Here is a 101835-nt window from a genome sequence, read left to right as displayed (position 1 = left end):
CCCTGTAAATACACACTTTCACTGCAGGAACGTGCCAAGCAGCAGCACCAAATTCCTGTAGAAAACAACCTCAGAAGGGCAAAACAAAGCTCAGACCAGTCCAGGAAGGAAGGCTGCTCAAAACTACACTCGACCTTTCTAGGCTTGGGGCTTTGCTCTTGGTTGGTTGGGTATTGGCTGTTTGGCTTTGGGGTTTTGGAGTCACAGAATAATCACAGGTGCTGGAGAACTTGGAATCACACAATGCAAGCCACTGCAAAGCAGAAAAGAAAATCTCTCACACAAAACTTACACTTAGTATTCAAGAAAACAATTTAAAGCTTCTGAAAGCTTCAGCACTTGAAGACCCCAAAAATGCAGACATCTGTTAGCACGGGTGTCTGCACAAAGAGAACAGAGCATTAGTGAAATAACACAGAGAAACCATCACTACAAGTACCCACAGATCCCAAAGTTCATCTTCTCTGAGGCAGACGTTTTGTACATCAGTTAATGCTTCCAAATGGGAGAAGCTGTCCAATGAGCTTAATACTTTACTTGTGGAAAGGTTACCCAAAAGGTACTTCTCTTTCTCAGAAAAGCCACTTACGCTCTTTCAAGAGGTTCCATGTGCATCCTGTCACCGGCATTTGATTAGTTTGAAAAAGTTTTAAAATTACACTTCTGTCTGCAAAAAGTGACCTCTCCAAACAGCACAAGTAGAGCTTTTGATTTTTCTTGTTTACCGCAAATTCTGCTCTGATTTTAACTATTTAGAGTTCTGACAAATCTGAATAACCAAAAGCCCCAAAGCAACAAAAACTTTCCTGATGCACACTTACTTGCCAGGCAAAATGTTAAAGCCACAGTTCCTGGGAGCTGGAGACAAGAGGGGGGAAAGAATGTCATTGGCATTTCCCAGGTATGTTATTTTTTGTTTTAAAGATGAAGCAGCAGACATCTCATCTGCAAGTGATTCGTAAGGAGCCCTACAGAGGCTGGAGAAGCAAGAGAACCAACACTTTTTAATGGGAATAAAATGGTCTCACTGCCCTGTTCTGCTCTGTAATTGGCTTTCATGAGAAGCCTCAAATGTAAATAAAACAAAGTATGAAAGAGGAGCTGAGTGTTCTTGCTCAGAAATAAGAGCAGAGCTGGGTTTTGAAGAGCTTTGTATCCACATCTTCTCTGCCCTTCTGGCTGGGAGCCAGAGAGTTTGGCCAGGAAAAGGCTAAAAATCACACCCTGATTTGAGATGCAGAGAAAAGCTGCAGACCCTCCTGAAGGCTCCTTTGGCATTTTCATTCTCGAGGTGTTGTAACAAATTTCACTGCAGGGCGAAACGTGTGAGGAAAGCCTAAACCCACCCCTTTTCACCACCTAACTGCCAGCAACAATACCAGGCTCCATAAGCTCCATCCACACTGTGTCACACCAGGGGTTAAAAGACAGGGGAAACTGATGGGGTTTCTCCTCAGCAAAGGGAGTTCTTGCTTCATGCAACAGTGAAATCAGAGACAACACTGCACAGCTGCACCAGACTATAAAATCAGGTTTTCTATGTTTTCCCAATACCAGATGTAATGTGTTCACAGACCACCTTCATTTCTATCATGCTTTTCCTGGGAGTTGGTGGCAAATTAGCCAAGGGCTGAGCAGCAGACAGGTACATATGGCCAGGAGGTCTCATGTCAGCGATATTCCATGTACAAGGCTGCTTAGCTTACATTTATTTGCACTAAAGAATAAGGCACTGGGCTCCTTTCCAAGCAGCTTAAAAAGACAAGAAAGGAGAGCCGTTGTGGCAAGAGACTGTATTATATCATTAACATTATAAATTCCATTTACAATCCAGCAGTCATTTCATCCATCATTTATTCATGCACAATGGAGAGAGCGGCTTGCAGTTCTAGGACCGTGGTTCTGCTCATCCATGGGACAGCTGTGAATGAACAGCCCAGCTCCAGTTTTGGCTCCTCTGGTCTCTGCCTTCTCACCAGGCTTCTGAGCAAAAGCCAGCTCTGGAATTACTGGGGCTCCACGTTATTTTTCAGGTGTTGACTGGGAATTGTTGCTTAGCCCCAGCTGCTGGATTTAGTCACAAGTTCTGTGTTGCTCTGGAAGCCCAGGCTGCTCTGTGCTTCCCCTACATGAGCGTAGCAGGGGTGGGAGCTATTCCCATTCCATGGATTAGCAGAGGGAGAAATGCCTTGCCAGCCTGCACCCCTGTCTCCTGTGCCACCACTCACTAGACCCAGCTGCTAATTAGGTGCTGCCCCAGGGGACAGCACTCTAAGAACTCAGTCCCACCAGCACTGGAGTGCGAATGGAGACTGGCAGGACAGATAGGCTGTGTCCCTCACATCCCCACGGCAGCCTGGCACAGCTCTTGTGAAAGCCAAGCACAACCTAGTGGCAGCTCCAGCTCTCAGCACCTCGCTCCTGCACTTCCCTAGAGCAGATAATGCTCCTGGAAAACTGCTGGTGTCCCTCTGGTGCCCCACAGACAGCCCAGAACAGCAGGGAAGGCAGCACAGCATATGGCACAGTGACCCAGAGCTGAGGAACACAGATCAGACAAGTACCTGCCCCGCTCTCACATCACCCTGACTGGGAGTAATGACATGGAAAACAATTACAGCAAACTTTAAAGGGAAAAGGAATAACCACAGTTATACCCCACATTTACTGCAAAGCCTATTTTGTGTACAAAGAATAAATTTAAAAAACCTCCACGGTCTGAAAACGCCTGAACAAAACATAATCCAGCACTTAAAAAAGAGACTTTACTTCCTTCCTAGGAACACAGAGGGGACTGGCTTTGCACTGAGAATTAAGCTCCAAGCTTGGAAGCAGCATGGAAGCCTCTCTATAAAAACCTGGATACTGCTGCTTCCAAAGAGTTCTGGCACAACCTCCAATAAAGTGTTTTACATAAAGTTGTGTTGAGTACGTTTCTTTCCTGACCTTTCCAACTTTAACACTCAGTCACCACTGAAAAGCCTCCTCCAAGGGCCACCAGCTCTGAGGAGTTATAAATGACTACAGGGAGTCTCTACTCACAGCTTACACACTGACTGCCCATCACTACTCAGCACTTTGTACCACACAGCAGAGAATTTATGAAAATTGTACCTGATCTGTTTGCTCCTCATTGCAGATCTGAGTCAGTGAGAAGCGTGCTTCGTATTGGATTTTGCTTGGTTTTCCACGTAATGGGTAACAACAACAGGAGAAAAAGTTAAAGCTTCAAACCGACTCTGAGTGGTTTGTGGAGAGGGAAAAGTGTTGTAAGTGCAATAACCCAAGTATTTTTTTTATTGACAAACACAGGACTAATGATACAGACTGACATGGAAGCAATAATCTGCTGCTGAAGACTGACAACTTAAGGCAGATAAATCTAGTATTAAACCAGCAAAAAGGTCTGAGCCACTGAACACACCTCAAAGATGATTTATGGAAACACACAGGCATTATAGAGCACAACAAAAATGAAATGTTAAAACAAAATTCCTCCCAGCACGAGGCAAGTACTGCTCTCAGAACATGTTCTGAAATGCAGACTAAGGAGAAAGAAAACTAGAAAAGTTTCACAGAAACATTCATGTGACCAAATTGCATTTAATAACCAGAAAAGCATTCCCTCATTCATTTTGTTGCCAGCTTCACTTTATTTACATCAAGACAGTCCAAATGGCTTCCACAGCCGTGGGGCTTGCAGAGCAGCAGCCTCTTAATGTGCTAAGTACAAACAGCAGGCAGGGCAGCACAGCCCTGCCAACAAGAGCCAAGGGGCTTGGAAGATGACAGTTTTTAAATGTTCCTATTAACATAAAGGGAAATAACACACAAGGTATGGAGTCTGTGATGGGGAGTGACTGAAATGTCTAGTTTGTTAAGGTCACAGTCACTCAGAAGCCTCACAAGAGTCAGAGCAGCTGGAGAAGGGCACACAGGGCTGCCAGGAGGAGTCAGGGGTCACTGAAGGATTCAGAATGCAACATAACAAATAACTAAAGCTGAACAACGCACAGATGCTGATCTCACCTCACAGGGATCTCCCAGGCTCTCCCCATTCCACTGAAACACTCAGCCCTGCAGAGCACGAGCTGGACAGGCCCAGCCAGCAATAAACCACACACCTCCAAGGCAGCTCCTACCAGTAAAGCACGCTTGTTCTGGGCTTGGATGCATTAGGGGTGAGAGTTTTCCTGGCAGCTGCAGCCTGAAGCAGCACCTGGTGCTTGGCAGAGTAAGGCACTGGTGTCTCCCTGAGCTGGATCACACAGCCCTGCCTGGCAGTGGGTTCAAAGGACAAAGCTGGAATTCTCCCTGCAATAACAAAAATGGAACTGAAGATTGTGGCTCACTTACTCCAGCAAAGCCACTGCCACAATGCTGTGACAAGGGACAGCAGGACACTCCCTGCTTCACACCTGGAGATGGCACAACCTGGCCCACTCCATGCAGACAATCGGCACCAACCCTGCAGCCCCTCCGTTCCCTGAGACCTGCACCCTCGGGTCATCTCCACACGAAACTCAGTGCACGTCAAATGCTGCTCTCCACCTCCTGAGACACACAAGCTCCAAGAAACAAAAAGTGATACTTCACAGTGACCCCAAGGAATTCTTAGTAGAAATAATTCCACTTTTATTATGAAATGTTATGATGTGAGGAAGGTTTTCTTAAAAATAATTTGGTTTTCTTGCTGTTCTCTTTTAGGGGCTGCATATTCTTCATCAGCACAGCAGAAAGAATCTACCAGTAACACCTAGAAAGAACTACCTGCCCTTTTCCCCCTGTAGATCTCCAAAAGCTCCATACAAAGAAACTCAAGTGATATTAGCAATAACTGTTAACTAGATCTTGGACCAAGATTCCACAGTGAGATTCCTCCTCATAAGGACACAGTGGGACCGAACAGACCTCCGCAGGTTTGCATCTGCAGATTGTGTTGCCACTGCAACAAGAAAGGTATTCCAACTGATAAAGCAGCAGCAAGAGCAAAACTCAAGGCATGTTTGTATAAACCAAAACTCTTCTGTTCCTATAAAAACGGGCAATAAAATATACAAAATAAGTAGAATCCTCTCCATTCAACCAATGTACATCAGCCTCACTTTTCCCTGAGGCAGTAGTAGAGCATGAGCAAGAACCACTGCTACCACATTTTCAACATTCAGTTTTGCTAGGAAATAAATTAGACATATTAGTGCAAAGGGAAATTTGGATTTTTGGGGTTGAGTTCTGTTTTTGCTTTGCTCTGGTTCTTCATAAAAAAATTAATCTCTAAGAAATTAGCATTTATACAAGGAAACAAGAAGCTATGTACTTGCCAAGTATCTTAAAATAATTCTGTATACTGTACAAATATACACCGTTAAACATTTACAAACTCAGCTTCCTATATGACTAAACCCACTGCTCTTCCAAGCAATGCAGCTACCCAACTTCTCTCTTCAAAGCCTCAAAGGTACCATCTGTCAGGTATTAAATCCCTTCACAATTAGGGGCAGGATGGGAAATCCACTGATAGTAGTGGTATCAATATAAGGGAGTTCCAGTCGTGCTAAATAATTGAAAATAGAGTCCTTGCTAGACACAAATCTGGGAATAGATTTTTGGTAATGAGCCGATAGTAAAGTCAGGGAAAGATCTTTCTTCTCTTGGCAGAGCTTGATTCTCTGTTCTCTGGTGATTCCTGGGATGGTCTCCTTGATAAACCATGAGAGTCCTTGTTCCACTCACCGCTGCTGCTCTGAACCGCTTTGGAACCGCTTTTGGGCACAGCTGCTCCCCGGTCACCCTTGTGCTGAGCTGTGTGAGGGGCTGCGGGGAGCACACTGCACTGTCCTGCTGTCTGCTGGGCCTTCTTGGCATTTTCTGTTCTGCAAATGTGATCCCTGGCAGCTGAGGACACATCCAGGCCTCGCTGTGGTGTCGATCCTGGGTTGCTCTGGGCTGACTGATGGCCGTCTCTCAAGGGCTGCTCCTTGCCTTTGGCTTCAGTTCGACTGGCCAGGCTCGCCAGCCTTGGGTCCCGTGGTTTCTCTGGATTGGCAGCAAGTGTTGCAGCTCCCAAAGGTGCAGGAGCACTGCCCCTCCTGGAATCTGCAGCTGCAGCTCCCACGGATGGAGGGGCACTGCCTCTTCTGGAATCTGCAGCTCCCACAGATGGAGGGGCACTGCCTCTTCTGGAATCTGCAGCTGGAGCTCCCACAGATGGAGGGGCACTGCCTCTTCTGGAATCTGCAGCTGCAGCTCCCACAGATGCAGGAGCACTGCCTCTTCTGGAATCTGCAGCTGGAGCTCCCACAGATGGAGGGGCACTGCCTCTTCTGGAATCTGCAGCTGGAGCTCCCACAGATGGAGGGGCACTGCCTCTTCTGGAATCTGCAGCTGGAGCTCCCATGGATGCAGGAGCACTGCCTCTTCTGGAATCTGCAGCTGGAGTGGGCCCTCGGTTTCCTTGGGGCACTGCATGGCCAGGGCCAGCAGCAAGTTCCTGTGGGCCATTCCCAGAATTTCCAGGATCATTCCTCTTGCCACTAGAAGAACCAGCCTGCACCACAGGAGATGTCATCGCTCCTCCTTTGGCTGGCGATTGTCCTGGTGGCCTAAGCTTCAAAATCCTCAGAGCCTCTTTCTTGTAATTTTTTTCTGTTGTCCTAATAATGGCACCTCTTTTCTGAGCATCCTGAATCAAGTGATTCCAGTTCTTATCTTCCTTTAAAAAAAAAAAAACAACAAAAAAACACCCTGTTACCAGCAAGAAATCAACACAAATGGACAGAGGTGTCAGAGGATGCACAACCTTTTTAATCAAGGTACCTGACACAACTGTCATGGAAACCACTGTTATGTTCCTTCTGGAATGGAAGAATCTTATGTTTCAGGTGCAAAACAGCAACAGACACTCTGGCTGCTGTAACACAGGGAAGGCACTTTGAACCATCAGAACTTCCAAAAATGACAAATTTCTCAATTTCCGGGGGTTTCCCCTCACTGGCGCGCGGCTTCAGCGCCCCCTAGCGGCCAACTAACGCTACCCTCCCGCCCTTGGAAATGCACAAAATTCAAGGACTCTCCAAGACACGAAATTTATTCCCCCGCACAGACTGGAGCAGTCTGGGGATGGTGCTTGGTCCCACAGCCCTCAGGGGTGGCTCACAGAGCCCAGTGCACTGTGGCTGCACCTACCATGAGCGTCTGCAGCCGGCCCAGGATGAAGAGGCTGAACCGGGCTCGGGTGATGGTGACATTCAGTCGCTGGAGGCTTGCCAGAAACCTGAGTGATGAGACAAAAACTAAGCTCCTAAACGACTTCTTCCACAAGAAGGTTTAAAGGGTTAGGAGATAAAGACATAAAACTAAATGTCACTGAAATGAACAGCAGCAGCAGCTCCCTCCCCAGACCCCACGGCAGCAGCCCTGCCTTACGGGAAAGGTTGAACATGAATTGTGTTTTCTTTCTTTCACCACTGATTCCTTGCAGGAATTCTTTCCAGCTCTTGCTGCTGATGTTTCCTTTCTTAGAGCAAATCCCCTCTTAATGCCAACCACTGCTCCCTTAAACGTTCCTCAAAGCACTGAGGACATCAACCTCACTTCACCTATCAAGACTTTAAGCTTCTTTCTGACTCAAACTGAAACAGATTAATAATATTTGGCATGATTAATGGGAAAACACCCTACTGAAACACTGAATACTGCACATGAATATTTTATTTTAAAGGTGACCTGCACTGGAAGCACATCAAAGCAGACTTGCTTTGTCATGCTTCAAGAGGAGAGAGTATATCCTTGCAGAAGCTGGTTTTGCACTAGGAAAATTGCCTAGTTTGGTTTTCAGGGATCACAAACCACGCTACTGAAACCTAAACAAATGCTGAGTGTATTCTTAAAGGTTGATTTCTGTTAGCACTCATTTACCAGAACTCAAAAAAAGGTTTGTGAGACTAGCATCAACTGTTTCTACTCTAATGAAAAAGCTCCCAAAATACACAGCTTATTCTTTACTAGCAAAATCCACAATTCAAAAGTCCAACCTAACTTGAGCAGGTTCACTATCAATGCCTGACTCTGTTGTCACTGCACTTGAGACCTCATCTGCAGCAAATTCACAACCCTGCAGTGAAGACTGCAAAAACCACAGAACCGCCTCAAAACATTTGGAGAGTGCAGGAAATAAGAGAAGCAGGGAGCAGACAGGGGAGGGCATCCAGCAGCACAGATAGTTTTCTAGGCCTTGAGAAATGAATGAGGGGGGACCTTGAAAGACTAAATACTCCTAGACAGCTTTTTACAGCTGAAAGATAAGAAGATTATTTTCTCAGGAAAGAGGGGGGGGAAAAAAAATTCCATTGTCATCCCTTGGAGTTTTCTTCTCCCAGTTACTTCCAGAGTAAATTTGATGTTGGACTAGCAACCCTGGAGAACAAAATCTTTTACTCAGCCTACAAGATCATAGGTAAGGGTGTGACAAATATCCCATCACACCTTGCCAAGGACACCCGACCCTGAAACAGAGAGATGTCCAAACCATCAGCATGTACAGCTGCTAAGGCACTGCACTGGCACAGCTTGAATATATAAACCTTTATATATTAATGCATGAACACAATAAGCTGGAAAGTTCCTGCTGAAAGAGCAGACAGAGGCTAAGTCTCGTGTCAGCCAAAAGAACTGGCAGGTTCCAGCTGCCTTCCGTTCCCAAACTCAATCAGATGAAGAAATCATCAAAAGGCATTATTGTTGTTTACCATAAGATTTGGATTCCTTCTCTCCCCAAAGTGGATCAGCACAATTAAAAGACATTTTTCTGGCAGAGAATGAGTATCAGAGAAACATAAGCAGCTTAGTGAACCTTGCGTGTAGAAAGAAAGATTTTTGTTTATGTGACCAGATTTTTCCTAGTTTAACTTAGAAGGCAGTGAATTCTAAGAAGGCATATTTCATATTTTCATTATCATTTTTTAAACTAAAATGATCCTCAAGTTACAGAAATCAGCAACTGCTCTAAGTGCTCCAGGGGTAAACAGCACACTCAGTTTAGTTCCTTCTGTTTCAGACAAAAAAACCCAACACATAAAAATTAAGAAACCTGCAATCCTGAGTTAAAACTTCCTGCTAATCTGTTCCTAGCTTAGAAGACAAGCACATTTATTCACAAATCCCAGATCCAAGTCTGCTACACCACATTCCAAGAGACATACACAACTAATTAACAAGACTTTTACAGACATACACAGGACAGCAACAGCCACAGAAATTTGGTTTCATTTTGAGAACAGCATGCAGAAAGTTACAAGGTGTACCAAAAGCCACAAGAACAGTAACTGCTGCAGTAATAACGCAAAGAGCCAAGATCCCAAGGCCAATCCTGGCAAATCCAGGCAGGGGCAGGATAAGGGAGCTGTGCAAAGGGATCAGCACATAATGCAGAGCACACCACCAGCATTTATTTCCCTCTCGCTCTGACGTCTCAGACCAGGAACACCAATTCCTGCACTGAGATACCCTTGAATTCACCGACTGGTAGAAGTGACTTGCTCTCTGTAACTTTCTAACCAGTCCTACCGAAAATATGGCTTTCTCTACGGTGTCCCTGGCCATGGGACTGCAGTTCCCTGCAGGACACGTACCCAATGGATCCCTTGTTTGCCTGCACATACGCCGGAGCGGAGCCCTCGGAGCTGTTTGCCCGCACGCAGGACACGATGATGCAATCCTTCTCTCGGCCCTGGAAGGCATCCACGGTGTCCACTTCTCCTGGGCTGTTCAGGAGATACAATTGAGCAGCTTGCTAATTCTGAGCTGGATTTTTAAGCAACACGCTAATGCAAACAGCCTAAACACTACCTTAATGCCTGTGTGCCAAACAACCCAGGGTCAGTTTCTCCTTCAGTACGTGAGCCTAAAGCTGAATTTACTCTTCATCATTACTGAAAATCTGTTTGGGTCCACACAGCATGGCATTTCAGGTTCTTTTAAATCAGCTTTACTCAGAACAGCACTATAATCAAAGCACATGGGTAATGACTAAGAATGACACAAGGAGACCACGCCTGTTTTAAGCAAAAGGGTTACAGGTCCCCTTTAAAGGCACAACCAAGTACAAATTTTAGCAGTACAGAAAGAAGTTGGAGATTTTTTGCCATTATTTAAGAGGATAAACAAAGGATTAATATGCAAAAGCCAAGGCCCATTTGAAAGCCAGTGGCTTCTTTACCTGTTATTCTTAAACGCACTGTCCAGTTGTTCCTGAATTTTCTTTTTCTGTGCACTGTAAGGGGTAATTATTCCAATGCGACGAAGGCCCAGATCATTCCTTTTTTCTTTAATTGTTCTAATTAACTCCATCACCAGCTTCACTTCCCGAGGATTGCTGTAAGAGCTGCACAGGACAAAATAGAAACATTGCAAGAACACCTTTGGGAGACCTTTCCAATTCAATGCTTTGGCCCAGTTTGTTGGGGGATTTTGTGTCACAGCCCCTGTTTTGAACTTTTGCAGCTTTTTTTCACACAGAGGCTCAAAGAACTTGGCAAGCAGACGCTGAGGAGGGGCTACCAAACTTGGGAAGTGCAGGCAGTGAAAGGCTGCACTGCCACATTCCCTCAGCACCTCCCAGCTGTGCTCTCCTTACAGAACAGGCAAAGGGGAGGACTGAGCCTGCCATCTCCTGGCATCTCCTCAGTGCGCACCTGGGAAAGGGAAATCACTGATAAAAATCAGGAATTCAAACTCTTACTAAAGTTAACGGGCATTTACTGGCATCTAACAGTGAGTCAAACCAGGATTAAAACCAGTTTCAGATTTAAAAAAACCTCTTTTTTTGTGAAATTAAATCTTATCAGCTGGAAAACACAGTTCTAGCTACTTGATGCATATTGGAACAACAAAGGAGAGAACACAACTATTCTGTAGGCAATTAATTCTCAGAAAATCTAAACTTTGGCTGAGTTAGAATGTGGGACTTACTCCTTGTCTCGCTCCTCACGACCATCAGCTACATCAAAAATCAGGTAGGGCTGGAATGGCCACTCTGAAGAACATCTGTTCTCCTCTACTGACCTGGAAATAACATTTTTATCACTAGGCAACCATACAATTAAGAAACTCTAAGAACTTATACTTCATTAATTTACATCATGGCTATCAAACACAAGCAACTCTCCAGGAAAAGAGGAACTGGCTTCAAGTTTCACCAAAGGAGGTTTGTATTAGATGTAAGAATTTTTTTTTTCACAGAAAGGGTCTTAAAGCATTGAAACAGACTGTCCAGGGAAGTGAGAACCACCATTCCTGGAAGTGTTAAAAAATCATGTGGATATGGCATGTGAGGACATGATTTAATGGTGGAAATGGTTGACACTTGAGCTTGATGGCACTAAAGGTCTTTTCCAGCCTTAACCACTTTACGATTCTAACTTCCAGCTTTTATCCTCCCCAGAATCCTTAACTTTCCCTGCTACCCAAATAAACTGAAGCCTAAAAATGATCTCTCAGCACTCTGTATGCGTAATTTTAAGGGATGTTACCTCACCTATCACACTCGGCACTAACAGAGATGGAATGCACATTTTTCTCCCTTTAACCAACTTTTCCCTCTCCCACAACCTCAAGCACTTCTAGACTCACGAGAACACCCTGACATGAAAAAATTGCTTCGAAACACTCTCAGAAAGTGCTCAGAAAGAATAGAGAGCTACTCACTTGGCAGTTTTTAGAGTCTTGCCATAAACATAGTTGGATGGGAAGAGGCAGATGTCTGGGTGCATCCTGTACTGCACTGTCAGCTGCACCACAGGCAGGCTGCGCAGCACGTTCCTCTGCACTTGCTCCTCCAGGTGCCTCTGCAGACGGGCCATCAAAGACTGGTCATAGCCATACTGCTGAGCTTTCTGCCACAGGGAGAACAGGAGATTTCATCTGGGATCTCATTCCCCCCACCAGTCAAAGTATTTGGTGTTTTCAACTTCTAAGTTGCTGACAAAATGACAGCTACTCGCACTTTGGTTTTCTGTGTGTGTTGGTCTTATTCCAGTAAAGGCCACCTGCACAAATCTGAATTCTTGTGTGTAGTCTTTAGCAAGAGAACTTCTCTTTGTGATTCACAACACAGTAAAAATTTAAGAACATCAACCATAATGAAAAGCAAGACTTTCCAGGTGGGATCTTGTTAAATAAACACACAATCTCTAGACAGTTTACACCGTGAAAGAAGCCAGCCTGGTTTTCCTCCTTTCTTTACCAGGTGTTTAAAACAGCCCTTACTGCTGGAGAAAAGGATGTGCTCCTATATATTTATGCTTAAAAATCTGTAGGGTCAGGAAGTCCCCATAAAAACCGAAAGTCTCCATCCTCCTTAAGGAATGGGGTAGTGACTGAAGTTCCCAAAATGAGAAACCAGAGCCTGCCACAACGTGCCTCACAAACCAAGCGCCCAGCTTAAAGTTTGTATTTCCCCATTGGAATGCATCTTTTCCCCCTGTCTTTAAATATTTTCTATAGATACTGTTCTTCAACCATAGCCATTCTATGACAAAAAAAAGCAAAGAGCTTGAACACTTACTACTGATTTGACAGTAGGAGGGAGCTGTTTGGGATCTCCAACGAGGACAAGTTTATTGCAGCGATGGATCAGTGGAATCAGTGTTTCCACCTCACAGGACTGCCCTGCCTTTAGGATATGCAAACAGGACAAAAGCAGAAGTTGTAAGCAAAGCAGGGAAGTACATTAAATTTCTTGTAACACAGCCAGAATATCTCAAATGTTTAAGTCTTCTAAAAAAAATTAAAAAGAGGAAAAAGAAGGACTTTTCTCTAGTTAAAAAAACCTACAAACAGATTTATTTTATTATTATATATGCAAAGCTCTCCAAACAGATAAAAATATAACCCAACCATCTGGAAATCTCTGAAGCAAAAACACCATGGCTGAAGCAAGCGTGGTTCTAAACAAAAGCTGTCTGCCATTACAGCACCAAACAAGTCAGGAAAAGAATCAATTAAAAGTTCTTCTTTCTCCTCCTGGGGACAGGGCAGGCAACCCAGAAACATCACAGCAGCAGCCAAAGAGCCCCAAGCAGGGCACAGGGCAGGCGTGGAGGTGCAAGAGGCTGCAGCTCCCCACAGCTGCACTGACCTCATCCACGATGACACAGCTGAAGGGATCCAGGCCCTGCCGGGAGAAGGCCGATTCCAGCAGGCTCCCCCCGCTGGTGCTCAGCGTGCAGCAGATGATGTCAGACTCCAGGATGATGTCTGCCTGCACCTTCTGGGAGTGCCCCCGAACCTTCAAGCACAACAGGACACCATGGTTAAAATTCAGCCTTAACTGCAACAGCGAATGCTCCTGTTTGGGCTTTTTCCCAATGTGCAGCCAGAGCACACCCAGATTTCACAGATGACTGTCCGTAACTTACTCAGCTCATGGCCTTGATCCATTTACCCACTGACTTTATAAAACCAAATTTCACCACAATTAAAGGACACCAAGTATAAAAGTATGTCAGCTGAAGTCTACTAGAGATAAATTCTCCTACCTCCTTCAGCTGAGAAGCGAGTTGTTGTCTCTCCTTTGCAAGTCTGCCAATTTCATCATTTAACATTTGATTCTAGATGGGGGAAAAATGAAAGAGGAACCACCTTTAGCACCACCCACTTCCCATATACCTTTTTTCCTCCCATGCCCTAATTAACTTTCTAAACATACAGACTTGCTCAGACTGTCTGTTAGTATCAAGTGTGTCTGAAGAAGCCAATCAGTTTCTTGGAAAGCTATCACCATATTTAGGCACTGCAACACACAATACCAGATCTTACATATTTGTGCAACCAAGAAATGGTTTACCACCAGAAATTTCTCATCTGGCATAAATGCCAAATTCTTAGACAAAAAAAAAAAAGGAAAACTTCAAGTGCAACACATATTCCAAAGTCTCAGATCATGAGGTATCTTCCTGTATCTTCAGGGAAACAAAATCAGAGCTTTGAAACATATAACCAATTTAAACCATTTAGATTTATAAATATGGTTACATTAAAATTTAACTGGTGACAGAACCAAGTGAAGACTATTAAACAGTAGAGTAACAAGTGGCATGATCAACCAGTGGAAAATACTGGCATAAATAAACAAAAATCTCATGACAAAGTTCTCCATTCCCTTTCATGGTGCTACCAACTTTTCCATTAGTTGAAAGAGTAGGTGAAGAGACAATGACATCAAAAACCAGAGTTCCTTTTGTGTTATGAGCACAAAAACACAAAGAGGATTAAGAATTGTCTTGCTACCTCTCTCTTCTCACATTTGTGCATGGCACGCTCTCGAGAGAGCCTGTCCAGCTTCTCATCCAGAGCTTCTTTCTTCTTCTGAATGTCCTGGTCACAGTCACCTGGCTTTCGTTCTGTAATGAACCAAAGGAGAACATAAAGGAGGAACAGAAAAAATGCTACAGTAACTCCAAATTGGACAAAGGCATTTTTTGCTGCATTTTCCCATTTTCTACTGAAGTTTTATCATGTACAATGGAGACAATGAGAATTGCTTCAAACTGTAGCTCTCAAATCCTGCATTGCTTAAAAAATGACGGCATTAATATGTACACAATGTAATTTCCTAAAGAAAAAAGTCATCTTGCTCATTTCTTTCCTTTTCCTTAGATTCTGGCTCGTATATAAGCTGCCACTTCCCCACCAGGACTGAGAAAAACAATGTTATATAAAATACTATTGTAGAAAATCTTCCTTCTTATAGGATACACAATCCCATGTGGAAATCATCACCAAACTCTTAGAGAAGACTGAAGAAAAGTCTGATTTCCACGTTACTTACTCATTCTGTGTTCAACTTGCTTATCCAGGCTGAATCCCCGGACTTCGTTGTTGATTGATTTTTCAGCACCAAGTCGCACTAATTTGATATCACCACAATTTCCTGTGTTCAAAATCAGAGTCAAAATACTCTTAAATTACTCCAACTGTCTCTATGTTTTGCTATGGATAGTTTAAAAAACGTAAACATCATGGATATCAAAAAAGGCTTTTCTACTCATCTGGAGTTTTCAACACTTGACTTGTACTTAAATGCAGCTACAAAAAAAAAAAAAATCAGTAATTCCAAACTCTTAAAAATAAAGATGCTGCCCACGTTTAACTAGTGGCTAACGTTAAGAATGTTATTCTGAATTAATGAAACAGGTTTATCTTATTCTCAGGTTTATCTAAAACTTCCAGAATTCCTGACTCGAACAATGCCGAGTCCCATCAAGTAATGCAATTGGTAAGTAAATACCAAAATAACATTTGGTTACAATGCAGGTATTTTTCCCTTTGTCACAAACTAGATGTCTCATACAGAATTCATCTACTTTGTATTAGTCACAAACTGGGAGGAGGAAAAATGAGAGGCTTTGACACATCAAAATTTTCACCAGTCTGTATCCCATGACACACAAAGTCCAATTTTATTCAAAAGAAAGGTAAGGGACTTGTGTTCAAATCCCCAAGGAGTACTTAAAAACTGAAGAACTTGAACTAACAGCATGAGGAGGGGGTCAATGTCTATATTAAAAAAAAAAAAACAACAACAAAAGACAAACCAAAAAAAAAAACCACAATACACCTTTCAGAAAAGCCCATTTAAGTTAACAGCAGGAGGATGTACCAGTCATGTTCTGCAAGAGGAAGAATCTGCTCAGAGGAGCGTGCAAGTACAGTACATGATCAACTGCTTCAGTTCCTCCTCCAGGTTTTGCCCATTTAACATTAAAACAGAATTTAAAAACAAACCATACCCAAAGGCTCCTGTTTGTTTTGGCATTTTTCCTTAAATGCAACGATGATCTTTTTCATGAGTTCATCAACAGCAGCATTTGATGGTGCACAAACCAGAAAACGGTTTGGCTTAATCTTGGAATTTTTTTTCTGAGCTGTTTTCTCATTCCTAGTGTTCTGTAGATTAATTAACAACAAACAGAAACAAGCTCTTTAGATTGTTTTCACTTGAGATTGAGAAGCCAGACTGTACATTCATCTAAACCAAACCCCAGCACACGACCATGTTCACTTACTTCTCTCAAAACACGGGACAGGAGTCCTACAATGGTTTTCGATTTCCCTGTCCCAGGTGGTCCATGGATAAGGCAAATCTTGGGAAGTCCTGGGTGTTGCTTTACCATGGCATAAGCTGTCTCAATGGCTCTCTTTTGATCTTCATTGTATTCATTCATATATGACACCTGAAGGAACAGACAGGGCAAAAAATAATGAATTAACATTGACCACACTTTCCACATCAATTTTCTATACTTTCATAATGTCCTCACCTCTCTAGCCAGAACTCAAAAGCTGAAAGGGCAGGGAAGCTTTTAATTCTAGGTTTGCTCTAGATGCACACCCAACCCTCACTTGAAGTTGTAACAAAGATTTTGTTCTTCACTCCCCACACCTTTATTTTACAATACCTTTTCCATCCTACGCTTTATTTCCTGAACACCTCCCCAGTAAGGGGAAAGAAAACTGAAAGCAATTTGAAGTTCACTATAACAATAGAGCACAAACACCTGAGAAAGTCCAGACTCCTCTCCCCACCCCAGCAGCCAACTCTGAAGAGGGCAATGTCTCTGTGCTTTTGAAACTTGGCATGAAAAACCAAACCTGTAAAACTCCTGCGTCCCAAATGCTTGTTCTGTTAACCCTGGCACTCCCAGCTGCAGGACTTACAGCACTTCCTGAGGCAACAGGCAGATCTCTGGGACAGAAGTCATTATAACTTGGATTCATGATGGGTCTAGCCAGGGGGCTCCTGCTCAGCAGCAGCAGAGCTTTGAACTTTCTGTGTGTGGTCACCAGGGAGCCAACCACCACACACTTCACTTGCTTATGGATGAGGAATGACAAATTGCCTTGGGTTTGCACAGTAAGATGACAGGCAGTTTGCTGCTCTTTTTGTCCTGTCAAAGAAGAATAAAACCCCAAGTTTTTAATTCAAAAACTACCCTAATCATAAACTGAAGGATACTCCAGTAAGTCACTCAATGAATTCACCAGAACACGATGCTGTCTTCTAGTAGAGAATCAACAATGAATTCTTGCAAAATCCCAACATTTCCCCACTCCCACCAAAAAAAAAAAAAAAAAAAAAAAAGACCAAATTAAAAAAACAGTGCTCTGTACAACCACACAGATCACTGCTTTAATAAAGGCAGGTTCTGGGTACTTGGTAACCCTGTTAATTCAGTTTCAGTTCCCAAAGACAGTGACAATTTTAGGCAGTGAGATCACAGAAGTTCATGGCACTTCTTATCTCCTGGCAATACCTTCCTAAAGATGTGTGCAGAGCATTTACTCATTGCTAGTCTCTGTTTTCACAAGAGGTTCTAGAAAAATGATGGACAACAGACCCACTACAGAGGAACAACAATTCCATTTCCTCTGAGGCCAGTGGTACATTACAACTACCAACAGCCAGCTGTGAAGAAGCACTTTATGGCACCAAGAAGGATCCCATTTTTACTTCCAGCCCTGTTACTCACTATTTGCGTAGCCAGATGCACGAGAAAATCGTGTCACGAGGCCAACATGATTCACTATGGGGTTCTCCAGCCTACTTTCCTCCCCAAAAGCGTCCTTCTCCTTGTGGACCACCAAAAGGATTAAGTCATCCTCCTTTGGATGAAGCTGCCTCGCCAAATCACTCTCTCGTAGATGAGCTACGCAAAAGACAAATTAAAATCACAGCATTGAAAAGAAAATGGTTACAGTTATTTTCTGACTGTAGAAGTACTTTAGTAGCTTCTAAAGCTGTTCAAGGCTATTGCAAAAGGTTATGGTGAAAATTGAAACTCCATCCTGCACTCTTAAGCCTGAGCACAGCACTGTATAAAAGCAGAGCAAGTCAAGGACAACTTTATCAAAACAAGCTGAAAAAAAAAAAATCCCAGCTGAGAGATAGGGAAGGCACAAATTCCCCGCAAAATACATATTTCTCTCACATGCATTCTGTAGAATAGCAAAGTCGAAATTCTTTCCATATTTAAAGCAAACACAAAAAACTCTGCCTCTAAGTGCCAGCTCATTATAATGCATCATCTACTTGAAAATCAAATTTTATTAAAAAAAAAAAATCTCACCTGTAAAATGCGCTGTATTCATGTCAGCAGAAAAGCTCTGTAAGTAGAAGCAGTAACTTTTCTCTTTTGCTTTCTGGTTTTCTACCCATTCCTGTGCCAGCTACATGTTGAAAAGTGTATCAGAAGAAAAGTTTATCATGACTCAAAGGGCAAATAAAAGAAATGAAATAAAACTATCAGACTGTCAAGTAAATATACCAAGGGTCTTACCCATTTCCTTTCTTTCACATAAGCATACCCATTACATATAAACACACAGGGCAAACAAAAGTTCTTCCATTTCATGTATTTTCTTAAAGCTCTTCACAACTAATCTGAGTTTTCCCTGACTGCACTGTCACCTTAAAATACATCAATATTAACCTGGTATTGGCTTTATTTTCTACCTTATTTCTATAGAAGAAGTGATGCAATGACTGAACTTGAAAGCATTCAGACATTAATTGAAGGAGCACTGTATTTTGTCACTATTAAACTATAAACCAATAAAGACTAGGAAAAAAATACTTCCTGGATTAACCTATTCTCTCGTGTAAGTTCTCAACAGAAACCAAAACATTAGGTTTTTATCCTCTGTCACTGAAAGACCTCAGTTAAATATTCTGTTTTGAGCTTTATATGCTATAGAGAGAGCAACCACATCCTTTGCCACTCCTTTAATTGCGGATGTGCACCCAGGAAAAAAGAAACACTTCACTGAGGTAACTCTGTGTCATCCCCAACCTTAAACACAGCTGTTTAGATTATCTACCCTAAGTCATTCTTCTATTCTGATCCATATCTGAATGTGTTCAAAGGTAAATAGAGGACATAAACCAGGCATTAATCTTTTGGTGAAATTTATCAGCATTGACGAAACAAAAGCAAAAGGTAGAAAAGCTACTTACTGTTTCAAAGGCATTGAGCATCATCAAGGGAAAAAATGTATTAAAATAGTCGTTGTAGCCCTGAAATTTGACAGGAACAGAGGCTACTATGGACTGCAGAAGATTATTTGGAGTTCCAAAGAGGCTGAAGTTCGCAAACATTTCATAAGTCCACTTCAGGACTTGGTTAACAAAAATGCTGTAATCGCGCTGCTGAGCGCCAAGAAAAGAGGAGTAGGTTTCTCGGCCAGGACCCCTGAAAATATTTGAAGCATTGTCATGGTGTCTATTTTGTGACTGGAGAACATTATTGGAACCAAGGGGTTGAGGTACATTACTGACACTTGGAGATCTGCACGTTGGGTTTCCAGCTGGTGCAGGTTTTGGATATGGTGGTGGCCTGACCACCGCCGCTCTGGCCGCATTCACTTTGCTTTTTGAAGGTGGGGGCAACTTTCTGACATCTTCGAGATCTTTGCTGAAGGCTGCGTTCCGTGAAGAACTTGTTGTGCTGAAAATTTTGGCAGTGGAAGGCTTTCTTATTTTAGGTGGCAGGAGAGAAGGCTTGGCAAAGACGTGGTCTGCTCCTGGGCTGGTGGCTGGGTGTTTACTGCAGTATTCTCCAGGTTTTTCCACCTGTTCCATACAGTCTTTGTCCTTACATTTCACAACAGCTGAGGGTTCATTCTGCTGAAGACTTTCATCAACATCCATTTCCTCTGGGGTCTTACTACCTATAACAGCATCTTGAACACTTTCCTCCTGAGAACATAACTCCATATCCACAGGATCTAACTGGGTTAAAAACAGATTATCATCACCTTCATCACTGCTTTCATCTGATTTACAACCATTTTGCTTTGAAGTTTTCACCTCGCACTCAGGCAGGACAGTGCAACCTTTTCCTGAAGACTCATCTTTCTGATCTCCAAGTGCAGTGGAAGAGAGACTAGAATCCATAGGGACAGGAGGAACCACCACACTGTTATCCTCCCATTTTCTGTTCCAGTCTGAAGAACAAGGCATTTTAGAGGCACTTGCCACCTCCTCCACAGAGAGGCTCTCAAATTTTCTCTCACTGGCAGAAGGCCAAAAAGCCTCTTCTCTTTTTTTCTCCCTTCGGTTTTCAACAGATTCTTTAATAGCTGCCAGTTCGAAACTGTGAGGCTTTTGTTCCACAGGTTTTGCACACGCTTTGGCAACTTTGTTTCTGCTCTCCAAACTTCCTGCATAATTTTTCACACTTCTTTTGGGCTTTGTCTGCCTTGGATAATGCCGGTCTTGGCAGATCAGCATTTTTTTATTGTATTTCACAGACAAACGCTGAGCCTCGATCTGTTTGGTCCTCTTTTTCTGCGCAACTCCAATCCTGCCTGCAGCTTTGCCATGGCTGCGCAGCTGAGCCAGGCTCTCCAGGGAGGGCTGGGACAAGTCAAACGCCTTGCGGGGGCCCTTCTTCAGGCCAAGCTTCTCCACAGTCGATGCTGGAGCAGGACTCTGCCGAACCTTCCTTGGAGGAACCACGGCAGGCGTCGACCTGCCAGGCTGAGAACGTTCTGTCGTGCTTTGGTGCGGCGTTTTATTTTTGGCTGCTTTAACAACGGGAGGTTTTTTAGGACTTCTCTGAAGAGCCGGTGCTGATTTACGTTTTGCTGCGGTCTTCTGCGGGCTTGTGCTATTCTTCTTAAGGGCCAACTTTGAAGCTAATGACATGGGAGATGTAGATGCTCTGAGTTTAGGCAATTTGGAGTCCAGGGTAAAGCCTTTAGCAGTACCTTTGTTTGCACATTTCTCCAGTTGATCCTTTGCAACTTCACTGCCAGCTGATTCTTTCGAGGTTGAAGCAGTTGCTTCTTTTTTATCATCAGCCTCTTTCTGATGAGAAGTATCTTCCTCCTGCTTTTCTATTGAGTTTGCTGATTCTTCCATGGCATCATCACTAAAGTAATGAAGATCATAGCCCCAGTCATTTAAGTCATCAATCAGGCAGTCATCTGAATTACTGGTCTCAGCTGGTGGTGAAACATGATCTTGTTTATACTCCTGAGTTGCTTCCGCAGCATACGCTTGCGTATCCTGCCAAGCCGAAAAAACCTCAGCTTCTGTTTCAAATTCAAAGTACTGAGAATCGCAGTCATCCAGTAATAAGGGAGAGCCTGGAGACTCTGATTCTCTTTTAGTGGCACCATCAGAAGTGCTGCTGGATGTTGCAGATTGCTCTGCACATACATTTTCACTCTTGGTTTTTGTTTCTTCCTTGCTGGCCACGCATTTTTCCTCATCAGAAGAGTCTGAAATGACAATGACTTGATTGCTAGGGCCATCTGCACCACTGGGACACCTGGTACTTTGGCCCTCGTTGGAAGATCTTACAGAACCTTTCACTTTCCTTTTAATATCAGACACATTGTGGTACACTGAGCTTTCCTGGTTGGATGCAACAGGAAAATTGACACTTTTGGCATAAGCAACTAAAGACAATTTACTGAGTTCTCTATCAACCTGGGAATCTGATAAAGCATCATCATTAGAAACCATCTTCACAAAATCCTCCTCTTTCTTCCCCACCGAACTGTTTTCCCTCTTGAAATATTCTGAAAACTCAAACAACCTGTCACTTGATTCACGCTTCACTGACAGAGGCCTGTTCATATCCCTCTTGTTTTCAGAGCTATACGGAAAATAGCCACACGCTGGAGTTTTATCCCTACAAAAGGTCTCTGAAAATTGATTTTCGCAGTCATACTTATCCAAATCATTTAGATTAGGCTGCTCTTGACCTGAAGTTTGCATGTTAGTCTTTTTCTTAAAGAAGGACATCAAGGATGATTGTGATTTTTCTTCTATTGGTACTTTTTTCAGTGAGGTGTCATTACGTCCTAGAAGCAAAGTACTGTCATTTTCCTTCCCTTGCACACCAGGTTCATTTCTAGAGGAGTTAGAGCAATCTAGTGATGCTTCCTTGGACACCTGTTTATTGGGGACCAGTCCAAACTGCAACACACTGTTTGCACTTGTCTCCTGCACACTTTTGCAATTCCTTGAAGATGGAGAATCAAGATGAGTTTGAGCAGGCAGATATGATGATGTTTCGGGTTCTGTTCTGTGTTTCATTTCTAACTCTCTGCCTCTCCTCAAATCCTCTCCTGAATGCTGGTTGTTTGAATTGAAGCACTGATCGTCCATATTGCATTTCCCCGCTGCAAGATTATAGCTCCTATTCTCCTCAACTTTCCCAAATACTTTTGTTGCCAAAGGGTTCTGTGCGAAGATAAACTCCTGAGCTGTCAAGTCACCAGGCTCCTTTTTAATATTCATCAAGATGCCTTCTGTGGGTGTGCAAGACTTTGAACTACTACATGCATCTCTACAGTCCTCTTCCCAGGCATTTTTTCTCCTGTGGGAAGGGTTCTCTTGACAGTCTCTGCCTTCCTTTGACATGACAAGTGGTGAATAAAGGTCCTCTCTCTCATGTCCACTCATCTTGTATCCATCATCACACCCGTTCCTCTCGGGCTTTAGAGAGACAGGTGGCAAAGCTGTTGAGTTTGAACTGCTTCCTCCAGCCAAAGCGGTGCTTAGTGGTTTGCCCTTTATACTTCTTATAACTTGCCTTAAACACGTTCGCAGCTCCTGGGTTTCCTGGCTGCTCAGCTGCCAGCCCACAGCTCGATTTCCCCGCAGGAGGAGGTTGAGTTTGTCCAGGTACTGCTTGCACAGGGTGTGCTGGCCGATCTGGTAGCCCTCCTTGAGCAGGCTGCGGATGAGCTGCACGCAGGCGTGCTGCACCGAGCTGGGGGCCTGGAAAGGCCCCGAGCCCTTGGCACACAGCCCCAGCGCCTTCTCGCTGCACCGAGTGAAGGCGCTGCTCGGGAGCGTGGCACACCTCACCACCGCCTCCACCCACTCCTGGGAGCTGATCCACAGCAAATGCAGGCACTTCTTACTTCGGTGTAGCTCAACAATGGACACCAAGATGAGGAGGAAGAACTCGGAGATTTTGTCGCACTGCTGGAATCCTTCGATGAGGATATCTTTGATTTCTGAGCAGAGGTAGTGGATGACCTCTACTATATAGGCTACACCCAAGTCTTTGAGATCCATAAGGGACTGAACAAAAGGGATGAACCAGAGGAATGTGCCGTGATGGACACGCATGTCTCTGCCTATGTCAGACTGAAGCATGTTAGCCAGGGTCTGCATGTCTTCATACATGTTGGGGCAGTATTCTGGGCAGATGGCAGCCTTCCAGCCAGTGTCCTGAAAAATACATTCACCACACAGCAGCCTCAGTGATATGCACAGCTTAATATGGCAGCTTTTTTTGTAGACAAGCTTTTTTGTTACTTTCTTTCATATATTTGTTGATTAAATGGTATTACCTCTTATATCCCAATGTAAGTCATTAAAAATGCAAAAACTAAAGAGCACACAGATGTATAAGGAACTAATTTCTTACAACATTACCTATGAAATTGGTGTGAAGTAGAAGTTCCTTTAAAAATCATTGTGAACTATTCAAAGACACCATCATGCTGACATAATTTAACCTCAGACAACCAAAACTACATTTCATAAATGTAACACATTGACACCGAGACGACCATACTCAGAAATGTTTATTCTTGACAATGTCATTCAGTGACCCCAGTTCAAAGAAAAGGAATATAAAATACTGGTTTAATACCTTTTGAGGCTTTTCTGTGTTATAATTATACACAATCTGACTGCAAGAAATCATGTCATCACCGTAGTCTGACTCTGGTTCAGCTTTTGTCCTGAAAAGAAACACAAATCACTACAGACTCACACAATTAAAACCCTAAGGAAGTCAGGACAGACGTTGCTTTTCAGATACCAAGTGATCATTAGAACTTGTCAGTGACAGAACACACCAATGAAAAGGTACCATATTTATAAGTGTAGAGCTTGTTTTATCCAGCTTGTAAGAGGTGGGGGAAGTGACTGTCTCAGGAAAAAGCTTTCTATTGAGTCATGGATTTGCCTATGTAGAACAAATGCTCAGAATGCCATCTACTGAAAATTCAAGATTTCCCATAAATTTACCAAACCTTGAACATGGCAATCTTCATTAACCTTCACTGCAAGTTGGTTGTAAGCACTAAATAAGCACAGAACAGTTAACAGTCTTCCCAATTCAGGAAAAAAAAAAAAAAAATCTAACAAGCTTAACACAGACACCAGACTTACCAAAAAGAAGTGAGCATATATTTTTTGAAGGAGCCTCACAATTTTAGGGGACCTACTTTAACTTTTCTTTGCTTGACGTTGGAAACATGACTATTTTTAAATTGCCATCTCCCTCCCCCAGCACAAATTACAGCAGCACTGACAAAAACTGACCTCCTGAAGCTACTGCGAATATTTTTGATTTCATTGTTGTAGCTCACACTGTTGATTATGGTTTGAAAGGCTTGGACAGGATCAATCAGCTGACCCCAAACTTTTGATCCGAGCTGATCCAAAATAACCATGAAACAGTGCAGGGCAGGCCAGAAGGGGTCAGTGGAATCATCTGCAACACAAAAACAACAGTGGAGAAGGTTGAAATGCAAGTCCTGGACATTCTTAGGCTAAGCAGAAGTTGAAAGAGCTGGTTCTCATTGATTTTTCTAAAATATCAATAGAAAAGTATTCTAGTAAGTTGCAACTATACTTTTTAACCTGGAAAAACAATAAAAAAATGTCAAGCTCCCTCATATGTACAGAAACACTGCTCCTTATGCAGTCTTAAATCAACAGGAGCCTGGATGCTCATTATTAATATTAAATAATACTGGTATTTCCCAACTCTAGGAAATTGATTTCTTCACACTGATTTTTGCAGGGGTGTGCTAACAAGCGGCACAACTTACAGTTATTTATACCTTCACTTACTCAGCTAATTTATACTTCACACTTATACTAGAAGCAATTGGTTCTTTCAAGTCTGTCCTTAGTCCCTCATGTAAGAAAATGTCATAACCTCAATAAACACAAAGTTTTTAAAGATCTGCTCATTTAAGAGGCAAACCTGGTCTTGAGCTCACAGGCCATTCCCAAACTATGCCATGGTAACCCATGGGGTTACTAAATCTAAATTCTAAATTTACAGCTGCAAAAGGGGGTCCCCTCAAATGGACAGATGGAAGAGTCAAATTTTAAGGCAAGGTGCAGCAATTGAGGAGTTACTTTGCTTTAGGACTCAAAACTCAAACTTCAGGCCATAATGAAATAAGCACTCTGTAGGCACATTGCATACTCTGTACATTAAATGGAAATAGTGAGAGAACTTGCAGATTTGTCCTCACAAAACCTCTAAGCCAGATTTGGCAAAAGCACTGCCATCCCTCCTCCACTCCAGACTCTGGATGTCATCTTTCAGTATTTGTCAGTATTGCCCAAATATTGCACCTTTCATAAAATAAATAGGCCTCAGGTAAAACTACCTCTCATTACACTACCAAGAACTTAACAAGGAATTTGATAAAGATGAAAAATGGGCTATAAACTGTCTTAATCTCAGTATCAAAGCTAGTTACCAGCTACTTCTTTCTCCATAGTGTGAAGTATAGACTGCATGAAATCATTTTGTTTGTCTGGGCCCAGTAACAAAGAGTCCATAGCTTGTTCCTCCAGCACTGACAGCAACATGCAAATTCCTACAGAAGAAAAAAAAAAAAAAAAGGAAGCAACCTGTGTATATATTTGAAAAAAATACACAGCACCTATGAAATTGTAGAGCTTTGACACGAAAGGAGACTACACAAATTCATTTCTGATCATAAATACTCACCCAGCCAATAGTTCTTGTAGTTGGCTGTATCATACAAATGAGCTGGCAGAAGGATGAGTCTGCCCTTTTCAAACATTGAGGAGCTGTAAATATCTGGATTCTCAAAAAGCCCCAACTCAATAACTTTGAACAAACAGGTCAGCACTTCCTCTAAGTCATAGTAATCATCCCTGTCAACCTTTCCTAAATTCCTTGCCGTTAGGATGGCCCATCGACGAATCTAAGGATGGAAACAAAAAGTTACATATTAAAAAAACAAAACAAAACAAATAAAATTACAATTTTGCAAGAGGAAGCACTGCTATTACAAATGCGACAAAGGCATATTTTTACTAATAGAATAATTAAAAATAAGTTTTCAAAAGAATCCTAGAAACAGGTTCGCTACACCTACAAGATGATGTGGGTGACAAGGAAGCTAAAATTCAGGGTAATACCTATAAAAAAAATCCTTGGGATTTATGTGCAACAGTGTAGCAGTTGGTTTGCACTAATTTTAGGTTATTTACATGTTACCAAGATATTCTAATGAGAGAACTGCATCATGTAACAGGTGAGTTTTATTTACAGATAAATGCACCACACAGATTTTCTACAATCATGCAAAGACAGCACTCAGTCCCCTCAGTATCAACATGGTGCACAAAACCAGGGTTCAGCAGAACAGAGAAAGGAACTTACCACCTCATTTGGGTGTACCAAAAAGAGATAAATGCCTGGGTATTTCTCAAAGACCTGAAAGGAGTCATGACTTAGCTCCATTTTACAGAGCACTTCTACACACAGCTCACCTAAAAGGGTAAAACACAGCTATAGTAAGGACTAATCTACAGGCTCACAAAAAAAAGTGTATTTAGTATCAAAATAAATACACACATTGATCCTCTGGTTTAATTACTGTTTATTTCCACCTCCTGCAGTGGAACACCACCTTTCCCTTCCACGGGGATACGATCAGATACGTACTGACTTTCTCGTGCAGCAGCAGATACGGGTATTTCAGTATTTCCAGCATGGGCACTCGCAGGTTGTTCTCAAAATTTGGGCCCACAAAACCAGACAGAGGTGTCTCCCCACGCTCATCGATCAGAAACAACTCATCATCTTCTCCTGTTTCCTCGTTCATGGATTTCTCCATGTGGGCAACGAGGCGCGAGGTTTCCAACTCCCACAGGTTCTGTTCAGTGGAGAAAACAACAACCAAAGCGTACTTGTGAAGAAAGTGATTAAGGACGTTTATTACCACATACAGAAATCTTAATTACACCTTCAGAAACTGAAATCTCATTTTGAAAAGTTTCTTTCTACGCATGGTCCAAAACACTAGAGCTTTGAAATGGAATTCAACTGTGCAAAGCGCAAATCTCTCACTTTAAAGTTAAGATTAAAAAAGTCATTTTTAAGAGAATAGCCTTCAAACCAGATGTGATTTCATAATTCTGTTAAATATTCATATTCATTTCAATATCTTATTTTAGGTTAGTCACAAAAATTTGTTCCACTGACCAATACACAGAAAGACACAACACAGGAAAAGATCATATTTAGGAAGACAGGAAAAGCAATTACAAAATCTTGCCTTTTTACAGATTTTGCAATTAGTGGAAGGAAAAGAATATAAACAATGCAAAGAGACTGACTGATTTGCTGGATATTTGTAGGGATTCACTCACTTAGCATTACTCATCTTAGGTAACTGCTCCAAACTTCAATCAGACACCAAGTTTATTCACTGCAGTAAATGGACACAGAAAGGAACTTGCAGTGAGACCAGACACTTGTCTTATTTCCAGTCCATGGAACTTGCAATCACATGGAATTGCACTCCAGAGCAGTCTAGCTGACCAATCTAAAGAGCAACCTTTCAGATGTCTGTATTACGATCTATTGGCTAAAAACACATACTTTACGTACACAGAAGGGAAAATAAGCTTTCCAAAAATATAAAAATTGGATTTTTATATTTATGTAAGGGAGAAGTACAAAAGAGATTTAAATTTTTTGATTAATTGCACAGTCTTGCAAAGTCTGATCTCTGAAATCGAAACACAGCAGAAAGCTACAAATGAGAAGTGAAAGCAAACAAAAACAGGAACAAACCAACAACTGAAAAGAAACCAGCGAAAAAGAGAAAACACATTAAAGAAATGAGCTGCTAGCCTGGCAGATGTTCTTTGTTTCAGATGACAAACCATCAACAGCATGAAAGAAGTCCAAGCTATAGTGTCAAGTCAGCAACTTAGAACTACTGCTTAAGCTCTTGCCTATTTGAATACAAGCAAAACAAGAGGATCTCTGTTTTACAATCAGCAGTTTGCAATCCCACAGGAAAAAAAACCCGGACAATTAAAAAGCAACACAACCCATTCCCAAAACCCAACAAAACACAACCCCTCCCCTTACACTGAGGCTGGACCACAGAAGCCTCATAATTAATCTCTTAATTACCTCATGCAATCTTGGACATTCTTCCCTTGCTTTGTGATATTCAACCACACACTCCAGGCAGTAACAGAGGTCATCATTGGATCCTTCAAAATCTTCCTGGGAAAGCCTCTGAGCAGCATAGTGCTTCAGGAAGTCGGTGGTGTCAGCACCACTCGGTGTGCACCATCGGCATGTGCTCATTCTGGGGGGGCAAAGAAGCAGGAATTAAAGCCTTCAAGCGGTAAAATGTTCCCTTTCAGCCACACCAAGACCCCATTTTCAAGAGTGGTGAGTGTCAGGATTTCAGTTACTCATTAGCAGCCTCCATGCAGGTGTTCTCACAACATCCAAATGCTCGCAGTTAAACAGATTAAAGTATTAAAGGCACATCACACAAAAAGTGCCTGTAGTCAAATGTGCACACTAGGGGGAAAAAAAGGGTGAAAACTCATTTTACATTGAAAAAAAATAAAAAAAACCTCCTTCCCCACACGCTGCACATTTTCCAGAACTACAACTCCTCACATTATTTTACTAGCATCACTAGAATCTAGGTCTAGTGGCACAAAATTTAATTAGCTTTTTTCCTTAATCTCCTGCTAAAATTTATAGGCCAACAAATCCCTGTTGTCACAAGCAACGGATATTTACACAGAACTTTCTGTCTATAAAAATAACAGGGACAGGAAAGAGTGCTAAAATTCTCACCACAGATTGCTTTCCTCTAAAAACAAAAATCCTTCACTAAGCAGCAATGGAGTCATCTCAGATCCTGCTAGCCTGAAAAATTCCACAGAACACTGGAATCACAGAATGGTTTGGGTTGGAAGGGACCTTAAGGATCATTTCATTCCACCCCCTGCCGTGGGCAGGGACACTTTCCTTTATCCCAGGTTGCTCCAAGCATTGTTCAAACCGGCCTTGGACACTTCCAGGGATCCAGGGGCAGCCACAGCTTCTCTGGGCACACGGTGCCAGGGCCTCCCCACCATCACAGGGAAGAACTTTCTCCTAATACTCAATCTAACCTTGCCTTCTGTCGGTTTGAATCCACTTCTCCTTGTCCTAGCACTACAGCTCCTGATGAAGGGTCCCTCTCCAGCATCCCTGGAGGCCTTTTCAGATGAAAAGCTGCAAAAGCATGAACTCTTGAACTAACTATACAAAAAGAAAGAAGGGAACTGCTTCTTTTATTCTGCAGAGCAAAAGCAGATAAAGCCAAGCTTTATAAGTTTCCTCATACATACACATATACTGGGAAAACCCAACAATTGTGGCATTTACCTTTGGAAAAAGGAGCTATTTGTTGTGCAGGTGTGCCAGGTCACATGGTGGGAAGGAAAACAGCGCTGCCCTGCAGCCAGGAAAGGGGCTGAGCCCTTCAGCCGTACATGTCCTGAGTGCAGAGGGCAGAGCAGTATCCTCAGCAATCCACCCCCCGGTGACCAAGTCTCGGTGGTATCTCAAAGATCTAGAGCAAAACAGAAATCAAACCACTGAATCACGGAATCGGCCCGGCTGGAAAAGACCTCTGAGATCACCGAATCCAACCTGTCACCAAACACCACCTTGTCACCCGGAGCGGAGCACCGAGTGCCACATCCACCGAACACCTCCAGGGATGGTGACCCCACCACCGCCCTGGGCAGCCCATGACAATGCTCAAATACTTAACAACTCCTTCATTGAAGGAATTCCTCCTGATGCCCAGCCTGAACCTTCCCTGGCACTGCTTGAGGCTCTGTCCTCTCCTGCTACTCACTGTCTGGGAGAAGAAACCAACCCTCACTTGCTATAACCTTTTTCCAGCTAGTAGATCGGTAGAAATCTGTTCAGCTCACATTTAAAAACTGCTTTGGTATTTAGGTTAATAGCTGCATTAATGTATTTCATGAAGGGGTAAGTACGATTTGCAAGAGAATCCCTCTTGCTATTCAAATGCGAATGAGACAATGTTTATGTCGCTTTTCAGTCGGAAAAGGCGTGAATATTTACCTATGCCCCTGAAGCGGGAAAATCACTTAAAGGAGCGTGGGCGGGCACACGAACGAACCCCAGCTGCGAGCAGCACCGTGCCCTGTAACGCTGCTACCAACACCCGCCCCGAGCACCGAAATCTCTTTCGGTTTCGCGGCCGGAGCCGCCGCGGCGCCACCGCGATCCCGACCCCAACCCCAACACGAACTGCAACCTCTGCAGAGCCCCGTGCGCGCCCCGGCGGCTCCACCCGAGCGCGCCCCGGCCCTTCCCGCCAAGCGGGACCCGGCCCGGCGGGGCAGCGCCCGCCCTGAGGCGGCGTGAGGGACCCACACAAAGCGCGTCCCGGCGGCAGCGCGGGCTCCGCGGCGGCGGCACAACCTGCAACGCGGTGCCGGGCTGAGCGGCCGCTCCCTCTGCTCGCCGCTCGCTCCGCTCTCCGCTCACCTCACGCCGCTCCCCGCGGGTCCCTCGGTCCGGTCCCGTCCCGCCCGGCCCGGTCCTCCCGGTGCCGCCGCTGCCGCCCTGAGGCCGCGGCGCTCCCCGCGCTTCCGGACGCGGCCGGATGTGGGCGCTCGCTGCCTCCCGCGGGAGGAGCCTTAAAGGGCCAGCACGGCCCCGAGGGGCGGCGGGCGGCGAAACTGAGGCACGGGGGCCGGGCCTCAGCGGCGGTGCGGCGCTGCCTCAGGGACGGTGATGCCCCGAAAGATCGGCTGGGAGTGAAACCCCCCACAGGCTGGTGTCTGCAGAGCAGGTATTTGTTTGTTGCACTGCTGGAGGTGAGGGGGATTTCTCCACCTCGCTCGCCCACCCTTGTTAAGTGCTGTGGTTTGTTTATACGGTAGGTATTCCTTGATGTTGCTACGTCATTGTAACATCATCGTATACGTGCTGGAGCTAATTTACATAGGGTTATCTCATGGTTATAAATAATAATTCTGTAATGCCCTTGCACCTCCCCAGTTTGCGTGGTCTTGGGGGTCTTCCTTGCATCTGAACTTTTCAACTTTGTCTTCAGAGCATGCTGTTATGGTGTTCCTTGGTCTTTCTAGATCTATCCGGTCTAAATTCTTCATTTTGTGGCTAATGGCTTTACATTTGTCGATTTCCCATTAGTCCACCCTCCTGCTTCCTAGTATAGCTATACTCGTCTGTTTTTGAGATTATTTACCTGGTGAGTTTCCATTTATTTAAGCATTAAGCAGCTAGTTAACCATATACTGGCCAATGCATTGTATAGAAGGTTATGATTCATGTTATATAGGTATAGAAAGTTATGATTCAGGTTATATTGGTATCTTGTACCTCAAGCTTTTTAAGCGTCTTGTAACTTTGACCCAAGTTATATCGGCATCACCTTTCTCCACCTCCTTGGTTAAGACCTTACAGGAAAGAGGGGTGAAAAAAAGCAAGTCCCTGTTTGATCTTCAGCTACTTCCTCAGCTTTGAAGTGCTGCAAACACACCGTTGGAACTCGTCTGCCTCTGTCTTTGATAATGCCACACAGCTGAAGAGTTTTGTGCTGTAACACCACTCAGGCCATGAACACGCCAGGGAAATGCTTGAAGCGACACATCTGCTGAAAACACCCAAGTTTTTAGGGTGCTTTTACATTTGAAGGGTATGTCATGCTCTTATTTATAATGCAGTCTGATACACAAAGCTTTGTCAACCGTATTTCCTTCATCATTCCATTTGGTTTTGTTTTTTTTTTTTAAACCTCTGCAAAGTTTGCTCTGTGTGCATTAATACTGAAATATCCACATGAAAGAACCGTGCTCCCATGGGCCCGGGGAAGAGGATGGCAAAGGGAAAAGCTCCTTCCTTGTGCCATTATTCAGCACCTGGGAAACAACCAATATGCAATTATTTGCCCCAGTGCAAACAGATTGCACAGACCCCACCCAAGGAGATGAAAGGGAAGGAGTTTCCTTACTCCATTCCCAGGGCTGCAGGGAGATGGAAGCCTCTCTCTTTCCTCAGGTCTGTCTTTCCTCAAAGCAGCCAGTGCACTGATAGCTCCCAGTTTACAATTCCAGCCCTGCCTTGGTCACATTTAGCAGAGAGACTGCTTTGAACGACTATCAGCAAGATTTTTCCTTGGGTAGTTTCTGGGATGGAGTAACAGGAGTTCAGGGCCTGAGGTGACCCTTTGAGCTGGAATGCTCCTGCCTCACAACCAAGGGAGTGAAAGTGTCTCAGAAAAATATTTTGAAAGGTGGTTGTGAAGCCCAAACATGCAAGATAATGAGAGTGGAGAATGAGCTAGCAGAGCTAAAACAAAGGTATCTATCTTGTCTGTACTGCTGATTAACAGGCACTAATTCCTCCCTAATAACTCTGAATTGCAGCTGGATTGCAGGCCAGGGGAATGCCCTGGAACAGGGAAACCTCTCAAGGTTTGGGATCCCTTACCTGAGGGCAAGGGATCCCTTATCCACACGGGATCCTTGGTAAGTGACTGAGAGCAGCTGAAATTAGTACTAATGAAATACCACTGCTATCACAGCTGTGTTAATGATAAACTTTACATGTATAAACCACTGATCAGCTGTCACTAAGCCTGGATCCAGCTGCACCCAGACTCCTCTCTGAGTTAGAGAAGAATGGGGGTCTATTCTGAACCCCATGAGTCAGCTGGAGGGTCTTTCTTACCCTTTGTGAATCACTAACTTGATTCTAACTCGGTTTTCCTTCGTATGTTTCTTCCATGCAGTCACTAATGAGGTGAACTTTGCCATCAAACTTACTGAACCTTGGCAAACCACTGTTAAAACTTCATTAAATTCCATCAAGTTTATTGTACTCTGTCAGATTATTCTTCTCACTCAATAAAACATTGCTGCTTCTCTCTTTAGAGTGTGGTGCATTCCACTCAGCCACAACAGTTTTCTTTTAAAGGAAAGAATAAAGCAAATCTCAGCATGGAGGTAGAAGTTTATTTCTGCAAGATCTATTCTACAAACTTTACAACCAGGCATTGTTTGTGCTCGTGCCTGCAAACAATTCAGAGCATCTCCATTTTCTAGGAAAAAAACCCCAAACATTTTAGATTCAGAAATTCAAGTTCTTCAGCTTTTAACCTTCAAAGCCATGAAGCAACACAAAGACCTAAGTGGAAGTGGTGTGTGTTTCACTTCTTGGCTGGAAAACTTTACCCTCCAAGCAGTGGCTGATTGCAGGGGAGGTCGTGCCTGTCTCACAAAAATCCCAGTGCTTTCCGCCTTCAGAGAGACTACAGCCAGACACAGTTAAATATGGAAAGTTCTCCTTTAAAATCCCTTCCTCCAACAAAGGCCTTTATATCAAGCCATTGAACGCTCTGGATTTTCAATGATGATCATTAGAATGGAAGAGGGAAGTTGTCACTTATCAAAATGACCCACAAAAAGCAGGGACCGAGTCTTCTTCTTGCATTACTGTCTAGTACAGCATATGGGAAATATAAACAAGCCATACAAGGACTTTACACAGTAAAGTATTTTTGGGTTTTTTTGCATTAATTCAGTCAATTTACAAATAATCACTTCAGGCAGAGATTAAAAATATCATACAAAACATGAGTGCAACCTCCATCTTATTGTTTAATTTTCTTATTAAAATGTAGCAATACTCCTTGGCAAAATAAAAATATATATGTATGCATATGTATATATACACCGCTTTGTATTCCAAATATTAATTACAACATTTTAAATTATTTGTTTTGGTTAGCATGAAATGATGAATAGTAATGGACAAAAGTCCTTTTTCTCTAGAAGGGTTAAGAAAAGTGTAAGTCTGCATCAAAAATAAAATCAGTTGCTTTTAAGAATAAGTTACCTGTTAAAAAGAAAAACAACTCCAAAGTTGTGCTATTTTCATCAACACAGATGTCCTTAAAACTTGATTATTACAGAGATTTAGAAACAAACTGAGAACCTTTTTCCAATCCCATCAATTAAAAAAAAAAAGTTCTGAAAACCAAGTTCATTGATAAAGGGAAAACAGCAGCTTTCAACTGCACAGAAAAAAAAAAGTATTTTGAGACATTTAGAAAGCAACGTGGATGCTTACATGAAAACTTCTAAAACCAAAAATAAATTCAATAAAAGGTGCCACAAAAGCCCTGTTTAACTCAATCTTTAAGATGAAACAAGACAACCAGAGGTGCCTATCCTGACTTTTCCCGTTATCAACAGCCTGTGTATTTGCAGGTGCACCCACTTTCAACCAGACCCAGTTGCAGTTCAATATGCAAATTAGACATTGGTTTTAGGACAGTCAGCTAAACACTCTTCACCAGAATCATTGTCTTCACTGAAGTCAAAAATGTCACTGAATCGGAAAGCCGCCTTCTGCTGACTGGCTGGCAAATTGCAAGAACTCCGGTGTTTCTTCTCTTCTTTTCTTAACTTTTCTTCAAGTTCTGGGAGCTTGTTTTCATACAGATAGTCAATAATTTCTATGAGGAAAAAAAAGTAGTTTTAATTGGATCTGTAGAGGAATAGCGTCTCACAGACAGAAATTACGTTGTCAGTGTTAAATGCACAAAATCCTTGCATTGTTCTGATCACAGGGGCTGCAGGGAGATCAGACATAGCACAAATATGCAAAGAGAAATTAAAATGCAGAGTCTTAAAACTTTTCAAGCCAAGGTATTAAAAAGAACTGATTCATAAGCACTTGCATGAAGAGGACATTGAAAGTTATAAAAAAGCATTTAGTAAAATAAATATAAAGGCTAAGATTTTAGCCATTTAGGAAAAAAATGGAACCAGAATATGCATCCTCTGAGATTCAACCCAAAGCCTTAAGGAGTACATACTGACCAGAAAAAGTCTTTCTTTTCCATAAAGGGACAGAGGACACTTTTAGCTTATAAAACTTTGATTGAACATAAGCTCTGGGAACATCTCTGCAAAGAGAAGAGTTCAAAGAATTAGTGGTGCAAGGAACTATCATAAAGCTTAATTATTACTCAGTTATTCATTCCTGAGAGTGATGCCAGTCAAACCCTAGCTTAGATTTAGGTAGAAAGGATGGAATTCAAGTAATAATTAACCCATAATATCAAATCATAATTTTTCCCATTAGTTAACACAGATACACAACACTCCAGTATTTGGAATGTTAAGGGTTTCAGATCTTGGCTTCCTGCTCAGTGCCACGCCAGGATATGCAACTATAATGTTTCCAAACTGAACATTTCCTACAGTTTTAAAGGTATCAGAACCTTGATTCATCTGCTTGAACTATCCTTTGTATCCATAAAAGAAGAGGGAAAGGAGGTTTACCCGATAGCACTACTGAGTTCATCCCAGTTTACTTCATTGGCATCCTCTGCTTTTGTTTCATTCAACCTGTGAATGTAAGACAGAAGCGGTTTGCAAGCAGAACTCAAGACATAATTCAGTGCCCCCAACTCCCCCAGTCAGAAATCACAGGACATTTTGTCCAGAGAAAGAATGATTGCAAAACATGTATCAAGCTGCAGGTTGTTCTCACCCTGCAAGCTCTTACAAACACAGCTCAAACAGTGGGAGATACAAAAACATCCCAGTGCTCAGAACTGTACCTTTTAATAAGATTGATCTTGGCCTTTAATCCATTGGTCCCTCTGTACAACTGCTGCCCTCTGGTCAATTTGCTTGCTAAAATCAAGTTCCTTTGAAAACACACAAAACCAGGTTTCTATCATTTCAAGAAATTCCAAGTCTCAAGATGCTGCTAGCGCTGCTGTCAGGCAGTGAGTGTTCTGCCAAGTGACAGGGGGGATTGAAAGGACAGAGTCACTGGAAAGAATGGTCTTATTTTACTACGAATATTAAGGCAACGAAAAAGTAAAACTATACATTCAATAAAACTACACACTTGGCTTTAGCAACAAGCAAGGGAATGCACTAATCATTATTATATGAGAGAAAGTGTTGCCATCACATTCATCTTATTCAATAAACTGTATTAAGTTAGTAGCAAATGTTAAGAATTGACAGTAGTTGACAGTAGTTGACATTAGTAGTAGTAGTCATGCTAAGGCTTGGTAGGCCGCATGTAACCTGCAGATGAACTTTATAGCAGATTTTGTAATGTAAGCAGTGTAGCTAATTATGATAAGGAGTGTATCCATTTATCTAGGGAATGTACCTTTGGCAGAAACCTAAATGTCAGAAAGATAATTGTACCAGGTGGTAAAAGTGAAGTAAGAATTTGTAATGATGAAGAAATCATGTAAAGAAACATATAAAAACCCTGTGATTTTTCAGTAAAGATGGGGTCTTGTCTTTGGACGCTAGTCCACAGACTCCCGGGCCCTCGATAAAGCACCGCATAAACGACTTCGGTTGTTTGTGTTTTCTTCGGATCGGGCAACAAAAGGACAGTGACTGAGAAAGATACATCACCAATTGCCTCAGTATTTTACCATCATGCAGATCCTGTCGCTGGGGAGCCCCATTTCACAGCCAGGACCTGGAGAACCCTTCCCAGCAACTGGGAAATCCTACACAGCGTGTCCACCCCTAGGTGAGGTCTCCAAATTCACCCCAAATGTGGGTCCAGCTTTTAGAGGCCCCAAATCAGCAAGTCAGAGTGACTTGATGATATTTTTAGCACAGAAACACCTGGATCTGATGCCAGGGCCCAGGCCTTGGCTGGGAGGGTTTCCCCTGAAACACCCTACAAACAAGCTGCTGTTCCTGTCTCTGGGAAAGTTTCTTAAAATGATACAGTTCTTGCAGATAAGCTACACAGGGTTATGTGAAAGTTTCTGAAGCAGCTGGTTCGGTGTTAAAGAGCTGGCATCAGAGTCTCAATCATCTATTTTTAGCTAAATAACACTGCTGGTGTTAGTCACAACCCCAAGGGTTCATGATGTAAGTCAACTCTGCTGCTCAGGCCTCAGCACACCAGGCAGAAATCAGGCTTTGCTATCACAACAAACTTGCCCCAGCTAGCAGAGAGATACTTGTCTCAGACACATCTGCAATACCTTTTTTGTGCTCTACAATCTCCTACCCGCCCTACCAAAGGATCGTGATGGTACAAAACACAGGTTTTGCAGAATAAATACACCCCAGAACACATTTTACTATATCAGTTTAGTCCAAGCCCTTACCATTTCTGTCTGCATTGTCTCCAATATCGACTTCCCACTTTGGTTTCAATCTCAGTCCATGGTAATGTCTGGTACAGCTTCTCACGGTCAATCCACACATCTGTGTCTGACTGTTCCAGCGGGGAAAGAGAACTTGGATTTTCTAATTTCAGTTTTCTCATCATCACCTCCTTCACTGCACTCATTAACTTCTGGGTCTCTTCCTTTGTCCAAGGACCATAGTTAATAGCTAAAATTGAAAACCCACCAGGTTAAGGCATAATTTATCATAAATGATTAGGGAGAAAAAAAAAGGCAAAAGAGCAAATGTTTCATTTTGCATATTATTTATTTATAATAAACTTCATGTCCTAGAAACTCTTCTGCATACCAGACTTAAGAGTTCAGCCTAAACTCTAAAGAACACTCTAATCCCCAGTTTTTATCCTTTTAAACCTGGCTGCCAAATTCCTTCTGCCCTCCCCATGAAATCATCATTTTTAGATGTCATTTCTATTAATAAAGAGTTATATTTGTTCCACTTTTCCATTTTCTTTCAGAGATCTGCCTCATCCTTTCCATATGGAAAAAGAGGACCACCACTACTAATTAATTAATTAGTAACCCCATACTTGAAGGACTTTTTCCTTAAGTTTAGGGTCTACATTGTAGAGTTCAAATAACATTATACAAAATTAATTGCTTTTCTTAAAATTACATACCTGACTTGATTTCAGAGAATTTCATAGCAACTGAGAGGTTAGAACGGGACATCAGCTCAGAAATCTTCTTCCAATCATTGCCATGCAGAGCTTGATACTTCTTTAATTTTTCTTTTTCTTCATTAGTATACCTGGTTGAGGAAATGGACACAGTTTCAGCTGTAAATTCAAACCATTTCAATCTCTTAAAGAGCTGTAACATCTGCAGGTGATCAATGTTAATCATCACTAACACTTCAAGTCACATTTTAGAACAGAGGAATCAATGAGGGAAAATGAACTATCAATTAAGTCACAGTAACTGGCACAAATGGGAGAGATGATCTTCATCTGAATCCATTTTTAATTTATAGATAATAAAGATTGATATTAGCATTCAGAAAGGCTTGTAAAGCACTACCTTACCTTCCTTTATAATTATTTGGATCAAATATCTTCCTTGCTCGATAATATATCAGCCTCCAGGGCCGGGGTATGCCCTCAGCTGGAAGGTAAAGGATCATTTTTAACAAACATTTCTCACAGTGGTGAGGCCAAAATGAAACAAACCCCAACACCACACATTTTCATGACTGTGCTGTCAACAAGATTCTTTCCACTCACCAGCTACAAACTGCATGGATTGGCTGTGCATTTGATCCAGGTGTGATTAAAATTTAACTGGCATGCTGAACACTCCCATGGAAAGGAGAGACATGAGACAGCCACCAGGCAGGAGGCTGAGGGTGCTTACAAACTGTTCCAGCTGGGAAAAGCAGGCACTGGGGGCACCCAGCAAAAGCCAAACAAAGATCTCTGCTGAAGGGAAGATCCACAGGGATCAGTCCCTGGGAACACACAGCCACCTTGGTCAGCAGTGCCCAGGAGAGGGGACTGCAAGGCACAGAACACCGATGAGAATTTCTGCCAAATCTTCCCAGCCCGGGAGCAAACTCCCAGACTGGGATGAAAATCAACATCAGGCAAATGTGCCAATGCGGAGGGAAGGATTGTGTCTGAAATAACCACAGAGGGACAAATCTCAGTTTGATCCCAGCATCCTGATCCATGACAGGCTGCCCTTTGCTCTGCCTTGCCTGAGGTGACATCACCAAATACACAAAAGAAAGCTCCAGGTGCACTGAGAAGATCCCTATGTCCTGGTAAACTGTCATGGCTCAGTTTCTTCCACTCCCCTCAGTCCTGCACCTGCCACCTATTTATGTGATCCAAGAACAGGTGACAATTTCAGACAGGACTTAATCACTCACAGCTGTCATTAGTAACCTTAATTATAGTTGAGCAACTGATGCACTTAAACCCACAAATGTAAGTCTGCAAATCTTTACTGGTCTTGATCATGTTTTATCTCTAAACTCTTCCTATTTGAGACCAGATAATAAGAACAGTGGCCTGTGCAGATCATTAACTACACCATGTCAGCAGCTCCTTTTTCTTACCAAATTTAGCAACATCAGTGCTTTGCAATGAAAATTATTTTACAAAACATTCCATGGTATCAGCAGGTTGTAGAATGCAACATTCAGCTGTCTGAGGATGAACTTAAATACTCACAGATTTTTTCACAAAAATTATGTTCTGTTTTCAGGCGATAGATGGTGTCTCTGTCTTCTGGATACCTCGAGGTAAACAAAAGTTTTTCGGCACTGTCTATCCCAGTAAGTGATAAGAACTCTTCAACATTTTTCTGGATTTGTTTATTTTCCTTCTGGGTAAATCTGCCAAACTTGACAGCAATACCTAAAATATAGAAAAGTTAAAAAAAAAACAAGTCAAACCTCAAGTACGATCTCTTGCACATCTCAGGTATCAACAAATTCAGAGGGGAAAAGAGAAAACTGAAAGAGACAAAGCCAGCTGGGAATCAGCAATTAACACACAAGTTTGGAGTGAAATTTGCCAATGTGGAAGCAGATGCTATAAAACAAAGAAACAGAAAATATGTCAATGGAATGAAATGAACCAGACATGACACAAGAAATGTTTCCCCTCTGTCTAAACATTAGCACAGCTGCACAGTCCTTCCTCACTGCAACAGGATTTCAGAGAGCTCACCCTGTTTTTTAAACTCCTTAAACCTCGTTAGGTCTCTTCCAGCCATTTTCCGGATTGAACCATCTGATATATTCTTCACATGAGGAATAAACTCTTCCAGTTCTTTTCTTGCAGTGTCCAAATCTATGAATGAAGACGTGGCAAGGTCCAGGCATTCTTCAACATCCTCCATGACCTCATCAGAGGCTGCCAATTCAGTAAAGGAATTGTTCTGCTGTTTCTCCTTTTTATGTGATTCCGAGGAGTTTGGTGTCCTGATATTAAAAAAAGGCATAAAATAAAATACACCACTAGAACTCCACACCAGATATTTTGTTAACATCTCCACCACTAAAAGAATGAACGTATTCATTAAGTGCAGAACAAAAAACACTTCACACATCCACTGCCTTGCATTTCTAACCTTTTAACATTACTTAATAATTGCAGTTTATTACCAAATTTCTATACAATAATCAAGGAGCTTTCTGAAGTTCTGAAAATCCACAAAACTCTCACAGCTGGGCATATACTGAAGAAATACTGTCTCTTGCTACCACTAGCACACAGAATTTTTCCATCTGTCTCTTATTAGTGCTCCTGTTTTGTGCTCTAGGCACTGTGAAGGCATCAAGAACTATTTACATGAGCATTTACTGCACAGAACATTCAATTGTTTAGCTGACCTTGCTAGTTGCTTGGTTAAAATGCACATATGCACTATAAATATCAAGTTTAGCTAATGAAACCCCTTTCTTTTCCCTCTACTTTTCCTATTTTAAATGTGAATTGTTTGCACATAAATTATTTCCATACCTACATTTTTTTAAAGGGGAGAAAAGAGCCTACACTGAAGTATTCTTAAAAATTGTTATTGGATCTCCACAAGACCACTGAGCTTTTAAAGTTGGTCTCTAACATCACACCTGCTGCCTAAGTTCAAAGTTTTTCTTTAAAACACACAAAAAACAGAGCGATGAACAATGTGGAACCCAAATAACCTGAAAGGAATGGATGTGGGGAGTGGAGGAAGGAAAAAACACAAACCCACAAACAAAACCTGAACTTACGTCACATCAGACTCTGAAGAGCTTTCTTCCATGACAAAAGCGCGGCTTTTAATTGCCTTTCTAGCACGTGCTGCTGTTTTAAAAACTGACTTTGTAGCTCCCTCAGCTGCTTTACTGGGTGTAGAGAAGCCAGCAGGGAGCTCCATGGAGACGTCACTGATGGCAGAAGCAGCATCACAGCCTCCATCCTCACCTGCAGGTGCAGGACACCCCCTGTGCCCCCTGCCCTGCTTTGAGGGGGACAGCTGTGGCTGCTCAGCTGCTCCATTTGTGTCCTCCTGCACGTCCTGGCCACTGCCCTCTCTCCTCTTCTTCTTCTTCTTCTTGGGTTTCTCTTGGTGGCCCTTGCTGCTGCACTCCTCAGGGGGAGGCAGCTCACACACCTCCTCCGCCTCAGGCTGCTTTTCTTTCTTTTTCTTCTTGTGTTTTTTTAAACAAACAGCAGCAGCAGCAGCCTCCTGGCAGTCCTGGCTGCTGTGCTGGTTCACAGGGACGCAGGTGACACCGTTGCACTGTTCAGTGCTGGCCTTCCTCTTCTTCCTCGGGGAAGCAGCCGCTGCAGTCCCACTGCTGATTTTGTGTTCATTCCTCACAAAGAAATTATCTATCAGAGCCTGCTGCTTCTCACCCTTCTTTTTCAGCTTTTTCTTCTTTTTCCTGCCCTCCCCGCCCTGTGCTGCTGCATCTTCAAACAGCAGAGGGGAAGCGAGGCCGAGCTCTGCATCTTCCACAATTTCAGCATCTTCATCGTTGTGGTTGGACTCGTTGAGTTTCCTCTTCTTCTTTTTCTTCTTCTTGACAAAATCCTGGACTTGAAAATCATCTGCACAAGCTTTGCCTTTCATTTTTTCTCTCTTAAGTAAAAGAGAGGAGTTTTGTTAAAGTGCTGCCATTTACACACTGTTTTTGTTTAAAACAAAACATCCCCTCAAAAAAAAAATAAACCCACAAAAAAAACCCAACAAAAAGCACAAAACCCACCCAAAACCTTAACAATTAAAAGCTCCATTTTATCTTAGACTCTTACTTTTCAATCCAGTTAAGTTTGTAAAGTGCCTAGGAATAGCTGATGCGTTCTGTGTCAAACAGATGTGCATCACAGCTGTCCCCAGCCTTCAAAGTGCCTTCCTACACTTTAACAAATTTAATAACATCGAGCTTTCATTTTGAATAACTAAGCAACGTCTGACTATTATGTTCAACTCAGCTTTCAGTACAGAAACGGCAGCAAGCTAAAACCAACAAAGAAATACAAGACTCATCAGCACTAAATCAAAAATTCTCTTAATTAGAAGTTTCTGACTGGCTCAGCTCAGCCCTGTCTGTACCAGGACAGGGCAATTCCTGCAGAATTCAGTCACACAGAGCAGGCAGGAAGCATTTCTAGCACATTTCGTACATCCAGCACATCCAAAGCAGCACCCCTGCCACGTTTGAAACACGCGCCCTTGAATTTCGCATCCCCGGGGCAGTTCCCACCAACGGCCGGTCCCAAGCATCCCCTCCCCGCCACCGAGGAGAACGAGCGGCCCCCAAGGCTCCGCGGAGCTCAAACCACACCTCGCCCGTAGGCCCAGATACCGATAAACCTCGGCCAAGCACGGGTGTGCGGACGGGCCGCTCCTCTCTGGGGCTACCAAGGGAGACTCCCAACGCCCCAGGGTGCGAGGAACCCCAGCCCCTCACGGAACCCCAAACCCACCGCGCTCCCGGCCCCGCCGGGCTTCCCACTACCTCCACGCGGCGTCCGCCACGCCGCCGGCCCCCCCTGCGCCCCGCCCCCGGCTCATCCGTTCCCCCGGCGGAAGCGGCCCCAGCCGGACCCATTAGAGCGGAGCACCGCCTGTTGCCTGGAGACGGACGCCGCCGCGCGCGCCGCGAGTTCGGTGGGAGAAGCCGGGAACCGGCACCGGGGCCGTGCGGAGACCCCCGGGATCGGCATCGACACTGGCACCGGCACCGCTGAGAGACCCCCGGGATCGGCATCGACACTGGCACCGGCACCGCTGAGAGAGCCCCGGAACCGGCACCGGGGCCGTGCGGAGACCCTCGGGATCGGCATGGACACTGGAACCGGCACCGCTGAGAGAGCCCCGGAACCGGCACCGGGGCCTCCGAGACCCCCTCCCGACACCAGGAGCAGGACTGGGACCCCCGAGAGAGCCCCGGCCCCGGAGCGGCCCCCCCGCGCCATGGCGAGCGCCGGCGTTCGCAGAGCGGGGTCCCGGCGGGGGCCGATGAGCTTGGCCGAGGCGGGCCCGGGCACGGAGAACGAGCGGCTGGGGGTGGTCCGGCTGAGCATGCTGCGCAACCCCCTCATCATCAAGGTGAGCCCCGCGACCCTCGCCCCTCCGCCCCCGAGCCCTGACACGGCCACCCCTCATCCCATCGCCATGGCCACCTCCCATCCCACAGCCAACGGGCGAGGGCGGGGCGGTCACGGTCACCGCGGGCAGCTCCACAGCAGAAAATTTCTCCTTAAAGCGGTTAAAACCAGGGTTTCCCCCCCTCACACATACACTGATTTATATCACAAGGAAATCGTGTTTCCCCGCTGCTTCTTCACAAGGTCCCCAGCCGGCGATGGGCACAGAGCAGGATGGGTTCTCCCTGCGGGGGTTTTCACAAGCCGAGGTTTGGGAAGCACTCGGGGACAGGGACCGAGATGTCGCTGGGGTTGCTCTCCATCCCCAAACGCAGCAGAGGGGTCCCGAGGAGAGAGGGTCACACAAACTGTATCCACCTGAATTACCACCACCCTTGGAAGGGGCCGCCCGGGGAAGTTTGGAGTCACCATTCCCGGAGGAATCCAAGGAACGCTCGGCCGTGGCACTCAGCGCTCTGGGTGACAAGGCGGTGATCGGTCACAGGTTGGACTCGGTGATTTTGGAGGTCTTTTCCACCCTAAGCGATTCTGTAATTAGCATTTTTAAACCTGCTGTCGAGGTTCTGGCCCCTTCTCAGTTTAACCCTTCTCGTACCCCTGCCCTGCGCACCCGCTGAGCTTCGGGGCGCGGCTCGGAAAGTTTTAAGTCTCGCCTCGGTTGGTTCTTCCTCCTCGACGCCCACACCCCCATCCAGTGACGCTTTAACCCCCTCCTCTGCCCGAGCAGCAGCTGAAGTACAGCTCTCGTCCCCTGGATGGCACTCGCAGAACGGCTTCGTGCCCGAGCCGGCGCTCCCAGCCGGCAGCGAGCCCCGAGCCCTCCCCGGGCCGGCACCGAGCCTTGGAGCCGCTGCTCTTCGCCCTTCCCCTGCCAGGGCACTGGTCCTGCTCCCAAGCCTTGTTACCCCGCTCAAACCTCGCCTTTCCAGCCAGAGTTCGGCTCTTCGGCTTCCTCAGTAATCCCACCTTGCTCCGGCAGGCTTGGAAGTTGGCCGTAAAATTTTGGAATTTGGAGGGTCACTGGAAATTTGAGACTTTGCAGTGTTTCTTTCGTTTTCTTGTGAAACTCTAAAAATCTGTTGGGAAATTTTGTCAGGCATAGGGGGGGGAAAAAAAAAAAAGGCAGGCTTTGCATCAGAACTCAAAAACGGCTTCACTTGTTCAAATCCACAACTTCTACTTTCTTTCTTTTCTCTGGATCCCCTAAGTTTGATGGGAAGGATAACTCTTGCAGAGCATCCTGGCATTGGGAATTCCGAGCAATTTTAAATCTTGGGATGTTTAAATAAATTAAGACACAATCTGGATTTCTGCAATCTGGCCTGGTGAAACTAAACTTTGAGCAAGTTTTAGGAGAAGGTAGCATTCAATTTTAGTGTTCTGGCCGATTTCTGCTTTCCCAAGGCTTCCTTGCAGGAGGCTGTGTGCTGGTAGGGATGTGAGGAGATTTGCATCCACCTAATGCAATCCTTGAGCACGGAGGTAGCGGGGTGTTAGCAGGGATGCTTTTACTCTTGGATCCAGCAGTAATTGCACTTTGTGGCAGGTTCTGCTGTCGAGTTTGTGCAGCAAACCGCTGCCCCCCTGCCAGCTGCCTTCCCACACTGCCCCGAGGAGTGCTGAATTCTCCAGGGTGTCCCTCTCTGCCGGGGGGTGGCAGTTTGCTGGATAAACGCTGGCACTTGGCACTGCACGCACCAGGGGTGACACACAGACACCATCAGCCCTCTGCCCTTCGTCCTCTTCCTCCTCCTTCCAGCTGCAGCCTGGAATCTCCTGCTCCCCAGGACAGCCCTGGGGACCCAGCACTCTGCAGAGGATGGCCAGCAGGTCCCAGCCCTCATGCTGAAACCCAAGGACACAAAGATGGTTTAGAAGGACAAAAGGTTTGGAGACAACTGCAGCTTGGACGAGTGCTGCTGGCAGCCGAGGGAGGGCATGAGGAACACGCAGCTCCAACAGCTGCCAGTGAGGTTCTCTGGGCAGCAAATTCACAAGAACCTGAGGCCCAGTGGAGGTGGATGGGGACACTCAGTCCCTGATCCTCCTCCAAAAAGGGCTTGGACCCCAAAACCCTGGCGCGAGCATGACAGACCCCCTGCTTCACAGCAGCCAACACGACCCACTGTTTTCTCTTTCAGTTCTTTTCTATATCTTCTAGATTTGGCATCACATATCCGAACAATTTCCCTGCCCAGACTGTGTTTCTGTCTCTTGCCCAGCCCCAGCCTCCCCACAGGATGTGTCCACACACTCTGGCCGTCACAGATTAAAACCATCATCTTCTCATGTAAAGATTTCTAGGGATGAATGCTCTCTTTCTCTGCTAGAATGTGTCTTAATTAATCAGTGAGTTAATTTAGTTGTCAATATATATTTGCTTGCGGCATAAAACTGAGGAAAAAACATTTTATCTACTGATGCCAGTAAAAATCTGAGCAAAGCATTTTTGGTCTGTTTTCACCAGGAAAAGCCTTAGCCAAGCACTTTTCCAGAACAAACTTACTGAAAACTCCTATGTTACAAAAATAAACCAGCTCTGGGCAGGAAATTAGGGTTTACCACACTTAACCCCTGGCAAACCTGACACACACTTCAGAAATAGTGACCCACAGCAGTTTGGTTACATTTAGATTGACATCTTCTGCATAATGTGGTATAATTAAGTTCAACATATCACTGACAAAGTCATAATCACCAGGGAGGAGTTGGATTTACATTCCTTGATGTGTGAAGGTAAATGGAAAATCCAGCCCGACGTGCCAAAGCATCCACTTACCTGTCCGGGTGGAACCAGGGGCCATGCAGGGAGCAGGGAATTGCTCTCCAGGAAAAGCCCTGAAAGCATCGGGCTCACCTTCAGAGCCCCTAGTGCTGCTCCCAGCATTGAAAAGTTGTTTCCAAACTGCCATTTCTGAGGAGGAATAGGAGGAGAATGGTGCTGGTGCTCTGCTGGCCAGGAAAGGATGGCACCACGTCCCAGTCCAGACTGCAGGAGAAGCAGATTTAACAAACAGAACCGCTGGAATGCGCAGTGTTTGTTTTACAAGCTTGTTATTTACATGACAACTGGTGCCAGGCTGTCTTTATTGGTCTGAATGCCAGGGCATTTAGGGTTCATTTTCCTAAGCTTTCCTCTACAGCCCTTAGGGCTGGAAGTTTTTCATTTTTTTTTTTTTTTCCTAATGAGATTGAACAGAAGCTACAGGATTCAGGCAATAAAATTTCAGCAGCGACGACCTCCACAAGAAGAATATATGATCAGAAAAGCTCCCCAAACCACAGGAACTGGCACACTGATAGCCTTGGATTTGGAATTCCCAGCAAAGGAAGCATTAGACAGGCCAGGGAGAGTGAAGTGCCCTTTTTTTTTGGTGGGTGAAGGGAACATACCAGGGAGCTTTCCCTGGGCTCACCCAGGAGCAGCTCCCTGTGACACCAGCCAGGTAACCAAGGGACTCCACTCGCTATGTGGGTACCAAGAAAAGACAGAAATCACCCACCGTGTTTTTCTTTTACCTTTCGTGCCTGTTGAAGCTCATCATGAAGCGTTTCTGAGCTGCCTGATTGTCATAGAGCAAGATTGTCACTGCTGACAATTGTTGCAAAATCATCTTGATTTCTGGAATGATCCATAGGATGGACACTACAAAAGCAAGTGGGGCCATTTTGTCAAACTGAAACGTCACTAAAGTGAAAAAAAGAAAAGAAAAAGCTGTAATTAAGCAAGAGACAAAGATGGACAAGTGCATGGTGTGAAAAAAACATATCACAACTTCGAGCTGTAAACTGCATCATCACAAACATTTCCTGGAATAGAAATTACTGACAGGACAGGTTTTCCATCACTCCCAAGCTTTTGTTATTGACCTGGACTGGGGCTGCAGCAGGGTTTTTACATCTGAATGTTGTGCTTCATCTTTGAGCCTTTAACCCTCAGCTTCCTGGGCAATTTGGGGGTTTTTTTTTTTAACATTCTCTCTGAATCCACTCATCTTCTTTATCTCTTCTGGCACCAGCCTGTCGAGGAGTCAAGGTGAACTGGGCACGGGTGAGGAATGGGACTGACAGGAGTAAATTCATTCCCCTTCCACAGAGCACCCACACAGGCCAGGGAGGGCTGTCAGGTCCTGCTGCCTCTGCTCCCCTGAGGGATTTGGGGCTTCAGCCACAGCCAGGATCTCACAGCTGCTTCCACACAAACCAAGAGCCCCCCCTGTGGCAAACTGCTGATCACAACCCTGTTTGAGGGGATTTGGATAAGTTCCCTCAGGTGTTAGCTGTGATTATTTAAATAACTCCGTTCTCTCCCCTAACCTAAACCTGGTCACAGCTCTTTGGGTTCAACACGTTTATTGGAAACTTGGTCAGAGAGCAGATTTCAGTTTCTCTGTCTCTCCCCTGTAACACAGAGCAGAGCAGCCAAAATACACGAGCTGTATTTGGAATAAGGTTGTTTTATTTGCTGTTAATTATACTCTTTACCTCAAATCACTACATGTGCTGAGCATCCTGCCTTCTGTGCTTGCTGCTTGGGGACGCTGAGGTTTAATTAGTGTTTATGCAGCATTTTGTGTGCTTATTGCTATTATTATTATATCACTAGTACTATTATATTTTTGCAGTCTAAGACCAGTGTTGTGCTTTTAAAAATGTATTCTGAGATGTCTTTGCAGTGCCTCAATAATTCATTAGAGAAATAAACTAATGAAGGGCTGGTTAGTCAAATAATCGTTAGGTTTGGTTCTGAGCTTTCCTTCCAATGCTGTGACTTCTAAAGGTTTTCTTCTCAGCATGAACTCATTTAAGATTTTAAATGAATTATTTGGTACACTAAAAATTAAACTCCTTATGAGCTTTAGTGCCCTCCCATATTTTGCACAGGCGCTGCTGAAATAAAGAAGGTATTTCCAAGAGGCAAGTAAACATTCTGCATGAATGAAAGTAGTGGGTTTCTTCCTCCTTGTTTGAACACAGGCTCCAAAGTGCCAGCTGTGACTCAGCGGGCAGGGGGACAGCCCCAGCAGTGCCAGGCTTTGGGAGCTGCTCACTCCCCAGATCCACAGGCAGGATGTAAAATCAAGCAAAAGGGCATTTTGATCCTTTATGTGAACAAAACAATGCAAATTGGTGAGACTAATAAGCCCAGAAACATTACAAGGTGAATGCCTTTTATGTTTGTGAAAATCTTCTATGTTTATTTGTCTAATACAATGGAAATAAAGCTTCAAAGGCTCTTTGATTTAAAAGTGCATTATTGAAGTCAGCCAGCACAATAATAATGGTTAGACCAAATTGTTGCATTATGACCCTAACAGCAGCGCTGTCAGAGCAGAGAATATCTGTACAGCCTCTTGCCCGATTTGGTGGGGGTGTCAAAACAAAAATTCAGCCAAAGGATGAGAGGATATAGGCAGGATAGGGAAAAAACTAAAATAAAATGGGTCACAAATGGATCCATACGTTCACATTGTATCCGGAGCTGCTGCAGGTTATAAGTGTTTAGGATTAACCTAAAACTCAGGCTTTATTCTCTGAAAGATTTAAAAAAACTTTGAGGGAGAACCACTGCCAAGGGTCCCACCAACCCTTCTCCAGGGACACCGAGCCCAGCAGGCTGAGAGCAGCACCAGAGCCCCAGCTAAAACTTGGGGAATATCTCTGCCCTCTTTCCTCTCCGACCTCAGCTTCCCATTCCAACACCGATAAAAACTCTCCTTCTCTGGAAGAGGCAGCAGAAAGTGCCCTGAGCATAGAGGAGAAGCTGGTGGGGGCTCAGTGAGGACAGTGCTGGACAGGAGGGCGTTGGGCAGGCAACCAGTTGGCGGCTGCCCAAAGAAAAGGTGAAAAGCTCTTTATTTTTAAACCTTTCCCACAGTCATTTCCCTTTTTTTGAGTGCTGCCTAGCAGAACTTAGAGCAAACAGAGCAGGCTGTCGGCAGTCATAGAGATGAGAATTTTCAGTTCCTGATTTTTGGGAGTTTTTAGCCACGCTTTCCCCAGAGGGCAGATTGCTTTCCATGCAAATTCTTAGAGATGCTCTTATGCCTAATTATTGGATTTCAGAAGCTTTTGTTATCTTGCAGGAATGGTTTTGTTCTTGCCTGGCTGCTCGCATTGTACAGATTAGACAGAACCTGCATTTCTGAGAATATTTTCTTTTTTAACCATTTGTACTGTATGAAATAAATTACGCTGACTTTCCCACTCACATTTATTTGAAGTAGCAAAGATAAATGCAAGTGGGACCTCCTACTAGATTTCCAGCAACAGCCTTTAAGAAAACCTCAATATCATGGGAAATATCTCTAGTTTGATTTGTTTAAGCAAACCGACACGAGGTTTGAGCCTAAAAATCTTACAAGTGAAACCTGATTAAAAATAATAGCGTAACTCCCAGGCTGGGGGGATAAAAACCAGCAAAGCAAACACAGCGAACCTTGCATTGCTCCGTAAAGAGCAAACCAGCCTGAAAAATAACGTTGGTTTTAATCAGGAGCTTTGGGCTGCTCACCCAGGCAGAAGAGCCCCTTTATTTGCAGCTTTTCAACTGATGTCCCTCTACATTTGCTCTCTCCATCACCCTCCTGGCTGCCCAGCCTCTCTGGTGGCTCCCAGGGGATTCCAGTGGGCTGGTCAGCACCGTAACTCCATTAATTACCGCGTATTGCAGTGTGTTAAAGCCTTAAGAGAAGCAGAAATGCAACTTTCCCTGCACGGGGGCGGCTGCATCCCTCATCCCTGCTCTGCTGCCGGCGCTGTCCCACCTCTGCCATCGTAATCAGGGAGCTCAGATTGTTCTCAGCTTAGCCCCAGCGCTGAAAAGCACAGTCCCAGATCACACTGGCAGTTAGTTAGCATTTAGATAGGCTGGGACGGGACCCTGTACAATAGGCATCAAAGCTGAACTCTTGGTGCAGCAAGAGGGATTAATTTCTTTAACCAACATGCCTGATCTGGCCTATCTCATTACCCTGCCTTGTCAGTGTCGATGTTAGATTTGATTGAAGATTATACCATTTAGGCCTTTCCCCTGCTTTCCACAGAAATCAGGTCTATTGAATTGCACATTCTTCCATGGGCCCCTGTCAATACTCAGTGGCCTGAGCCTCTAATTCTGCTTCATTTAAACTTCATCAACTTTTCCAATCAAGTGGAAGGATCTGAAATAGGCTCCGTAAGCAGAAAAGGCCTTTTTCCTTTTGTCAGATAATTTATTCTGTTTTCTCCTTCTCTCCCCCTCGCTTCCCCACCTCTTTCTCTTTTTCTTCTTTTCGCTCCCTTTCCCTGATGCTGAAAATGAGATTACAGTATTTAAATGACTATGATAATCAATCGGGGGACCTTGAGCCGAGATTGAGGTTAATTTTTCTTAGCAGAACAAAGAAGCGTGATGCCATCGGGGATTTGAAGGTGCAATCTGTGTTTCATGCTTGTATTCCTGGTCCATCCCTCCCACCCCGAAACTGCAGTTTTAGGAGTCTTTTCTTGTTAGTCACTATGCAGTTGTTGTGATTTTTAAGAGGAGAGAAGAAATGTAATTTTGGGGCTGATAAATAGCTAACAGCCTTCAATCAACGATTTTAATAAGAAAAAAACCCAATTCACTTACATGGAGAGACTGCAGAGCTAATGAAAGTGTTATTTATTTTTAAATATACTTGGAATAATTTTCTGTAGGGCTAGGAATAGTCCTTCCAGCCTGCACACCAGAGTTGTGAACTTTCAGATGAATATCCCTTTTACCCAGGCACTCTTCCTACTTAGCAGCTTTCTTGGTTGCTTGGAAAAAAAGTTGATGCTTTTGTCATGATTTTGTTAATCAGAAATGGAATTGCTTACGTTCATCTCAGAAGCTGCTTCAAACTAGCTTGTTAAATCTTTAGATGATGTATTTTTGGTTGTAACACGCCAGCATTCGCTCACCTGGCTCTTTCCCATTCCCTGCTCTGGAAGAGAGAAAGAGAAAAATATGCATTTCTTTGCTTCCATCCCAGCTGTCTTGTCAGTGCTGTTTTACATGCTGCCACCCAATGTTATCTTTTATTTGTGTCAGGAGAGAGGATTTGACAAGTTCAGTATACAATGTTCATTTGGCAAGGCAAATTTTTCATACCAATTTTGAGTAGAAAATGAAACCATCTTTCAACACAACGAGCGACATCATTTTTGGACAGACTTATTATGAGAAGAAGAATTGCAAAACTTTATTTCCCTGCATGATGCAGGAGAAAAACAAACCAGGAAATGAGACATTTAAACAAACAAACAAAAAACCCCAAACATGTATGAATGTTTGAGGCCATCAGTTTGTTTTAGAAATAAAAAATAACCACCGGCTGCTGTCAGGTAGCTGTGGCCTCCTTTTTGTTAATCAGATGCTGCTGAATTTGGTTGCATCATAATGTAGCTTTGTTTCAAACCTTTTAAGCTGTCAGATAACTGGGGAAGGCAGACCAGACTGACTTTAGAAGATTTTGTCAGCTTTTGCCAAGAAAAACAGCATTGGAGGTTTGGGAATGGGGCTCAGGGCTTGAGAAAGGGAGGGTCCAGCAACATTTCAAAGGGCTCTGGGTGCTTTGTCTCCACCCAGAATCCCAAATGTAACTTCTGGCGGTACTAAATACTCTGAACAAGCCAATTAATGGAAAAATCTCATTGTAAATTCTGCTGTCCCGTGTGTCTCACAGCAGGTTCCTTGGGGATCAGGTTTTGTGTCTGACAGCCCTCCACCATAAAGGGCTTCTGCTCCATGACCAGGACTTGCTGATGCCACTGCAAAGTGAGGGCCCAGGACACTTAAATAAATACTGCCCGAGGAAGACCATGCATTAAAAAGGGCTGTCAAAGCTCACTGGGTGAGAAATTCATTTTAGCCCCCAGAACCCTGCAGGGTTGGGAGGTGCAGCCTGAGAGCTGGGTGGGATTGGGCTGAATGTCTCCCATGCCCTGCAAGTCCACAGGAGACCTCAGCCCCTGGTGGGAACTGATGCTCCTTGGTGCCCCAGCTGTGCTCCTCTGTGAGTTGTACCCCCAACAAAAGCAGCAGCAGCCCCAAAATGTTCAACCCCACAGACGTGGAAGGAGCTGTGTGTGTTTCAGGCAGTGTTTTGCTCTAAGAATTTTCTCTCTTTAAGCAAATGTTGACTCACCACGGGGAAATTAAAACTCCATTAGACATTGCCACACTGCAGAACAGACCCCATTACAGCGGTCGAGCTGCAATTAATTGGTTTCCTCAAATATCACTTAATTCTGGGAAGGCACAGAGAGATGGGAAGGACAAGGCTGATCTAAACAATAATTTCCTAAAATAACATAATCTAAATAAACTAATGAAGTGATTACATAGTTATTAATCTGATATGGAGAAGAGTCAGAGGAAAATATTGGGTATATAACAATTTAGAAAGAACAGTAGAGTTAATACCATTCTGGTTAGACTCATCATGAGGCAATCAGCATCTGTGCTTAGGGATGGATGCTGCTTTTGCAGATTAATTATATTTTGTGCTAAAAGCTGCCATTTCAAGGTGTCCCATCTTCTGCTTCTTTTGGGTCCGTTGCTCATACTCAACTTTTCAACACCCAGATGGAAGACATCAGCGCTATGAGGCACTGCAGGTTTGGGGGTTGTTTTGTTTTTTAAGTAAAGTTAATTTTGTAGTAAGATATGTAAAGCCAAATAACCATAAAAACAGACTCCCTCGTGTGCAGACAGAATAATCAGCAATTTGAAAATGTTCTGGCCCAGGGAGGACTCTCCACAGGCAGTCCCTGTGCACTGAGGCTGTGGGGAGCTGCATGCTTGGGGTGCAGCAGCGCCTTGGGCGCTGTGGGGGTCCCCAGGGCCAGGCAGGGTCCCCCCAGCCTGGGCCAGTGCAGGGAGCAGATCCAGCCGTTCCCACAGAGCTCCCCTGTGCAAAGCTCACTCCCTTGCATCATCAGGCTAGAGAAAGTATTTGGCTTCAGGAGAATAAATAACTAGGCCCTATAAGTCATTAAAAATGTATTACAAGAAAAATACAGTGCAGCTATAAATAGGAAACAAAGCAATTCCTATATAAACTTTTCCAATCGCTGCTGCTCTGACTATTTTTTGCTGTCTGGTTTTAAGTGAGTTTAGCATCTGTGATCTCTGCAGACTGAGCTCCCTTGAAGCTGCAGTTCTCCTGGCCTCTGGAAGGCTCCCCCAGGTTGGATGATGAGTCTTTGGTGACAGGAGCTCAGGAGTGGGATGGGGGCTGAGGTTCTGGTCTTCAGTGTCCCCCTCTTTCTCTTTTTCTTAGTGGCAATATTTTAATGTATATTTGTTGCAGTCTGACATGTAGCAGTTACTTCCAAAAGATATCACCTCTCCCTGCAAGCCTCCACAGATACAGACCTTAATATGAAATAAACTCCATATAGCAAGGCATTAATCAGTCAGTGATACATCATTACTGTCTCCCTTTATGTCATTAACTGAAATAGTTCACATAGGTAACATCAAGCCCTCAGAATAATTTTTAAACCTTTGTAAAGGAATAGACATGGTTTTTGAAGAAGGCAGTATTACACATTGTGCTCAGCTGAAGCCAGGGTGAGTTTGCTCTCAGGGGAGATGAACTGCACTTGGAGCTTTCACACTCCAGTGTTAAAGAGTTTTCATCATCTGGTCTGATTTTCTTTTTGTCATGTCAAGCAACAAAGCGGAAGAATTTGGTGGTTGATACACCTTAATGCAAAGGTGCATCAACCTTACTTGTCTGTACCCAGAGCAAAGAACTCAAACTTTCAGCTAAAATCAGCTCTCTGATGTTCTGACTTTGAAAAATCAAATCCTGACTGTGACGCCACCATAAATACTCCACCACTGAGTACTCACAGCACCGAAAATCCCACGTGTGGATAACAGGGTGTTCCCAGGGAAAGACTGAGCTGCCTTGGCTGGACAGTGATGAACAATTAGAGGTTGCAGGACCCAGGTGTACTGAAGAATCCACAGTTAAATATTCAGGTCAGGGAAAGTAGGCCACAGATCTAAATGGTGACTCCTAATAATCCTAAAGGAATCCTAATAACCCTAACGGAGTGGAGGAGGATGTTTTGTGCAGCTGGCATCTTAAGAAATGTGATGTTTTAATGTGTGAGAGATCTTGGGCTGCATCAAATCCCTGATTGCAATGTAGTGACTCCAACTTGTTTGAAAATAAAGCCGGGCACTGCAGCGGGGTCACTTACACCTTCATGGGTGTGAGGGGGAGCAAATGAACTCCTCTGGACAGGCACTCTGGACTGCACTCCCAGCTGTGGAAACTGCTGGCTGGAAATGCTGGCTGAGGGTTTCTTAAAAGAACAGACCCATTGGGTTAATTGCTACAAAAACCATGAAATTCAGCAAGCGACAATTGGAAAAAGCAATTTCCTTTTCATGAAACGTGGGCTCTCGCTTTGTTTTACTCCTAAACTCTCAAAACCCTCTTTTCCAAAATGCTTCCCCAGCTTCCTCCAGCTGGGACCTCCTTGCTCACCCCCCTCCTGGAAGGCTGTCAGCATCCCTTTAATTTAGGAATTTAACAAGTGATTCTAAATTGGGATGCTGGAAAACCCATGATCGTATCTACCATGTCTATCCTATCAGATGTGGTTCTGTGCTTCCCCTGCCCTGAAAACAAAGGGGAAGAGAGCTGAACACATGGTATCCTCAACTAGAAAGGACTTTGCTGTAAGAGGATATTGAGTTGTTTTGTAAAGCCCAATATTACGCTTGAATTATGCCTGAATAAGGAGAAAGGACATTGTTAAAGAGCCCTAAACATTGACCATAGTGGATCTTCTTTCTTCCAAACCCTTCAGCGGTGTTGTTTTTGGCTGGTAATGATTTGGTATTGTATTTATAAGCCATCGGGGTAATCCAGGGAGCAGCAGGAGGGGCAGTTGCCTTAAATAAAGCTTTACAATGCTGCTAATTAAAATGATCCTTCCTCTCCCTGAGATGACTAATGAGACAGAAAGAAGAACCAGGGAGGGTTAATGAAAACGTTGCCGTGAGATTCCCTATTTTTAATTGGTCTTTGTAATGTTTTAATCTTCTTTATGGTGTGGGGGTGGAAATGGAAGAAATTTTCTTTCAACCTTTCTTGCACCGTGTAGAATGTGGCACTTGGAACGTCCAGTTCTAGCTTTATATTAGGAGTCTGTAACCACAGGTCTGAGGCAGAGTGCAGCCTTGAGATGGAAGAAGCAATTTCAGATTTAATTGAGGCCAGAAACAAGAAATGTGAAAGCTGGTTTTAAGCTCAAGCTTCCAAAGCTCCAAGGGAGCATTCGTACCCTGAGGACTGGGGCTAAGATCTATTGTGAAGGATTGGCATTGATGCTCAATAGTATTTACAGCTTTAGGTCATGATGCTCTGTTAAATGCAATATTTATCCCATGAGCATGTCACAGTTCACCTCAGATGTCAAGAATTCAATTAATATTCTATTTAATAGAACACACCATGACCTAACCTTTTAATACTCTTAGTGCGTCTGAGCCCTCCTTATTAGTGTCACTTTCCAACTTTCCTTCTCAGCTGATGCATCTCACAACAACTGGGACGGAGAAATTGGGAGCAGGAGGAGAGGGGAAGAGATTTAAATTACTTTTGGACCTCACTGTGAGGATTCAGCAGCTTTATCCCTTGTAAAACCTGGCTCTCAGTGGTTTAGCACACCCCGCTTTTCCCATTTTTAAGGGTTGACGTTCCGCAAGTTTCAACTTTCTGTCGATTGAAACCCACAAAAGGCACCGCCAAATTTTTCATGGTTTGAGCTGATCCAGCTTCAAACAGCATTGCCCCTGCCTCACATCACATTATTGAGCTCAGGGTCAGGGGAAAGCATTTATGTGAGCAAGGATTCAATCTTTGGCTTCAAATTTTGTCTGTGCGCCGCGGGGGTGGGTTATAAATACTCGGGGATTGGGAGATCAGCGCTGCAGAGATTTCCCTGCGTTGCATCTGGAAACTGTCTCAAGACGTGAAATCCCTTGGATGCACCATTATTTTACAGATGAGAATAGAAAATTGGAGGGCTCCTTCAATGAGCAAAGAGTGCAGCCCAGTTCCAACGTTTGTGGTGGAAATCAGAGCCTCGGAACCATTTTTGCCATCCTTGTGTCACCTCTAATGAGCTACCAGCAGAAAGCCATAAAAACCAGTAAATTGTTTGTTCCAGATCATACGAATTAGAAGACAGGCTTAGTAATCTGGTGGGATTTACAGCAAGCTTTTTTAAAGAATAGAATTAATTTTAAAAAACCCCTAATTGGGATCAGCTTCAGGCTGATATTTTTCTGTGCGAGACCTGCGTAACACATTAGAAATGGAAAGAGCTTGAAAGCAAATAAGTGTTTTGAATTACTCTGTGTCGTTGCAGCCTTTACACTTTGAGGAGAATCAACCAGCAAAGTGTTTTTGAAGGCAGCACTTGCCTGCCTTGAGACAGGCGGGCAGGATGGGGTTAGCACGGAGAACACCTGGGAGGGGGCCACGCTATTACCACCCCTGTGATTTCAGCAAGATTTGTTGGGAAGATCAACCAATAAATACAGAGCCTGTACTGCAGCTCCTTAGAGTGGGAGGAAGAACAGACATTGTGCCAGATATTTTCATGCAACTATATTCATTATTTATGCAGAAGAAGAGATATTTCAGGAAAACAGAGCTGAACCATGAGTGACAAGGTATCTTTCCAGAGCGTAGGGTGCTGGAAAATTGCACTGGGGTTGACAGATTTTTAATGTAGAGTCTCTATTTCACTGAATTACTGCATGTTGGCATTTCAAAAGTACAAGATGACCTATTTATTAGCTGTGAATCAAACAGAAATTACATGCTAGAAAATAAAAAAGTTGTATGTTTCTTCCAGCTGGTAAGATGCTTATCCTACAGAAATAATATATACAGAGAGGAAAACCTGGAAACAAAGGCTCATCAATCATAAGGCACTAAATTTAACGTTGTAGGACCTATATTTGTCATATAATATTGCAATCCTATGTGCTTGTTCCCTTACATGGGATGTAATATTAAATGTATGTGTGTCATAATACTTTAAAATTTCCCTATCCCTGCTCTGCTTAGGCTCCTATCACCCTCTTCCCTTTTGGAGAGGGAACAGTGGCTTGGAATCCTGGCTTTAACAGCAACACCCTTGGGCAGTGCCAGAACCTCAGGAGGAGGGTAACCAGCGACCAAACTAAATGCTGGAAACTACCAGGCCATGCAGATGGAACATTTCCCTGTGGAAAAGGCAAAAGTGGGAGGAAAAACTGGCAAAAAGCCCAAGTAGTAGCCCTGCACTTTGCTAGAGGCAGATGCCACATCTGAAGGAAATATCAACAGCATGATATTTGAAGAGTGGAATTCAGCTTTCCCTGGGAAGTGTGATGCCTTGGATCCGAACAAAGGGCCAGAGAGCAAAATCTACAATTGTTGGATTTGCCAACTAGCATTCAAACGAAGGAACAAATTCCTGCCTTCTCTGCCCTCATGATCTTACAGAAACAATTAGATAAGGTGCAGGAGCAAAAATGCCCAAGCACAAACCTGGAGCAGGGTCAAATGTAGCATTAAGAGTGTATTTCATGTACCTTTTAGCTCAGAAAGGAAATAATTTTATATACTTCCATTTTTCACTACAAGTAACATCATCAATATGAAGAGTAAATACTACTTAGGAAAGTCCAGGTGAACTTGTATCTCATACCCAGTGGTTTTATTTTCTGAAAGAATTAAAGAAAAAACCACAAAATGCCTGTGTAGAAAGAAGGTTGCTGGCAGGTTTCTTCTCAAACCTGGCATTTTTGTATCCAAACTCATTCTGGAGTAGCAGCCTCCAAAATCAGGACTCTATTTTACCCCAGTGACTACAGCCAAGAGCATGCAATAACCATGTCCTGAAGAGGGCAATTGAGCAATAACCTCCCAAAACAATTATCATTTCTGCTAATCCATCCACATGGCAAGAGAGGGGAGGAGTGCATTAAAAACTGCTGCTCCAGCTGCCTGCTCCAGAAAGAAATGAAGGGAAGGAAAAATAGCACAAAAATTCCTGTTGACATATCTGAGACCCATTAGCAGAGGCACGTGGTGAACTTGATAAAGGCACCTTTGCCTCTGCCATTTTGCCCTTCTGGGAATCCAAACCCATCTTTCACCAACCTTAAATTCAAATCAGCTTTGTAATTGATCAGCACCGCTTAGCTATATCTATTTTTACATAAATATTCTCTCAATGTAATTTTCAGGCTTACCAATACAGCATCTGCTTCCTCACAATAGCTGGGTAAAGCATATTTTTAAATACATGCTGATCCAGGTGCATTTGCAATAGAAGCAGGGCAGTTATTTCAGCTTTGCAAATTCATTCCAAGTGAACACACAGGATCTTGGGGGGGAAAAAAAAAAATCTATACATTAGAAACATTTAATTGACCACTTGATGTTATCCCAGTCCCTCTGTGTTGAATCCTGAATGGTAAAACTTAACATGACTCTTTTTTTTTTTGCTTGAATTATCCTCCTGCTCTTGCATATATACAAGCTACGTGCTCTAATGCAAGACTCATACATTTGTCTTCGTAATTTATCTCATTTCCTTTGGAATGGTGTCCCTCAGTGGCTCAGAGAAAGTGGAGCGGTTGTTTTAATAGATTTGAGTTTTATCTGCCTCTCTATTTGCAGCAGGGCATAATAATAATAAATTATGATACTAATAAGTAGGTTGTGCAGAATGGACTACAGTGGTACCACTTCCCTCCCCCTCCAAAAAAGTAATTTATGGGTACATTCTTGTGACTTTAGGGGTGTAATAAATTATCAGGGTTCGTTTTTCCATCCAATTTGAGGCAGTGCAGCTGTGTTTTGCAAGCAATAAACTCTCTTGTTGTATTTCTTAGCTAAGCACTGAAAAACACAGTGTGATTTTTTTTCCCCTCCCTTCCCAATTATTGTTGCAATGCCTGGTAGCTTCTCTGTAGTTAAGGGTTTGCCAGTGCTTCTGTTATAAACCTCAATTTTCAGGGGCCTATAACTTTGATCTTTTAAATCATAGGGGGCTAGAACTCGGTGTACATCTCTGTCAATCTGGATGCTTTTGCTTTTTTTTTCCACTGAGAAAAAGGCAAATTTTTTTAAGGAGTCCAGACCTCAAAATCTGAGCCATGTGTGAAAGTCAGAGAGACATGGATGTGAGTAGCTGGTAATGCTTGGATACCTTTTCAGCTCCTGAAAAGCTTAGGATCCCTCTTGTTTTGGGCACATCCTGGGGCAATATTTGGATCCTAATCACATTTCTGGTAATGCACAAGAAGGGTAGCACCGTCTGCCACTTTCCTGCCGGAGGTTTGGGGATCAAGGACAAGTCAGCCACTTGCAGGAGCTGCTTTCTTAAAGGTGATGCCCTGCTGTTGAGTGCTGGTCCAGGGTTCAGGATGCTGAAAAATATGGAGGGAGTAAAGGAAACTGCAGCAATTCACCCTTCCCAAGCAGCCTCGTGCAGCCTCAGCCAACTGTATCGATCAAAATATTGTCTGAGGGTCTCTGGATTCAAGGAGAGGTTAAGAGTCTGCATGGGCCTGGTTCCCATTCCCATTCCTGCCCTCTTTGCATTCATCCTGACACAACCAAGGGTCAAAGAAGGAAGGAAGAAGATGAGAATATACAACACCAACAGCAGAACTGCACAATCTCTGCAGCAACCTCGGAGACCCGGGGCTGGGAAGAGCAGTGCGTGTTCAGCTCTGCCAGGGAATGGTGAATTCCTTCTCCCTCTGCAAAATCTTCCTGGATGGGGGGAAAAACCCACCCGATTTTCTGTCACCGCTTTGTCCAGGTGCAATTATGCCCTGCACAGCCTCTGCTCTGCATTAGGGAGCCAAACACCTTCTAACACAAGGAAACAGAAACGATTGTGGGTTTCCAGGGTGCTCTTAGAGGGGGCACCATGGCAGGGAAGGAGCAGCTCTGAGCCCCTTTGTGCAGGCTGCCCTTCCAGCTGCTCATCTCGGGCTGCACAGCTCTGCCAGCGTAATGCTGCTGCTAACGCTGCCTTCTACGTGATCAGCAATTAAGCTGTGAAGTCAGCCCCTTAATATTATGTTAACATAGTTCAGTATATTAAATGTAAAACAAGTCATAATTTTTAAAGGTACCTCGGCTTACTGAGTTTAAATGAAGGCAGCAGTAGGACTATCACAGCCATATGCAAATCACCTGCATTTTAAAGCTAACAATAGATTTTGCTTTATTGTTTTGGCATTTAACGAGTGGGAAAATAATAAATTAAGCCACATGGGGAATCCCTGGTGCTTTTACAAACTGAAGCAGTGCCCATTTGGAGAGAGAACATTCCCCATTTTTCTCCCTAGCTGCATTTCTCTTAACCCACCACCTTATTAAAGCTTATAGGGCAAAATTCTCTTCTCATATTCCTCTGGAAGCTCTTAGTCCACATTCAGCTCTCCCTACCTTCCCAGCTGTCTTTCATCCTGCCAGCTCTCTCTGCAGACAGGAAACAGGAGAAGAGTAAAGACTGGCTGGGCCATAGGGAGCCAGAAGAAAGATTTTGTCATAGTTTTAGGAGGGTTACAATAGCTATTAGAGCACGGATGGTTTTTCTACCTGTTGTAATGGGGGATGCAGCTACCAGAGCAAGATCCATGGGAGAGGCAGATGCATCAGGCTCTGGTCAGCAGAGTAATGGATCCATGCAAATCCCAGACAGGGCCTCTGCAGCTGCCTGGTGTCACACCACCCTGGCTCTCAGCCAAAAGAAGGAAGGAGTTGAATGTTCTAGCAAGAAGACCTCTCTTGTTTGAAGCATTTTTAAACATGTTTTTCAGACTGAGTCGCACAGGGCATGAACAAAAAAAAAAAAAAAAAAATTTAAAAAATTAATTATATTTTCATTTTAACTCATCCAGCTCTTACTGATCAAAGCCCTGAGGCGAAAGTCAGGCTCAGCCATGAGGGTCACAGAATTATGGAATATATCAGGGTGGAAGAGACCCATAAGATTGTTTGAATGGGCAGGTGTTGATCCTGCCAGCAACAATGTTTGGCTCAAAGCAGATCAGATCATGGATGCCTGCTCCTGACGCCATCCTGGAGGTGTCTTCTCCAGGCCATGTTTTTACAAAGTCACCAAAAGGAAAATACAGCGCTTGATTGCCTCCACAGCTCCTCTGTGCGAACAAGCACAGCCCTTCCCTGTGCAGAGCAGGGACGTTCAACACGTGCTTGTTCCCTGTGTTATCTGGGAGAAGTATCAATTATGCACATCCATGAGTATCCCCTGCACCTGCATTCCCCCAGGAACCCTTTTACCAACACCAAAGGATGGAGCAGAAATCAGGAACCAAGGCAAACCAGGCAGCCTAACGTGAACACGGCACCGCAGCATTAACTGGCAACAGAAAATTGCCAGGCAGAGTGAAAATTTAAACAACAGGAACATAGAAAAATACTTTGAATGGAAACCTACAAACCTCAGAGAAGTCTGGGATGTGCCTGGGGATAATTCCTCAGCTTCCCACTCATGGCTCTGTACAATCTCTTAGAAAAGCCCCTGTGGTTTTGCCACACACGTCTGTTTTCTGTCAAATCTGCTGTTTGTCCTGCTCAGTGCATTTCATCAGAGGTGTGCAATGTTTGCTCTCACATCCACTCAACATGGGGAGATTGGAGGTAGAAGGTTTGTGCAGCCCTATGAATATATGAAGCACTCCACAAGGATTATGATTATTTTCATAATAATTCTCCACCCCTGCCTACGTTTGAAGTCAGGGATGTCTGGTGCTGAACCAGACAAGCAGAACACACACAAAAGCCCAATTAGCTCTGTATCACCAAAGCTCTTACAAACACTAATGCATTAATCATTGTAGAACTAAGAGATGAGCCTTGGTCTGTGCTCCTGGCTCAGTTCAGTCAGGTTTTAACTTGACTGATGCTGAGAGTTACGTGATGAATCTCATCCGTTCATCTCCACTGTGCAGGAGAGGAAACAGAAACAAAGGCACAGCACCTCACTGGCCACCCTGACCTCCGTCCATGAAGTCCCTCTGTAAAAACTGACCAAGTCTTAGCTCAGGAACAAGCACATCCTAGGCTCAGGTCCATGGGAGCATCCATCCTCCATGCAATGCTTTCTGTTACCCCTGTAGAAAATCTAGTTGTTGCTTAAAAACACAGAAAGTCTTAATATGACACAAGAATAGACAGGGAAAGGCTAAGCAGCAAAAGAAGTGTTTGGTTCTGTAAGAGATGCACAAACACACAAAAGCAAGTTGGCTCTAGGAAGAGCTTTTCAGATTACTTGAACATCTCTTTAAAAAATGGATTAAAATACAGATTCCCCCTATTATTTTTCAATAATAGAAGTGCAGCACAGAACAACTCACTAGCGCCACAAACTACTTTTTCATTCCTGTTTTTGTTTCATGCTTCAATATCTTCTTCCAGCCGCTCATGTCTCCTTTTCCTTCTCCTCACTTTGATCTATTAGTTCTCCCCAGAAATGGGGTTTATAAATCATTGTAATGCAGCCCTGGGAAAGACGGTGCTTAGTGCAGGGAGAAATACATTGCAGCTAACAGCCACGGCAGGGAGGAAAACTCTCACCTCGGAGAGGGGCTTTGGCGACAGGTTACGGATGGCGCTGGGTTATTTTATGGCTGCATTCCTGCCATCAGGGGCAGGGCCACAGGGAGAGCTGCCTGCACCCTCCGCAATATTTCAAGCTTCCTTCTGCAGGCAAAAACAAACCGCGCAGGGGCTGGCGAGGGAAAGGAAGGGAGGGAAAAATTGCTGGAAGAAGGGGAGGGGAGGCAGGACAGGTGGGGATGGATCGCTGGGTTCCTGCTTTTGCACCATAGCGGGGTTTTTTTGTTTTTTTTTAAATAAAAAAGGAGAGGTTTCTGTCTCTTGCACCCTGAAAAGATGCTGATTTCACGCAGGTGCCATCCATTGGCAGCAGTGGCAGGATCCAGCTCGGCCAGGAACATTTCCACCCCTTTGTGCCAAGGCTTTTGTGTTCCCATTCTGTTGCTGGAGGACCTCAGGACAAGGCTGAGCCCAGTGCTGCCTCATGCTGAAATTGAGGGGTCCCACAGGAGCCACCCCTCCAGTGCTGCCCCACTTTGATCCCCATGACAGCAAATGCAGGTGCTGGTTTTGATGTTCAAAAGTCTTTTTTGTATTTGAAACCTAAGGATTGAACTTCTCTCCCCAGTCAGGATTTTGAAAGCTAGCTATCGTTATTAAAAATCGTTATTAAAAATATCATCTCGAGTATGAAGCTGGGAGCAGTGCTAGCCTGGGCACCAGGTCACAATGATCTCAAAACAGCCTTTCCAGGCCAATCTGGTGGAAGGGCTGTTTTAGTATTTGTGGCACAACACTGTGGTCAGCCTGGGGGAAGGTCTGAGCATTTTCCCAGCAAGGGGACATCCCCTGAGTCCCCTCCTGGGAGTAAGGGTTAGTTGTAAATGCAGAAAACCCAAAATCATCACACAGCCAGAGAGAGAACCTTCGTCAGCAGAGGTTTCTATACTTACCTCTACCCTAGAGTGCAGCATGGATTAGGGGAACCCACTGCCAGCCCTATTTAATTAGGGAGGAAATCATCATAACTTCCTAAGAGCAGCACAGTCACATGCAAGCCACAGGCACTTTGAAGCACTTGCTGTGTTTTTAGGATCACCAGCTCCTAATAAGACCACCCCGGGCAGACACACCATCCTTTAGTTCCGAAAGCGCACAAAAGAGACACCATGCTGGAATCTTACTCCTATCTTTAACAAAGCATTACCCCCTCCTCACCCTCTTCCCCATAATTGCCTTGTTATTGTCATTGGTGCCATTGTTCATTGGCTCGGCCCTAGAGAGGCCCGAGGGAGCAGTTCTGCCTTAGCTAAACCAATATCTCCTGCAATAACCCCCTGCAGTTTCCCCTTTGCTATCCCATGTTGAATAAATCCTCCATCTCTGTTTGCTGAATGATCATAAAGATATGATTGAAGTTTCAGATTTATGGTTTCCTTCGAATCGAGGCGCAGCTCCAATAATGCCAGAGCCTGTTTGCTGACTGTTTTCTGACAGGATATACAGAGAGGGAGATTTGTAAGAGCAAAAAGAGGAATGCAGAGATTAGAGGCAGTATTTTCTAGACACGCAGTGCACACATATGCAGTCGTGTAGAGGGGCTGGACTCACGCACACGCTGCCAGAGCGTCCTCTGTCCAAGCATCTCGCTGTGGTTCCCAAGCACCCTGCCAGGCAGGGTGTGCGCACAATATTTCACTCTAACAGCAAATCTGTCTCGAGCAGCCACACAAGGGAGCCACAAGAACTGGTTGCTGGGTAAAGGAGGATCCTAACTAAAAAACTGAAAGTGGCTGCTGAAGGCTGGCAGAGGGCTCTCTGTTAAGGTGGTCCTTACTGTCAGCCTCAGGCTCCACACGCCCTGGGTTCCCTCTGAACTGTGTTCATGCAATCCTCTGGATGCCTGGGACGTTCTTTGGGGAGTGCAGAGAAACCCTCTGGCTCCTAGGGGAGAACATCCCAGACGTTTCCTCTGATCAAAGCACCCCAAAAAAACCCCACCAAAGGGGCACTGTTCTTACAGAGAAAAGCAGCTGCCTCCCGAGGACACCCAGCCTGGCACTCCCCTGCTGAGGCAACAGCCTCCCAGGGAATCTGCTGCAGGATTGTGACCTTCAAGTTGGGATAATTATCACCTTCCCCAATGCTGTTGTCTTGGCCTGGGTGTCCTCCTCTCCCTTCAGCCCATGCCAGCAGCATTTAGTGAGCCATCTCCATTATTCAGCTGGATCCTGGGAATTGCACAGCATGGGGGCACATTGCTATTCAGATTCAGGTCAATATTAGTTTTTTAATGAATGAACCACTGCAAAGCTGCAGTGAAAACAAAGTTTGTGACTTTGGTGTCAAAAATCTGAACAGAGCAACCAAAACGCCTTCCCTCAGCCTTGCGGCCGCAGCACATTCACTTTTCCCTGATTCAGAGCCATTTATGCTCATTCCCACTTCAACAAAAACCTATAAAACTCTTCCAACGTGATGCAGTCCTAAATTAAATGCACTTTAACATTGCTATATAACAAGGGAGTCTTTGCTCTTTTAAATTAATGCATGCAGCTGAGAAGGGGACCTTTCCTGGAAAATTTATTCCACTTTATTTGGAGAAAACCCCACCTCGTTCCACCTTCTCTGAGAGCAGAGATGATTTTGTGTGTTATAATGAGGAATTTGTAATAACGAGAGCATTGTGTGTTCGAGTAACTACGAAGCCAACAACAGAAGACTTCTGTGAGCAGCAGTGTTTGTGTGATGTATGGTAATATTTTTCCTCAGTGCATTACAAAAGAAAAAAGCAAGATAAAAATATCTTCCATTTTCTCCCTAATTTGTAGTTTTCTGGTGTTAGCAAGGCTTATAAGACACATGCTCCCAATTAGCTGCTCCTCTTAATTTAAATGCTTCATAAATTATCTCCTGCGCTTGTGGATTATCACTTCATAATGCGAGTTAGCATTTAAATAAATAGCTGCGATGTAGGAAATTAGAGAGGTTTACAGTCTGAGGCAGCAGCATAATGAAGGAAAATACCACAGCAGCTGAACAGGGAGAGATGTGATGAGGCAGAGATTCTTTTTTTTTTTTTCCCCTTTTACCTACCAAATTTGGACTACAGCAGGGAAAATATGGGTCAGAACTCCAGGTGAGCAGGAGCTTTTTGTAATGGCTGAACACGAAGGGAACATGGAGAATTCTTAAGAGTGTAAAACGTCTGATTTAGCAAATATGATGCAATTAGGAAGTGACTTTTTTGAGCCAGCTCTTGGTTGCCTCAGAAGGTCGCCCCTTGGAAAGCAATTGGGCTGCTCATGTATGTCATACCTGAGCAGTACCCAACCCCTTCTGTTCTATCCTTTCAGAAAAAAAAAAAAATAAAATATGGGACTGGAGAGAAAAACAGCAGAACAAAGCAGAGCTGGAATTGCAGTGAGAAAATTTGGTGGGGAAAAGCCATGAGGGAGTCAGATGTAGAGTCATGGGGAATTCTAGAAATACATATATTTCTATATATATATATTGAAGCAAAGGAAGCAAGCACTGATTTTTAAGCCACATAACTTCTGCCATGTTTTTACCACCATTAATAAAACCAACCTATAGGCAATAAGAGTTTTTAAACATTGGCAGCAACTCCCCACAGCTATTTCAGCCCAGTCTCACAATTATTATCCTAAATGTAGAAAATTACAAAGACAGGGCAGGGAAAACCTCATGACAGCTCCTTGGGGGATTAAGGCTTTACCCCAATGCTTGCTGGTCTTGACTTTGGCGTCACTGCTGCTTTTTCTGCCCCAGGAGAAAACTGTGGGCAGGAATCCACCTTGTTTGACGGGCACTGAGCTCCTCAGGAGCTGCAAACAGGCACCAGTGGGCTCAGGACCCTTTGGTGTTGGTCTCACAGAGCACCCATGGCTGAGCACTGCAGCTCTGGGAAGTTCAGCTATCACAGCTCCCTGCTTGCTCACACACACAAAATGTCAAAATCATGGATTTTTTTTTTTTTTTTTCAAAAACACTGGGAAATCATAGAAGCCTTGACAGCCTTGACCAAAGTCCAGCCTTAGGCAGGAGTAAAGTTATTAGTTACCTTATTTCCTGGAGAAAGCCTGACACATTAGGATTTCACAGCGGCTGGCTCTAAGTGTAACGGGCAGGGTGTGATTTTACTCCCTGGGTTTTGCAGTTCCATTTCAGCAGGTTGAATACATTTTGCTGTAGGACAGAGCAAATGATTTGGGCAGGTTCTTGCATCAGCACAAGGCCCTCGGCGCTTAATGGGAGTTTGTGCCCAAGTGACAGCATGATTTGAGTGTCCGCTGTATTTAATACTCTTCAAGAGCGGGGGTCAAATTGTCTCATCATTTACATCCCTACAACCCTGCTGATCCCAGGGGAGCTGAGCTTCCTCTGAACTCGACAGGAATGAACATGGGCAACTGGACTGAAACCTGCTGGAAGAAGATTTCTGCCTGGACCCCTCAGGAGTCAGGGGGAGTCTGCAGCTGCTGCTTCGGGACATGGTTCACCCTGCAGAGAGTTCGAGCACAGCAGGAGCCTTGTTTGATCCTATCATTTTCTATTCCAACACGTAGTGTTTAGAAAGGGAAAAAGGGACTGATCCCACTCCAACCAACACCTGAAAGTTTACAGCTCTTCATCTCTCCAAGTTTCCAGGTGCTAAAGGAAAGGCGCTGGGGGCCACACCGTACCTCTGCTCAGCCCTGAAGTGGCTCTGTCCTCTGGGGCATATTTGCATCTCTGTTATCACTTTGTCTTCTGAACCAGGCAGGAATGGCCACAGGTGCTCCTGGCTTATTCTGTGCCTGAGCCAGATAAGCCTCAATTTCTCTGGACTGTTAGCACACAGAAAGCAGCTCCTCTGTCCCAGCTGCAAGGGCTCTTCAGGTCTAAGGAAAACCTGGCAAAAGTCTTGAATTCTGAATGCAGGAGGCAGGACTGGAAGCCCTAGGACTGGATTTCTTCAGGGAAATGGTGCCACTTCTTTTACAGAATCACCTTTTCTTCCTAAAGGGCACTTTAAATAATAAAATTGGAAGCTGCCGCATATCTTTCCAACTGATCTACTAATCATATTTCTTCAAATTTTATATCCCTGACCCTTGTAAAGGGATTGCAAGGAAGGCATTTTTTAAGCTGCATTTTAATAAGTCAATATGAAAGCTCAAAATTATTTAAAGCTTCTTAAATAGGATTATATTTGATTTCTTGTGGGAATAGTGAGGGATAGTCTAGTAAAGACGTTCTGTCCTGCTGAGGTTTTATTACATTAAAGAAACAGCATCCTTTTTTAACAGCAAAAACTTTATCTATTCTCTAATGAAAATGGAGATTGTTCTGCACATGAGGTGACTGAAGTTGGAAAGTTCCTGCATCTTTGATCAGAGATTAGAGTTTCTCCTTGAGTGAAAGCTGAGAGATTCCTGAACCAGAGGTTCACCTGAATTTAACAAGTTGTCTCCTCATCTAAAATATTTGAATTTTCTTCTAGGAGGTACCACAAGTGTATTGACTTCAGACAAATTCTGCTGTGAAATAACAGGTAGCTCTCAAGGCAGGCAGTATCTCATTTGCAGCCAGGGATTTAATTTGGCCTAAGAATCAGAGGTCTGTGCTGCTGGGGAACTATTTTACTGTATAGGAAATGTCATATCCAGTCTGCTCTGAAAGACCCACAGCCAAATTCTCACTTGAATTCAACTCCTTTAATGTCAGTGTGACTTACATGAGGGCTATACTGGCAGCACTTAGCTTAGGATGTTCTATTGCACCCAAATAAAAGCAGGGGAGTGAAATAAAAACTACCTGCAGGAAGCTGGAACAGCAGCTTCACTGAGCTGAGTTGCTCTGGACAATCTGGGCCAACATCTGGCCTTGAGAACATAAAGGGATTTTTCTTGAAGTAGCAGATGGGGAGGTTCAAAGAACAGATATTATTAAGGATGAAACACAAAGAAAAGGTCATAACTGCTGAAAGGGGACAGAACCTTAAAAAAAAAAAGAGAAACCAAACTGAAAACCAGAACCATTGTCCATTCTCTTTAACAATTAGAGAATGTTCTTTCATTCTCAAGTAGTCCACACCCTTCTCTCAGCTAAACCTCAGTGTCCTCACTGAAGCCAGTCATTGACCAACAGCGCTCCCTGGTACAATTTGACTTCGGGGTTTGCAGCACAGCAAAGTATCCCCAGGGCTGTGGTTCTCTGGGAAATGACAACCCCACTACACCCTTTCCAGCTCCTCCCTGGCCCCACTTTTCTCTGGGAAGTCAACAGCAAAGATGGTAAAATTGCCCTTTTTTTCTTTTCTTTTTTTTTTGGTCAAGATGCTGCATGCTATTCTGCCCATGTTATAACCTGAGCTTCCAAAACTGCTGCCACATCAAGGACAGAATTATTTTCCTGATTTTCCCACACTGATCTGTCCATCCATGCCTCCATTTTCCCACTGATGTCACTTGTAGGGAGAACAGAGAGGTCCTTCTCCATCCAGCTGCTCCAGCTCCACCCCATGCTGCCCCAAACCTCCCTGCCATTGTCCCTGCACATCCTCAAATCTATCCCAGGCTCATTCTGTCTCTTAGAGGTGAATGGTGGTTGTAGCTCAAGAAAAATCAGGCACAGGTAAGACCTCACTCAGCAGTAGCTGTAACCTGCACATTCATTTAGCCTGAATAACCCATCCCTCCTGCCAAGGGCTTTGTCTTCTGACTACAGCCCACGTTCCTTCCTCAGGGCTGAGAGCAGGCAAGGGCTGATGTGAACTTCACAAGCTGTGACACCCTCTACAGAAACACATGTGCTTCTTTGACCTTCAGCTCTGGCACAAAATACCTTACACAGACACAAATTTATCTTAAAGCTGGGAGCAGATTTAATAGAGCAGGAGAAGATCGTTTTCAATATTTCCATCTCAATTATAGTCATACACCTCGGCGAGTCTCAGCCTTTGGGGCTGTACCTGGGCTGGCTGCTCCCAGCGTGGAGACTGTCGGCAGAATCAGCAGAAATAGCACAACTGGGCAAGGTGTTGGTGATTTATCAATGCTGAAGTAATTCATCCTGACACGGAGACGCCGAGGAGGGGCTCAGGGTCCAGCAGATGCCCCCAAAGACCTGAGAGTTATATGGTGCCACACATCGACAGTGGCAGACCTGGGATCTGACTCCTTAGCACAAAACATCCTTTTTTTTTTTTTCCTAAACCCATTTTCAAACAGCAGGAAGAAGCAGTCCTGTTACAGAGAAAGGCAGTTTTAACAGCTGCAAGGCCCTCCTGCTAAAATTGTCCCTCCAACAGTGCACTATCTACTAACTCCATAAAGAGTGACTGGTACTCAGAGTCCCAGAATTTTTGGGGCAAACAAGATTTTTCAATGGAAAACTAGAAGGTGATTACATCCAAGAAGACAAATGCAAGTATTGTGTACGCAAATACTCTCATATCTGCCTGGCCCTTTAAAGCCAAAATGATAGAGTTCATTTGCATTTAGATCTCTTTGGCTCCCTCTTTTCATCTAAAGACAAATCCTCACAAAGGCTGCTTAATTAGACCAAATTAGATTTCCACCTAGTGGCTTGTCATTCATTAGGAAATGCTGTTCTTTTTTTTTGGTTTTGGTAATTATAAGCCGGTCTCGCAGTGTTCACTTCAGGTTCAAAGTCTGACTTGCATTCATGATTTTGTGCAGATGAGAGGAAAATTATTCAGTCGCATCAAGTCTGCCCATTTTACAAGTTGGATAAAGATCATCGCCGGAGTCTTTTATGTAATGGGGTATACTCTTTCTTAAGTCTTTAATGATTAATTGTAATAGCATATCTCGTGGCAATTTTCAAGACTAAAAGCTAAGTGCAAACAGTCGGAATGCGCAGTGACTGTATCAGACACTGGGTGCTTCCCTGGACGGGGGTTCCTGTGTCAGGCTCTCTGTGTGTGGCCCTGTTGGTGTTCCAGCCCTGTTGGGAGCAAGAAAACAGCAAGGAGCTGTGTAGGGAGAGCCTGGGCTGGAAGTGCTGCCTGCCTTCTCTCCTTGCCCTCTGTAACCCAGCGAGGGGGATGCCTCTGCTGCCAGCCTTACACAAAACGCGGCTTCTGGAGGGGAAAATCGTTCAAATCCACACCTGACACTCAAAGGTTGGTGTCTAATAAGGCTGCAGCTCCCAGGGCAGGTCAGTCAGGAGCACAGGTTAGTGGAGATTGCACTTGTAGGTGTACTCCGGGTTAGCAGCGTGGCTGCCCTGTCTGGAGTATTTGTAATGAAAGGAGTTAAACTCACAGCAAGATCCTTGAGTTCTGCTGTTTCTGACTCCAAGGGCAGCAGTTTGCCCAACCATCACCCTTTTCTCTGGAAAGAGAAAGATTCTTGCACCACTATAGAAGACTAGGATGATTTGGTCTCACTCTCTTCTCTCCCTAGTCCAAACTCCATTTCCTTTGTTGTCCTACATGGGCATTCCCTGCCTCAGTTTCCCATTTATTACAGACTATTAATGCTCAGTGGCACATCTTGAAGCTTAATAAATCAGAGGCAGATCTTGTGATAGTCCATCAAGCAAAACTTCCTTTGGTTTTGACCTTTAACGCTTACGAAAATCTTCGAAGACAACTGCCAACTTTATTAATAATAATCTTCTTGGGAGTGGAAGTTACAAGTAGTTGGCACCAGGCAGCTCAGCAGCCACCAGCCCCTGCAAGGATTTCTTCTGCACTAACAAACCCAGATTTTTCAGGTGTGTTTTTGTAACAGTATTCTTTTTTTTTTCCTTGAGAAAGTTTTTCCTTCCACCTTTAAAAAAAAAACACCCCGAAATCTCATCAAATTTGCCTTCCTCAAAACACTGAACATTCCCTTTCTCATCTACCTAAACCTGATGTTGAGTTACTGTCCCCCAGAGGCTTTCAGTAGCTCAGTTCTGATGTATCCCTGCACTTTGTAGCTCACTGCCTTCTTAGAGTGTAATCAAACATCAAGCTAAGTAGCAAATAAATCTCCCGATCTCATAAGCTGCACAGCAAGATCATGTAAATGCAAATGAAGGGCTTGATTTCAAGCTGTCGCGGGGGGAAGGAGGGAAAAATGCTGGGCCCTGTCACCGCAATCACTTCACTCTGCAAGGGCAGTAAATCTGCAATAATAATAGTAATGGCAGCGTGACGGGAGGCTTTACTGTACAAGGGGGTGTAATGAAAAGGGGAACAGAAGGTAGGAAGGAGGCAGGGCCTGGCAGGCTGGAAATGCACCGGCACAGAGTTTGCAGGTGTCCACAGGGCAGAGCCAGAGAGGAGGGGATGGGGCAGCCCTGGCTGAGTCGGAGCACAGAGGATTTGCCCAGCATCCCCTCCCGGGGAAAGGCTGCAGAGGCAGGGATTAGAAATCCACGTCTCTTTCTGTACCTCTCTGCATGGACACGTCCCCCATCTCTCTCAGTCATCTTTAGAAAATTGATGCAATGTGCTTTGCTGAGCTGTGAACACCAGGGGATGGAACACAAATAAGTCTTGCGAAAAAAAACCTGGAATCCTTAAAAATTTCGCATTTCCTTAAACCTTTGCAACACCTCCACCTCTAGAAACAGACCCCTTTCAGAGCCTTCCTCCTCCTTCACAGCAAACGTTTTCCAGCACTCAAATACAAATCCAAGGCTCAAGTCCAAGGCTGCACAGGTCAGAAATTACCTGGCAAAGGCTGGGGATAACTCAGTACACCCAACAGCGCTCACTTTTCAGCCAACCTAGCTATCCCCACTGATCAGACACCCCCAGCACTGCAGCACGACCGGTGGGAGCACAGCAGCCTCCAAACCCAGCCCAGACACACCTGGTTCAAACAGGGAAATTACCCTGTCTAAAAGGAAAGGATGCATCAGCCAAGCCTTTAAAGACAGTTTTGGAGAGCAAACAAAGCCTCAGCGCACATCTCCCGTAGCCCTGAGAGGTGTTGATCTCTGCTGGGTGCTCTGGGAATGCTTCAGGAAAAGGTCTAGAGCTATCTTTTCCAAAGTGGCTGGATAAACAGCATTTAGGATGCTGGATTTTCCTCGCTGAGGTCGTAAAGGGAGAAAACTTGCAGAAGGTACCCAGAGAAAATTAGGACCGCCTGGGATGCAGAGAGAGACGGTTTTAATTAGAGCCAAGAGGTGGGAAATAAGGCAGAGAAATGACATCTTAATGAGGTTTAATGAAGTTGTCTGCTGATGGGCACAGCTGTCAGACAGATCTGTATTCCAGCCAAGCAGCTTTGTGACAGGCTAAACCTGAACACAGGGAACAGTGCTGGAACTGGGGGAGAAAGGGAAAAAAAAAAAAAACCTTCTGCATCAACTTTGACTCAGTTTCCCCACTGCTTTATGACAGAGCACACCTATAATGCCCCAGGACAAACAAATGAAACCAGCCCATGAGCTGGAAACAGCATTTTGCTAGTTTATGAATGAGAAAGGCTGTAATCTTGAATTACGCCGAGCAAGATTCATTCCTGCTACATCCTTCCCCTTCTTTGCTTTTGTAGGTAAAAGATGTTGGCAGGCAACCAGAATCCTCTGAGTTCGTTGATTTTTCTTCAAGGCACAGATTCTCTCCATGTTCAACATATTGGACCAGATTTTTTTTTTTAAATTAATTATCCAGCACCTTCAGCTTTATTTATTCAGTGCAAAGTGACTGTAAAATGCCACCTGATCATAAAAGGAAACAGCATGCACTCATTTTGTGATGGAGTAAACACCCAACTGTGCTAACTTCAGGTGCTCTGCAGAAGGGACTCCTTAAATTCCCATCATTTTTTCCATTCTACAGAGTCCTGCACTCGAGGCTCTGGAGGCAGCTTTCCCACAGGTCACAAACCTCTCTCCTCTCCCGCAGTTTCTCAGTGATTTTTCTCCCACCACAACAGATTTCTGACCTCACTTCCCTGCTCCCTTACCGGAACATGATCCCAGGAAAACGCCTTTTACTCAATGCATCCGAGGACCATTACACCATTTCCCTTGTACACCGGTGACAGCTAACCCAAAAATAGCCGTAAATACAGGAGGAACAGAACAGATCCGCAACGAAAGCTCCTTTATCATCGCTGGCAGCGCTTCGCGCGCGCTCCCGGCACACACGGAGAGCACATATGGTTTGTCACTGCCGGGTGGCACCGCAGCCCTGCTGGCACTAAATCCCCACTCAGTGCCCTCGTGCTCGGTGCTGGACAGGGGACAGAGCTCCCTGAGCTCAAGGCTCGTGGGGAAACGCGGCCGTGGTCGCATCGCGTGGCTGAGTCGATGGTTTTTAGAAAGGGCCGCTTGCAACAAAGGATCGGGAGTTTGGCACAGGGCAGGTCCCTGAAACTCATTTTCCGGTGAAGTTGTTCTCCTGAGAGCCCTGGAAAGTGCCACACCTCCTTTAGAGTGTCAAAAGTGTAAAAGTTTGAGGAATTATAAGAGCATTTTAGAGAGCTCCATACAGAGCCCTGTGGAAAGGTGCCTGTTCTGGACAGGGGTTATTAACCCTCGCTCTCCAGGCAAAACTGGTTCAGTGAGAGTTTTGTCTGAGCTGAGGGTGATGCAGAAGAGCACATTGGAAAGCAGCCACCATGCTGGCAGTGTACAGGAGCTGCTCTGAGGCCCTGGCCAGGATTTGCACAGCGCTGACTGGGAGTAAAAGGAAAATTTTGGTGTGGACAATGCTCCTACACAAGCAGCTCCAGTGAGCTGGGTCCCTTATCAACCTGCACAGCCTCAGCCTGCCACGGTGGATCATTTGCAGTTTCATTTTCACTGTGTCTCTGCAGAAAGGGCTGGATTTGATTCAGCAGCTCCTGACCCACAGCACTCACTCTGCAGTGTGATAATGGCTATCTCAGCATCAGCGCTCAGTGGTTCGCCCGTGAGAAGCACCAGGGTGGTATTTCAGCACTTTCATTCTCCCAACAAGACCTGCCAACACCTACAACACCCCAGCTCTTCTAACACCCTTCCCACGGAAAATAACCTGTCCCAAAGCAGCCACATCCTGCCCTCAGCGCTCCTGGGGACTCTACTCCACCTTCCCCTGTGCCAGGATCTCTCCCCTTCCCTCCTCTGCCGCCTCCCTTTCAAGCAGCAATGAGGTTTCAAGACACACATCCTGCAGTGACTTCACCATGGAGATGGGAGGTGGAGCCAAAACGGTGAGGGGAGGTCAGTTAATCCCACAGACACCACCAGGCTGGGACACACATGAACTGGGGAAGAGTTCATTTGAAAACTAAATAGAAATGATGTTATTGAGCTGAAGTTGTTCTCTGTGCTATAAACCCCAGGCTCTGCTCTCCCTTCTTCATCTCCCTTATCCTCCTCCTGCAGCATGCCTTGTGTCTTGATTATTCCCAGGCAGGAGCAGCCACGTGATTGTGCCTGGGGAAGTTTATGTCGGTCTTCAGGGAGGATGCACAACTTGGAAATGAAATAAAGACTAGCTGCTGTCTCCCCAGCAGACACCACAGCTGGGCATCCCTGCCAAAGAAGAGATTAACCAGACAAGAATACTTCAAGTCCATATCTATTGAGTCAGGATCCCTATTTCCAGCAAGGCTAGATCTCTTTACAACTCAAAACTTGAGTGAAATTCAGCTCATTTTTGCACTGTGGCACTCACTTGTGCAGTGGGATTCAAACCCTTGCCAAATGGACACTCCTGGTACTTGTGGCCGTGTTCTATTATAAACTTCTGTTTTCAGGGGCTTTATCTTATCAGAAAAGGTCTTTATGCGTCTCTATTAATGCTCTATATGCTTCTCTCTTCCCTTTTCTGCAGCCAGAACTGGGGAAGCCCATGAGAAACTGCTACTCCCTGCCAGGCCCTGATTTTACCTATGGGATGTACATGCACAGGAGAGATGGAGGAGTCCCTGAAGGTAGGACACCACCCCTAAAACACAGAACTGCAACAAAGCCCTAATGCTGGTAGGAAGTCTCCTCTCCTTCCCATCAAGCTGGAAGTGCAGAACTCCAGCATTTACCCGCTTTCATTAATATCACCCCAATTGCTTGGTGACCAGTGAAGTTTCTCTGTGACATTGGAAACTTTCAGAGGCTCACACTCAGCCCAGGGAGGGCACACCTGCAAAGGGTGATGCACCTGGGCACTGCCATAGCTCTGTCAGGCTTCCTGCTCTCAGGGACAATTTCCCTGTCAAATCAGACTTCCTGAGCGGGGCAGAGGGTGAAAAGACATCCAATTCCTACAGGATGCAGTGGGCATGAAGCTCACAAAAGGAACTTTAGCCACACAAGACCCCCATGCACACACATCCCTCTGCTTTCCCAAACAGGAGCTAACCGAGGCACCTCCTCTTTTTCTCTATTTCCTTGCACCTCCAGCCATAGGCCACTGGGATTCAGTGAAGGCCAAGCCTCATAAAAGGGTCATGCCCCGAGACTTCGTGGCCATGGGCCGTGGGGCTGTGGATGAAGGCTGCACCAGAGCCCGGGAATTTGCTCTGTACTACAAGTTCAAGGACACCCGCCAAAAGGATAAGGGGATACTCAGATACGGCGGCAAGGTACCTCCAGGCATGACTTTCGGCAGGCCATCACGGTAAGGGGGAAGATTTGGGCCCTCCCCAGAAGGAAATTATCCCTGCCTCACCCTCACACCCACACCTCTCCCCAGTCTCTTCAACCACTGTCCCCAAAACAGAAGTGTCCTGAACCTGGAGTCGCAGCATCACATCTGCGTCTGATGACACTTCTGTCAGATAATCAACAACCTGAATCTAACATACGTGACAGAACACAGCCTCATTTCACCTGTGGTATTAAGGGCTTGAAGCCTCTTAAAAATATCTTCAATGCCAACCCTTTAATCTAAAGGAATATGAAGAGCTGTCAGCCAGAAAATTGGCATCTCAGGGTCAGAAAATCAGAGCAACAGCATTTCTACCTGTCTGCACTGGTTGAAATACTCTGGTGGAGTTAAAGATCAGTTCAAGATCTTTATTCTACTCTTTCACACTTAGTTCATTGCCCTGCATTGGGCAGAAATTGGGAGCACAGCAGGACAGAGGCAAAGAAACTTCTCCCTGCCAGTGCAACTCCAGCACAAACCAGCGCTCAGAGCCTCTGAAAGTCCTGCAGCTGCTGGAGCCCAGGGGGGTTTCTTGCTCTGTGCAGGTCTGGACCAGACATTAGGTTTTATTTTAAGAGCTAGATAATAATCACTACCAGAAAAACAACAGCTACAAATTCCGGAGAAAAGACATGATGAACGGCACCGTGTATTTTACGTGATAGTAAATGGGCTTTGCATATGCAAATTGAATGGATTTTAAAATGGTATTTAATGACAATTTTCGTAGCAGACATTAACATTAATTGCATCAAAATGAAAATGTAGCATTAGCTTGCTGTTAGCTGCAAATGCCCCAGCTATAAAGCTTTATCTTTATCAGTATCAGCCCTCACCGATGTGACAGGGCTGCTCTGCAAATTGCAGGCAAAAGGGCTTTTATGCTGCAAAAGTATCCCCCAATGCAGGCCAAAATCAACATCAATTTTGCTTTATTTCTTCATAAACGGAGGTTAAATGGCTGCCTCTAAGAAACCCAGGCATGCTTCAAAAGTTTTAAGGAAAATCTGCAGACCCCACAATGGCAGGAGTAGTGAGAAAGGGCTTTTAATTGAAAGTTATTATTGTACAACTTGCCTGCTCTTTAATAGCTACCTTTTATGAGGACTGATTGTATTTATCCCTTTACTTTAAAAGCACATTATAGATAAAACCGAATTACCAGGATTATCAAGGAGTTGTTACAGCCATTTTGGTAAAAGTGGGAGTTTAACACACTTTCCCATGACTGGCAAGAGACCAGCTTTGGTGAGCACCCCTGGGACAAGCTGGTGCCTGGTCACAGCTCACCAGATTCAGCAAGATCCATCTTCCCAAAAATGACCTGGTTGCCAATGGATTTCAGTTGGGTTTGGACTCTAAGCCCCGTTTGTGATCTCAGTGCTGCTTCCTGGGAAGGTGCTCCCAAGTAAGGCACATGCTTGTCTGGGGGCAGAAGAAAGCGCTGCCAAATGACCTTTTTTCACAACTCCAAGCACTTCGTGTCTTTAAGAAATAACAGATCTGATTGACACCTTGGGTGCAGTGAAGTCTTTCAGCAAATACAGCGCTCACCTGTCTTCCCCTAGCACTGACAGTGTGGCTGAGGAGGCCAGAGAGCAAAGGTGCTTTCCCATGGCACTGGAAGCACCTGGAGACACACTGCCTGATGATGGGGTGCTCTGGGACACCCTGCCCAGTCTGCACCCACAGCCCCGGTGCAGCTCTCTGCACAGTGGGAATTGCAGCCAGCCCACAGCCTCGGGAACCCAAATAACTCAGCAGCTATCCCAGCTGTGGCTGGGGTCCGTGGGTAATGGGCAAGGGATCCTTGAGCCCTGGTGCCTCACCTCCAGCCCTAAAGGCTCCTGTCTCCTGGAGACACCAGGGTCAGGAGTTCTCCCTAGGCTCACAGGCTGCAGCTCTCCTGGATCATCCCAAATAGAAACAAGCACAAAAGCTGTGGTTGCTATTAGTGCCTTGTTAATCTCTGCCTGGCCCTGCTGCTGCTCTAACTCAGATCACTCGTGCCTCTGCTTTCTGCTCACGGTGTGTGCAGCCTCAGACACTGCAGCAAGCTTTCTGAAGCCTTGAGGCCTCTTTCCTTTCTTTTCCTGGGATATTTACCTTCAAAGGTCACCCATACCCCTCAATAATTCCCCCTGGGCACCTTCCAGGGGAGAGAAGCAGCGCTGCTTTTTGCTGATTCCCCTCCATTCTCTCCCTCCCTTTTCCCAGAGTAATGTTTGCTACGAATCATGTGGCCAGCTTTGTTGTGAGAGTCATAAAAAGGACATTTTTCATCTCTCCTTTTTCCTGCTCTCTCTCCCTTCTCTCTCTCAGTACCAGACAGAGATTTATTCCTTCCCTGATGCCTGTGGCATTCGGAGCCGGGAGGGGTCAGGGGAGGCACTGATGGGACATAACAGATAATGCAGTGATTCCCCAGGGCCTTGTCCAGCTCCGGAGCCGATCCATCAGCAGGCAGCGCTCGTGCCAAGGTCAGCAGTAACGAGGATGTGGTGGGGTCCCAGCCTCCCCTGTGGGGCATCCTCCAGCCAGGCTCCCCCGGGTCGTGCTCAGCTTCTGAGCCCTACAAGAGCTGATTTGTGCAACCACGCTCTGCAGGAGAGGACACGTCCACCGTGGCACTGGGCTAACAGCACACAGGCTCAGCCTCACCTCTCCCAGCCTTCCTCATCTTCCAAGGAAAATTCCCATCTTTGACAGCCCCCTCCAGGAGCTAAACCCCATCCACGTGCTCTGTGCACAGCACATTACAGAGCTGCTGAGGGTTGCTGTCCTCCCAGGTCTTTTCATCCAGAATGACCCCACAGGTGTTTCCAGCCCCCATACTCTGCAATAATGATCTTGTTTTACAAGGAGGAGGTTGGAGGGCACTGAGTGTGCTGGGTTTGATTATACTAGAGACCTAAAGGCACAGAGGGTCTGTGAAGACCTCCAGGATCTTCACTGGTGTCACCGCAGCCTGCTATTCAAGGTGTATTTGGAACCCTTAATAGGTGTCCAGACCCACATTTATCCTCCTGACCACCTTCTCTGACTGAGCTTCACCGCACACTGAAATCAGCCAGCATTAAAAGATCATTTTTTGGAATGAGAAGTGAACACAAAGACGTGGATGCTGTCTACAGCTAGATTTTAGATCTGTGCAAGGTCACACAAGGAGTTTGAAGCCAGAACAGTCCAGCACACAGTTGGTACCCCAAGCACCAGCTCTGTCCCCAGGAGTGAGGGGGGCAGAGTGCACCCTCAGCATGGACAGCAGCACTGCCAGGGCTGCTCGGAGGAAAAAGCTTCCAATCACCTCTTGGTGAGCGTCCTAATTCTGCCTGCTACGCCCCAGAACCTATTCCTGGAGACGAGGACTGCACAGACGTGCCATCCTCTGCCATCCTGCACCTGTACCTGCTCCAAAGCCTGCATGGCCATGACCCTGCCTCCCACGGGCTGCCGTGCACTTGGCAGTTGGCCTGGAGGTTGGGCTGACCTTGGGTGTGCTGGCAGGATTTCCCTGGCACTCTGTCATCCCCAGGGCTCCTGCCGGGTCCCCCCCGCTGGCTGCCTTTGCTTCAACTGTCCCTTTCCTGAATTTTACAGCCCATTTTCCTTCCGTCTTCATCTCCTGCCTCCATTCCACCTCCCATTCCCTAAAACTGCTCTTAATCCTTTGGCAGCTGTTCTCATCGTGTTCCTGCAGCAAACTCACCTCTCCAAAGCATTTGGTCACTTCAATCTCTCTTCAAATTGTCACACTCGGCCAAGGGCATCACTTACCCAGTGCCTCCTCTTTAACTGGTATCATTTGCAATGATCCCAACCTTTCACCTTCCTTGAGAAGGGAGATTTCTGTGCTCATGCTCTGCTGAGCAAGTGGCCTTTCCACCCAAAGTGTCTGTGCTGTTTGCACACAGCCAGAACAAAGTTTAGAAAGCCGCCTGAGAGGTGCTGAGATATTTCCACTGATCTATTTTATTTTTGAGATACTTAAAGAACACTTCAGGTCGTTAATATATGGCTGTGGAAAGAAATCTAACCTAGATGTCGACCAACTGCAAAGATGTCAAAGAAATGTTGAAGAGCAGAGGGTGTTACTGGAAAGAACCCACCAGAAAAAGCTGGATGGGCAATAAAATTGAATATTATGGCAAGTCTGCATCTGACCCATGATCACCGGAAGCCAAAGAGTGCAAAGCCACAAAAATCCTGAAGATTATGGCAAAAAAAAAGAAGTTTTACAGAAAAAAAAAAAAAAACCCAACCCACTGAGGACTGACAAAACAGATTGTAAAAATATACCACAGTGACTGGAATCACTGTCAGGCTCATGGCGACAGAGAAACGCAACCAAGCTAAAAAATACAGGACTCCCATCAGCTCAGATAATTACATATCCTATCCAATTCCACAGTGAAAGGCACTTTGTGCCTCTGCCACCATTCTTACACCGCTAAGATAAGAATCCCTATTTCAAGAGCAGTTTTCTTCCCCTGGAAACCTTCCAGCCTGGCTCTGTGGTCGCATTGCTACCGCGGAGCTCCCGGCCCCGTCCGCCTGCAGCAGCTGCCGGGGCACAAGGACCTGTTACGCCCTTCAAAAAATCCTGAGTGCACCATGAAGATACTGATTCCCCTCCAGAGCGGTTATTTGCTTGCTGTAAGAGTTTCTGACTGCTTCAGGCTGACGGCTTAAGAGAAAATAAACAGCCAAGTCATGGTTTGGCATGAGGTTCACGTCCTGCACATCAGCCACAGAGCTGGGAACAAAAAAAGATCTGAAGGGCAGATTTAGATCCCTTATTACCAATTGGTTTACACTGAATAGGAAAGTAATTTACTCTCACACAGACTGGCTGTTGTCTGTGGGTTTATCTCCACTGATTGCAGCAGGCTGAAAAATTTCTTCCAAAATTTTGCCTTCTAGAACTACTTCTGGCCACTAGTGGACCCTTTTCTTTGCCAACTTTTGCTTTTTCAGCCAGTGCAATGAAAACCTGGGTCAGGGGGGGAATAACCACAGAATCCTTTCTGTGAAAACAAAGCTTTTCAGCCCTCATCAACATGTTTTCCTTTCAAACAAAGTCATGTTCCCACCCAGGCAGAGAGATTCAAGCACGGGATGAAGGTCAAGGGGAAGACCTCACGCTTTGATTTCTTTTGCTCAGCATTGGAGGGGTTTTTTTCTTAGTTTTTCACTCATTGGGATGTTTTGCATGTTCACTCTCAGCCACAGACCTGGACCTCCAGGCAGAACAGCTCCGTCCCAGAATCACGTCCCGCTGGAATTTCTCAGAGGATAACAGCAGATAACAATAGACAAATGCGTTGAAGACAAACCTAAATAATCTTCAATTAAGTCAGCCAAAGGGCATCTCCAACCCTAAAATCAATGCTAGCACACAAATTCCAGCTTGTCAAGCCAGTTATTTAATGGGAAAGAGCTGGCTCGGTATCTTCACTGCAAGACACACGTTTCCATATGTGCTTTTAGGACCAGAGCAAGAAAACATCTCACTCAGCCTGGGAGGGAATAGTAAAGCAAATTGGTGCTCTTGTAACCATGTGTACTCCTAAGTACAGCTATGAGCATCTGATAAATCTTTTAAAGTACGTGTTTACAATGGATTTTATTCTTTTTACTGTTCTATACATACGAGCCCTCTGAGCAAAATAACAGATCCTCTGACACTTAGAAGAAGCCACTGCCTCATTGGCTGCCCGCAGTGAAATAATTTATATTGTTGTTTCCTCACCCAAATTACAAGGATTGTAAAGAAGCTTCAGAAATTCAGAGTAATCAGTGCTTTGGAGGCACAGATCCCACAGCTGCCACAAGGGTGGAAGACCCACTATCGCAACTGAGAGTCTTGCCAGCCCAAAGACTGCAAAAAAAAATTGGTCCCTGAGTGTTTTCTACCCATTTTTCTCTTGCTATTTTCTTCAACAGTTAATAGAAAGTGAGGACAAGTGGAGAGCATTTAAAAAATGATCTTTTGAGCTTCTCCATGGGTTTATTGCCAGGACCTATTTAGAGAAGCATAAAGCTGTAAGGGGCCTATAACTTTACTGTATATTCCACAAGCTGCTTAGTAAAACGAGGAGCCTTTGGCCTCACACCCAGCTCATATCACCATCACCACTCCTCACAAACACACCCACACACGTGTGTGTGCAGGGACTTCCAGCCGCTAATTGAATTCACCCTCCTGAAAGCCCTAACAAATTGTAAGTGACCTTTTATACAAATTTCAAAGTCAAGGATTCGCCGCTAACCGCGCATCCCTCTTCTGCCATTCACCGTTCCACAAAACCCACAAACAATTAAAAGAAATAATGAAGAGCCCAGCGGCCCTCTTTCCTAATTAGCTGCAGGAGGCAGTGCAGGGGAGCGTGGTTAAGTGCTTCAATTACCTCGGCCCTCCTCGCAGCCCTTGTTAGAGCAGACAGGTCCAGGGGCCAAAGGGGAACAATTACGGCGAGGCAGAGCCCGGCAGTTTGCGGGGGGATGCTGGAGCTGTGCGGGCTCTCGCACAAGGGCCAGAGCTGTAATCATACCCCAGCTTCCTGCTGGGCTCCACACAGACAGATTAATGGGAGATAGATTGCTACCTGCAGCCCATCAGTAACCGGGGAGGAAGGGAGGCGAACAGCGCTGTGAGGGAGCCATAACCTGGATTTTCCTGTGCTCTCAGCCCCCTTGTCAGGGCAGAGGGACCTGAGCACTAATGCCTGGCTGCTGCCTGCATTGGGGGTACCCCACGGCCCCCAACAGATTCACAGACCTTGGCTTGTGCTTTGTTTGCTGAAGTTAATACCGATGGCAGCTGCCCCAAGGAGCCCCATGTTCCAGAGGTACTGGAGACCAAACTGTTCCCCAGTAAGAAACAGGTTGGACTTGATCTTGAGGGTCTTTTCCAACCCTAATGTTTCTATAAGAAGCCAGCCTGAGCTGGTGGGAACTTGCCTGACCACACACCATGGGGAGATTCTGTATGGACACTTCTACCACAGGACAAACCCTTCCCAGCATGAAGACACAAGGGAAGAATATGAAAGTGTCCCCTGTAGCTGTCTCCCCTGGGGACTGAAAGCCCCAGAGACAGATCCTGACTGTGCAGCAAAAGCACATTTTTGGTGGAAGGACAGCAGCAAGGACTAAACCCCCCTGAAACCTCATTAACCTTTCAAAGAAGGGTTAAAGTTTCAGCATAGGCAGTGGTGCAGCAGCACAATTTTAATGTCACAGGTGTGGACAAATTCCATTCTGTGACGGATCTGCTGCATAAGCAGCTGTGCAGGGCCAGATCCTGCTGCCTGGAAGCTGCCACCAGTATCGGAGCAGAGCTCTGGGCACAGCCCCAAGAGCCACTGCCTGCACCCATCCTCTGCTCCCAGCCCGTCCTCAGCAGCCGCAGGAAAAGCACTGCCCTGGCCGCAGAGCCACACACCAACCCCTCGGGCTGAGGTCTGCACTAAAATATTTACGTGCTTTTGAATTATACAGGAAAAAAGAGCACTCGCAAGTCAAGTTTTTACCCTTTTGCAACGGAACTTAGTAATCAAATTGATTGCACCTTTCAAGATGGTGTAAACCCCCTTCCTGAGCAAAGCCCTTTGTATCCACTTTTGCTAAGTACCTTTTTTTTTTGCAGCTGATATATAAACCTTTGAAAAATAAGTTTGAGGGGAGACTGACAACCTTGAAACCTCAAGAGCAGCATGGCATTGATGGGCACGGCTCCCTGAGCTGAGTATTATAGACAGATTTTAATTTCATTTTAACAAAATAGCTGTCTCCAGTGGAAGAAGCATCAAGAGCTAAATGAGGACCCATCTTGAGCTGAATCACGTTGAACAGACCCCGGCACTGTCATTGATTTTCTGGGAAGAAAAAAAATGCCTCTGGCTACTAAACCAAATTAGTAGTCACTGATGACCAATTATTTTGCCCCACTGTGAACGGGGAGGCGTACTAAAATTCCAGTTTGTCAGACCCAAGGCTCTCTTCTCAAACACCTTTCAACAAGCGTGTACCAAAAATCTCTCAGATGGTTCTGACGCCTTCCTGTTTTCGGCAACTTCTCCTTCTCCAAAGTTTTAATGAGCTGCCGCTCTGAGGATGGCCTGCCACAAAGTGAGCCCTTCCCTGCAGACTGGATCACTATTTGGCATTGGCACAAATCACAGCTGTCAGGATTTATACACACATACACAAAAAAAGTGTCAGCCTAATGTTTGCAGATTATAATTACCATTTCTCTTGCATGTCCCTGGTGCCTTCATTTTAGATAAATCCCAGCTCTGAGGTATCAGCTGCAAAGCACTGAAGGCTCATATTGAATGGAATAGATTTAACTAGTTTGTAGCTCATTTAAGGCCTACACTGTTTTATTTTAATATTGTTAATACTTTATTATACTTTTTAACACTGCTTTCACAGTAAAATAGCCTATTAGGAGGCTGCAGCTTCTTTTCCAGGAGATGCCTGGCAGACTAGAATTCCACATTGTATAACCAAGTTAGCAGGTGCTTGTCATCTCAGTTGAAAATAGGTCTGTACCCTGACTCTTGAAAGTAAATTAGAGAGATTCTATTAAAGAGACAGGAACTGTTTCAGGGATAATAGTTTTGAAAGTGTTCACAGATAAATTTTAAAATATTTAGGAAATGTCAGCATTAGAAGTGGCTCCAACTATTTGACTATAAAAGGAAGCAGATGAGTATTTTTTTCCCCCTACAATTATAAATAATTTGTTACATCCTATCAGAACTTCTTTGCCTTTCCTTTCCGTGGCAGGGCGCTTGTGCCAAAACAAGGAGATCTGAGTTAGTCTGAATGAGATGAGTTTTAATGTGCAATGAGCATCTCCAGAGGATGCTTCCCCTGCTCTCCCCGCAGCATCCGCAGACAGAGACAGCAGAATCCTCCCTGTTCAGCAGCGACATTTGGGCAGGGTGACAGAGGGAAAGGGAACACACGATCCATTGATCCCTGTCCTTAAGTAACACGGAGGTAAAAGGACATTTCCCAAAGGCCAGCTGCAAATAAGAGCTGTCACATTGCCAAGCAGCGCCGATATCGGGCCAAATTCCCCGTCCACTCTGCTGAGATCAGGCTTTGACCTACAAAGGAAAAGCTGCCTGGCTGAGATCTCTCCAGGCACCTTAAAGAGGTGTTCTCAGATATCCCTGCTCTTCCCCACTACTCTCAGGGCTCCTCTCAAAGGAGGAAAAGCCAGATGAAGTCCCACAACCTACAGCCCCACCAGGGCTGACGTGGATAACCGAGCACAGTCATTCCCACCGGTTTGAGAGAGGCAGTTCATGCGTGCATCATTCCAGGCACGATTCTATACTTTGCTGGATCAGGACTTAAATGCGATTAATCACACGGCAGGGAAGGACCTCTGAAGAGCATCAACCCAAATGTGTCCTTTCGAGCATTTACTTACAAGCCAGCTGTGGACTATCAGTCACCAACTGGCTGGACCACTGGAGATGGTAAAAGTCACCTCCATAGAGATGCAAAAGCACATTCAACCTAAAAAAAAAAAAAAAAAAATCAATAATCAAAGGCTACACACAAAGACTCAGTGCTTTCCTGCATCCCCACCCTGCACACCAGGAAAACTCCTGCCTCAGACAGCAAAGGGACAGGAGCAAACGAGCAATGCTCACCACGTGCTTGTGTCAGAAATACCAACACTTACACCACACTGCAGGACTGGAGACCCAAACAGATAATAACACACTCAGCCACTGATTTGCCACATCTTTTAACCTTTTAAATATCTTGCCCAGCTCTGATCAGCATGAAATGCCAAACTGGAAGGGAAGGAGGGGAGAGAAGAGGGGACAAAGGGTAAGCATCAGTGTCACCTTTGGCACCGGGTGTCTCCAGATAACATCTGGAGCAGCAGAGCTGATTTGCAAGCAAAGGCTTGAAAAGCCCTGCAGCATGTGATCTATGAAACAGGAGGCCTGCAGAAGGATGTCTCCTCTGATATGAATGTCCCCTTGGGATGGATATTGCTGGATTGCACATCCAGTATCATTAGAAAACACGACCATAGATTAGGCTGTTTTGAAGCATGTGGTGTGCAATAATTAAGTAATAAAAGTCACCACGGGGGTGAAGGAACAAGAAACAGAAGAGTTACTATTTGCATACAGGCTGCTGCTGCCCTCCCTGATCATCAAGGATTCTCCAGGCTGCTAAAAGCTGGCAGCTGTCAATTCTGGACCCACTCCTGCCATAAACCATGAAACACCAGCTCACTCTGATACGTGGACTCTTTGCAGAAACAGGTGGAGCTGGTGGTCCAGAAGCAGCCCAGCAGCTACCCCAAGTCCCCAGTGTCCTGCAGCTGGTCTGCACAGGCAGGGAAAGCTCTGGCTCTGCTGTGGGAGCTGCAGCTGAGGGCTCTGCAGGCTACAGATGGGAGCAGAGCTAGAGGTGAGAGCTCCACAGTCATCAGCTGCTGCCAAGATGGGAAAAGTCCCTCCTCAGCAAGGTGTGCAAGGACAAGGACCAATAAAACTTGAGTTTGAGGTCCTTCAGCACCTTTGAACATTTGCTTCTGGGGAAAAGGAACGGCAGCAGAGCCATGGGAATTACTGATTCACTGCCAGATCTGCCTCCCATGGTGGCTGATGAAGCGCCCTCACTTGCAAGGAGCAAAGCTCAACAATTTCAGGCTGCAGCTTTGCCACAATCTGGTCTGGTTAATGCCAGCTCAGAGCAGCTGGACGGGACACTGGCCAACAAGGAACTGCCTTTTTAGTCTTTTTCTAGAACCAGGGTCATGTGCAGCTCGTCATCTCTGCTGTCTCCTCCTTGCTCCCTGGAATCCTCTGCAAGGGGCAAATACACCTGGCTCTGTGCAGCTGAAGCACCAGACCAGGGCTCAGCATTTCAGCTCTCTTTCCTGCTGCAGACACCTGACCATCTGCACTGGGTCCATTTTTAGCCCTATTCAGGCTGCTTAGGACAGCACTTACTCCTCTCACCCCACCCCTCAGTGCACATTTGCAGCCTTTGGTGCACCACATCAGATTTTATTAGCAAAAGCAGTGTTATTTTAACAAAACACTCTTGGCACCCAGGGGTTCTCCCCTTGGAGGGAATCCAGCCATAGCTGCTCCACTGGGGACCAGCTGGGAAATGCTCTCCTGAAGCTCTAGCAGGGCCCAAAGCTGAGCTGCAGCCTGTGGTGTCCTGTGGCCCTTCCAGCACACCAGGGCTCAGACAGAGCTGCTGAAACCTGCCCTGTGAAAGGCTGTGCAAAGAGAGAAATTGTGCCAGTTCTGGGAAATGCCCAGGCACAGGTTACCACAGGCGTGTGCAGGCTGTAGCGTGTTCACTGCAATTGATTGTGGGTTTGATGTTTCCTGAGGAGGAGAAAGCCTTTCCCAGTGCCAGGCTTCATTCATGTTCTCACCAGTCACTTTTTGGGAGCAGAGATGTGAACCAGCATGAGGAGGCAAAGATTACATTGGTGTCTTTTCAACGTTTTCCAGGCCTTCCACTCCCTTGTTTGACATCATGCAACACAGATACAAGGAGCTGTGGATGGAGCAGCAGAGAGCCCGGACTGTAGTCCAGCAGGTGGTGAAGAAAAAGGTGAGAACATTCCAGCAATGCTTCCCCCTGATGTTCACAGCACTGCTGGGCATCACCCACCACTGTCCTACCCCATGATGGATGGAAGGGCTGCTCCCAGTCCTGGGGGGGCTCTCAGCTGGGGAAACATCCCCCTGCCTACTAAAAGGTTGATGAAACCTAACAAAGACGAGCATCCCCCTGCCAGGAGCCCCACAGGCTGTCCTTTGGACACTAGCTCTGCTCAGGTTGCCTGGGACAGTGGCCACGACAAAGGAACAGCCAGCAAATGCTGAAAGGACAGCCCCAGCCCTGAGCCTGGCATGCTGCAGCACCCACAGCAGCTGTTGGAGTGCAAGGCTGTGCTGTTAAACACACCAACATTGTAATATCATTTAAAAGCAGCCAATGACTGTTTTATTAGTTAATGGCTCAAAGAAGAGTTGGGCTAATATGGTAATGACCAATTTCAAGGGGCTTACTGCCATCACAAACTATGCTTTATAGTTGAAGTGCGGGAATACAGTGTCCTTAATTAGCAGCTATTTTATGAATACACCAGCCTGGAATGTTAGAAAGTGCATCCCTACTTTATCTATTAATGACTGATGCTTTTAATCACTAAGTTACCTCCGTCAAGCTCCCAAAGCCAGCCGCCACCAATTACTGAGTTAAGCAACACAAACCTGTATCCTAGACCACAGAGCAGACAGATTCCCAGGGTTTCATGCAGAGGCCAAAACATTCACCAAGGACCTAGCTGCACTGGTTTGTGCTGGGATTATCAAGCGCTGTGACCTGCAATTAATCTGGAGAGCCAGGAAACCCCACCATGGAAGTGACTTTCCCAGTTAGGGAACTGCAGCTCAGGGCTTCCAGTGCGCAGCAGTCACCTCCCTGGGATGCTCCATAAACCAGACACTGAGAGCTGCTCACGTGTTTTAACTGTCAGTACTGGCTGCATGGACATGGAAAACTCCCCAGGTCATATCATCCACCCCAGTGTCACTGCATTGCATGACAGATGATGTGCATGGCTGTGCAGCTGTTTGAGCCCACTCCTGCTCCCCTTTAGCTGCACACAAGTGAAGTGCAGCTGTTTGAGCCCACTCCTGCTCCCCTTTAGCTGCACACAAGTGAAGTGCAGCTGTTTGAGCCCACTCCTGCTCCCCTTTAGCTGCACACAAGTGAAGTGCAGCTGTTTGAGCCCACTCCTGCTCCCCTTTAGCTGCAGACCGGCGAGGTGCGTGAGAACCGCACCACGTTCCTGCGCATGCACCCGCTGCCAGTGAAGAAGGAATCCTTCTGGCACCTACAACGCTTTGAGAAGGTATGGGCCCCCCACAACCCATCCCATGAACAAAGTCAACCTTTCTGCACCTCTAAAAGCACCTGATTGAAATCAGGGGCTTTCTAACCCTGCCCATGTGCCCCAATGATATCCTTAGCTCACAATGAATGAGGCTCTTGACTCAGAGCTGCCCATGACCCAGACCTTAAAATGGTCCCAAACGGGTTCACACATCAGCCCTTTTAAACATCAGGGTAGGATATTTTTTGCCAGCCATAAGCCCTGGAAGAGAGGCAGAAGTTGCCCAGATGATATTTTTTTTTAAAATTTATATGCACTTTCACAAGCTTCCTGAGATGAGAAGCGTCTTTTTATATCTCACTGTTAGTACAGGGGTGGCCTTTGCTCTACAGGTGCCCTGCACAAGCAGGACAGTCACACCTGCATTTTGGGACCCTGCCATTCCATCAGCTCTCACCATAACTAATTCAAACCACACCAGATGGTTCAAGAAGCTTTTCTACCTCAGGGTTAGAGCTTTCCAGAAAGCCTGCACTCTTGATACCTCTCCAAACCACCTGATCGACAATAATCACCCTGAGACAAAGCAAAGGGTCGGGCCAGGTTAGAGATGTCCATGACACTTCCTTTTATTGATCCAAATAAGAGCCAAGGTGAAGATTTCTTGTTCTAGTGATGAGATCTAAATGTCTCCCTGAATTCATCTGTGCAACCTGCTCTGCTCTGGGTACTTGTTAGAATTTCATTAGCTTTGTTTGTGGTGTAAATTATGCAAAAACTTCCAGTGAAGAGCTAGGGGGGAGTTTAGGAGAGAAGGGGAAAAAGCTGGACCAGTGGAATAGAAAGGAGGCACCAGAAAGTGAAAGCACTGAAACCCTGCAGGGAGTGAAAATCATATTTGGCATTGATAGCTACCACTGCAAAAAAGCTCTCAGCTCTCTGTCCTGGCCCTTCTTCTGGTGGGGTTATTTTTTTTGCCACGCCGTTGATTTCTAACCCCAGTTTAAAGCAGCAAAGAAGCCCTGTTGTTTCCTGAAGGTGATTCCCTCGTACAAGTTGCAGAGTTTTGCCCAAGAAATGTACTTTGCACTGCCTTGATGTATTCCTCCACTGTCCTGTCTGAGAGTGCCCGATTAGCATATGTCAGTAATCATTTATCCCCACTGCCTGTCAGCTCGGAGCTGCTGCTGCGGCGACGGCAGCGAGAGAACATGACCGATCACTGTTAAACAGATTGTGAGAGTCACACGAGATACTGGGGCAAGCCTCCTCTTTAGAGCTCCTCTCACCCCAGACCTTTCCATCACTGCTCATTTTTCAGCCTGGGTTTTGCCTCGTGCTTTCCCTTTTGTTCCATCCATGGCTGCGGTTGGGTTCCTGCCCCAGCTGCAGCTCTCAAGCCTCCAAATCCTTCCTTCTTCTCTTTCTCCTTTTTCTTCTTCTCCCTTTCCCTTCCTTCCCACAAGCAGCACCCAGGGAGGAAGGACAGCTTGTTTTGCACGTCCTCTGCAGGTTTTCCCTACTCCTCCTTTCTCATTGCATTGCCCTGGAAGGTTTCCCTTCCCCAGCTGCCCCTCTAACAGGCACAGCCCATGTTAGAACTTGGATCAAGGAATTTGTTACTCACTTGACCTTCAGTGCACGGTTTCCTCCATGGAAAAATAACTCTTGAGCATCCATACATGTTGACCCAGTTAAAAGCAGTAACAACCTGGAAGAAGTTAAGGGTTCCCAAAGACATTTGGTGGTTTCCAAACTGTTCTTTAACTACTCCTGTAAAGGTGGGTTCTACAGAGGGGATGGAATTGTTTTGAAAGCCAGACTGACCTAACCCAGGAGCTCCAGGAGTCAATCTCAGTCCCTCCTTTACTGAGGTGACAATTGACAAAAACACTGCCTCTAATCCATCAACACCCTCACCCTCCTGTGCAAGAATATGAAAAGCAACCACAAAAATATCCCTTCACAGAGAGCTCGTTAGCAGACTTCATCTGCCCGTTATTTCCCACCTGCCTTTGGTGACTTTGTCCTGCTCTGACCAGTACAGAACTCATGACTTGGGAAATACTCCAGACCCTGGACAAGAACATTCAAAGACTCCACTGACCTGACAACAGCCCTCATTTTAAACTTCCATATGATCCAAGGCTGGTGTGAGGTGCAGGAGTGCAATATCCTGAAGCCACTTGTCCTTCTGGTCACTCACTCACCTCATCATCTGCTCTAGGTCTGAGGGGAATGACACCCAGCCACTGAAATAGATGTTATCCAAAAAAGGGGCAGCAGGAGGGGGAGATTTTTTCCTTTAGGCCCATAAAAATCATCAAGAAAGACGTTTATTCCCACCATGACCCCTTACAGAGAGCTACAGAAACTGGGCATGGATATCTCTGCTTGCTCTTATCTGGACTTTCCATTTCAGTCCCTGGCACCATGAAATCTTGCCCAAGAAGTGGAAGAGAAGAAAACAAAGGAGCTTTTCCCTCCCCACAAATTGTGTCTGCTTGCTGCCTGCATTGCCAGAGCTGCATGACATTACATAGTCATTCAGTCAGTAAAGTATGGACAAATTGATTATATTTTCATTTGGATTTAGGTTTCAGCCCCACTGCTTTAGAATAATGGCCCACACTGTTAAACTAACTGGGTGATTTACAGGCTGTCCCACGCTGGGTGCTCCCGCTCCGTCTCGCTCTGCAGGACTGACTTGGCCCGTGGTCTCCTGGGCCCCCCAGCCACCACGACAAGCAGGTCACAGGGAGCCAGCCCTGGCCTGATGGGCAGTTCATTAGGGAAAGTTGCTGCATTAAAGTGGGTTTTATTTTTTTCTTTAACTAAACCAAGCAGATGTTAACTCCTTACTCAGCAAGATGCTTCTACTGCCCTCCCCTTCCTCAGCTACCTCCCAAACCAAACGACCTGTGCCTCGCTTTGCCTACAGTGACACAATTCCAGGGCTCGGGTTTTGCTGGGACTGTGCACCAAAACTTAATTTATTTGTAGTTGTGGGACTACATTCCCCAGGGACGGTGCTCTCAGACATCCAGCATGGACATAAATTACAGAATCATAAAAGGGTTTGGGTTGGAAATGGGCCTTGAAGACCATCCCGTTCCAACCCCCCTGCCATGAGCAGGGACATCTTCCACTGGACCAGCTAGCTCAGAGCTCCATCCAGCCTGGCCTGGAACACTTCCAGGGATGGGGCAACCACTGCCTCTCTGGACAACTTGTTTCAATGCCTCACCACCCTCACAGGGAAAAAAACTTTCTAGTATCTAATCTAAACCTACTCATTTAATTTGAACCCATTCTTCCTTATCCTGTCACTCCAGTCTCTTATAAATAGTCTTGCCCCATCTTCCCTGTAAGTTCCCTTCAGGTCACACCCCAAAGCCTCCTCTGTTCCAAACTGAACACTCCCAGCTCTCTCAGCCTCCTGTCCCCCACGTTCAGTGGATGTGCCCTGTCCCTGTGTCACTCCTCACCTGCTGCTCAGGTGTCAATCAGACTCTGGAAAGGACATTGCTGCCCAAATGCAGCAGCTCCACCTGTGCCAGGCCAAGGTGAGGCTCCAGCAACCTCCATCTGAACGCCTGATAGTCATTATCCAACACAGTGAGTCAATGTCGGCCACCCCCAATATATTTCCAGGGCTCTATCAAGTCAAGAAGGATTCAGGTGGCAACAAAGCAGCAACACAGGACAGAATTTCACCAATGTGTCAAAACAGCTCCGTGCACCTCCTGTCACTGACACACACCAGGGCTCTTCCTTTGCTCATTAGAGAATCCCAGCTCACAGAGACACTCGGGTGGCTTGTTTACTTGACCAAGCAAGGGGAAGGAAAGAAAATGCAGCAACTTTGGACAAGACTTTTGTCACCGTGCGCTGCCTCCCCGAGCAGATGAAACGCGCTATATGAATAAGCGATAAGCAATTGACGAGCAAGTGTTCGGGTACCTTGGCAAAAGACTTAATTTGCAACCTGGCACAAAATCAAAGGCTCTGTCAACGGCTGAGCGGCTCTCCCGCGTATGCCTTGCATTACCTGGGAAAGCTCTGTCAGGTAAATTTCCACTGAAAGTAATTAGAGGAATCCCCACTGTATAAACTTTGCAGCAAAAATTCTGGGCTCCGGAATTTGATTCTCACCAGGGATCCGATACCTGCTCGCAGCCTGATCCTTCGTCAGAATTAACAGTTGAGGTTTAACATGTACACACAAAAATGTTCCGCATTTTTTTTTAATGCCTTACCTCTATTTTTGTCTATAGAGCTGAACTGACAAGCACAGCTCATGTAATCTTGCAGCTGTTGTCTTGTCAGAAAAGCCACAGATTCTGCTTGAATAACCTGGGCTTGATGCACACGGGGCTGGCTGTTCAGGTGCAGCTTTGGTCCTCCTGGGTTTGAGGGCAGAAAAACTACCGGGACTTGGAGCGTTACAAAACTCCTCTCCTGGGGCCTAAATAGTGCTTAAATAATAAGTGAGTTCAAGAGCTTCCTGTCACCACTCTACCAGATCAATTCTCCCTTCAGCTGGGATCTTGGCTGACCAAAAAGAATTAAGATCAGTGTCAGCTGATGGCTGTCCAACGGCCCAAGTGACACGAGCTGGTGGCTCCTGGCCCTGCAGTAACCATCCAGGGCAGCATCGCTGTCCTGTGGCAGGCACAATGCAGACAGAGACCACAACACCCTGCAGGGTTCCAGACAGGCAGCACAGACCCAGCTGCCCTGGGCACGACCCCTGCACGTCCCCTCTGCGGCCACAGCAGAGATGTCACCTCCACCCCATGGCTAACTGCAGGCTCTGGGCCCCAGCACCATCACTACATCTTCCGGCTTCTGGAGGTTTTCTTGTTTTGCCTCCACTGCCAAAGATTGCAGCAGTACAATTGCTCAAATCACAGCAAAGCATTTTCATGATTCAAGTTTTCCCACTGTCCCTTGTGCCCTGGACACTCAGCCTCTCATCCCACCCAAATGCTGCTTTCCGTCACAGAATATTGTGGCTTGGGAGGAACCTTTAAGGGCCATCTAGTCCAGTTCCCCTGCAGTGAGCACGGTCATCCCTCAACCAGATTGTGTTTCTCTGAGCCCCATCCAAGCTCACCTTGAATGTTTCCAGAGATGGAGCATCCATCACCACGTCTAAATATTTCAACATCCTCATTGTAAAAAACCTTCTTATATCTTATCTCAATTGACTCCCTCTTGGTAAAAACCATCACCTGCCATGCTCAGCACTTCCTTGTGTCTCCCTCAGAGACAGAGTGACCATCACTGCCCTGCCATTTCCATTGCTCTGGACATCTCCTGATTAACACAGGAAAACAACTCCCTCCTGTGCAGCTGTACAGCCTCGATCATCTCCAGGGCAGGCTCCACCCACAACCAAGCCCCAGTGTCCAAAGGCAGCACAAGGAACAGTTGGCACCCAGTTCCCACTGCTCTTCTGGAGATTCTCGCCCATGAAAGAACAGATTTTGGGCGCTCACAGCTTGTGGCAGGATGAAACCACACACGCTGTGTTGGGTTACTGGTGAGCACTCGCCATTGCTTCCAGTGCACAACTCCACAGAAATGCTTTTTAAATGGATTTGGGGTTTCGTTCTGACTTCTGCTGAGATGCTATTTGTCAAGACAACTTTAAGTAAAGCTCTTGCCTGGCATGAAAAGGGTCAGGATTCAGATGTCAAGCACATGAGGTCAGTGTGAAAGCTACCATCTCTGGTCTGACCCTGCAACATCTGCCAGGGAGGTGGGGGGCACACACCAGGTTACAGCTGCAGTGGGTTAATTCTTCTTTCCTCATGCTGTTGTCCAGACCAAATGGCCAGTGAACCCCAGCAAACATCTGTGGCGATTATTTTCAGGAAAAACAAAAAAAACCACCACCAAAGAAACAACCAACCCCAACCCAAATCTCCATGGGACATTAAATACAGCAGCCCAAAAATTGCCAAGCTCTGTTTGAAACCTTCCTGGGCTTGAAAGAAATAAAGATCATTTAGCCCAAGCTCCCTTGTCCTGCATTTCCCTCTGCTCTTAGAGTGGTGGGGAGAGAAAAAAAAAAAAATCAACCCCATTCGTTAAGGCAGTTAAGCACGGTGCTGGCAGGAAAAGCCACATTATTTGTAACCCTAATAATCCAACGCTCACCTCTGAGCGCGGCTCATCTTGGACAGAATAACGTCTGTTTTAAAAGTACCTGCCTCTCTCTAACTTGTCATGGCATTTGTTGACAACCCTATTGAAAGCCGCTCTCCGTGCGGCTGTGAAGGATCTTTCAGCACCTCTTTCTCTTTCCTAGACAGTTTTTGAAAGGGAGGGGAGAAAAAGGGAAAAAAAGCCATCAATACAGGGGGAAAAAGGCATCAGCAGCCAACATCGCCTGATGAAGCGCCTCACCTGGGCCCCCAGCACACCGCCTCCAATTAAATCAAAATGGTTTGTTTTTAATGGTCTTTTACACTGACAAGTGGGCTATCATTCCAGGCCTAGAGAGCTGTCAGGGAGCCGAGGCAAATCCTCCGTTGATAATGCCCAATGCTTCCAATTAGGAACCGAGGCCGCTCCTGGCGCACTAACGATTCCCCAGCCTCCCCCAAGGCCCCATCGGCGTTGGCTGTTTCGTCTTCGCTCTTCCTCCGCCGCAAATTACTGACACAAAACGGAGGCGCCCCGGTGCCTCCTCACCACGCCGGGCCCCGGCCCTGTTGGATTTAATGAGGCGATGGAAGTTTTTGCGGATCTTTCGCTAAATTCTTTTCTTGTTTGACAGCTGCTTGAGTGTTGACCTTATAAAAGATTTAGTGTTTCTCATTATTTTCTGTCAAGCTTTACAAGCGGTGGCTTCGCGGTAAAAAAAAAAAAAAAAAAATCATCATTTGCATCTCGATGTGCGCGCGCGCGGGGCGGATTTCTTTTTTTTTTATTATTTTGTCTGTAGAGGGATGCTCGGCGCTCTGAGCGTCAGTGTGTGCACCCTACGCCTCTCTGTATTGTTTGTTTTACTCCCTCCCTTTCCTGAAAAATTCCACCGTTTTGTGTTGTTTTGGAGGGGAAAAAAAAAAAGAGAAAAAATAAGCACCGGGATCTGTTAGACTCCTGTAAATGAAGGAAGGTTTGGGAAAGGCAAAAAAAAAAAAAAAAAAAAAGGCAAAAAAAGAAGAAAATAATAGAGATTGGTTTCCCGTAAAGTGAGCACAGAAAGTGTTTTGTCACTCGCTAAAGGGATTCGATCAAATGGATGATGGAGGAACAAGGATGGGTCCCGGCGCAGCTTTGTTGTTAAAGTGAAAAATGGTGCAAGGCTGGGGAGCTGCCTGGGAGCAGGTGGGCAGAGGCAGGCAGGTGCTGGGAGAGGAACAGGGACAGCCACGTCTCCATGGATCCTTCCAGGCCAGGAGGAGAGCCTGGTGCTGTTCATTACTTGCTTCAGGCCTTTTCATGGCTTCTTTCTCACGCCACCACAAACCAATAAATGCAGCTCTAGTAACTAAAACTCCCACTGCAAGCTGAGCTCATTTTGCACCTAAGGGTGCTCACAGTGCCCAACAGCTGCAGCACCCACAAAACCCTGCTCAGTGTCTGGGGTTGGCCACCATCAGGGCAGCTCTGGCTCCTCTGCACCAGCTTGGCTTTTCTGCAACTCACATGAAATTTATCAGCCTTCAATTAACACACCTGCCTTAATACATCCTTCAATCTAACACATTGTTATAACTCTGAAACCCTAAAGATAATACCCCCCAAATATATGTTTGACCTTTAGGAGTGGTAATTATTTATTTTTTGCCCCTCTAATTCTGTGAAGCAAACACTGACATCACAACACAACGTCCCAGCTGCAAGGGTCCCGCAGGTTTTCATTTGTCAATAACAAACGCAATGAACAGCGGCAAAACACTGCTCCTCAGCAGCACCAGGAGCCCGTGGCAGCTCCATCATCCTGCAAGGAAAACCTTTCAGCTTTTTCCTACAAACCATGTTCCTGTCCTGCTGCAGCCAGTGCTCCAAACAAAATCCTGGCACAACAACCCATAACTGCAGCGGAGTAATGGCAAAGATCATCAGCTGTCTCTAGAGGAGGTACCTTTGGGTTCATCATTTAAAATATTAATTAGGAGAATCAGAGATGAGGATTTGTCACTGGCCTTGACTGCTCAACACCGGTCTCTATCATAATAAGACCTTTGACCCAAGGACGCCCTTATGTGGACTCTAATGACTGGGAGGGTTTCTCATTTTTTAAAGCAGCACTGGCCCCTGTCCTGCACCTGGGGCTTCCCACTCACTCATGCTGAGGGCAGGAGCTGGCATCCCTCACAACTTCCTCAAGGCTGTGCTCACTTTAATTACTGCCAGTTGTGCCTCGGTGGGACATTCCTCCCCCAGGAGCTTTGTTCCGAGACTGGAGTGAGCAAACTGCTGTTTCCTCTGCTATGGCACCAGCCCCATGCCAGGCAGAGATGTCCTTGTGCCCGGTTCCCAGCACTGGTGGATGAGGGATGGTGACAGGAGGGCAGAGGCACGTTCGGGAGAAGCAGCTCAGCTGTCTTTACCTGCAAGCACTGGATTTTTCTAACAATCCCAGCTCCGAGGGGAAAACTGCTGCATCTTTAATGGCAGGTTGGAGTTGGAACAACCAGGGATTGTCCCTGCCGGCTCTCTGGGGTTACCAACCTACCTCAGCAGCCCCCGGCTGTGCCTTCCCCACCCCTCCCTCCCAGAGAGGGGTTATGTCACTGCCGGTGTTTGTGAGAAAGCAACAACATCCAGAAACAGCTGTCTGAAGTTAGGCACTCAAATGCATATTTAAGTACCTGAACGCCTTCCTCCAGAGAGGGGGAATAGCTAAATATGCTTTGTTTGTCTTGATTAATGAGATCACTAGCAAGCTTTTCAGGGCAAAGACTGCTCTGTATTTTTACATATGCAAAACCTGACATGCAGCCAGCCTGAGCAGGGTGGGGGAAGCGGGAGGCAGCTCAGCACAGCCACACGAGGCAGATGTATGGCACAGGGAATTGTGCTGGGGCAGGCAGAGCCCGTGGCCCCCCACGGAAAGCGCTCGGTCACTGCGGTTCCAGTGCAGGCTGGCTGCACACAGCTGTGTGAGAGCCGCACTGCTCACCCCTAAGAGCTTCCTACCCCACGTTATTTCCCTTCTGTTTATTGTCATGGGCGTTTTTTCACACTGTCCCTGCTCAAAGGTGATTCCTGGGGAGCTGCTGATTTTGTGGTTTTAGGTCAGGTCGTGCAAGAGCTCCTGACCTCACCAGGGACTTCTGTGGGAGCTCTGAGCCCATCCTGGCCCCTCAGTGAAGCACCCAAGTCCTGTGTTGTAGAAAACAAGTCACATTTATTTCAGGGCCCACCTCAGGGCATGGCGGCCTTTAAAAATGCCAGACAGCAAACAAACCATAATAAAATCACAGGGTTTTGTTGCTAGAGCAGGATAAGAATCTCCTAAAGTCAATGAGAAAGATCCTCCTTGTTTTAAGCAGGTTAAATGTTTAACTTCAGCTCTCCCAGTCAGGCAAAAGCCCTGGTGCAATCTGCAGTCTCCTCCCTGTCTGTGCTTCAACCTATTTTCTGTGGCTGGCTCCTGGTTGTAACCAATCCTCTCTCTGCTCCTTTCCTCATAGGCTGAGCCTCATCTCAGGACTTTTCCAGACCCTGAGTCCCGTAGAAAAGCTCTCAGTGCCTCCCACTGAGGAGTGCCTGCCAGTGGTCCCCTTCCCCAGAGGGCCCCCACAGCAAGGACAGTGCTGGGCACAGCCCTTGGACCCTGGGATTCCACATGCAATAAACATTCTCTCAGGTCTACAGAGTTATGCTAATGCAGATATAGCCAAATAAATCATAAATATAAGAGGAACATTTCTGTCTCAGCCTGTTTATTGCTTTGTGTTGGGCGCACAGGACAGCCTGCACAGCACAGTTCTCACAAACAGGGCAGTGCTCACACCAGCACAGCCCCACAGGGAAGGCAGGACAGGCTCCTTCCCTGCCGGTTCTGGACAAATAGATTGGATGCAGCCACATCCTAGCTGATATCAAATCTGTAACAGCTCATCAGTCCTCATTCTTTGCCAAAAAATCTTCCCACCAGTGCCTGATTCAGCAAAGCTCTTGCCTGTGTGAAGGAATTCAAGCACCTGCTTTGAGTGCTCTGCCAAACTGGGGCCTCAGCACAGGCGGTGCCTCTACCTTAACGTGGCTCCAGCCAGCTCCACGCTCACCCTGCAGGAGCTGCTGGAGTCCCTCAGGGCTGAGCCTCTTCCAGCACTCACTGAACAAACTGAAACTCCCAACACCAACTCAACACCACAGCCCCCAACCCCACTGGTGACTGCACAGGTCCAGTCAGGAAACAACACACTTGGAATCCATCTTCTCCCAACAGAACATTTCACTTCAAATACCACTTGGTTAAAAGTGCCATCATTTAAACCGTGGATCGCCATTATTGTTAAAGGAGCAATTAATAACTCTTATGTAGCCTGCTTCTCTCATCCACCATTACAGCACAGCACTTACCAGCTTTTTAAACCAAATTACCACCCAGTTTTCATATTCACCTTCCCACTGGTACTTGGAGAGCTCAGGGTTGTTCACCCCAGAGCTCTGGGGGGTGATATCTGCTGTGCTGGGCAGCCCCAGCTGCATCCTGAGCTCAGGCAGATGTGCCAGCGTGATTTTTCCCCCACACCTTGGCACTGGGATTATCCCAGCCCTACATAAAGCCCCCAGCAGCCAAAGGAGGTGAAGAACCAATGCTGAGCTCAGGGCTCATTGCCCCTCAGATTTCCAGCCAAAGCTTTGACCCCAAACCTCAAAGAGAAGAGTTCTTTATAACACTGCATTGCCCAAGATGAAACAACAGAGTGAACCACAAGGAAAGCTTTTCTTACCCCTCAGGACAATGAAGGCTCCCCAGGAGCTGCTCCAGCACTTCCCACAGCTCATCCTTAGGGCAGCCTGGGCCTCAACCTGCCCTTTTATAAGGAAGGGGCTGTAACAAACTCCACCCTGCCCACACCTGAGCTGAGGGAGGAACAAAATCTCCTGCTCCACACCGGGAAAACCCCGGTATGTGATTGCCTCTTTTTAGTATAGGCCTCTAAATAAACCCCATCTAAAATAACAGGGGGAATAACAGCAGGACCTGCCAAGCTGGCACAGGTGGATCATAACCAAAGACCTTCCCCATCTCCCCAGGGAGAGAGGAACCTGGGCTTTAAATGACTTGTCTGGCTAAAAATGACACTGTTTATGAGAGTGTGAGAAACCCAGGCACGAGGTTTGTCCTTCTGCCTGCTGGGAGCCACATCCAGCTCTCAGCCCAGCCACAGGGTCTGTGTCCTCCTGCAGCAGCCACTGGGGTCCCTGGGGTGTGCTCAGGGAGAGAAGCAGCTCCAGAGAGTCCTGCCTGGCACAGAGCGCTGTGAACCAAGCCTCTGGAGAGCTGCTGGCCGGGGCAGCTCGGGAAACCAGCAAAGGGACCACAAACCCGAAAATCATCAGCCAAATAAACAGAGTGCGTTCAGGAGACGCCTCTCAGCGCAGCTCAGAGCCGACAGATCTGCCCCACTGCCCCCGAAACGCTGGGCAAGGTCGTGCCTCGAAACGCTGGGCAAGGTCGTGTCCCGAATGTCCCCGGCTGGGAGGGGCAGCCCTGCCCCTGCATCCCGCTCCCCGGCCCGAGCCTGGCCCCTCCGAGCCCCGTGCGGGGTCCCGGCTGCCCCGTGCGGGGTCCCGGCCCCGCCGCCCCCGCTCCTTGTCCTGCAGTGACACCCACCGGTAACGGGGCTCCGCCGCTGCTGCAGCTTCCCCTCCACCGGGCCCGGCTCCTCCCCGGCTCGGCCGTCCCCGGCTGCCTGTGCCCCCCTTTTTCTGCCTCTTCCCCCCACCCCGAGCCCTCCTCGCTGTCCTGGCCATGCGTTGTTTGGGTACCGGAGCGTCCCAGCGGAGCCCTGGCCGCCGAGCATCCCTCGCTGTGCCAGCCGGGCGCGGCCCCCCCGAGCACCCGGCCGGCCCTCGGGAGGAAATGCGGAGCCTCCGGGGATTTCTCCCTCAGCCAGACCCTCCCAGGACAGCGGGCTGTGCATCGCCAGCAGATGTTTCTGGATGAACTCTGGCTCAGTCGCTATAAGAGCTCAGCAGCCCCTGGCCCGGCTGTGG

General features: G+C 45.6%; 3 protein-coding genes across 7 annotated transcripts; 1 reads left to right on the top strand and 2 right to left on the bottom strand.

Moving 5' to 3' along the window:
* Positions 1 to 959: 959 nt before the first annotated feature.
* Positions 960 to 30735, bottom strand: SETX (senataxin). Of its 2 annotated transcripts, none has more exons than XM_040083116.2 (26): positions 30639 to 30735; positions 29499 to 29685; positions 28236 to 28416; positions 26754 to 26964; positions 26469 to 26578; positions 25788 to 26007; positions 25534 to 25653; positions 24356 to 24527; positions 23679 to 23769; positions 19013 to 23251; positions 18126 to 18225; positions 17529 to 17705; positions 16717 to 16946; positions 16065 to 16232; positions 15789 to 15945; positions 14828 to 14929; positions 14287 to 14399; positions 13536 to 13607; positions 13136 to 13285; positions 12563 to 12670; positions 11704 to 11891; positions 10969 to 11061; positions 10217 to 10381; positions 9630 to 9761; positions 7186 to 7273; positions 960 to 6712 (listed from the first exon to the last, which is right to left on the bottom strand). In XM_040083116.2, the coding sequence occupies exons 3-26, from the start codon at positions 28413 to 28415 to the stop codon at positions 5630 to 5632; spliced, it is 8469 nt and encodes a 2822-aa protein (XP_039939050.1). In that variant the 5' UTR covers position 28416; positions 29499 to 29685; positions 30639 to 30735; the 3' UTR covers positions 960 to 5629. The 2 variants fall into 2 exon arrangements, with proteins under 2 accessions (XP_039939050.1, XP_039939051.1); XM_040083117.1 differs by lacking the exon at positions 30639 to 30735 and adding an exon at positions 30056 to 30138.
* A 2373-nt stretch (positions 30736 to 33108) lies between these two features.
* TTF1 (transcription termination factor 1) lies at positions 33109 to 42878 on the bottom strand. 4 transcript variants are annotated; one of them, XM_040083440.2, is made up of 12 exons: positions 42653 to 42782; positions 42120 to 42324; positions 41093 to 41946; positions 40044 to 40297; positions 39543 to 39728; positions 38394 to 38472; positions 37989 to 38119; positions 37288 to 37516; positions 35749 to 35838; positions 35468 to 35533; positions 35003 to 35088; positions 33109 to 34635 (listed from the first exon to the last, which is right to left on the bottom strand). In XM_040083440.2, the coding sequence occupies exons 3-12, from the start codon at positions 41935 to 41937 to the stop codon at positions 34433 to 34435; spliced, it is 2169 nt and encodes a 722-aa protein (XP_039939374.1). In that variant the 5' UTR covers positions 41938 to 41946; positions 42120 to 42324; positions 42653 to 42782; the 3' UTR covers positions 33109 to 34432. The 4 variants fall into 4 exon arrangements, with proteins under 4 accessions (XP_039939374.1, XP_039939372.1, XP_039939373.1 ...); XM_040083438.1 differs by lacking the exons at positions 42120 to 42324; positions 42653 to 42782 and adding an exon at positions 42827 to 42878; XM_040083439.1 differs by lacking the exons at positions 42120 to 42324; positions 42653 to 42782 and adding an exon at positions 42795 to 42831.
* On the top strand, positions 42287 to 99433 carry CFAP77 (cilia and flagella associated protein 77). The gene is made up of 7 exons (XM_040083600.2): positions 42287 to 42305; positions 42734 to 43419; positions 75912 to 76011; positions 76478 to 76694; positions 88244 to 88346; positions 89554 to 89655; positions 99297 to 99433. Exons 1-7 carry the CDS (start codon positions 42287 to 42289, stop codon positions 99363 to 99365), a joined length of 1296 nt encoding a protein of 431 aa, XP_039939534.1. The 3' UTR covers positions 99366 to 99433.
* The last annotated feature ends 2402 nt before the right edge of the window (positions 99434 to 101835 follow it).

This window comes from Hirundo rustica, chromosome 20, assembly GCF_015227805.2.
Source record: "Hirundo rustica isolate bHirRus1 chromosome 20, bHirRus1.pri.v3, whole genome shotgun sequence".
Classification (NCBI taxonomy): Eukaryota; Metazoa; Chordata; class Aves; order Passeriformes; family Hirundinidae; genus Hirundo; species Hirundo rustica.
The sequence above is the reverse complement of the archived record's forward strand: the minus strand, read 5'-3'. Positions and strand labels throughout refer to the sequence as shown.

What these genes read in the sequence shown, in the direction of transcription:
- CFAP77 (XM_040083600.2), top strand. An exon ending in ACTTTCGGCAGGCCATCACG is followed by an intron (nt 76,695 to 88,243) that starts GTAAGGGGGAAG and finishes AACGTTTTCCAG; the next exon opens with GCCTTCCACTCCCTTGTTTG. An exon ending in ACCTACAACGCTTTGAGAAG is followed by an intron (nt 89,656 to 99,296) that starts GTATGGGCCCCC and finishes CTTTCCTCATAG; the next exon opens with GCTGAGCCTCATCTCAGGAC.
- SETX (XM_040083116.2), bottom strand. Translation starts at nt 28,415, where the DNA reads ATGAGCACATGCCGATGGTGCACACCGAGTGGTGCTGACACCACCGAC. An exon ending in TGTCCCGTGTTTTGAGAGAA is followed by an intron (nt 15,946 to 16,064) that starts GTAAGTGAACAT and finishes ATTAATCTACAG; the next exon opens with AACACTAGGAATGAGAAAAC. An exon ending in TCGCTTCTCAGCTGAAGGAG is followed by an intron (nt 13,286 to 13,535) that starts GTAGGAGAATTT and finishes TTGTGCTTGAAG; the next exon opens with GTTCGGGGGCACTCCCAGAA.
- TTF1 (XM_040083438.1), bottom strand. Translation starts at nt 41,937, where the DNA reads ATGAAAGGCAAAGCTTGTGCAGATGATTTTCAAGTCCAGGATTTTGTC. An exon ending in CCAAATAATTATAAAGGAAG is followed by an intron (nt 38,120 to 38,393) that starts GTAAGGTAGTGC and finishes TTCCTCAACCAG; the next exon opens with GTATACTAATGAAGAAAAAG. An exon ending in ATTCTCTGAAATCAAGTCAG is followed by an intron (nt 37,517 to 37,988) that starts GTATGTAATTTT and finishes TTTCAATTTTAG; the next exon opens with CTATTAACTATGGTCCTTGG.